Source organism: Onychostoma macrolepis, chromosome 03, assembly GCF_012432095.1.
Source record: "Onychostoma macrolepis isolate SWU-2019 chromosome 03, ASM1243209v1, whole genome shotgun sequence".
NCBI classification, from domain to species: domain Eukaryota; kingdom Metazoa; phylum Chordata; class Actinopteri; order Cypriniformes; family Cyprinidae; genus Onychostoma; species Onychostoma macrolepis.
This window is the reverse complement of record NC_081157.1, coordinates 48,474,976-48,619,154: the sequence shown is the minus strand read 5'-3', so window position 1 is coordinate 48,619,154 and position 144,179 is coordinate 48,474,976. Positions and strand designations below refer to the sequence as shown.

Here is a 144,179-nt window from a genome sequence, read left to right as displayed (position 1 = left end):
TGTTCACTATATATGTCTCTTCATGAAAGAAATGTGTAAAAATAGACATGCAAATATGATTTTTTTTCTGTTTACATGCAACACACTACCACACAAATAAATGTACTGTATGAAATCAATTGTGCATATTCTTTCTCTGTGTACTATAATATTGATTTTTCCCCGTAAACTTTTACCTACCATTGCAATTAACTGGTGAGCACATCCGTCTGGGGCAAAAATTGGTTGCACCAAGGGCGTGGTTAATTTTGTCCCATAAAACAACACGTCATCTGCTGAGAATCGTTTATTTGCTGGTGATTTTAATTCTATTGTGAAAAAAAAAAAAATACTGAAAAATGAATCAAACACAGCAAAGTTATATAGCAAGATAGTAGTAGCACGCTAACACCTTGAAGACACGAGCGACAGTGACCATTGGCGACAGAATGTAGGCGTGTCCAGTGCCTACAATGAAGGAAATGTTTGTAGAGCCACAGTATGGCAACAGTACTCCTGCATTTGTGATGTTTCTCCAAGGAACTACTGTGACAGAGTGAACAAAGGTCAAATAAAAACATATTTTACCTCAAGTTCTCTTCGGAGGATTGACAGTCCATACTGTTCTCTTCATGCAATCTAGGTACGTGTCCACTATCAGGTTTTATTTCTTTTTTGGGCTTTTTTGGTGACAAGACGGCCAGAGCAAAACACACCATTAGGTAGACATTGTTTGTTTACACTCACAGTACCTTCTGTCAGTCAAAGGCAAGGGCAACAGAGGGCATAGCGGCATGCTGACCCTGTAAGGAAGGTAGAAAATAGACGGCACAAAAGGAAAAATGCACCGCTACTCAAAATACAAGCTTGTTTTGCTCTAATGTTTAATACTAATGTAAGCATATGGCTTCAAAGTAAATCTAAAATTCTTGCAAACTGCTATTCCTTGAATCAAGAGCTCTGTCTTTTATTATGTCTATAAAAAACTTGCATAGTGCACATTTAAATACTAAATAAAGACGTATGGGCAGAAATTACCAATAAAAGATTTGCATGCCCAGTGTGAGGGAGCAGCTATGTCGTTTTATTTTCCAGATCTGTAATGCATGAGACACATGCTGTTAATTTTCAATTACATGAAAGATCTGTAATTCACATGTATTTTATCAAATTAAATATGAAAATGTTGCTGTTTTTGGTCTTTTAACTACAGGTGGTCAACTCTGTTTTCTCATGTCAACTCAGTTTGTTTAAAGTTTTGCTTTAAAAATGATAATTATATGTGTTTTATTGTTAACAAATTGTTCAGAAGCTAATCAGCCTAAAGAGTACTACTACATGAAATTTTAAAGAATTTCTTTAATTTTTAAAGCTACGTTTAGAGAAAATGCACACCATGTTCAGTGGCGGCTGCTGGTCTTTCAAAGAGGGGAAGCTCATTTTCAGCCTACTACATCATAAAAATTGTCCATTTATTTATACGTAAATCCTGCCCTACGTTCCTTTTCAAGAAAATGCTCTGTGACCCTGTCGTACCAACTAGGTGTCTTTTCCAGTGACGCTAGCCTAGCCTGCTGTATGAATGAATGAATGAATGAACAAACAATCTAAAAAAAAAAAAGATATTAAACTCGACGGAGGAAATGTGGGAATTAGGTTAAACTGAAACAAGGAATGTGGTGTATAATAGGGTTGTCACGATACCATAAAATGTCTTACGATACTATACCAGCTTAATTTATAATTCAGTTCTACAAAATGAATCAAAATTTAATAAATAAATAGATGTAAGTGAAAACAGACAATATTATTCTCTGAATAATGACTGGCTATTGTTATGAAATGATCTAAACACAACTCATCTCAGCACTGCACAGAAGCTGCATGAAGTGACATTTAGATGTGGCATTTATTCATTTAGACCGTATTTATAATTTCATAAATAATGTTATGAGATTAATGTTTTAAATACTAAATTCTGAATATAGAAATATGTTGGAAAATAATGTAATATGCCTACTTTTAGACGGGAAACTTAAAAACGGCCAGCAGGTGGCAGAAGTTCGTGATTGAATCACTGAGTCATTCAAATGATTCTTTCAAAACGGCTGAATCCTTCAGGAGTGAATCAAATGAGTGTTTTTATGAATGGCTCAGTGATTCGCCCAAATCAACGCGGATTTGGATCAAACACAGAAACGAAACAAAAACAGCACTCTTGCTCGTGTCAGGAGCATTTTTTGCTCGCATATCTTGAAATTTCCGAGTTAGCAGCATGTATATTAAAACATAACATTATAAATAAATAAAAAAATATATATAATGATTGATAAGAACCAAGTGCAAGGCCGCGATGGGACTGAGCTCGAATAGCTTCAGCGTCAGCGACTTTTTATAGTACACAATCGCTGTCAATCAAAAGGAGATGCAGACCCTCCAATCATCATGCAGAAGCCCGGAGTCCAGGCCCGCCCACTCCTCCATTCACCCCAGAGACGCTGAGCGTCCGGGGGCGGGACATAACCGCAGCATTTATCCAATGACCGTCTAGTTTCGAAGCGCTGAAAAAAACTGTTCAAAGCAGCCATAGATATATATATCTATGAAAGCAGCCCCATTGAAGTCAATGGACGCTCGGCTTCAACAGAGAAATACACTGAAGCTACGGGAGTGTATGAGAAGGAAATCGAGTCAGTCACCTGCTGTATGTAGCTGATTTTGAACGAACTCGTCTTCGAGATGAACGTGTTCTAACGCATTTTTAGTCAATGTTAACACAATAGTACATATTTTACCATTAATTTTTTGACATTATAGGGCAAGCTGAGCTTCCCTTGCAGTCTTAAAGAAATCCCCACTGACCATGTTGGCAACTTTTCAGTTAAACGTGTTGACATTTTTACTCTAAAACAAAAAGTCAATATATTTTTAGGTTTAAAGTTCAATTAATGGATTAAGAGACAGATGTTCTTCTAGGGAGGACAGGGTTTTAAAATGTGTTATATTTGTTTGACCCAATTTGTCTACAACAGAGTTGACATATTTTTCTGTTAGTACATTGATTTTCAAATAAATATGTAAAATCTTACAAGTTTAAGACCAGCAAATATTAAAAAAAAATATTCAATTTAAAGTGTGTTCTATGGGGGACTGTTGTTTTTGTTTTCTTTCTCAGCTTGAAATGTACCCGCAATTCTGGAATGACTCCTATACAATGTCCTATTTAATGTTATCTATGTTATATTTCATCTGCAGCAACACTGAACTTTTATAATGATACGTTTGGTCATTAACTTTGAAATGCATCATTATGCAAACACATGAGCAAAGTTCTCAGCATGAAAGACCCGCGATGTGCTCATTTATTTCTCTCCAAAACCGTAGGAAATTAAATTAAACGAAATGTGGATGATGTTAACTGTGACAATGGCCACGTACACACTACAGCTAAATTCGATATGGATGAATCAAACACAAATGTTCAGTCCTAGAGGGCCGGTGTCCTGCAGAGTTTAGCTTCAGCTTGCCTCAACACACCTGCCAGGAAGTTTACATTCACACGCGCTTTACAAGTTAGATTACAAGAAAATAAAAGCAGTAATTTGACTTTTTAAGGTGTCATGTACACACTTTTGTCCAAATTGTACTAGTCTGCTTTTTTGCAACATTGCTAAACAGTGCAGAATTAAATTGAAGGCACTGAAGTATTAAAAAAAAAATTATCGATCACAACAATTGTTCTGGGAGGGAGAGGAAAACATTCAGGTTTTTTGAGGATATGGACAGGATTCTGCGGGACAACCCATCCGATGTTGACGTCGCCGGCGAAGACTGTTCTTCACCCGAAAGCGATGAGGAAAGTGCTGGTGGTAAGTTCACGTTATTTGTTTTGCTAATATGATATTAGCCTCAAATGTTTTCTGTTCTTATTCATCTTACTACTTCGCTCTTGAAGGGTCGACTGTGGAGGAGTGCACAGTTGGATGTTCAGCCCCTGAGGTAAATGCAGGTAAGATGGTTGTTTCATTATTCAGCATCTTCTTAGCATGAAACTATGGTATGGTGACAAGTGCTTCATAACTGTAATGTTACTGGATGTGGTTGTAGATGAAGGACGCACGGGTAAAGAAACAGACATCTTTTTAATAAGCTTCAACGCACTTATTCCATTATACAACATCAAGCTCAGACAAGGACTACAGAAAACTGATGACTTATAAAGGAAAAGGAGCAAACAAGATAATAAATGCAAATCAGGTGGGGATAATAAACGATGATTAACTAATGACAAAGACCGGGACAAAACCAAATAAGGGCAAACAGGAAACTAGAAGGGACAAACACGTAACATGTGAGAGGTAGTCTGTATTTTTTTCGAGAATGAGTTGGACTGTCATAACAAATTGTGTGTCTGTTTATCTTGTGTCAGGAGAAGAGAGTAGTTGCAGTGCCAGTAATTCAAGTGAAACACAAAGAGGTAAAACTATCTTGTAATGAACATTTATGAAAACACACACATTGCATATGATAGCTTGGTCATTTAGCATGCACAATTGTTAGGTCTGAGTCTTTGGTAGGGAAGTAGACTGGACACACAGGATTAGCAAACAATGTGATGTTTATTTGATTCAGCAGAGGGTAAGGAGTCAGTGAAGGTGAGTGGTGTTTAAGAATACTGGAATACCCCAGATGCCGGAGGAGGAGAGAGAGGATGATCCACAGAGAGGAGCAGATGAGAGGGATCCAGGGAAACAGCGGTGGAGATAACTGGAGGCAAGTATACAAACAGGTTAGTATAGAGTAGAGAGAGTCCACTTCGTCTTGACGAGATCGGACAAATGACTGGAGTGGGGTGTGTGCTTAAACAGTGCTGGGTGATTGGATGCCAATGAGGTGCAGGTGCTCTGAATTAATACTCGGGTGATTGTGATCTCTGTGATGGATTGGTGGTGGAGCCTGGCTGATCTGTGACAGTCTTAGGTATCAGAGGTATTTTAGAATTTTAAAATAAAACGTGACGTCAGTTAAAGGTTGTACATCTTTATATTTTATTTAAAATGAAGTTAATATAATAAAAAAAAATAAAAAAAATTGAAATCTAACTTTTAAAGTGCATGTAAACCAAGGGTGCCCAAACTCGGTCCTAGAAGGGCCGGTGTCCTGCAGAGTTTAGCTTCAGCTTTCCTCAACACACCTGCCAGGAAGTTTACATTCACACGCACTTTACAAGTTAGATTACAAGAAAATAAAAGCAGTAATTTGACTTTTTAAGGTGTCATGTACACACTTTTGTCCAAATTGTACTAGTCTGCTTTTTTGCAACATTGGACTAAAAGGTCATACATTGAACAGTTTTGTTAAATAAAATTATAGTAAATGTGTCTGTGTTTAAAAGTATGACAAGAACAACACTGGGTAACACTTTAACAAGCATTCAATTTTCAAACTGTTTAGTTTATAGTTAATTCATAGTTTATACACTGCCTGCCAAAAAATAAATAAATGAGTTACTGCTTGCATCGTAATATTCAAATAATTAAGAGTCTATGATTGGATCATTATTACAGTGATTATTAAGGATTGTGTGGATATATGTGTGCGTACAACTAATCGTAAGTACATTTACATAATTTATTGGATGATAAATTCACGGGAGAGATTAATGACCGCTATAGCGGCATTCTGCCTAAATGTTTACATTGTTAATTATATTTGCACATTATCCTGTTGACAAAACGTAATCATTCTCCTGTCTTATTTGTCTGTTAGAGTATTTAATGTTATATTGCATATTAAGCTATAACCTCAACGCATCTCAGGGAGCGTGTTCGGGCTTGTTCACCTGACGAGTTCGGCATGTGAACTAGACACCCACTGCAATAGTGCAATCATTTTAAAGAACTTCGATTTGTATTTGTATCTATATTGCATTTATATCATTTACAATGCTGTTAATTATGAGTATTTAAGTACTTCTGTAAAGATCTGTTAATGTATATTTATTAATTTATTTATATTTGTATACTGTTTTATATTTATGCACCCATATTTGCACAATAAATCACCCTGAAGTACATTCCTGGTGTGAGACCTAATGTTCTGACTGGACATCCTGTCAGCCATTCAATGAATCCGAACCTGAGTTAGACAAGAGTAGAAAGCAGTTTTTTCATGGTCCTTCGAGCCAGATGTGTGGATTGCTACAGATATGTCTCACCCAGAAAGAGAAGCCCCTGCTGTGCGACCAAGGAGACGAGTTAATCCTCCAGCCTATTTAGAAGACTTTGAGTTCAGTGGACCTGGGTCTCATCGACAGCAATCACGGTCACCTACATGCCAGGGAGTACTGGAGGATAAACCAGCAAGTACTACAGGTCATTCCAGATCCACTTCACCGGTGAGCCAAGCATCGGAACGTTCAGAATGGATATTGACCGACCAATGGGACAGCACTTCTGAAAAGCTGAGAGAGGAGAATGCAGCATTGAGAAGACAAGTGCAACAGTTGCCAGAGTTTACAGCCATGCTAGAGGAGATGAAGAGGGAGAACGCAGCCTTGCAAAGACAATTCAGCCAGCTTCCTGAGATCATTTCAGCATTCCAAGAGATGCGTCAACAGAATGCACATCTACAGAAAATCTACAGAGGTCCAGCTCCTACCATTCCCTACCTCACGTCTTCTGACCCTAGGGAGTTTTCAAGACTGAGAATTGCTTTAGAGAACATCCTGCCTGACGATGCCACAGAACGTTTTAAATTTCAAATCCTCACAGACCATCTAAAACTTGAGGAGGCCCTCCTGGTGGCAGACTCTTACAGCAATTCCAGATTTCCCTTCACCAACACCATGAAAGCTCTGGATAAGATGTATGGTCAACCCCACCAATTAGCCCTGCAATGAATCGCTGAACTGATGGATGGAGCTAATATACGCAGAGGAGATGTAAAGGCCTTCAGGGTATTCAGACTGTATGTGCGCTCGCTTGTCAGTATCTTGCAGCAACTGGGCCACAAAGGTACTGTAGAGAGCTGGAATGTGGGTCACATGTGTCTCAACGTGTCTGGAATTCATCTACAGACACGTTACAATCTGTAGATGAATCCCCTTTTGTTTTTGTTTTTATGTAAAGTGTGTTTTATGAATGTTATGATTCTCAGCTCATTGTTTTGAAGGTTTCATGTACCATGAACATTTGCTCATTCTTGCTCTTGACTACAAAAAAACTCACAATGACCAGATTTGTCAGAAATGGAACCAGATTACTTTATCTGCATATAAAAAGCTGATGATGCAACTGCAGCAGGGAGGAGCATAATAGAACCAGAAGTGAAAAAAAAAAAAAAGAAATCTCAACAAACCTGAATTTCAGCTTCACTCCTGGTGAGTTTATATTTCCTGCAACAGCGTGTTTTATGTAAACGTGTTAAATTATTGATTTTATAAATCAGGACACCATTTATTGAGTTTGTGTTAATTTTGTCAATTGTATTTCTTTTCTCAGATTGTGAATATGACTTTTCTGTAGTCAGATCACTCAAGATGGTGATTAGGCTTGAAACACTTCCTGGTAAGTCAGTGTTTGTCTACTCTGTTAAAGGGAAAAAATAAGTATTTTCATTTGGGTTTGTTTGGATTGTCTTATTGTGAAAAGTTCATTTGGCTTGTAGTTCAGTTTGAGATGATGTTCTTCGTTAATCATTTGTTTCCGCTGAATGTCATTTTAAATGAAACGGAAACATGCAGATCAGCCTCACATTGAGGTGATAAATATATCAGTTATACTGACTGCTGTCAGTGATATTTGAGTTTGTTTGCTGCTGCTAAGTTTTTTTACTGTTTGTGGTGAATGTTTTTTGTTCTCTTAAAATGTGGAATTTTTACACTATTTCTGTGGTTGTTGTTTTATTTTCTGTCCCCTTCAGAGAGTTCAGTGATGAGCAGCTCCAGTCCAGATGATCCACTGATCCGGATCCTACTGATGGGCAGAAATGCTTCTGGGAAAAGCTCATCTGGAAACACCATACTGGGAGAAAGAAAGTTTACAGTCCAAACACAGAAAAAGAAACATGAAGCTGAAGTGTGTGAGGGTCAAACACAGATCAATGGGAAGCAGGTTGCTGTGATTGACTGTCCAGATCTGAATAAAAAGAAGCTGGAGGAACTGAAAGAGCAGCTGGTCTCTCAATGTTCAGCAGGTCTCAGTTAAGTTCTGCTCACAGTTCCTCTAGTGAAACTTGTGCAAAATGAAGGAGGGATCCTGGATTATATTCAGTGTTTACTTGGTCCTGAAGTTCAGAAATACATTATGATTCTGTTTACACATGAAGATGAACTGGAAGATCTGGATCAAACTATTGAGGAACATCTAAAACACAAAGATCATGAGGATCTGCAGCGACTGGTGGATGAATGTGGAGGAAAGTTTCACTGTTTCAATAACAAAAAGAAAGTGAAGGGTCAAGTTGAAAAACTACTGCAGAAGATTGAAGGAATGATGGAAGAAAACCATGGGATTTTTTTAATGGAACAAATGCAGAGGAACAACAGTATGGACATTCTTAATCTCAGTTGTAAGTTTTGTTTTTGTAAGTCACTTCAAAAATAAAAAAGAGGGGGGGTTGCTAGGAATATTGATATTCAATTAAACAGCACATGGATGTGACTTGTTCTTTATTTTGTAGTTTCAGGACAGAGTTTACCAAAAGATCCAGTCTCTGAATGAGATTGGTGTGATTCATGAGAGGGAAGAATCCTTCAGGAATTACTGGAGCCGGGAAAAGTGACACTGGAGAAAAAAACAAAGAAAAAAAAAAAACCTAAACAAACTAAACACTTGTCGGTCAGAATATATAGTGAGCTTTGGTAAAGAGATGTCAGTGGTGTGTGTGATTAAGAAACTTGATAATCAGTCACAGAAGGCTACTGACAAGCTGCTTCAACTGAGGCAATTCTTACTATCAGTGATATATTAAAATCATCTATAAAATATGTTCTTAAACATTAATATTAATGCTTCTTTATTAGTACTTTTGCTTATAGAAGTATATGTCAGATGCTGAAATGTTAAATCAGTAATGCAGTAATTCACTGCATGAGCTATAGTGACACTGAACAACTGTAATAAATGCTCTGCACTGAATCTATTACTCACAGTCACTGCTGATGTTTTCTGAAATGCTGAATGAAATCTGTTTGTAATCTGTCTGTAAATATAATGTACTATGCAAATATGTTATATTGGTGTACAGAGTGAGTGACTTTCCTTCAAAGGATCAAAGAAAAATCAGAGTACTGAATGAATAAAGTTGATTTATTGTGATTACAAATGCTGTTTCTGTAATTTTGCAGAATGTGGTGAATATTCTGACTCATCTGTGAGCACTTTGTTATCATTTCGTCTGGGACTGGATGCACAGTGCACTGTAAACACCAGCAGCACATTACAGCAGTGGTTAAGAGGTGTTTAATGACTCCGGCAGTGTATTTCTGTTGCTAAGCCATCTTCTGAATCAAGTGTGTATCGCAGATTATTATTCAGATAAACATATTTTATTTGTGATCAGCTCTGACTTCTGCAATTTAAGTTGCACAATTTTAAGGTCAAGCAATCCTCGCTGTCATTAACACATACAGCATGTCTATTTCAAAAGCAGCACATCCATATTTCGGAATGTGTAAAACTGATAACTGCTGGATAATTATGTCAAGTAATTTGTGTGTGTGATAGGCACTCATGTGGTCACAAGGAGGATCTCATCGCACTGTACGGGAAAACTGGCGTCAGAAGCGGTGTTAATTTAAAACAGATGTGCTGTAAAAATAAACGTTTTAGAGCATAAAAACAAAGATTATTAATAAAACAGTCTAAACACTGTACTCTCAGCAGAATTTGGACTTATTCTTTAACTCCCTTGATATGAACCTTATTCCTAAAATTTATGATATTGGCAAGAATTTATATGAAGCTCCTATTCAAAGTCAAGATATTTCTGAGGCCATTGACAAGTTAAAACTTAATAAATCTGATGTGTGAACACATCATCAACACGAAAATTAAGTCTTGCTGTTTTACCCTTAAAACTATTACAACTGAAACAAATCAAACTATTGCACTGAAAGTTACAGTTCCAGGATGCACGTAACTAAGCAACAGAGCGTTCCGTTAAAGATGCAGCTATGACAAAGTAGTATGTCCCAAAGCTTGCCTACTATCCTACATACTCAAAAGTATGTACTTTTTCTTCACAAAAGGAGTACATACTTTTAGGGCATAGTATAAGTAGGCGAATTGGGACGCAGCAATTGACCTATCGGTAAGCCCTGCCCCCCTTAGTGAGTTGCTCACTGTCTTACAATGACAGCTACAGTGTGAAAACCTTGTCACACAATGTTTTTGCACAATTTTGGACACAGAAGGTCATCGAATGGGAATTAAATATTACATGGAGGGATTTATAAAATATTTAAAAATAAATACGGTGGGTAACTTGAAGCGAGGGTTTACAGATCACAATGCAAGCGGGAGAAGTCTCATATTACGGTCGGTCATCACGATCGCGGATGACAACATGCAGGATCAACACTGTTCATGTATCGCAGGGTACAATTAAATTAATGTGCATTGACCCAGTTTAACATGGAGAGGCACTGAAATGTAGACATTCATTTATGTGTTTTTAAAGCACAAGATAACATTAATGTTCTGCTTGGGCAGATGAAAATTGTAACTTAATGAGTGTATGACAACCAGAAAATGAACGTTTTTGTCTTCTCACAGCAACATTTCCAGTGTTGTTCAGAGTTGTTTTATGGTGTTAATTTTCCAGTGTTAAAAAGTGTTGATTCTGGTGTTGATTTGAACGACATGAACACTTGCAGTGTAAATCAGTATTCAGAGTCAGTGTTATTACAGCAAGTTGACATAATTGACACTGGTGATGAGTTGATCCTATTTCCGGTCCTTGCACATTATTTCCGTTTTGATTAATGGCGGCTGACCACGAGGAGCAGAGAGTGATCAAACACAGGTATAATATATTTTTAATCACTTATATCAGTTTTCAGATTAAGTTTACATTTCTCAACATTTAGAATAATCTTGTAAATTCCACAACTTTGTAGGAGTGCTAACATTATTTCTGTTTAGCCTGGCAGACCACCGACACGAGCCAGAGGCGGCTTGCAAATTGAGGTAAGACTAGTTAATGTTGATTAGTTTGCGCATTCGTCACTATTTTAGACTTTGGGGTGAAAATTTACACGATAATTTCTGTGCTTCATGTCATGTTTACTCAAGTGAACCGCAAACAGTTAGGCGCGAATCTTTTATAAACATGCACACCGCGCGCACTGTTTCGGATAATGTTAGTCAAGTTACATGTCACAGTTACACTCTTCTCCAAAGTACAGTGCAGAGAACGATCATTCAATTCAGTGTTTTGCTGAACTATATTTTTTGGACGCATATGAAAAGAACCGTTCCAACACCAGAGATGTGTCTGACGTGTGCGATATTTGCAAACGTTTGTTTACATTACATTATAAGGTTATATGGTTTGAGAGATGACAAATGGAGCTTCTGACTGTAGCTGCTTGCTGGACTTTATTTAAAATTAACGACTATTTGCGTTTTTCTTGACCAACAGCTGTCCTCATGCTGGTGAAAATTCAATATCAATGAGTGAAGAAATTTGTGGAACTGCTTAACGATTGTGCATTCCAAGTTTTTCTCAATGAAGGTAAGTGCTACTGCTTAGAAATTGACTGATTAAAACCAGTCATATAGCAACCAAGCTAATACTAAAATGTCCACAGGGCTTGGTTCCAGGTTTCAAAGTTTTTCTATTTGCTTTTAAATCACTGAGATTTTACTTAAATATAAAAATAAATAAATGAGGTCTGTATTCATGTTATTGTTAAAATTACTTTTTCAGTTAAAAGACACGGACACCGATGTGGAAGAGGACACAAATTAAAAGCATCTACATTTAAGTACGAAGACGAAATTGTTTCTGCTGGCATACCTGAGGGTAAATATATTAATACTTAAATATTTAAACACTTCACACATTCTTTGAAGGCGTCCATAATATGATAGTGTAAAAGGTTTATCTGTAGCCCTGTATGAATTAAGCCTTGACAGACATGAATCATGGAATTGTTTTGCTTTTCTCTTAGTCACCCACAGGATCCTCAACCCTCAGCACAAGTACTCATTCTTTCACTCTCTTCAGCTGACCATGAGACAGAGCAGTGCAAAATCAATAGGCATCGGCTAGCAAAAGATTTAGCATAGATGCTAAGGCAAACGGGTATGCATGCATGTTTTTCTTAACATTTGATTTGTCTGTAATTCCCTTCCATCATTTTACTTGTCTTAAGTTGTCACTTGTATTGTTGTCATGTTTAATCAGATTGTCCAAGACGCCCTGGAAAAACAATACAGTGATGAGGATGAAAACTAAAATGAGACAGACTTGTGCACTTCCATAAGGTAAAATTCACAATACTGTTGCAAAGTTTTTTTTTATTTTTTATTAAAGGGTTAATTTGCTGAAATCAAAATGGTCATGCACTCACCCTCATGTCATTCCTACTTAAGACTTTTGTTCATCTTCAAAACACGAATGTAAATATTTTAATGAAATCTGAGAGTCTACGCAAATACCACTATGATGGTTCAGAAAGTTCATAAAAAGATTGTAAAACTAATCCATATGAATTGAGTAATTTATTCAATATTTTCTGAAGAGACTTGATCGCTTTGTATGATGAACATGTTGAATTTAGGCTTTTTATTCACACATAAACATTTATCAACACAAACATCAGATATGGTAAATGGAAGCTCAAGCATGAGAACCAGTGAGGTTCATTCTGTTATGCAGTATTGTTTGAGCTTTCACAGGAGTTTGTTTGCTGATCACTGTTTGAATAAAAGCCTAATTTCAATCTGTTCATCATATAAGGCAACCATGTCTCATCAGAAAATCTGGACTAAACTGCTCAGTTCCTATAGATTAATTTTACAATCTCTTTATGAACTTTTTGAAGCATCAAAGTGGTCAATGTGTGGACTCAATGGATGGACAAAAATCTCTGTTTTCACTAAAGTATATTCACTTGTGTTAACAAAAGACTTACGGGTGTGGAACAACGTGAGGGTGAATAAATTGTGAGAATTTTCATTTTTGGTGAACTAACCCTTTAAATTACGTTTTCATCATCAAAAGTTACTAGTTTATGCATTCATCGTTGCACATAGTAATTATCTTTTTCCAATCTCTTTTCTTTGTTTAAACAATTTTAAACCAGTATTGAAGCCCATCTCAGTCAGAGGGAGGACCACCAGCCATACCTACTGCTCTTGAGAAGGATCAAAGGTAGGATCACCTTATTCTATGTGGTTGGACAAGCTTCTCATCTCTTCTGAAGGAACCAGCTCCTTGAGTACTATTGAACTCTTAAGTCCACTATGTTTTCAACCTGTTGTATGAGTAGGTCCTTTTCAATGTTTTTATCTTTCTTCTACACTGTACAACATTGATGTTGGTTATACCAGTGAGTTGCCAAGAGTAAAGAAATTGCATGCAAATCATTGACAAACTTTTGACAACATTTTTCAGAGCATATTTTAAGTTGAGAGTACTTCTAACAGCCAGCGTACAGGTCTTTTGACCTTCAGACTTCACATGGGTGATATGATGGTGAATTTTTAGGTTTGTTTTAAGTGTTCTTTTAAATTTTTGAAAATAAAGGTTCAAACTGATTCTACGTGTTGGCTGTTATTGAATATACACTATGTATTTGTAGTTGAACTGAATGCAGATTACATTTAATGACAAATCACGGTTTGTATGAACACTATATTAGTGTGGAAATAACTCCCTTGGTGTTAAGCTATTGACACACCTAGTGTAGTTTCAACACTATTAGTGTTTCCCCCCTCATTTACACCAAGTTAGTGTTAATGGTAAACACTTAAAGTGTTGTTTTAACTCTATGCAAGTGTTATACAAAGTAACACTATTTCAAGTGTTAGTTTAACTCTATTTGGTGTGGACCTATATAAACCCTGAAAAAGTGTTAATTTTTACACTGTGAGTGTGAATTTAACACTTTCAAATTTGCTGTATTGGGGTTGAATACTTAGGGACATTTTGCTCTGTTTTGTTTGGATTCAGGAAATGTAATAAAATAAATCATATTGCCCATTGACTTGGTCGGTGTCATGTCATAGCTGTGTGGGCGGAGTCAGCGTGGGGGAAAACAATCCTTTCCCCCCTCATTGGAAAAGCACGGTGTTGACCCAGAATGGTGTACATAAAATCATTTCTGCTGCTCGACAGAGCAAGATACGTCGAAAAACTGAGCCGTATTGTGTCGGACTGTCCGTACGGTATCTGTGACTGGACAAACAACCCAACGGAATGGCCAGAGGTGTCGTTTCCCGATTCTTTTTGTTACCTGATTGAGTCTCCAGGCAAGAGACAGCTTACTACAAGCATATACGTGACGGCTTGTGAAAGTAAACATTTCTTAATGAAGTGATAAAGACTAGAGTAAAAGCCTGTCATACTTTTTTATTGATGTATTAAAAATAATTTTAACATTGACAAAACATAGGTAACATTAAAGGTCTACTGAAGTGCCTTGAAATGCACAGCATTATGTGGTGTGTGCTAAACGTATAGCCTAATAATTTTCACAAATACACACTGTAAAATAAAAAGATATAAAATAACATGAAAATATTTAAAACTTTGAAAGATGCCTTCAACATAGATATTGATACAAACCCACTTTTGGCCATTTTTGGGTTGGCAGTAGATGTTAACCTTTCAGTAACGGTCCAAAAGGCTTTAGCCTTTACTACTTTACTAGCAAGGCGTCTCATTCTTTTGAAGTGGAAGCACGTCTCACCCCCTTCCTTTGATACATGGCTAAAAGAAGTGTTTACTTGTATTAAATTGGAAAAAATTAGACTGTCACTCACTGGTTCTTTAAAGACCTTTGACAAAGTGTGGCGCTCCTTTTTAGATTATCTGCTGGCTAACTGTCTTGATACTTAAGCTGAGCATTAATATATAAACATACGATTTTTATTCATGCTTTTTTAATTGATTTCATTTGTATTTTATTATTTTTATTTATTTATTTTTTATTTGTACCTGTTTTTGTGTGTTTTTTTTTTTTTTTTTTTATTATTTATTGTGTTTTGTTTTTTCTCCCTGTGGGAAGTTCTAGGTTGTTGAGGGAGGGGAATGTTTAGTGGGGTAGTATCAGTAATACCATGGAAGGATAATTGTATAAAATTAATGTTGTAATTTGTTGAGTTGGTATTCCATGCATAAAATCTAATAAAGAAATTTGAAATAAAATAACATGAAAATATACCTTATGAAAATTAACCGTGGTTACAACCAAAAAAAACATGCTTATTATAGGTAAACCATGGTAAAAACTAATTAAACATGTTTTGCTTTGTAGTAAAACTGTCCCAGCGGGCACCTTGATGTCGATTTGACATCAACAAATAGTCAAGATTTTGACCACCATGTATGACATGCATGAATATGCATATTTTCATTATATTTTGTAATAATTTTCTTGTGGTTGTAAAGAGGCCCAACAAAGGTATCAATCTGACATGTTTTTTCTGGTCCCTATATCTCAGGTCAATATCATTGACATTAAATCGATGTTGATTTGATGTCAGGAAATAAGACGTCAAATTTATGTCAAAACAATGTCTGAAAAAGTATATTTATTACTCATTGTAAATCAATGCGACTCATTTTCAACATCTTGAAAGTTGTAGGCCTAGATCTATGTATTTTGCATGTGTGTTTTTATTTATTTAAATCCTAGCATGTTTACATTTAGTTCACGTTTAAAATGACAGCAGACACTATAATTGCATATACTATAAAAGGTAAATTTAATCTGATATTGAAGCTGATTTTTTAAATAATCATCATGGACTACAAATTGACTACAAAAAGACGTCACATCCTGGCCATGTCGCGCGGGAAAGTAGCAGATCTGCATAACCGCTCGCTCTCACTCACTGTCGTCTCACTGCCTAACTGCCACACAGCCCAACTGCCAGAGATTTGCAATTACAAAATTATTCACTTCCAAGTCCTGGTAAGTAACCAGCTGTTTTTATGTCAATACACCATCTTATACACAGGCTACTTAATTTTAATGGGTGTAATTTTCTGAATTATGTCGAATAATTTCACAGCCATCCTTTTACCTGAGCGTGCTAATGCTAGCTAACTTAACCTGATGTTAGTGTAACGTTTACACTCCGGTATGATGGAATCGGTATGATCCTTTATATCTGCCATCGTATGATTTTAACAATGTGTGTGTGTGTGTGTGTGTGTGTGTGTGTGCGCGCGTCATGTAGCGGTCTGCTTCTGCAATCTGATTCTGATTCTGTGCAGCCAACGCGCATTTCAAAAGCAGGGAGATTAAGTTCAAAAAAGTAGCTACACACAGGTCTCCTTTGTAAGTTTGCCATGTCTCTATTGGGCACAAATGCTCCCGTTGAACGGATATTTTTGCTCATGAACAGCATGGACTGACGACCGCATGACCAAACCGAGACACGGCAGGCAAAAACATCGGGGTTTTTTTAATGGTCAATTTTTTTATTTTTGGATATTTGTCTTCAATAACATGTCTTCTTTCAGACTTGTGGTGAAAAAAAGTCCGAAATACACGTTCTAACTGCTCCTCGATCGCTGCCTGCACCGTCATCACATGCACCGCACCGCAATGCTGTCGCTTCCAAATATGGTAATTTCCTTTTTTATCAACAACCAATCGTGAAAGTAAAAGGGCTGAATGCGCAATCTAATTGGCTGATGATAAATATTTAAAGCCCATTTTCTCTAAATGACTTTTCTCTCATACTCAAAGTCCGAAATCTCCACTTCAGTAGTACCTATATACACCAAACTTTCCAGTCTTGTACCTAGTTATATTATGAAGACATTTACAGACTGATTTGTAAATATATTATTCCTAGCCTGATTTATATAACATTTTATTCCAAAAAACATGGCGGAAATCATTTTTAAGGCTATTGACAATATTCTGATTTACAGGATAACAAAAGTAGATATCCATAAATCCCTCAAATTTTTTTCCATTATAATATGTGAACACAATAGAATTTTTTTTTTAACCTGGCTTTATCCAATACTCGTTTTTTTAAATGTATGCAGATTAGTGCATATTTAATTAGATATTGCCTAATTTGCTTATTTAAACATTAAATTACAGAAAACTTGTAATACATTTTTTTTCTCATCTTAATGTAGGTAATCAACTGGGAAAATTTCATGGTGATATCTGCTAGTTAAAAATTTTTATTCACCTGTAGTGTCTCACCTTAAACTTAAACACTGTTTGTTGCTACCCCCCTTAATTTACTGTTCACGGTCAAATTTGACGTGTGTGTGACTGTGTGTGTGTGTGCGTGTGCGACCATTGGTGGTTCACTTTAGTGACACGGAATAAATTGTCGCTCCCCTTCAATCCTGAGCCCACGAAAATACACCCGATCAAATGTATGTTCTTGTAGTGGTAATAAAATATCCATATTATGACTAATAATACTTGAACTGTACAATTTTGTAAGAAGTGTTTATTTTAATAAGGAGTTAACAAATTAACAATGATTGAATGTAAAATGATTTCCTAAGCATGTGAAATATTTTCAATTGTTTTCAGCGTACAAGCACCGGAAGCTGTCACAGATTTTGCTCTTCCCAAATACAAGTAGCCAGGTGAGATGTTTGCAACTACATGACTTTTTATCAATCCAGTTGCAGTAGGTCTAATTCCAAACCACAATTGATGAACTGCCCTATTTGTGATTTGTTTTTAGAGGTTTTATACCGATGCTACATAACTTTACCCATACAATGTGAATTTGCTCAGCGAGTCACTCTGGCAATCAGTAATGATGCTCATTACCCATGCCCGTGGTAGCTCTATTCTCTACATGATTTTTATTTTGATCAGTATGTGCAAGATAAATGGCAAGTGCTGTTAAATTTTTCAGGTGCCATCCAGAAGTCACAACCTGGCATCACAGAAGCTTCCATTGGTAGCCTGATGGCCAACCATTTGCGCGCTGCGCCCGGACAGAAGAGGGGCACTGGGCGCGGAAGGTAGGAGCTGCTGCAAACAACGATGTAGATTTAGGCCCAATCCCATTTCTCTGTTTTTACCCTTCCCCTTCGTTTTACGCCTACACCATGTCATTCTAAACAGAGTGGCAAGACATGGGGGTAAAAATATTCACCATGGAAATGAGACACCACTAGCCTTACATAGGGAAGAGCCAAGAGAATATGATGTTTTGAAAACGCTGCTCTCTGGCTTTGAATGAATGTTCACATTCTACAATTCAGTACAAAATGTGGACTGATTACTAGCAGTGAAATGAGATCCTGACATATGACACTATTAACAGATATTAACAAAAGGTTTGATCCATTATCATATATTAGTACACATCTGCACCTCTGACTACTGCATGTGATTAGGCTATAATGTGGGTTATCTTTTAGTTGTCTATATACTATTAATAATAATATAATATAATAATAAAGAGTAGCCTACTACTGATGGGTACTAAGCATTAGTTATGTTAATGGACAGGGCCCATTTTAATGTTTGCTTTCTTGTTCTCTTTTACAGGCACTTGAGAGCTCTGGAAGTGTGAATCCATAGCGGCCCCACTATATTACAAAAAAATAAAATAAAAACATATCAGATCTCAAAGTATGTGTATGTTGTCAGTCATTGTACATTTAGGTTGAAATTGAGTAATGCTTGACATTGAAATATCAAAATATGTCAATAAATTTGTGATGTCAAAAATATGTCAAAAAATGGTTTATGTCACATTTATGTTGAATTGATATCGAAGCTTGATATTGAATGATATCAAAATAGCATTAAAATGACATCAAATAGATGTAGAATTGACATCAAATGCCAACAAAGCATGACATCAAAATGACATCAGCAGAGGTCAAAATCTTAACATCAAATTGACATCGACACTTTGACGTCAAAATGACTTTCATTTTTGACCTATTTCGTGACGTAATTTTGACATCAATGATGTTAAATTGACATCAAATGCCCACTGGGGTGGTTATAGCCTACAACTGGTAATAAAAACGCCCAAAAAACAAGGTTAGCCTAGCCTACATTTATTACTATAATACCATTGTTAATTTTCGTAAGGGATTGTATATAATAATATGAAATAAATGTTTTAATAGATTATGACATTTACATCACAAAATATCAGGGAGTGACATTTATTTGATGTGAAGGAGGGTTGCTGTAAAGCCACATCAGAACTGGGTTGCGGTGCAGACGGGACGGGACTAATGAGGTAAATGAAGGGTAAGTAGTCTAGTCTATCTGGAGTGCATATAAATATGAATATTAAGTGTTTCATACGTTGTACAGTATATCCATAACTGCTGTCGGAGTTCTGATGTTGTGTGCCACCCGCTCAGAATAATAAAATGTACCCGCTGGCCAAACAAATAAATATAGTAGCAATATGATAAAACCGACAGATCATGTCCATGTTTTTGCCACAAAATTGCACTTTATTATGTACGGAAAGCACATACTCTATCTCTCCCACTCTCTCTCCCTCACAGACCGCACACACATAGTTTGCACACACACTAGCATACATCGCGCTAATGTTGCTCGCGCTACTCTGACGATTTTATCAGTAAACAACTTAAAAACTGTATTATTTCTCACAAGCGAGGTAACAAAAACGGCGCGGTTCATGAACAAAAGGAACTAAATTTCACTATAACTAGAGACAATTGAGAGACGCACAGAGGTAATCTCTCTCTCTCATAACTTAGTTATTAACTGTATTAACTGCATTAATCTGTTATCAACGGCTCAAGCCTCCGTTACTAGGTTTAAAATGACGTTTTGGAATTAGCAACGGAGGCGTTGGATGAAATGCGGAAGAAATAATCCTACTCACAATAGCGATTTAAGTAGAAATACCGGACGAATGCCTTGAAATATATCATCTGATCGATGTCTTGAGGTGTGGCAACCGTTGTATAAGCGGAATAATTGACGACGGGCTGTTGGATTATTAGAAAAATAATGCACACCCGAGGTGATGCGGTCACGACGCGAAGCGGATTATTACTTATTATATTATTATATACATTATTACTTACTTATATACATTAGAGGTACAGAACGCCACACAGCAACTTTTCGGCATTGCACCAAGCAAAAATCAATCGAAATCATAACGAAATGTAAAGATCAAGCGTCTAAGGTCTCCGAACATTAATTCGAACGGTTTGTTTTCCCCCACGGCATTAACGGATATGACGTTTTTGTGGGTGTTCCCAGCAATGCCGACCAAGTCTATGCTCTCAGGATACCTGGAATCAGTGTTACAAGTACCCCAGGCACACCGTTTTTCCATTTTTGAAGCACCCCATAAAACCGATGCGAGCTACGGATCTTCCAATGTTTCTCTATGGCGCTGAAACCTGAAAAATGTCCGAGTTCCGCTCCACGTGCAACTGATACTCGACTGCCATTGGCTAGTCTGCGTTCGATGGGAGGGGCTTACCGATAGGTCAATTGTGATTGGCGGAATGAACGTCTCTCCCTCTCACCGTCGCTGTGCAGGCGGGCGCTCGTGAACCAGATCGCGAGCTCGGTAACTAGCAGGTTATGCCTTAAACTGATGAGTAAGGAAAATAACGATGCGGGGTGACGCCTGTGTCCTCGCTAAATCTCGCGAGAAATATTTTTGAAAGGGCACAGGTCCGTCTGTGAGGTGATTCACCTACTTAGTGAAATGCCGAGCAGAGCCAGGATCTGCCCCTAAAACACCCAAAATATGTTACTAAAAGTAAAGACACACATACTGCAAAGAGTTCAGATGAGGAAACAAAACAATCTCATGAAACAGTTAAGGAGAAGTAATAATATGATGACAAATAATGCTGGAGTCAACTTGTGCACATTCACCTTTACAGCAGTGATTCCAGTCCACAATCCAAAAGCAACTGACAGTAACTTCAATCGAAAAAGTGAGTTGTACTGAATGCTTTTGTCAAGTCACCTTTATTTCTATAGCACTTTATACAAAGCAGCTTTACAGTGTTAAACAAGAAAAAAGGTGTGCTGATAATTTGGATGGTGGCAAATTCTAATGTGCTCATGTTATTAAAGGGGCGTGAGCCCAGCTCAATCCACCTGCACCAAATGGACATCCCACCCAAAACGTGATCATCCCATTACGATAATACAAGTGGACAATAAACAGTCAGTTTTTCAGTTAAAGTCAGTTCATCATTGATTCAGTGATGTCATAGTCCAGCTCAGTTCAGTTCAAATATTATCTGTGCAATCAAGCAACATTCAGTGCTGTAGAGGATTGATTTTGATATTCTAGGTATTACTAAATGGTTTTGAAAACGCAGCAGACGTGGAGAACTATCGTGGAGGACTAACAGCTCGCTCAAGCACTGAGGAGCTAAACCATTCAGGGCTTTATAAGTAATTAGCAAGATTTTAAAATGTATACGATGTTTAATAGTGAGCCAGCTGGAGTTTGTTTATTAAGCGTGCAGAAAAACCACCCAATAAAGCATTACAATAATCTAACCTTGAGGTCATAAATGCATGGATTAACCAGAGCTGGATAGATTATTTACAAATTGTAATCCGTTAGTGATTCCAGATTACATGACAAAAATTGTAGTCAGTAACGTAATCCGTTTAACTCGTTTATCACATTGATTTAAATAGCATTATCTTGTACCATAATGATGTAAAAAATGCAAAGAGTAAGAAAACCTGTTCCATTCATTGTAATTTACAACATGAAGTGCATTAAACATTATTACATCAAGGTTTCCCAAACTAGGGTTCGTAAAGGAACTGCAGAGGGGTTGTGAGTTTAATGAAAAGCTGACAATTAATTAAATCATAAAAAAAAATTAAATGAAAATAAGTCATTTTAAAACAAACTCCCTTTCTTTTCTTTTTTTTTCTTTCTTTCTTTTTTTTTTTTTATTTGAACTCCCTTTCGAGGAAAGTCTCTTCATTGGCGGCCATATTTAATTTGCAACGCCTCCGGGCAGCTCCTAGAAGACCTATCTTAATAAATGGGGGAATCCTGAAATCTCAAAAACTGCTACAGATTCTGTGGTGGTTGAAAGATCATTGTACTGGGATATGGCATTAAACAGCTTTTTCTTATCCTCTCTAATCCGTCTTCGGATCTTGTGTCGCTGTTTGTTATGGTCTGCAGAGAAAAAAAAACACCACAAAAATATGCTTAACAAGGATACGCAAAGTTGGTCATTGTGCTAATGGGCGTCCAAAAGGCACCTTTAAAAAAAATGGTATAGAGCTCACATACCATCAGAGATAAAAAAAAATGCAATTGTTGAATATTTCAACTACAATTATAGAACTCTGGTCATAAAACCATAATAAATAACCTACAATGTGGCCAATGTTCAATTAATGCAGGGAGTTGGGTTATGGTAACATTGGACATATAGGAAGTTAGGACTGTTCACTCAATGTACACTCACAGTATAAAGGTTATACAGTGGTTTAAGTGCACAGTGTAGACGGGAGACTTTGTTCAGTGTTAAGTGATAAGATAAAAAATAATGACAAAATAAAGTAAAATATGATCAAATTTAAATTAATTAGTTATAGCAATAGATATCTCGTTTTAAAATTAACTCCCCTGCTAAAAAAAACAATAGAAGCCCAATAGAAAACATCACAGAAATTCTAATGGTTTCCATTAAAATACCATTATGAACCATTAGCTTTTTCCAGTAAAACCATTACAAAATTCATTTTTGTAGTGTGTTTTGGGCATTTTTCCAATAGGATTTAACATCCCACCAATAGAATCCATCACATACCAGTAGACACAATTATAGTTTCCATTAAAACCAATACAATTCACATTATAACCATTAAAACCATTACATTTTCTATTCTGTTTTGGGCAGGGTTCTATTGTTTTGTTTTGTTTTCAGCAGGGTCCTCAATTACATGACTCCTCATTACCGGTTACTCGATACAGATCCCTCTTTTTCTGCTGGATGCCCAAGAATAGTCCTTCAATCAGATGTTGCAATGCCACTGGATCATCTGTTCTGAGGTCATCTGGAGCTGTGAAGATTTTGTGAAGGTATTTGATCAGTATCATGCATTTACTGTGGCATCAAAAATAGATCAGTTATACTATTTCTATAAAACACCTAATATATACATACTTCAGGATAAGGTGGTTAACATTTATTGAAAAAAGGGGTATTCAATAAGAAGAATTTAGTAAGAATACAGTAGATGTAAAAACAGAAAATGGATATCCACAAATGTTCTGCCAAAGAATCTGAGAACATTTGCTCAGTTTGCCGATTTTTTAAGGGTGAATATGTATTATGACGTTTTGAGGGAGAAAGCTACATCACCTAAGTTTACTTATTAAAACACAAACATGCTAATTTGTTTGATGTGGTCACTCAATGTCACTTAAGGAGTCAAGTGTTAAAACACAATCCAGCAAGGAAAAGTAACGTATTCAATCATTTTTAAATTGATCATAATTTTCAAGTACATACTGTCAACTGCCCACTGTCTAACATCAGTAACCCACTGTTGCAGTTCCTCATCAGACCTTTGCATGGACTTCTTTATAGCCTCAATGTCCTCTTTGACTTCCTTCGTCTTTTGGATAGTCTCAAAAGCATATTTAATGGAAAGTCACAGAAATCTTCGGTAATATTAAAAGTATTAGATGTCTGAAAGTATGTACAAGTTCTCAGTGGACTTCAGTCAGTTGAAATTTAACCTTCAATGATTAAATTTTTATTTATACTTACATTCAAGTACCGTGTAGACAAGTACTTGTGCAGGTTTCTTTCTTTTTTTTCGCTCATTCCATCCTCTGGCATGCAATGTGATCATATCTACTCGTGCTGTAATTATGAAAGAATTAAATTAGGTTTTTTTTGTTTTTGTTTTTTTTTACGTAGTGGTTAGTCATTTTTTAGTAATACATTTTTTTTTAAAGTAAGCTTTTTTAACAATTGTAACACTACCAAAGCACAACTCATGAGAAGTGCCAAAAATAAATAAATAAATAAAACCTTAAAAACACTTACCAGCCTTACTCATATATTTTGTAGTTAGAGCCACACGGGACAAAAAGCTGTTTACTTGTTCAACTTCTTCACCAATGGTAGTGCCTGCCCCTATTTGGTTTTTGCCACCCCACTGCACCTACAGCATACACACCAGATGTCCAAACTACAAATATCAATTTCAGGGATGTCAAACTGTTAAAGGACTTACCATATTGTTCCAGAATTTACATTTACCTCACATTTTGTAGAGTGCCCCTTTGCATGCATAACTGAGAGAAATGGCTTCATCTGAGTCAAGGTTTTCATTTCTGGGAATGCTTGAGCCACTTTTTGCAGATAGGGCCAATATCTACACATGATGTCAGTGCAGAAGAACTTGCAATTTGTTTTTGTGGCCAGTTCATTTTGCAAAAATAGAGGGTATGCAAAAATCTCTCCCCTAAACATGTTCAGACCTCTCAGCAATATGCAGTGTCTGCAAACTGCCACCTCTAGGCCCTCTTCATCACATTTGATGTTTGTCTTCTTAGAGGTCTCCCTGGCTGCAGCCCATGTTGATGTTCCACAGATGCCTTTTCCATGTACCTGTAACAGTGTCATATCAAATATATACACAAAGTAAATCCTGATTCACTGTGTACAGTCCTAAGTCTTTTAACAAATCTCTTACTGGCTTGGTCTTCTCATGAACACAATCAACAAATGTTGCTACATCTTTGTCATTGGCCAGAAAAACTCCATCAAAAAAATGGTTGTTCCTCTGCCCTACATAAAGAAAATATGTTAATAACAAAAAACATTTACAAGAGAATTTGACAGTGTAATGTTGTCAGTAATAATATACCCCTTTGTTTTGCTGAATCTATAGAGTTTTCTGTTTCCATCTGCAGACACAGCAACTGTATCTGGTGTGCAAGCTGGGCAAGAGAAGTGGTCAATGCCGCAGAGTTTTTCTCTTTCATGACGACAGTATGTCCATTCAAGGAATGCTTTTTGAAAGATGTCACCACAAATGTTACCACTCTGGAATTATGAAAATTTTAATACAGTGACATGCCAGTTAGACTTGCATAAATGAAGAAAACGAATGGCTTTCCAAGTCTTACCCTTCCAAATTGTTGTGAGCGCTGTTGTAACATTTTCACAAATGCTTGTCTTGAAAGCCCAGGTGCAGTGATCTTCAGGTCCTCAAAAGATGTGAAAATGTCTAGCTGGTATATAGTTTGAAACTCAACAGTGCCTCGCCAGTAACCACTACACAGCAGGTCCCCTACCTCAGGTGTCCATGATGCAAGACATGTTCTGCAAGTCATAACTGGCAGGGACATGTCATAGCGACCTGCAAAAATGTAAAAAATAAATAAATAAATAAATAGTACACGCACATTGACACTCTTCAGACATAGATTACTTTTAGATTACTTTTGACCTAACTCGTTTATCACATTGATTTAAATAGGATAATCTTGTAACAAAAAAACAAAGAGTAAGAAAATTCCATTTGTAATTATTAACAACATGAAGTGCTTTAAACATTATATTATGTCAAGGTTTCCCAGACTGGTGTTTGTGAAGGAACTGCAGGGGGTTTAAGAGTGTAATGGAAAGCTAATAATTAATTAAATGATAAAACCATATTAAAATCAAAATAAAAAACCTACTAAAAAATGAAATATTTTATTTGTTTACCTGCATGTCATGAGACCATAAACAATGTCAGAGAACCAATGAACATGCAAATGTAATACTTAATTGTGAGGTACAATTACAACGTTATAAGCTCCACTCATTCTGTGGCAGGTACAGCTGCTACATAAAATGCATGTACAATACATAAATAAATGTAGTAATACGCACTCATATGCAATCATGGCTATGGCACAAGTTGGTGCTACATGGAACGACTATCCTGCTGCTCTTTGATCACACTCGTGAATTCAGTTCACTGGAGAGACTCGCTCTGAATGGATCATTTGAATCATTGAATGGTTCATTCCATTTCGCAAATGAATCATTTGGTGCGATTTGAGAACAGATTTCCCCGGTTCATTGAAAATAATCAGTTAAAAATAATCTGCTTTTGCGTCTCAGGGCACTTCCTGATTTCTTTATAGCGGAGTAAAAAGTAACAAAACAAAAACATTTTTTTACTGTCCACCACTGTTAATTATGCACTGAATAATAGGCCTACTATTCTTTTTTTCCCGCGCAAAGGTCACCGACAGCTTTATTTATTTATCTAACCGGATAGCAAGCCACCTAGCTACAAAACGTATGTTATGTTAATTAACGGTAGCTAGCTAAATCACCCATGGCATTAGCTTAAATTATCTGTCCTACTGGCGTCTTGAGCACTCGAATGATTCTAACGTTACATTTACCATTAGAGCAAACATATTTTAGTAAAACAACACCTATCTCTTAACATTTTTTCACTAAAATAACACAGACAGCTTTAGGATAATTGGATACTGTACATACCTCTGACTGTCAATAGTATGGTATGTCGATTGTATAGATGTTACATACAGTTCTTCTCTTTAGCGCCCCCAGTGGACTTTTGTTTCTCAAAACTGTAGAAATATGTACCTGATGGTACGTATTTTGTGGCACTGCAAAAAGTGCACAGAGGTACGAATTTCCTATGAGACCAGGTTGTTTTTATTTCAGATAAATGCTGATATTTGGATCTTTCTATTCATTAAAATAATCCTGAAAAAAAATGTACTCAACTGTTTTAAATATTGATCATAATAATAATAATAATAATAATAATAAAATGTTTCTTGAGCAGCAAATCAGCATATTAGAATGATTTCTGAAGGATTGTGTATAATTGATATGCTTATGTCCCTACTGAAACCCCCCCAATAAAACTATCACAGAAAATGTTAATGTTTCCACTACAAATACCATTACAAACATAACAAACCACCAACTTTTAACCAAGAGGGTCCATTACAGTTTCCAGTAAAACCAATACAAGTCCCACTATAACCAGTAAAACCATTACTAATTTTGTAATGGTGTCTATTGTTTTTTTCAGCAGGGCTATTAAATTGTTTTAATTTTTTATTTGATATATCCCCAAAATATATCATGAAATATCTCGATTCTCAAGTATGTGTAAGTAAATGCATTTTGCACCTTTATAGATTATGTTAGTTGGTCTATAATGGGCAATGGGCAAAGTAGCCTAATACTGTTATCTATTAACTACACATAAAAGCCCGTCTTTTTACTTAAGTACATATGGGTGTCATACCATAAAATACTTTTAATACGACTGACTTTGTATTTAATGTGAATTTAATAAAAACATTGTAAGTTACTAATTACATTTTCACTTCAGTCCAGTGAGTTCAAGCACTCTCAAAAACTGCCATAATAATAACGGATTTTACTAGTTGGGCTTTTCCTGAACATCTTGCCAAACTGAAATGTATTGTTTAACTTTTCTTAAGCTTTTTATTACAGTTGTTTTAAAGCTAAAAGGCTAAACTATTCTATGTTTGACTTAAATTTCTATTAAGGTTTATAGGGATTTTAAGATGTAGCCTAATTAACGATTTGAATAATTAAGTTACTTATTGAGTAACTAAGTTACTTTTCAGACAGAGTAATTAGTAAAGTAATTTAAATACAATATTGATGATGTAATTAGTAATAGTAATTAATTACTTTTTGAAAGTAACTTACCCAACAAGTCAAGTCAAGTCATCTTTATTTATATAGCGCTTCTAACAATACAGATTGTGTCAAAGCACTTAACAGTATCAAATTGGAGGATAGAGTGTCAGTAATGTATAATGATAAGATTAAACACTCAATTGTCAGTTAAAGGCACACTGTAAAAAATTGCTGTAAAATTTACAGTAACTTACTGGCAATTTTGGTTGCCAGTAAGACTGTAAATTTTACAAGAGTACTGTAAATCAATAATTACAATTGTACTGTAAAAATACAGCAAACTCTTGCATGCTGTAAAATTGTTATGATGGTGTGTAAACATTTGGTAAACTTATTTCATTTGATTCTACTAAGAAGGAACATTTCTTAATATAAAACTGCAAACACTTAATTTGTAACAGTAAAGTTACTAAAAACATGACTTTAACTCAAATTGTTGCAGTTTATCATCAGCTACAGCACACATGCATGTGGTAAATCACTTAACAAAGAGATCATCACTGTATCAGAAACTCTACAGTTACTGTCTTTAAATAAAGCAGCAGAACATCAGAATTTGTGGCTCATCATTGACTGAAGCACAGGCTCTACTCTCCACCACAATGGTGACCCACAAAACTAAATTAGATCTCTCTTGTGCAAAATAATACAGTTCAGTTAAAAATTTACTCTCCTTGTAGATAACACCTGCTGCTAACAAGCAGAATCACTGAATGAAAGAGAAACAAGAACTACAACTGTCTTCAGCCACAGCCTTAGATGAACTCAACTGAAATACAAGACATCATTAAATCTCTCAAGATCTGATTAAACAACTCCACAAACAGCATTACCAGCTTCACACATTACTTTATTTCTGTCATATGTCTATAAAAATTATTTGAGAATTAACAGAAGTTTAGTTGTTTTATTGAAAACATTTAGTTTGACCTCACCATTGTGGCGGTCAGGGTTTGCTTTACTTGAGCTCTTGACCATCAAATTTTAGTCTTAGCTTTTTTCTGGCTGCTGTAGCTGTGTTTGTAAAGCACATTTGTTATAACATGAAAAGCCAGAAAAATTTGTGTTTATGTTTTTTGTTACGCTTTTGATTGATTATTGATAATGATATAATCATTATCTAGAGGCCTGATTCACTGATCTCATTCAGAGGCTGATCTTTAAAAACATGGTGTGGATATCTTTTTTTTTGTGTTTGTGTGTTTACAATCGCTATATGACCTTGAATGAGACAACAAACTGCTAATGAAAGATTTTAAAGATGTCTTATGCACAAAACTTTTAGTACTACGGCAACTGCTAGACAAACACAGACATCAAGAATCAGCGTATGAATCTCAACAACGGTGACAATCAACAAAATAAATAAACAGATCAACTCTGAACATCACAAAACATGCTACTAAAACTCAACACAAAAAAATAAAAAATAAAAGCACATAGTAAGAATTAAAGACAATAAGTGGACAATTCAGCGGCATAATTTATTCATGCCGCAATGCATGCTGGGATTCATGGGTGAGTTTTGTATTGTGCTGGTACCCAGCATGAATTGCAGCATTAAGCTTTTGATTGTCACCATTGTTGAGATTCATACACTGATTCTTGATGTCTGTGTGTGTCTAATTGCTGCGGTAGTACTAAAAGTTTTGTGCATAAGACATTTTTAAAATTTTTCAGTAGCAGTTTGTCGTCTCATTCAGGTTCATATAGCGGCTGTAAACACCAAACTAACAAATAAAAGAATCCACACCATGTCTTTAAAGATCAGCCTCTGAATGAGATCAGTGAATCAAGCCACTAGATAATGATTACATCATTATCAATAATCAATCAAAAGCATGTAATCACACATTTTCCTGGCTTTTCATGCTATAACAAACGTGCTTTACAAACACAGTTACAGCAGCCAGAAAAAAACTAAGATTAAAATTTGATGGTCAAGAGCCCAATTAAAGCAAACCCTGACCGCCACAATGGTGAGGTCAAATGAAACATTTTCAATAAAACAAATAAACTTCTGTTAATTCTCAAAATATTTTTATAGACATATGACAGAAATAAAGTCAAATTGTAATGTGTGAAGCTGGTAATGCTGTTTGTGGAGTTGTTTAATCAGATCTTGAGAGATTTAATGATGTCTTGTATTTCAGTTGAGTTCATCTAAGGCTGTGACTGAAGTCAGTTGTAGTTCTTGTTTCTCTTTCATTCAGTGATTATGCTTGTTAATAGCAGGTGTTATCTACAGTGAGGAAAATAAGTATTTGAACACCCTGCTATTTTGCAAGTTCTCCCACTTAGAAATCATGGAGGGGTCTGAAATTGTCATCGTAGGTGCATGTCCACTGTGAGAGACATAATCTAAAAAAAAAAATCCAGAAATCACAATGTATGATTTTTAACTATTTATTTGTATGATACAGCTGCAAATAAGTATTTGAACACCTGTCTATCAGCTAAAATTCTGACCCTCAAAGACCTGTTAGTCTGCTTTTAAAATGTCCACCTCCACTCCATTTATTATCCTAAATTAGATGCACCTGTTTGAGGTCGTTAGCTGCATAAAGACACCTGTCCACCCCATACAATCAGTAAGAATCCAACTACTAACATGGCCGAGACCAAAGAGCTGTCCAAAGACACTAGAGACAAAATTGTACACCTCCACAAGGCTGGAAAGGGCTACGGGGAAATTGCCAAGCAGCTTGGTGAAAAAAGGTCCACTGTTGGAGCAATCATTAGAAAATGGAAGAAGCTAAACATGACTGTCAATCTCCCTCGGACTGGGGCTCCATGCAAGATCTCACCTCGTGGGGTCTCAATGATCCTAAGAAAGGTGAGAAATCAGCCCAGAACTACACGGGAGGAGCTGGTCAATGACCTGAAAAGAGCTGGGACCACCGTTTCCAAGGTTACTGTTGGTAATACACTAAGGCGTCATGGTTTGAAATCATGCATGGCACGGAAGGTTCCCCTGCTTAAACCAGCACATGTCCAGGCCCGACTTAAGTTTGCCAATGACCATTTGGATGATCCAGAGGAGTCATGGGAGAAAGTCATGTGGTCAGATGAGACCAAAATAGAACTTTTTGGTCATAATTCCACTAAACGTGTTTGGAGGAAGAAGAATGATGAATACCATCCCAAGAACACCATCCCTACTGTGAAGCATGGGGGTGGTAGCATCATCTTTGGGGTGTTTTTCTGCACATGGGACAGGGCGACTGCACTGTATTAAGGAGAGGATGACCGGGGCCATGTATTGCGAGATTTTGGGGAACACCCTCCTTCCCTCAGTTAGAGCATTGAAGATGGGTCGAGGCTGGGTCTTCCAACATGACAATGACCCGAAGCACACAGCCAGGATAACCAAGGAGTGGCTCTGTAAGAAGCATATCAAGGTTCTGGCGTGGCCTAGCCAGTCTCCAGACCTAAACCCAATAGAGAATCTTTGGAGGGAGCTCAAACTCTGTGTTTCTCAGCGACAGGCCAGAAACCTGACTGATCTACAGAAGAGCTGTGTGGAGGAGTGGGCCAAAATCCCTCCTGCAGTGTGTGCAAACCTGGTGAAAAACTACAGGAAACGTTTGACCTCTGTAATTGCAAACAAAGGCTACTGTACCAAATATTAACATTGATTTTCTCAGGTGTTCAAATACTTATTTGCAGCTGTATCATACAAATAAATAGTTAAAAAATCATACATTGTGATTTCTGGATTTTTTTTTTTTTAGATTATGTCTCTCACAGTGGACATGCACCTACGATGACAATTTCAGACCCCTCCATGATTTCTAAGTGGGAGAACTTGCAAAATAGCAGGGTGTTCAAATACTTATTTTCCTCAATGTATAAGGAGAGTAAATATTTAACTGAACTGTATTATTTTGCACAAGAGAGATCTAATTTAGTTTTGTGGGTCACCATTGTGGTGGAGAGTAGAGCCTGTGCTTCAGTCAATGATGAGCCACAAATTCTGATGTTCTGCTGCTTTATTTAAAGACAGTAACTGTAGAGTTTCTGATACAGTGATGATCTCTTTGTTAAGTGATTTACCACATGCGTGTGTGCTATAGCTGATGATAAACTGCAACGATTTGAGTTAAAGTCATGTTTTTAGTAACTTTACTATTACAAATTAAGTGTTTGCAGTTTTATATTAAGAAATGTTCCTTCTTAGTAGAATCAAATGAAATAAGTTTACCAAATGTTTACACACCATCATAACAGTTTTACAGCATGCAAGAGTTTGCTGTATTTTTACAGTACAATTGTAATTATTGATTTACAGTACTCTTGTAAATTTACAGTCTTACTGGCAACCAAAATTGCCAGTAAGTTACTGTAAATTTTACAGCAATTTTTTACAGTGCATTTCATTATTGAATTCAGAGATGTCATTGTCTAGCTCAGTTTAGTTTAAATAGTATCTGTGCAATCAAATCAACGATAATCGCTAGAAATTAAGTGTCCCCAACTGAGCAAGCCAGAGGCGACAGCGGCAAGGAACCAAAACTCCCTCTGAGACAGAATGGAGAAAAAAACCTTGGGAGAAACCAGGCTCAGTCGGGGGGCCAGTTCTCCTCTGACCAGACGAAACCCGCAGTTTGTTCCAACTGCAGCAAAGTCAGATTGTGTAAAGGGCTTATCTGATTCGTGTGGTCTTGTCCCGATGGAGCATTTTAATTTATAATTTAATGTATTTGTCATATTTGTGTTTTATTCATTTATATGATTTATTAATTTGCTATAATTGTAATGTATAGTTTAATGCAGTTATTGTTTCTCGTTCTATTTTTATAATATATATTTGTTTGTTTATTATAATTTAAATTCACAGTTTAACTCATTTAATATATTTCTGTTGTGTGTATATATATATATATATATATATATACTGTATGTACTCCACTGCCCCCACACAAAACACTCATTCAAACACATAGAATATCTTGGTAACACTTTACAATAACAGTACATGAATTGTCATGTACTAATACCTTAATTAATAATTACTTGACTATAAACTAATGAAGAGTTAAGACATGTATTAATCAAGAACTAATGAAGAACTAACTTAACTACGAATAGTTTAAAATTACACGTTTTATACATATTCAGCTCATCTAAATCAGATATTTGGTGTTTTTTGGTGGTTTGTAAAAAAGTGGAAGAGCAGAGGTCATGTGATTACATTTGGAAGGAACTGAACGATAGGAGGAAGGTTAACATTTTGAAGGGGCAATAGTGGCCCAAAAGAAGAGCAAGAATCTGCTTAATGAATACATTATTGTAGGAGGGCAGCAGTGGAATCACTCAAAACAGGATGAGATGAAGTTGTTTTTAATTATGAATGCATCATTGTGCGTTGGATGAGTTAGGTTAAACGTAAATATTGCAAGAAATCCACTGTCATTCGCTGATGTTTGTGACATAGCTGCAGGTGGAAAATTTATAAACAATTTTGCAGTGTGCCATTTTCACGAATCTTTCTTCTAGAGCATGTTTGATTTAGTTTACCCCAAAGTGTTAATTAATACATTAACTAACATGCAGGAACTAACATGTAATTAAGGTGGTGTTATTCATGCGGTAATTCATATGACTCATGTCGTAGTTAAGTTAGTTCTTCATTAGTTCTTGATTAATACGTCTTAACTCTTCATTAGTTCATAGTCAAGTAATTATTAATTAAGGTATTAGTACATGATAATTCATGTACTGTTATTGTAAAGTGTTACCAATATCTTTAATGATATACACTGATAACTCTTGCACAGTAACTTGGTTGAGCAACCACATAATTTCACTGTCTTACTTAATAACTATGTATGTGGCAAATCTTTGTATACTTCTATCTTAATGGAAAAAATCACATAATGTTTGTCATGTTTTACAGCATCCTACGTATTTTAAGTCCAAACCTGATCCAGAACATTTCTCCCGGGATGGATGGGGGATTTGAATGTCCCTGCTGCAGTTTCACCACTAGAAAGAAGTTCTCTTTTACAATTCACCTGGAGAACCACATAAGTGATGCAGTGGAGCATGGAGGTATGGTGGGAGCATTTCTTTAGATATTGATTTTTTTGTGGTTTGTAAATCATATATATGTTATATGTAGAATTTAAATATGTACTTGAAACTCAAAGTGAAGACAGAGAAGATAGTAGTTTCTTGGGAACCATTAAAGTGATAAGAATGTTGTTGTTTATTTATGTGTGTTTTTGTAACTTGCTGTGTACACTCTACAGTGTTTTTTGCTACAATCCTACAGGTTACTTCATCTCAAAATGCAATAAACCGTGCAGGACCACAGCCCATTTTCACTGCATCCAGACAGTAATACGCAATGAACAATACATACAGCACATTTCCAAATGCTCTAAGACAGAAGCATTTGCAGCACCACCTCCATTTCCTCTGTAGCTGCATGCCCGACACCCCCACCCCCAGCTACTTCTGTTTCGAAGTCTCCAGTCTCTACCCCACTTTCCTCTGAACCTGGATCCTTTGCACCACCCTCACCCCCAAAAATTCAAAAGAAGAGCGAGACAGTAATGTGTCCTCATTGTGGACTGTCACTTAGAAGAAATGGAAAGGCCTTTCCACACTGAGCGCGATGTGAAAAAGCGAGGCGAATCGCCCACGAATGTTGCTTTCACACTGAGCGCAAAACGACTGATCACATTCTGCTAATTCATGCCTGCACGCTAGGTGGTGCCGACCAGCAATGCATTTTTTATTCATGTAGCATATGTATCTCGTATGGTTTACATTGTCCGCTGCTCAATATTACAGCATTAAATTAAGATAAATAACTTTTGGTTCTTCATCAGAAACACAAACTACCCAGAATGCTTACAAGAATACATCTGAAAATATAAATAGAGGAAAAATGAGAGAAGTCAAATATTTCAGTGAAAATCACACAAGGTTCCTTAATGTTTAAGGGCCATTCTACCGAATAGTTCCTATTTGCTTCCAAAAACACTTAGTTTTTAATCTTTTTTTGTTTTTTGTTTTGTTTTTTTATTTACATGGTGTTGGGACATAAATGTGTGTTGACAGTGTGTTGAACAATGATAAAGATCCACCCACTTTTTAATCACCTATAAACCAAATCAGTCTCACTAGGCCTGCCGTTTTGATCCTCTCTCTAAGCAATATGACGTCACATTGCTTATAGGCCATAGGGTGAACTAGGAAAAAAATGGCTAGAAAGTGATTTTTGTTCCCACACCTGGGCACTACTTTTTCAATTCATTTTTGCATAGACGATACCGTGTTGGACTTTAGATCAAAAGCTCTCCCCAAAATATCGTTTGTTTTTTTGTCACAATCCATATAAGTATATAATTGTGAATTGAAAAAAAAAATAATAATAATCTTATGCTGCTGGTTTTGCTTGTAACTTTATTTATATTAATTTCAGCAATGCAAACTATCTCTCAAACTGACATTTATACATGTACCTAAATATTTGAGACCAGTATTGTTGCTATAGTATACTCAAATATACAACCCGAATTCCGGAAATGTTGTAACGTTTTTTAACTAGAAGACTTTCAAATCACATGAGCCAATATTTTATTCACAATAGAACATAGAGAACATAACAAATGTTTAAACTGAGAAATGTTACACTTTTATCCACTAAATGAGCTCATTTCAAATTTGATGCCTGCTACAGGTCTCAAAAAAGTTGACACGGGGGCAACAAAGGGCTGAAAAAGCAAGACATTCTGAAAAGATTCAGCTGGGAGAACATCTAGCAACTAATTAAGTTAATTGACATCAGGTCTGTAACATGATTAGCTATAAAAGGGATGTATTAGAGAGGAAGAGTCTTTCAGAAGTAAAGATGGGCAGAGGCTCTCCAATCTGTGAAAGAGTGCGTAAAAAGATTGTGGAATACTTTAAAAACAACGTTCCTCAATGTCAAATTGCAAAGGCTTTGCAAATCTCATCATCTACAGTGCATAACATCATCAAAAGATTCAGAGAAACTGGAGAAATCTCTGTGCATAAGGGACAAAACCACATACTGTAGACATACTGCAACAGCATGGCTTCGTAGTAGAAGAGTTAGTGCTGAATTGGCCTGCCTGCAGTCCAGATCTTTCACCTATAGAAAACATTTGGTGCATCATTTAAACGAAAAATACATCAAAGATGACCACAAACTCTTCAGCAGCTGGAAACCTATATCAGGCAAGAATTGGACCAAATTTCAACACCAAAACTCCAGAAACTCATAACCTCGATGCCCAGACGTCTTCAAACTGTTTTGAAAAGATGAGGAGATGCTTCACCATGGTAAACATGCCCCCGTCCCAACTATTTTGAGACCTGTAGCAGGCATCAGATTTAAAATGAGCTAATTTTGAGCGTAAATCTCTCTCATTTAGTGGATAAAGGTGTATGTTACACTGTTAGACATTTCTGTAATTTCCACAGTTATTTACTGTATATCACCCAGTGTAATACTGCAAATTCCCTTTACAGTAAATAACTGTAATACCCTTTGCATCATGGGAATTTTCTGTGACGTCAGACCCCACATACAGAGACTTACTGTATTTTTTAAAATTGCTGTATACTACTGTAACGGTCTCTTTGGCGCCATTATACTGAGGTCGTTTTATTTTCCTCATTTCTTACATTTGGATTGACACAATTTGCCCTGCACCGTGTCTACAACGCCGCAACAGCTTGGGACTGACTACTGGATGTGTTACATCGCTTGTAAATCCGATTGTACTTCGTGTCAGAAACAGAGCGAGCACTTGGAGTACATCTGCACGTCAGAAATATACCAGGGCATCACATTACTGTCCGCATCCACTGTAGATAGTATATATAATGGCTTCTATATTGTTGTCTGTTGTCGAGTCGCGCCGCACCACTCACGTCCGAGGAAGACAATTTGTTAGGAAGACAATTAGTTTGTTATAGTTTTTAATGGAATTTAAGATTTACTGCATTTTTTTGTATTTGTGTTTTAAAGGCAACTGCAATGAACCATCAAGAAAGACATGAGCAGGCCAGCCACCCTGAGACTGACGATTCATGGTAAGAGAACAACTATGGTTTTGAGAGGTTTGTGTATTCTATATGAGGTTTGCCTTTTAAAAGTGTGCTATTTCTACGTCTTGTTTTTCAGAGAAGACATTTCTGTCAAAGTGGATGATGAGCAAAGATGGTGGCCACGTTTTGAAGCAGCACCTGGGTTTTGCAGATGGCTATGTATTCTTTGGTTGCTTGTCTTTTTTTCCCCATAATGTTTCTGTTGCCTAAAGATTCTTTGTGAGGATGAATCCAGAGGACACAACATAATGCACTGCAAAACGTCCTAAGACAGGAGAAATGGTGAAGATGCACTGTTCCAGCATTGGAAGACTGTATTTTTAAGTGTTATACATGCAATGTTTTAAATAAAGAATTTGATATTTTGTAATTATTGTGTCAGTTTTAATTGAATGCCAGTAGTACCTATGTAGAGTAAAATTAAAATGAATTTTATATAAAAATTATAAAATCTAATGAAATCTATATTAAAATGAATGAATTATAGTAGTATACTGATAAATCAAATACAGTTTGCTACTGTAAATCTTAATTACCGTAACTTACTGTAAAAACACTTTGAAATGTCTAACAGTGTATGTTATCTATGTTCTATTGTGAATAAAATATTGGTTCATGTGATTTGAAATTCTTTTAGTTTTCATTTTATTCAAATGTTTTAAAAAAAAAATTCCCAATATTTCCGCAATTCAGGTTGTAATATAAACAATTGTGTTTTTGTGTATGACTGTTAAATAAAGTTATTTTCAGAATTAAATTTTCTGGTTTCTGGTTAAAGGCTGGTGTTGATGTAGTTATGGCTGAGAATCTGTACCAATTATAAAACCTAGGGCCAGTGAGACTTGGCCCAGTTATGGCCCATGTGTGGCTCCAGCCTTTAATTCAGATGTGGGCCACTCCAGGGCTGTTGTTGCAGTATGTGAGCTGAGGGAAAATTGGTTGTGTGGGCCAGAGAACATTAGCCGCTTTTCTATTAGCCGGTCATTTTAATTATTATTATGATTTATCTATTATTATTTTTAATTAGGCTACATCTTATCATTATCACATGTGTTTATTGATCTTAATTTCCATATTTACATGCTGCTCGTTTTTCTCCTCCAGTCCTCACTCACCAAGACTGTTGATGGTGATCAAATACCGTGCGAGGCTAATTTTAATTGCTTTTCGTTTATTTGTGCAGATCGGCTTTTTGTAAAGAAAGAAGAAAAAGAAAAAAACAGTGCACGAATACAAAGTAATTTTCCCCGTTTGTATTATTTCGCACACTCCAGTCCAGCGGGTGGCGATAAACCACGTGCGTTTGTTTGCCAAACACCATTAAACCTCAGAGGAAGAAGATTAGTTTCACCGCTCTTTCTGTTGTTTTGTTGTGATGCTGTATTAATACAAACTGTTAGAAATGTTTCTGAATCAGGTCAGTAAACACCTATAATATTCTCATCCTCACAGTAGTGAGTAAGTTTTGAAGCAAGCAGGAATATCTGGAGGAGTATCATCTGAACTGAGATCTGCTGCTGTGAAGATGGTGTTTGTTAAAGAAGAGAGTGAGGAGAACACAAGTGAACCAGAACCCTGCAGAATAAAACAGGAGGAAACAGAAACCTGGAGAATAAAACACGAGGAACCAGAACCCTGGAGAATAAAACAGGAGGAACCAGAACCACGCAGAATAAAACACGAGGAACCAGAAACCTGGAGAATAAAACAGGAGGAACAAGAAGGTTGTTGTTTATTTTTCATTCATCTTTAATGACTGTTTGTGGGACATTAGGCTTACAAAGCTTTACCCCTCTGCGGTCTGAGGGGGCTTTGGGGACTTGGGTAAAGTTGGTTTTATATTCTAACTATTGCGTTCAATTACTTTAAGCACACTACATTGGACATTCAGCGGACATTCGCAAGTATGAATGACATTAAAACAATAATTGACAATAGTCCAGACTGGACTATTGTAATGCTCTCTTGGCGGGCCTTCCCACATGTGCTATCAAGCCTCTGCAACTGATCCAGAATGCAGCAGCCAGAGTGGTCTTTAATGAACCAAAGAAAGCTCACGTTACCCCTCTCTTTATCAGGTTACACTGGCTACCAATAGCAGCTCGCATCAAATTCAAGGCACTGATGTTTGCCTACAAGACGACAACTAGCACTGCACCAATATATCTAAACTCACTAGTTCAAACTTATGCACCCTCCAGAAGCTTGCGTTCTGCAAGTGAACGACGCCTTGTGGTGCCATCACAAAGAGGTACCAAATCCCTCTCACGGACTTTTCCTGGACTGTACCCAGCTGGTGGAATGACCTCCCAATCACAATTCGAACAGCTGAATCTTTATCCATTTTCAAAAACATCTAAAGACGCATCTTTTTCGCCAGCACCTGACCAACTAATACTAACACTTACCTATTCTATCTATTTAAAAAAAAAAAAAAAACCCTAGCTACGTGTACTGTGCTGGGCTAACTGAAACTTGGCATGGCACTTGTATACTGCTGCACTCTCGATGGTCTTATTGCTTCTATTGTTCTCATATTGTACGTCGCTTTGGATAAAAGCGTCTGCTAAATGACTAAATGTAAATGTAATTGGCCATTTTGATCAATTGTGAAAAAAATGTAGTAGGTTAACAATGATGTCGCTGATTAGAATTTGGAAAAAAATAACTTTATTGCACATATAATTAGAAAGTTATTGAACGCGGAAATGTGTGAATATTAGGGATGTTCATTTTAACCGTTTAACCGTTAAAGGAACACTCCACTTTTTTTGGAAATAGGCTCATTCTCCAACTCCCCCAGAGTTAATAAGTTGAGTTTTACCGTTTTGGAATCCATTCAGCCGATCTCTGGGTCTGGCGATAGCACTTTTAGCATAGCTTAGCATAGATCATTGAATCCGATTAGACCAGTAGCATCGCGTTCAAAAATGACCAAAGAGTTTCGAGATTTGTCCTATTTAAAACTTGACTCTTCTGTAGTTATATCGTGTAGTAAGGCCGGCGGAAAATGAAAAGTTGCATTTTTCTAGGCCGATTTGGCTAGGAACTATACACTCATTCCGGCGTAATAATCAAGGAACTTTGCTGCCGTACCATGGCCGCAGCAGGCGCAGTGATATTACGCAGCGCCTGAAAGTAGTCCCCAGCTATATTATAACTAGTTACCTAGCTGGGGACTACTTTCAGGCGCTGCGTAATATCACTGCGATTTTTTGAATGAAAAATCCTGACTATGGCCGTTGGTCCTCTGTTCAAAGCTGGACGTTCATGACACTCTGTTCGCGTCACAATTTACTCTAGTTCACTTACAAGCTAGGCAATATCATGTTCATTATCGAAGGCGATTCATCTGCGATAATGAATGTGATATTGCGTAGCTTGTCAGTGATATATGGCTCCATGGATTAAATGCCGCTCCATTTGAAAACAGGTGATGGAGATTTACCGCTAATCAAGGAACCGGCTTTACTGACGAGATGTGCATGCATATCGCATGAGATATATCGCCCAGCCCTAATAGGGATGCACCAATACCACTTTTTCCAGTACTTGCCCGATACCAATACTTTAATTTTTGGTACTTGCCGATACCGATATTTTCATTGCATTTGTACATTTTTAAGATATTGGGTACAGAAACCAAAAGAGTATGTATAATGTTAGTTGGTTAACTTCATTTATGAAATAGATACAGTCCAACCAAAATTTATTCAGACACCTTCAACATTTCTCACATTATCACAGTTTATTCACTATAGTTTAGAAAATGGTAATAAAAAATATATATATATATCGCAGATATCGCATTTTGCGTAAAATTAAAAATTGACTTTTCAATACCAACCAGATACAATACTGATTTTGGTGTTAACGCAATTATTATTATTTTTTAAATGGCGTTTATTGCGTTTTGGAACCAAACTCTTCATATACTTTCTGTATGGGGTTCCTTGCCGCTGTCGCCTCTGGCTTGCTTAGTTGAACACATAATGTCCACCGATATTGTCGACTTGATTGCACAGTTACTAATTAAACTGAACCTAGCTGGACAATAACATCACTGAATTCAATACTGAAATGCCTTTAACTGAACATTGAGTGTTTAATCTTGGCATTTTACATTATTGATAGAGATGTTCCGATACCCTTTTTCCCTTCCCGATACCGATTCCGATACCTAGGCTCAGGGTATCGGCCGGTACCGAGTACTGATCCAATACCCGGGTGTGTATCTGGTTATACAGTTGTATGTACTACTAGTCCTGTATGAATTGATACAATTATTTTAGGGTGTGCTTCACCATAGATAGATAGATAGTCTGGTGAGTAATTTTAACTGAATTTAGGACCGGTGGTGGTGCTTTTTTGGTCATTCAGTGTTTCTGTAAAAATGGGGAAAAACTATCAATAATACTGATAAGATAATAATCATACTATGAATTCTACTAAGAACAATATAAAACGCACTAAGGATTAACGAGCTGCTGGATTCATGAATATTAATCACGTTGTCTGCATTGGCTCGAACGGATTTGCTGAAATCAAAACAGGATAGATAATAGGTGAGCACCAGCCAATGAGATTGTCGTTTGCGCATTAGCTCCGCCTACTACCGGAGAACCTGGCAGTTAAGCTGAAGAATTCCAAAGGAACTACGTTATTTTGACAGAAAAATACAACAAAGAATAACGTTTACATACCATGCAGAATTGACGCGCTACATGTAAGACTCACTCGCTCCCTCTCCCTTTCTCTCTCTGCGTGTGAGGAAAAAAGCAAAGCGACGGCGAGTCGTGCGCTTCACACTAGAGCTTACGGTATGTCAAATACAGCTGCGCTGCGCATTCATTCAGATGAACTGAAAAATAGATCGCTTGATGGAGAGAGAAACTCTGAAGCGCTCAGAATGTTCAGCGAGTGACAATATATCTGTCATATGCGAGTGATTTATCTTACTGGCAATGTGCTAGCACGTTTGTATTTCTTCTTCGCTGCTCTAAATAGTGGTTGCTTGTGTGGCAACACAGCACAACTTCCTGTGTTTGCATTCTGAGCAGCGAAGAAGAATTGATTTCCGATTTGCAGCGTTAAGCAAAGCTAGCGCGCATAACTATAGGTCTTGTTTAAAAATGGTATTGGATCGGTACATGGGTTCAAGTACTCGCCGATACCGATGCCAGAATTTTTTGTGGTATCGGTGGAATTTCCTATACTAGTATCGGAATCGGAACAACCCTAATTATTGACACACTATTTTCCTATTTGATACTGTGAAGTTGCTTTGACACAATCTGCATTGTTAAAAGCGCTATATAAATAAAGGTGACTTGACTTGACTTGACTTGACTGAGGAATTGAGATAAATGAGGAAGATTACTTACAAAGCAGTGTTTTGTGGTAGAAGTGATGGATTTACCATATTTGTAACAAGAAGTTGAATTTACAGCTTTAGCTATATGGAATATACACAAAACTAGATGATGATCTGAGGTATCATCACTTTGCTGCAAAATTTAAGTCTAGAGTATGATTTTGACAGTGAGTAGGTACTGACACGTGTTGTCTAACCCCGATAGAGTTCAGAATGTCTATGAATGCTGATACTGATGCATCTTTTTCATTATCAACATCTGCAGCCAGCACTAACTCCGATAGAAAATCAGAAAATTCTTTAATAAAGTCTGTACAGTGCCCTGGTGGCCTGTATACAGTAGCCTGTACACACATCACAGGGGATTTATCATTAACACTTGTTTATCTGAATGACGTTATTTGAAGCACCATTACTTCGAACGAATTACACTTGAAACATGACCTCTTAGAAATACTGAAGATATTGCTATGAACTGTAGCAACACCTCCTCCTTTACCTTTTAGACGCGGCTCATGTTTATAACAGTAATCTCGGGGGGTAAACTCATTTAAAGTCTGCGTGAACCGGAAGTTGCTGCCGACTTTATTTCAGTGCAGTGACGTATTTCCAGCAGAAACGGAATATTGAGTAGAGGGCAGGGTTTTATTTTTGCGCTCCTCCTCTCTGTTTCTCACTCATAGCAAACTAACGGTTGGAGGGGTGTGTTTAAGTATATTCTGCCCAAGCCGTCAAACTGGCGTCATCAAAAAAGGAATGCTATTCCAGAGCGGAAGTAAATGTTCAGATCTTGATTAAAGATTACCAAGACAAATGATTTTTTTCAGCAGATTAACTTGCACGGATTAATTGTTAACATCAAGACCAGCATTGTGCGATAGTAAAGTAAATAAAGTCCATTTTGATTTCATGCCGACCAAAGCTTTTTACACATTTTTCCTGTTCAGGAGGCTGTAACACTTTTATGAGACACCAAGATTTATTTTTAATTTATTCTTCATTGATATTTTAAAAACAAGTTATTCTTCTATGATATATTTAGAAAACACAGATGCAAGATATACTGCCATGTAGCTTTGTAATTGATCCTTATTTGCTTTTCTTGTTAGTAGGAATTAATGAAATTATGAAAGATCGTGATATCGATGAACTCTAATGTTAACTGTTCTGCTTTTGGTGCTGGGGAAATAAAGGAAATACACTTACAATTTATTATTGGTAAATTAATATTATCAAGCTAAATGTATCTTGCCAACTGTTTCCGCATGCGATAATATCAAGGCAGTCATCAGTTGTGCATTTTCAGTATTGATGCACTTTAAGTAGTTTTAGATTGTGTTTGTTGTAACTGGAAAATGATTTAGAGCTCGCAGTAATAAAGCTAAATAATCAAATAACAAGGGACACTTTCTGTAAACTGGGTACTTTTATTCAACAAAATTATTTTTGTTACATAATTGTGTAGTTGATCAAACATTTAATAGTTCTTCATATAAAAACATGGAATTTGTGCCTATAATGTTTTAAAAATCATAATTTGAAGATCAGTGTACTAGATGTATTTTTAAAACTGCACCAAAATGATCAAAATGTTTTATAGTAATTTCTGCTATTACATCAGGGTTCACTTTTGTCTTTTCACATTTTACATTTATTTCAGAGTTGACTGAAGAAAACGAGGATAATGAAGAATTGAGTGAAGTTGAGGGAAAATATCACTTGACAACTAGGAAAAAACCTTTAAGTTGCTCACAAACAAAACAGATTTTTTTTAAGAAAAGAAGAGCCAATAAATATTTCACCTGCACTCAGTGTGGAAAGAGTTTGACATGCAAATATAGTTTTGATGTTCACATGAGAGTTCATACCGGAGAGAAACCGTTTAAGTGTTCACACTGTGACAAGAGATTCAGTCAGTCAGGAGCTCTGAAAACACACGTGAGGATTCACACTGGAGAGATCACTGTATCACTGCACTGCATGTGGAAAGTGTTTCATTCAATCATCTAATCTACACAGTCATACAAAAAACATTCACAGTAAGTAGATCATCTTCAGATCCAGCACTCTCAGGTCTGATGGTGCGTCCTCACCACATGTAACACAATAATGGAAAGGACGTGACGTGTGGCCAAGTATGGTGTCCCATACTTGGAATTTGTGCTCTGCATTTAACCCATCCAAGTGCACACACTCAGCAGTGAGTGGTGCACAGTAAAATCCCCAGTGTTAAATCAACACTGCTCAGAGTGTATTTGATCCCACTCCAAATAGTGTTAAAGTAACACTGAAGCAGAGTTAAAGCTAATGAGATAATTAAGTGATTAATTAAATGATGATTGAGCATTAGTGATGAGCAGCTGTTGTTAACAAGCATAATCACTGAAGAAAATAGAAACACAAGAACAACAACTGACTTCAGCCACAGCCTTTGATAAAATCAACTGAAATAAAAGACATTCAATCTCTGAAGATCTCAGCAGAGGATGATTAAACAACTCCACAAACAGCATCACCAGCTTCACTCATTAATAACCAGACTCACTTTATTTCTGTCAGACATCTACAGAAGATCTTATTGAGAATTAACTAAGGTTTAGATGGTTTAGTTTTATTGGTCAAAAAATGATGCCACCATCATGGAGGTTGGTGTTTGCTGTAGTTGGGCTCTTGACCCTTGTAGAACTTTTAAATCGTTTTGCTTGTAATTAATTGCAATAGTGTTTCACTGCAAACACTTGAACATTGCTGAAACAGAAGCTTGATGTAGCAGATTATACTTTCTGCTTATCAAAGACATGATTAACCAACACAAAGTGGTTTCTCTTGCTTGCTCTTTGATTATTGACTTAAATTCATCAACTAAAAAGCAGCCAAGAAAATATGTAAGCATATATATAAATAATATCATGTGTTGCTGGATATATAATTATCATATTTCTACAATAATTTTGAGCTCTGTATTAAACATATAGGACCGTAACATTTCAAAAAGTTGAGGAGTTTCAGGTCAAGCTTTTAGACATGAACACTTATCATATGATCCTCAACAGTGGTGACAATAAATATTTATACTGCAGTGCATGGTGGGAGTTTTTACTATGGTGTTACCCAGCATGCATTGCAGCTTGAAGAATTTTGTTGATTGTCACCATTGTTGAGATTCATATGCTGGTTCTTGATGTCTGTGTTTGTCTATATGATACAGTTGTTAAAAAATTTTATGCAGATGGTTTTAAAAGCATTCACAATAACTGTTGGCTGCAACGTTTTGTCATGTTGTAACATCAGCGAGTTAGTTGCAAAAGTCCCCAAAAAAAAAAAGCATACAATCTGGCCAGTTCACAATGATTGTCTTATCACACAGAAGCATCTACTATGTGCTCAGTGGAAAGCACTGATTTTTCTCCTTTACAACAACATCTGCATTGTTGCAAAGAAAAAACTAACACAGCAAGTCAAGTGGCAAGAGCCTAACCAAAGTAAACACTCATCTCCATGATGGTGGCATTGTTTTTGACCAATGAAGCATCAATGTTTAAACCTCTGATAATTTTCAATAAGAGCTTCTGTAGTCATCTGACAGAAATAAAGTCAATAATAAGTGGAGCTGGTGATGCTGTTTGTGGAGTTGTTTAATCCTCCTCTGCTGAGACCTTCAGAGATTTAATGTCTTTTATTTCAGTTGATTTTATCAAAGGCTGTGGCTGAAGTGAGTTGTAGTTCTTGTGTTTCTATTTTCTTTCAGTGATTCTGCTTGTTAACAGCAGGTGTTCATCACTAATGCTCAATCAGCACTTAATTAATCACATAATTATCTCATTAGCTTTAACTCTGCTTCAGTGTTACTTTAACACTATTTGGAGTGGGACCAAATACACTCTGAGCAGTGTTGATTTAACACTGGGGATTTTACTGTGTGAACACACACACACACACACACACACACACACACACACACACACACACACACACACACACACACACACACACACACACACACCCCAGAGCAGTGGGCAGCCAATTCTGCGGCGGCCAGGGAGCAGTTGGGGGTTCAGTGCTTTGCTCAAGGGTCTCGCCTCAGTCGTGGAATTGAGGGTGAAGAGAACGCTGGACATTCACTCCCCCACCTACAATTCCTGCCGGACCTGAGACTCAAACTTGCAACCTTTGGATTACAAGTCCAACTCCATTAGGCCACAACTGCATCAAGCAATAAAATATAATCTGGATAAATCTGTCCTAGCCAGTTATTAAGTCAAAGATCCTTCCCAAAGAACAATCTCAAAAAGTTTTATTCTATCATTGCGCTTTCTTATGAGTTTCATATTATGTTAATTTGTCTTATAATGCATATGTGTCATTTGTAGTTTGCTTGCTCTTTCATGAAGGAAAGTAGAAGCTTTTTACAAACTGTTCTTGTTCAGGAAGCTGAGGAAGAGACTGTAACACTTAAAGGGATAGTTCACCCAAAAATGAAAATTTTATGTTTATCTGCTTACCCCCAGGGCATCCAGGATGTAGGTGACTTTGTTTCTTCAGTAGAACACAAACAAAGATTTTTAACTCAAACCGTTGCAGTCTGTCAGTCATATAATGGCAGTCAATGGGCACAGAATCTTTGAGAGAGAAAAAAACATGCACGGACAAATCCAAATTAAACCTTGCGGCTCGTGACGATACATTGATGTCCTAAGACACGAAACGATCGGTTTGTGCGAGAAACTGAACAGTATTTATATAATTTTTTACCTCTGATAAACATCAATGTCTGACTGTCACAACATCAGGAGCGTGACGCGTCAACCTGATAGATAGATTTATTTTGCAATTTTATATAGACTATGTAATTTAATTTTATATTGGCACATATTTTTATAATCCTACAGCTCAAAATACCTATTTTTAAATTGTTATAGATTACTTATAGAGATTGCAATGATACATGACATGGTGAAAAATGACTGAATTAATAATACTTAAAGTAGGTTAGGATGAATTTTAAAATTGTGCTCCCTAAAAGCCCAAGTGGCCCCTGTCTGGCCCACCTGCTATCTATGCCTTCGTCACGTAAATGCATAATACCTGGTTGCGATCATTTACAAAACAGCTCAGTCTCCTTATTAAATAAGCTGCTAGAGGAAGACAGTTGAGAGAGACGGCAGCTTTCCCGTGAGTGGGTGTGGTTTCAGCACCGCCAGTGGACACGCCCCCAGCGTTTGAGAGCAGATAATACTGCTTATTTTTTCGAGATTTTGATACCTTATTTTATTTACTTGGTGGGTTTTTTGTTTAGCATTCAAATTTGGCTGGGTGGTTAACATTTTTCTGTGGTCATGTGGTAATTTAATTGCTGTCCAAATCCACATCTCTGAGAAGAAACCGATTCAAAATTAACTGTTCATAAGTCCCATTTTGACCACCGTTTAACACCATATACTAACTGTTGTACTTTACATGCATATTACTGAAAAAAAATAAATAAATACCGAAATGCTAGAAAGTATTTACAAGAACAATATTTTATAACTGCTTCACCACAGCGATTGGGTCCCCGCATTTTTAATGATACTCATCATTTTGAGAGAGAAAATTTAAGAAAACCATTTCAGCTAGTGGGTCTATTTTCCTTTTTTTTTTTTTTTTTTTTAAACTAGAGATTTAAATATTAAAGAGATTAAATTTATTATTCCAAGCATATGACTGTGGCGAGGGGGGCGTGGCTCAGCGAGGTCTGCAGCGGGAGAGAGAGCTGGGAGACGAGCGGTGAGTAAGTGGGTCAAGTGCAAATGACAAACACCTGTGTCTTATTCCAGTAAGTGGTGTGGGGAGACCGTATAAAAGACACCTGGGAACGTCAGAGAGGGGAGAGAGACCTACTGTGGACTGGAGGCTGCGATCTGGGGATTGTGCGAGTGTGACGTGTGCTCAGGAGAGCAGGACTGTTTCCGTGCGGATGCACGATTATGTTGAGCGCTGAGAGCGCGACTTTCTGTTGTTTGAAAAACTAAATAAAACCCCAGTCTCAGCCTAGCCGACCTCGTCCTCTTCCTTCCTACCCATTGACTTTGTTACACTGGTGCCGAAACCCGGGAAGGAAGCAGGAGGGACGTTGCCATCATGCAGACTCCCACAAGCACGCCGTTTGCGGACGTTATCTCATCTCTTGCGGCCCTCCACCAAGAACAACACCAGGCGCTGCTGGACATGCGGACTGACCAGGAGCACCGCTTCCAGGCCATTTGTCGGGCGCAGCAGGAGGACCGCGAGACGTTCCGGAGCTGGATGAACCGGGAGGTTCGGGCAGAAACCACCGCACGGGCAACCCCACCCCCCCACCTGCCACTGAACAAGATGGGGCTCAGGATGACCCAGCTTTTAGATCTCTTTGAGAAGACCGCGGAAGCGGGGGGTGGCCTCGTGAACAGTGGCCGGTGCGTCTGATACCCCTCCTATCTGGGGAGGTGCAGGTGGCTGCGCAACAACTGCCCGTGCCGAACCTCCTGGTCTTCAATGATCTGAAGAGAGCCATCCTCCAGCGGGTCGGCCGAAGCCCAGAGCAACATCGCCAGCGGTTCCGTTCGCTGGTCCTGGGCGAGAGCGGCCGGCCCTTCATGATGGCACAACAGCTCCGGGACTCGTGCCGCAAATGGCTGCTGGCTGAGGGAAGCGACGTTGACCACATCATCGACCGGGTGGTACTGGAGCAATTTGTCACTCGCCTGCCAAGGAAGACTGCGGAGTGGGTCCAGTGCCACCGACCGACGTCGCTGGACTCAGCCATCCAGCTGGCGGAGGATCAGATGGTAGCGTGCCCCGGGGTCGGCGAACCCCTTCCAGCTGTCTCTCTCTCGTCACCTTTGCTTTCTCCCTCTCTCTCTCTCTCTCCCTCTGCCGCTCGACCTGTTCCCCTTTCTAGGTCCCGTCCTCCAGGTCTTCCTCGGGTCCCACCCCGAGGACTGGGTGGGACTGGCCAGGATTATACCGCTGGTCCGAGAGTCCCGCTCAGGGGGGCGGGGCTGACCTCCGCTAGGACCGATACGGGCTCCGTTTCCCCGCTCTCCCCACGCCACTCACTTAACCCACTTCCTGCCACTTAAACTGCTGTAGTTTGAATGTGCTCCCTTTAAGCAGGTCATAGGTCGTCTTGCCAGATATCTTCTCAAAGCCGGTTTCTCAAAATCTCCAGAAGTGTTTGCAATGTCTTCCTGCATTTGAAATGCATAAAGGATCTGGTTTGAATTTACACTGGTAGTCATGAAAAAATAAGTAAAATAAATAAATAAATGTATTTTACCTGAAGGGTTTACTTTTGGATATTGAATGAACATCCTCATTTTCATATATTTCCTGGACCACTTTCTTTTGTGGAGCAAACCTGCACACCAGGAACATTACATCACTGACCAGCTCACTGCACAGCATCTGAAATGTAGCAATGTAAACAAACATAATTGCTAGTAAAATCATAAGATCAAAAGATAAAAATCACATTTCAACTCCATGTCTATTTTTTCTTGCATGTCATGTGCGGGGCTCTGTAGATTTGTCATTTCCAATTAATGTATTAAATTATTACCATTTCTATTATTATTATTATTATGGTACTTTTATTATTAAATAGGTCAACTACAACTACAATTAATTTGCCCCGCAATAATTTGATACCGCCCAACTGACTCATGATTAATAAATGATTAAATTAGCTTACTCCTTATTGAAAATGATTTAAAACATCTAGATATATTACAGAATGAATATAGGCCTATAATTAAAATTCCGTCTAAAGTAGCATGTCCGAACATTGTAATAATCAGTCATCAATGAAAATAAGACCTTTATTAGCCTACAGACAAATAAATAAATTTCAAAAACAACTTGTTTAACACAAAATAATTAAGTTATGTTGTTGTTGTTTTTTCACTACATATATCAGCCATAATATATATATATATATATATATATATATATATATATATATAATAAATATATATATATTTTTTTTGAAAATAAATTGACAAAACCCAACATGTCTCTCGTCTCCTCTGAGAGAATATGTGCCATAATACTGTAACGTGTCTGCCTGTCAATGTCCCCATTTTCCTTATTTGGTTAAGTTCCGTTTCTTGTTAATTAATTATCAGTCATTGTCTCCACCTGAGTTTGATTACGTTGTTTGCTCTTTTGTTCCTGTTCCTTTATAAGCTTTGAGTTCTCCAGTGTATTTTGTCCGTTAATAAATGGCAAAGGTGTGTTGAAGCCGTTTGTTCTCCCGTCTTTCATTAGTGTTTACTTTTATCTTCGCCACAACCACCAACCCATAACAGAAGAACGGACCTACAAAAGAAATGGAATTCGTGCAAGCAGTCGCCACCCTAACCCTCCGAAATCTCCCCTTCTTCGAGTATGCCTGGAAGTTTTGTGAGCTCGCCGCGGCAACTACTTTGCAGGACCTGACCATCACTGAAATGTTTCGGCTCAGGGCTACTTTCCACCATCCCGTGGACCTCCCAGACACCACGGCATTGAGTTGGAGAGAGGCCATTTATCGGTGTCTGGGAAGCGTCCGGGCCCGAGCCGGAACCAACTCGTCAGCCGCAGCTCTCCCTTGCCCGCCATCATCTCCTACCCCTCCTCACCAGCCACCATCCGCGGCCTCGGCCAACCGGCCGACAGAGAGTGCGGCCAACCCGCCGACAAAGAATGCGGCCAACCCGCCGACAGAGAGTACGGCAAGCCCGCCGAGAGGTATGGCAAGCCCGCCCAGCTCACCTTCGCCTCCGCCGGTCCCGTCCGGCTCACCTTTGCCTACGCCGGTGCCGTCCGGCTCACCTTCGCCTCCGCCGGTTCCGTCCAGCTCACCTTCGCCTCCACTGGCTCCGCCTAGCTCCGCGCTGCCCGAGTGCATTCAAGAATCCGCGCTTCCAGAGCGCCCCCCTGTGCCTGCGCCAAGAAGGCGCCTCCCTAGCTCCGCGCTGCAAGAGCGCCCCCTAGAATCCGTGCTGCAAGAGCGCACCCCAGTGCCTGCGCCACGAAGACGCCTCCCTGTCTCCGCGCTGCAAGAGCGCCCCCTAGAATCCGCGCTGCAAGAGCGCCGCCCAGAATCCGCACTGCAAGAGCGCACCCCAGTGCCTGCGCCACGAAGGCGCCTCCCTGTCTCCGCGCTACAAGAGCGCTGCCCAGAGCTCCCCTATGTGTCCTGCTCCGTCTTGGGCGCCCGAGCTCCTGGATCCTCCATGGGCGCCCAAGCTCCCTGCTCCTCCTAGGCCGCCCAAGCTCCCTGCTCCTCCTAGGCCTCCCAAGCTCCCTGCTCCTCCTAGGCCGCCCAAGCTCCCTGCTCCTCCTAGGCCTCCCAAGCTCCCTGCTCCTCCTAGGCCTGCCAAGCCTCCTGACCTGCCTTGGCCTGCCAAGCCTCCTGACCCGCCATGGCCACCGGAGTCCCCTGACCCGCCATGGTCACTAAGGGTCTCCTGCGCTGCCCTGGATGCCTCCTTGGTGTCCCGGATCTGCACCGGCACCCAGGGCGCCCGCCCCCCCCTCCCCGGTTGTACTGTTGTGGCGCAGGACGCGCCTACCGGGAGGGGGAGGTACTGTAACGTGTCTGCCTGTCCATGTCCCCGTTTTCCTTATTTGGTTAAGTTCCATTTCTTGTTAATTAATTATCAGTCATTGTCTCCACCTGAGTTTGATTACGTTGTTTGCTCTTTTGTTCCTGTTCCTTTATAAGCTTTGAGTTCTCCAGTGTATTTTGTCCGTTCTACTGTGTTAATAAATGGCAAAGGTGTGTTGAAGCTGTTTGTTCTCCCGTCTTTCATTAGTGTTTACTTTTATCTTCGCCACAACCACCAACCCATAACAAATACAGCGTCAGATGCCGACAGCTCGGTCAGTTTTTACTTTCATTTTCAGTAGCTTAATGAATTGACTGGAGTTAACTTCACGGGCATAACGTTCATGCAGTTTGCAAATTGTTTGTGTGGCATGCACTGGCTCACCTTCATGGTTTAAAACTGAAATATTTATAATTTTGCGAGGTGTTGGTCTTTATCACTAATTGCAAAATGATGGACAATGGTTTATATTTCCCGTGATAACATAATTTTATCAGAGATCTCCCTCTTGTCGTTTTCTTTCTTGCTGCATTAACCCCTTAACTGTAACCCAGCACCCCTTATTTTTTTCCCTTTTTTTTAAATATACTTGAAAGTGCTCTATTTAAAGTGAAATTACTGAATCTAATAATAGGAGCTTCATTTAAAAATGCTCATAAAAAAAATGTAATACTTAATCAGATAGACTTAGAAGTTTTTGCATCTGAAATATCCACATGCATTTCAGCATATCACTGAACTGCAGTTATCTGTACTTCTACAGTTGCACTCATTGTACTACAGTTTTACTGCTGTTGAACTGTAATGAACTGCAGTTATATAATTCATTATACTGCAAATCAACAGTTGTACTTCAATGTACTGCAGTTATTTTTTGTAGTTCCCCACACTCTATTGCCCCGTATTATTTCCCTCCTCTCTCCGCTTCACTCCAGTACAGCGGGTGGCGCTAAAACACATGCGTTTGTTTGCCAAACACCATTAAACCTCAGATGAAGAAGATTAGTTTCACCGCGCTCTCTGTTGTTTTGTCGTGATGATGGCTTAATACAAACGGTTAGAAATGTTGTTTCTGTTAATAGAGAAATACAGTTTTTGGATCAGGACAATAAATACCTGTAATATTCTCATCCTCACAGTCGTGACTAAGTTTTGAAGCAAGCAGGAATATCTGGAGGAGTATCATCTGAACTGAGACCTGCTGCTGTGAAGATGGTGTTTGTTAAAGAGGAGAGTGAGGAGAACACGAGTGAACCAGAAACATGGAGAATAAAACACGAGGAACCAGAAACCTGGAGAATAAAACACGAGGAACCAGAAACCTGCAGAATAAAACACGAGGAACCAGAAACCTGGAGAATAAAACACGAGGAACCAGAAACCCGGAGAATAAAACAGGAGGAACAAGGAGGTTGGTGTTTATTCTTCATTCATCTTTAATGGTTGTTTGTGGTGCATCCACAGATCCTTTATGTAAAAATAAGACCTTAACTATCATTAAAATGTCTTAAATCCATGTTTCAAAGTTCTTATGGAAATGTGACTGGACACTGAGGATATTTATTTATTACTTTAATTAGACTTTACTTTTGCTTTTTGGAATCAAACAACTGTGTTGAACTCAGAGCGTGTGAGACTGAATTTGTTTTTACTTCAGTAGAAGCCACATTTTAAGTAAAGTCGCTATAGGACTGTGGTTATTTTAAAGTATGTGAATGTCTCAGTGGAGCATTATTTGCTTGTTTGGTACATTTCACTGTAAGTCAGTAACAGTTTTGCAGCAGGCTTTGCAAACTGACTTTTACTGTAAGATATATGTGACCCTGGCCTGGAGCACAAAAGCAGTCATAAGTAGCACAGGTATATTTGCAGCAATAGCCAAAAACACACTGTATAGGTCAAAATTATCAATTTGTCTTTTATGCTAAAAGTCATTAGGATATTAAGTAAAGATCACATTCCATGAAGATATTTTGTCAATTTCCTACCGTAAATATATCAAAGCTAAATTTTTGATTAGTAATATGCGGTGCTAAGAACTTCATTTGGACAACTTTAAAAGTGATTTTTATTTATTTATTTTTTTTTGCACCCTCAGATTCCAGATATATTCTAAATAGCTGTATCTTGGCCAAATATTGTTCAATCCTAACGAACCATACATCAATGGAAAGGTTATTTATTCCATTGGTTATTTATTAGACTGGTTTTGTGCTCCAGGGTTACATATACCTGGCAGCATTGTCACAGCATGGAAGTAAACTTATTTATTCTAATGTCTGATCTGTAATCAGTGATTTCTGATGTGTAATTATTCAAGTTCAGTCAGATTTGATTTGTCTAAAAAGTGTTCAATGTTTTTTTGTGTGTGTGTATGTAAATCAAGCCAGTGACCAAATTAAACATTGTTTCTCCTAATAGCATGAATATAATGTTATTTAAAATGTTACTTTACAGAAAGCAATCAAAGATCAAACCCTGTTTTCTGGAGCTGTCAGTGTGTAGTGTTTCTTTACAAAATGGCATCGCCATCTACTGGCCTGGCAGCATAATACTGTGTTTTTAGTCATTTTCATGGATTTGTGTTAAAAAGGGACAGTTTTGACATCGTTTTTCTGTACACAAATATTTTATCCTTTTATTTTTAAAATGTACCAATTGATTTTCATCTTTATAATGATTTCATTTTAGGCCTGATGAAAGTGAAAGAAGAAAAACAAGATCTGAATGAAGTGGAGGAGAAACATAAGGATCAGAAAGATCATGATGTCAATGGAGAAAAATCAGTGAATTGCAGCATTCAAATAACAGACGTCAAAAGGCCTTTCAGCTGCTCTCAGTGCAGAAAGTCTTTCACACGTAACAAAAATCTTAAGGATCATATGTTAATTCATGCTAGAATAAAGCCTTTCAGCTGTTCTCAGTGTGGAAAGAGTTTTACACAGAGAGCAAGCGTTAAGAATCACATGAGAATTCATACTGGGATAAAGCCTTTCAGCTGCTCTCAGTGTGGAAAGTGTTTTACACAGAAAGGACAACTTCAAAATCATTTGGTAACTCACACTTCAGAAAAGCCTTTCAGCTGCTCTCAGTGTGGAAAGTCTTTCACACGTAAAGCAAGCCTTGAAAATCACATGTTAATTCATACTGGAGTAAAGTCTTTCAGCTGCTCTGAGTGTGGAAAGAGTTTTGCATATAAAGTATGCTGTGAGAATCACATGTTAATTCATGCTGGAATAAAGTCTTTCAGCTGCTCTCAGTGTGGAAAGAGTTTCACAAGTAAAGGATACCTTAAGACTCACATGTTAATTCATACTGGGATAAAGTCTTTCAGCTGCTCTCAGTGTGGGAAGAGTTTTACACACAAATCGAGCCTTAAGAGGCACATGTTAATTCATGCTGGGAAAAAGCCTTTCTCCTGCTCCCAGTGTGGAAAAACTTTTAGAGATAAATCTAACCTTAAGGATCACATGGTAATTCATACTGGGAAAAAGCCTTTCACCTGCTCTCAATGTGGAAAAACTTGTACACAGAAAGGACAACTTAAGATTCATTTGCTAACTCACTCTTCAGAAAAGCATTTCAGCTGCTCTCAGTGTGGAAAGACTTTTACACATAAATCAAACCTTAAGAGGCACATGTTAATTCATACTGGGTAAAAGCCTTTCACCTGCTCTCAGTGTGGAAACACAGAAAGGACACTGCAAGGTTCATCGATGTGCGTGCTGTTGCTTACTCTTTGTTAGATGATTCCCACCCTATGTATCACAAGTTTCACCTTCTCCCTTCTGGCATTTGTTATAGAACCCCTATTAGTAAAACAAATCAGTTTAGACCTTCATTCATCCCCTCAGCTGTAAAGTTTTTAAATTTCAGTTAAGAACTTTTTAGGAACGAAATGTGCTGTGTTTTTTTTGTATTTTGTTTTTGTTGTTTATGTTAAATGATTGTTTGCTGCAACCAAATTGCCTTCGGAAAATGAATAAAGATGAACTGAACCTGCTCTCAGTGTGGAAAGTCTTTTGCACATAAAAGATACCTTGAGACTAGGGCTGTGCAATTAATCGTACTTGATTATCATGCGCATCTCGTCAGTAAAGCCGGTATTTCGTGATTAGCAGTAAATCTCCATCACCTGCTTTCAGATGGAGTGGCAGTTAATACACAGAGCCGTAGTTCACTGACAAGCTAGGCAATATCGCATTCATAATCAAAGACGAATCAATCCACAAGTTGATATGATTCTTTAGGGTCTTAATAAAAAGTCTATAGCATGCTTTGGTTAAAATTTCTCAATGGTAGTGTAAAACAACACCATTTTTACCATGTCAAAAACAGCTTTGTTCACAGCGAGCCGTTTCGGTGCATGTTCCTTTAAATGCTAATGAGCTGTGTTCACACCGCCTCTTGCTTCCATGAGGCGACAAGCCACTCTCATGAGACTGTAAACTTTAGCCGCAGAACTGGCTAACTAGCACATTATTAGGAAAGGCGATTAGCAAAGATTCATAGAAAAACCTTATACTCACTACTAGAGGTCTGCACCCGACTAGATTTCTTGCATTGCCGGATTAAATTTCCGAATAAAATGCGGTAGCAGTCGGTAACTCTGGTGTAATTTGAATGGGAGCAGACGGTTTAACAAGATCCTTATTCTCATTGACCACTGGTACAGCCTGCACTCAGGACTGTTATGCACGCGCTGCACGCATGATCCAGTGCTCTGTGCATCACGCGTTTCATTTGCGGGGTATGTGCACGCAACGTGCATAACGGTCCTCAGAGCAGGTTGTAGCCTACTGGTGGTGACAGAACAGGCAGGTTGTCGATAAGTGACAGAGCAGAATAAAGATAAAAGAAGAATAAAGCAAAGTGTGGATGCGCTGTCCCTGAATAACATTCAACTAGGTTTTGTTTATATATTGCTTAGCCTATAATTTTAAATTGCGTGTGGTATTTATTTATTTATTTTTCTCTGCGACACTTCCTACTGTGTTAACAGCAAAATGTTAAACTTTAGTATTTTGACAAGACGAATAAAATAACTAATAGGCTATTTTTGTAGAACCTACTTTTTTTTTTCTCTGTGACACTTCTTCCTATTGTGTTGTAAATGTTAAACGAATTGTATCCTGACAAGACGAATAAAAATACCCTTTTTCCCTACTGTGTTGGCAACAAAATGTTAAACGAATTTTATGTCTTAAGACACAAAATTCGTTTAACATTTTGCTGTCAGTAAATTCAAGACTCTTGACAAGAGGAATAAAATAACAAAGACAATTTTGTGCACACTACACGTTTAGTTGTTAGCCTATATATCTCTTTCTTTTTGTAGCCTAGAGGAAATTTAAATGTGAGATTATGGAAACGAGATCTAAATTTAGCGGGAACGGTCGGGTCGGGTCGGGAAGAAAATTATTCTAAGCGGACAGCGGGTGAACAAAGAGTGAATATATCGCGGGAGCGGGACTAAAAAAACTATCCTCTACTCACTACATCTGTCGGTGAAGCTGGATCACAAATGATTTGCGCGATCATAGACGCATAGATATAGGTAGTTTGGGGGCACATTCCCTTCAAAAACAATAAATGCAATATAAATTTCATACAATTTCTATTTGGGGCTTTAAAGGGTTAGTTCATCCAAACATATAAATTCAGTCATTATTTACTCTCATCCACGCTGATCAATCCGTGTGTGTGTGTTCGTGGGTTGGTCACAAATTTGTATAATGACATGGGTATTACAAGGAGAAGGTGACCTATGAGGACATTACCCTATGTCCCCATTTTTCAAAACGCTTATAAATCATACAGAGTGAGTTTTTTTTGAGAAAGTAAAAATGCCTGTAAGGGGTAGGGTTGGTGTAGGGCAATAGCACAATACAGTTTGTACAGTATAAAAAACATTACGCCTATGAAATGTCCCTGCAATTCACAAAAACTAACTGCAAAAGTTCTGCATCAAATGTAAAGCAATCAAGAATCAGAAAAGTGCTGTAATAGCTCTGTTTGAAATTACAATCATTAAAATAAACTAGAACTTAAAACTTAGATGTTTAATTCATTTCAGTAGTACACTCACTGAGAGCCCTTGATGGCAGCATTCCTTCATCAGTCACTCTGCACCGGATAAACACACGTGTGTCTCATCTGTCCCTGTAACATCCAGACAAGATTCAGTCACCTCTGTGATTTATCTGCTCAATACTGCATTTACATTTTGAGGTAGTTACTGATGTGTTAACTCACTTGTTATCCAATACAAATGTTTCTCAATTTATCGACAATACTAATGGACAAATTAAATGGATAATGTTTAGTTACTCCATGTAGATTTGTTTATGTACATTATTTACATTCATTTAACAGCAGTTGACAGCAGTGAATTCTACATAACACATACATCACTCACTCAGATGTCTGTTCTTGTAGTGATGTGCTCATCTGCAATTCTTTTAGAATATTTTCCTGTCTCATAATAAATAGACATTTAGTAATCGTTTGTAAGATGTATATGGTTTATATAAATGCTCTTTAGAGACATTCATGTGCTTACTGGAGCTCCCCCCAGATAGCACACGTACGTCGCGGAGACATCTGCTAAAGAGCGTATCATCTGGAAAACATCACATTCTTTTTTTATAGTCGTATTTTTGAAATGTTTAGCTTTAATGCATATTTCTGTTCCATTCACTTAAAATTTTTAAGGGGATAGTTCACCCAAGAATGAAAATTACCACCTGATTTACTCACCTTCAAGCCATCCAAGGTGCATATAACGTAATTATTTCAGACGAATACAATCAGTGTTATATTAAAAAATGTCCTGGCTCTTCCAAGCATTATAATGGCAGTGAATGGGTGATATTCAATAGTCCAATAGAAGTCCAATAAACTGCGTCCATCCATCATAGAAAGTGCTCCAGATGGCTCCGGGGTTAATAAAGGCCTCCTGAAGTGAATCAGTGCACTTTTGTAAGCAAAATATCCATATTTAAAACTTTATAAACCATAATGTGTAGCTTCTGCTAACTGTCATATGCACGTTCACAAGAGTGGTGTTCAAGCGGATGATGTAGGCATAGTGTAAGCTTCAGTGAGAATTGACGAACACTGAATCAACGAATTAGAAGTACAAAAGTTTCGACTAGGAAACTTGTATTTACGATAATTCCGATAGCACATGAATGCAGCATAAATTCAGGTACTATGAAAAGGTTCCCACGGTGCAAAAGGCCCTATGGTCATACTTCCTGGTTCTAGTAAGGACTCTAGCTGCTGCATTTTGAACCAGCTGGAGTTTGTTTGTCAAACACGCAGAGCAGCCACCCAATAAAGCATTACAGTAATCTAAGCTTGAGGTCATAAACGCACAAATTAACGTTTCTGCATTTGACATTGAGAGCATTGGTCGTAATTTAGATACATTTCTGAGATGGAAAAATGCAGTTTTACAAATGCTACTAACGTGGCTTTCAAAGGAAAGTCTGCTATAAAATAGCACACCTAGGTTCCTAACTGATGACGAAGAATTGACAGAGCAGCCATTTAGTCAATGTTCTAGGTTATTACATGTGGGGGTTTTAGGTCCGATAATTATCACCTCTGTTTTTTTCAGAATTTAGCAGTAAAAAATTACTCGTCATCCAGTTTTTTTATATCGACTATGCATTCGTTTTTCAAATTGGTATGTTTCGCCGGGCTGCGAAGAAATATAGGATCATTCCGTGTCAACTCAACCAGAGGTCCCCGGCTCAAATTTTTGATTTTGATCATATTTTTTTTTTCTGAAGAAAGACAGACATATATAGTGATTAAAGCCAAAATATTAAATGTCATGGATAAATATTTACTGAGTAATCCACTATTTTGTAGAGGGCGGTCAAAATGGTAATTTTTACCTGAGATTCAGAGCCAAATTACAAGGCGGTAAAAATGGCTTCAGAAAGTTGGCAGCATCATAATGTTATTTTTACACAGAGATTGGTAGGCCTGTTAGTAAAATTGACTTTAGCAATATTCGTTGCATTATGTGCCAATGGTGACCATTCAGAAATGGAGAAATAGCACTTTTCAAGTTTTTTTCTCCAAAAGTTTGCATGCATGGACAGGGCTCTAGACTCATTCTTCCCACTGGTCGCACTTTTGCGACTAACTTTCTCAGTTGGTCGCACGAGCACATCATTTGGTCGCAATATCTTTTTTTTTTTTTTTGCTACAACATTTGATTAATCAATGCATGCTGATGAACTTTTATCATAGTTTATAGTTATATGGTAACGAAAGTGTTCAACATTCAACCCGTTCTTTTTCATCAGTATTATTTGTGATTTAAATTTTGTGAACAGGAATCCTTTGTTCGTGCGCTTTCACTTTCATTTTCATTTTCAAATTCGCGATCTTGGTGTCACGTTTTACAAGAAAAGATAATTGTCTGTTTTGCTTATATCTATACACCTTTCACTTTTTAAGACTAAAACAAAAGATAGATTCATTGTTATTCTTAATTAAAAAGCACAACAACAATACAACAGTGTACAATGACAACTAGCATAACATTTATTAACAAAAACGAATAAGACGAGGCATGGCATAGGATACATAACATGCTGTATTATATACAGACTAATAAATTACAGAATGTGTAGCAAACACTGAGGAATCAAGTAAATAATAATATTTATAAAAATTAGGAAAGCCTCCATAGCGTAACTCACAAATATAACAAGCTTTTCAAAACGAAAACAAAAAGAAAAGTAAAACTAAACTGTCTGTCGCTGACAGGACTTGCATGTTTTTGGTTTTTTTTTTTTTTTCTACCAACATGTTCACCTTCTCTGGTTTAAGAAGCGGCCTTTTACTTTAGCTTGAAAAGCAAATCCTCCGTTGCGCTCCATTCATGGCGCGCTCCTTCGCGCTCGTGCTGACGCGGTGAGTATAAACCAGGCTCTACACCTGAAGCGCTACCGCTGAAAGCGCCTCTCTTCCCTTAATCAGTTAAATCTGACTCCTTCTACAATGTGCAGTGGCTCTGCAGCGCGCGCTGTATGAAGCAGACACTTTGGAGCTGCGCAGGCCATGCACTCGCACAAGTGCGTCCACGTCAAATTTTTACTCGCACACTCTCAAAATATTTTGGTCGCAGTCTAGAGCCCTGATGTAAGTTAAGAAGTATAAAGTATTATTTTCCCTCCTCTCTCCGCTTCACACTCCAGTCCAGCGGGTGGCGATAAAACACACACGTTTGTTTGCCAAACAGCATTAAACTTAAGAGGAAGAAGATTAGTTTCACCGCGCTCTCTGTTGTTTTGTCATGATGCTGGTTTAATACAAACTGTTAGAAAATTTAGTTTCTGTGAGTACAAAAATACAGTTTTTGAATCAGGTCAGTAAATCAGTAACCTTGTGTAATATTCTCATCCTCACAGTTTTGAAGCAAGCAGGAATATCTGGAGGAGTATCATCTGAACTGAGATCTGCTGCTGTGAAGATGGTGTTTGTTAAAGAGGAGAGTGAAGAGAACACGAGTGAACCAGAAACCTGGAGAATAAAACACGAGGAACCAGAAACCTGGAGAATAAAACACGAGGAACCAGAAACCTGGAGAATAAAACACGAGGAACCAGACACATGGAGAATAAAACACGAGGAACCAGACACATGGAGAATAAAACACGAGGAACAAGGAGGTTGGTGTACGTTCTTAATTCATTTTTAATGACTGTTTGTGGTACATCCACATATCCTTAATGTAAAAATAAGACCTTAACTGTCATTAAAAAGTCTTAAATCCATGTTTCAAAGTTCTTATGGAAATATGACTGAACCGGCACAAAGAAGATTTAATTATTAGACTTTATTTTTGCTTTTTGGAATCGTAAAACTGTGTTGAACTCAGAGCGTGTGAGACTGATTTTTTTTGTACGTTAGTAAAAGCCATGTTTTAAGTAAAGTATCTGTAGGGCTGTGGTTGTTTTCAAGCATGTGAATGTCTCAATAGAGCATTATTTTCTAGTTCAGTACATTTCATTGTAAATCAGTAACAGTTGTGCAGCAGGTTTGCAAACAGACTTTTATTGTAAGATACTGTAGCATTGTCACAACATGGAAATAACCTTGTTTAATGCCTGATCTGTGGTCAGTGATTTCTGATGTGTAATTATTCAAGGTCAGTCGGATTTTATTTGTCCCATTTTTGTGTGTGAGTAAATCAAGCCAGGGACCAAACTCAATATTGTTTCTCCTAATAGCATAAATATAATCTGTTATTTGGGTCAGTGACAAAAAGGGGTTGGCAAGATGAGAAATTCAAAAATATTTAAAAAACTTGTTTTTAAAGCATGCATCAGCTGTTTTAAAATGTACACAGCGTGTTTATATTGATTTTATGCAATTAAAAATGGCATTTCTACCATTTTTAACAAAAGTTAAGGCTGAATGTACATGAAAATGTCAAATGGTGTAACCACCAAAGAATGAGAAATGTTAAATATTTATCCACCTAAATGTCCTGTAAGCTTACTCCTATAAATAAATACTTCATTTTAAAATGTCACCCGAAAATAGAGTTTATTAAAGTTATCTCTAAATGTAAATTTGAATATGTTTTTGCAATATTTGGCGGGGCATATGCTGAAAACACCTCTGTTTACTAAATAATCTTCGACAAATTATGTAAAAATTGTTAAAAAACATTATATTAAACTAGATTACATTTTATTCCACATTAATTTTCCTGTATATAATTGTATTTTTATGAAAAATACCAGTTACACCAATTGCCAAAAACCAGTTACACCACCTGACCATGTTGCTTTTACAGCCAAAGGCCATTGTTTGTTGAAGAAATTGACACTGAAAATCAAGCATGAATGTCATCAAGTTCAGCTGAAGTGCTTTTTTTCAATGAAAGTGCTTTTTTTTCCCCAAAAAAAATCTAGCAACACAAAATTATCATAGTGATGAAAAGTGAACTCGTGTCTCATATTGTAATTACAGTTAAGAAACAATATCTGACAAGAATTCATCAGTGATGAACAGTCAAGTCACCTTTATTTATATAGCGCTTTTAACAATGCAGATTGTGTCTTTCCAATATCAAAATAGGAAAATAGTGTCAAAAATGTACAATGACAAGATTAAACACTCAATTTTCAGTTAAAGGCATTTCATTATTGAATTCAATGATGTCATTGTCCAGCTCAGTTCCTTTTAAATAGTATCTGTGCAATCAAGTTGACGATATTGCTGGAAATTAAGTGTCCCCAACTAAGCAAGCCAGAGGCGACAAGTAACCAAAACTCCATCGGTGACAGAATGGAGAAAAAAAACCTTGGGAGAAAGTAGGCTCAGTCGGGGGGGCAGTTCTCCTCTGGCCAGACGAACCAGGAGTTCAATTTCAACTGCAGCAAAGTCAGATTGTGTAAAGGACTCATTTGGTTCCCGTGGTCTTGTCCCGATAGCTGTCTAGGTGACGAGGTCCTCACTGGGGATCTGTCTCTGGGGCTCATCTAGGTGTCCCGATCTCCGCTGACGTTCAGGGCTGTAGAGGTCATCTCTAGGTGCTGATCCACCATTTGATCTGGATACGGACTGGATCCGGGTGACTGCAGTGACCATCTGATCTGGATACAGACTGGATCGGGTGGCTACGGTGATCTCGGAATAAGAAAGAAACAGACCAATATTAGCGTAGATGCCATTCTTCTTACGATGTAACAAGTACATTGGGTATTATGGGAAGTGTTCCCGTTTCTGGTTGACCTAATTAATGCAGCCTTGAATATTAGAAGTGTATTATGTGTAAGTCAGGTTAAAGAGATGGGTCTTTAACCTAGATTTAAACTGACAGAGTGTGTCTGCCTCCCGAACAGTGTTAAGTAGATTGTTCCAGAGTTTTGGCGCTAAATAGGAAAAGGATCTGCTGCCCGCAGTTGATTTTGATATTCTAGGTATTATCAAATGGCCAGAGTTTTGAGAACGTAGTGGACGTGGAGGACTATAATACGATAAGAGCTCGCTCAAGTACTGAGGAGCTAAACCATTCAGGGCTTTATAAGTAATTAACAAGATTTTAAAATCTATACGATGTTTAATAGAGGTAGCCAGTGCAGTGTTGACAGAACCAGGCTAATGTGGTCATACTTCCTGATTCTAGTAAGAACTCTAGCTGCTGCATTTTGCACCATCTGGAGTATGTTTATTAAGCGACCTCCCAATAAAGCATTACAATAATCTAACCTTGAGGTCATAAATGCATGAATTAACATTTCTGCATTTGTCTTTGAGAGCATGGGTCTCAATTTAGACATATTTTTAAGATTAAAAAATGCAGTTTTACAAATGCTAGAAACGTGGCTGTCAAAGGAAAGATTGCTATCAAATAGCACACCTAGGTTCCTAACTGATGACGAAGAATCGACAGAGCAGCCATTAAGTGTTAGACAGTGTTCTAAGTTACTACATGTGGGGTGTTTAGGTCCGATAATTAACACCTCTGTGTTTTCAGAATTTAGCTATAAGAAATTACTCGACATCCAGTTTTTTATATCAACAGTGCATTCCATTAGTTTCCCAATTTGGTGTGTTTTGCCGGGCCGGTGAAGAAATATAGATCTGAGTATCATCAGCATAACAGTGAAAGCTAACACCATGTTTCCTGATATTTCCTAAGGGTAACATGTAAAGCGTGAAAAGTAACGGCCCTAGTACTGAGCCTTGAGGTACTCCATACTGCACTTGTGATCGTTATGATACCTCTTCATTCACTGCTACAAATTGATGGCGGTCAGATAAGTAAGATTTGAGCCATGCTAATGCACTTCTACTAATGCCAACAAAATTTTCTAGTTTATTTATAAGAATGTTGTGGTCGATAGTGTCGAACGCAGTGCTAAGATCCAGTAGCACTAACAGAGAGATACAACCACGATCAGATGATAAGAGCCTGACTGGAAATCCTCACAGATACAGTGAACTCATGTCTCGTAATGTAATTTAATTTTTTGTATTGTAATTTCGTATTGTATTGTGGCATCTATTGGGGAAAAAGGGGCTCTGTTATATTAATTATAAAATATCAGAAATGTAATTATATTTTACAGATGTAAATTGTAATCTTTGGTTAACATTTTTTATCAGTGAATTTATGTTCAAATGTAGACACCCACTTCCTTCTGCTACATTATTAGATCATTTATGTATATTGCATTATATGATACTATATGTGACCCAGGACTACAAAACCAGTCATAAGGGTCAATTTTTTTTAAATTGAGATGTATGCATCACAAATAAGCTGAATAAATAAGCTTTTCATTGATAAATGGTTTGTTAGGATAGGACAATATCTGGCCGAGATACAACTATTTGAAAATCTGGAATCTGAGGGTGCAAAAAAATCAAAATATTGACAAAATCGCCTTTAAAGTTGTCCAAATTAAGTTCTTAGCAATGCATATTACTAATTAAAAATTAAGTTTTGATATATTTATGGTAAGAAATTTACTAAATATCTTCATGGAACATGATCTTTACTTAATATCCTAATGATTTTTTGCATAAAATATAAATGGATAATTTTGAACCATACAGTGTATGTTTGGCTATTGCTACAAATGTCCAGGGTCACATATAACATTAAACACTTGAAAATAGTTTCTAATAGTAGGTTAGTTTATATTACATCTTTAATCAGCATCATAAACTAGTGATATTTGACTAAATTGCCCCCTAACAGAAAGGCATGTAATAGGAGTCACCACTTGACATTTCCATTTAAAATTAAATTTGACAGGCATTATCATGGACACCTATGTAAGTACATGACCTTGTTGGGAATATTTCAAATGTAATACTCATTTTTATAATAATGAATTATCAATGTATTCCTGAGGTCATACCATTTTACATGAATACCTGACCATACCCTAAAAATGTCAAATTATCTCACATTTTAAAGAGAGTTACTAACATTTGCATGCAGCAGTTAGTATCACCAGAGGTAATTCTCTGTGATATAATTTCCTGTCACATGATGTTCGTGCAAAATATTAACAAAATGGCTCCTTGAATGGTGGTTACACCACCCTGACACTCAAGGAATTTGACTTGACTCCCATAATTCCCCAAATTAATTATAATATTCAGAAAAATGATGCTCCATTTAATTTGATTTACTATTAAATAGTACTAATGTAAGATTATGCCAAACTAGCTGATCTGGTGTTTTATTGCGAATTTCACCTTTTTTAAACAAGATCAATTATTTGGTTCAAAGTTTTTATGGTTACACCACATTGACATTTTTGCAATCATCCCCCAAATATTCAAAATGAATTAAAACCAGAGATTTTAGACTTGGTCCACAAAAAAAGAGAATGTATGCAACTAATTTGCACATTTATTTTGAAATTTTAACCCTTTTCAATTGAATTAAACCATATGGACATAAAAAAAAGTAGTGTTACATCACTGACACATTTATATTGTGATTAAATTATATACAGAAAGCGATCAATGAACAAACCCTGTTTGCTAGAGCTGTCAGTCACACAGTGCAAGTTTATCTGGACACTTAGAACTTTAGTTTTAATCAATGGTTCTCTTACACAATGCAATGAACTTTTACAGTTTACTGTTACATCATTTTTTTCTGTTAGTTATGTTGAAAGCATTTTGTGAGAGTGCAGAAAACTAAATGTTATGATGAGATCAAACGGACTGTCATCTGCTCAGTGCTCATTGCTGCATCCATTCATGTGATGGGAGTAGATCTAAATATAACGCTATAATTAACACGTTACAATATTAATCTCGACAGCTGTTATGGTAAAAACATAGTAGTAAAAGTATCTGAGACTGTTCGACAGGTAATACTTCCTATGCAAAGATTTCCATTGAAGCCTCACAGCAGACACGACCCTTTAAACAGAGCGTTCAAATCAGGGTATAAAATAGATATTTATTTCTGTGTAAAAACATGATAAATGTGCACCTCAAGAAACATTATATTTTGATGTAAAAACTAGGGATGTGCAACAGCGATCGAGTACTCAGCCGTTACAGCGATGATCAATCATGAAAACGATGATCGTGGAAAATAATTCTGATTGGTTATAGCAGCACTTTGGGCGGTACCCTGAGCTCTGATTGTTTAGCTCGCAACAGCATAAAAAAAAAAAAAAAATATATATATATATATATATATATATATATATATATATATATATATATATATACACACATACACACACACACACACACACACACACACACACGTGTGTGTGTATATATGTATTTTTATTATTATTTGTACAAAGATTAAGCATAAACAGTCTGAAATACATGTAAAAAATATATTCCAAATGATACTAAAATAAAGTATTTTATGTATATAAACCATCAATTGAATATAAAAGCAAAAAAAAAAAAAAAAACTGCCAATCATGGACATATATCTATACTCTGCAGTGGTCGCACCACATGATATTTTCAAATTCAGTCAAAATTTACAAGCACAGAACTGGCCACCTAAACAAAACAAGCTAGCTTCCCACAAAAGGTCACTATGAAATTTATAATGAAAATAAATAATTGCAGAAATAACTTATTATTCATTGTTTTTTGAGGTCATACCACATGACAGGTTATTTTTTTGGATTTCAACATAAAAGTCCCAAAATGGTAGTTTCTTGATGGTCTCACCACATGATATTTCATAAAATGGAAATCATCTGACAAAGTTTGTATATTATGATGGAAATATAAATACAAATGCTTTGCAATTGTATACAGTATTACAAAACACTTTGGAAATCATGCCAAATAGTGCAGAAAATTAATCTGAATAAATTTAGGGTAATTTCAAAGAGGTTTACAAAAAAAAGTTATGGCCGGACGGTGATATTTTGTACCACATGGTATTTTGACACTTTGAATAACAGAAAAACTTTTTGAAAAGTTAAAGTGAGTTCGTATATGGGAGAGGTCCTTCATATTATATGGCATGTTTTTTTTTTTTTTTGCATGTAAACCAATATTTAACTTAAAAAATGCAATCGGACAGAAAATGTAGGCGTTGCGTCATTGACCCAAGTACTTTTGAATCTGAATTGATTTTATTGAAAGGGTAGCCCCTTGAGATGTGACATCTCGTTTCAAGTTTTCAAACACTCTCTCTCACACACAAACAATATAACAACATAAACAAAACAACTTTAAATATTTCAAAGGGCACATTTACACAACAATATATTTTGCTTTTGTATCTTTTTTTTTTTTTTATAGCATTGTGAAAGGGATTCCCATTTGTAAAAACTGTAAAATCATGCACATGTGTATTACGTGTTCAGCTTTAACACAGATTCATACAGTGAAGACTATGCAGTGTTATTTTACATTTGATTATTCAATTTCTGTACATGAATACTGTTAGACCTACCTGAAAAATATAAAGCACTGTTTATTCCATTTGTATCTTTGTTCTATTATATTATCTTGTAATTTGTTTATTTTCTATGCTGATTTACTCGCCTACAAAATCACCCCAATCATTATTTATTTTTCCCCCCTTAAATACAGCTATTCAAGTCATTTGGTGGGTTTTTTTCTCTATATTGCAATAAGCCTATATATCGCAGAAACACAAATTATCGCAATTGACATTGCCATCTACTTGCCTGCAGCCATAATGCAGCGCTTTTAGTCGTTTCATGGATCTGTGTGAACTGGGACAGTTTTGACATCATTTGTCTGTACACAAATATTTTATCCTTTTTATTTTTCAAATGTCTCAAGTGATTTTCATCTTCATAATTTATTTTTAGGCCTGAAGAAAATGAAAGAAGAAAGAAGACGAGATCTGAATGAGGTGGAGGAGAAATATCAGGATCACAAAGATCATGACGTCAATGGAGAAAAATCATTGAGTTGCAGCATTCAAATAACAGACGTCAAAAAGCCTTTCAGCTGCTCTCAGTGTGGAAACACTTACAAACATAAAAGAAACCTTATGAAACACATGAGAATGCATAGTGAGGAAAAGAGTTTTACACAGAAAGGACAGCTTAAGGATCATTTGGTAAGTCATTCTTCAGAAAAGCCTTTTACCTGCTTTCAGTGTGGAAAGTCTTTCACACATAAAGGAACCTTTATGAAACACATGAGAATCCATACTGGGGAAAAGCCTTTCAGCTGCTCTCAGTGTGGAAACACTTTCACGTGTAACAAAAACCTTAAGGATCACATGTTAATTCATGCTGGGATAAAGCCTTTCAGCTGCTCTCAGTGTGGAAAGAGTTTTACGCAGAAAGGACACCTTGAGAATCATTTGGTAACTCACACTTCAGAAAAGCCTTTCACCTGCTCTCAGTGTGGAAACACTTTCACACGTAAAGCAAACCTTAAGAAACACATGTTAATTCATGCTGGAATCAAGCCTTTTACCTGCTCCCAGTGTGGAAAGAGTTTTGTATGTAAAGAAATCCTGAGGAATCACATGTTAATTCATACTGGGACAAGGCCGTTCAGCTGCTCTCAGTGTGAAAAGACTTTTACACAGAAAGGACACTTTAATGAGCATTTGTTAACTCACTCTTCAGAAAACCCTTTCACTTGCTCTCACTGTGGAAAGTCTTTCACATGTAAAGGATACCTTAAGACTCACATGTTAATTCATGCAGAAATAAAGCCTTTCAGCTGCTCTCAGTGTGGAAAGAGTTTCATATGTAAAGGAATCCTGAGGAATCACATGCTAATTCATACTGGGTTAAGGCCTTTCAGCTGCTCTCAGTGTGGAAAGACTTTTACACAGAAAGGACACCTTAAGGTTCACGCTGCCAAAACACATTTATGTTCAAACAACATGTAAAAGTGATTTTTTGCATCTGATGACTGAAACTTGTGTGCTGTGTAGGGGTAGATATTGTTAAGGTTTTAAAGGTATTACTGCTCTTACTGTCAATGCTGACCCATCTGATATTTTAACAGTATTCCTGTTGGTTCTTTTTGTTATTTAAAATTTCTCAGTCCCTTTGGCCCAATTTGTAGGATGTGAACTTTTTTCTCAAAACTAATAAACTATGAAATATGTTAAGCTCTCTGAACAATTAGTGTCTTGTTCACACCAGATTTGAATTTCTTATTAATTTAAGCAAACTGCTGGTGTTCTAGCATGTATGCAAAAGGTTAAGCATTACAGTTTCCACCATAACTAAATGAACATGGCTTCTTGATTCTCAGACAAATTACATATATTTTTGTTTTCATCATGTGAGTCTTCTCATACAAAATGATCCAAAATCTGTCAAATGTACTTGTAGCAATATTTTTCCCTCTCTCTTTGATTGATGTCATTTTATGGCAATTTTCTGTTTACTATATGTGTCTCTTCATGAAATAAATATGTAAAATAGACACGCAAATGACTTTTCTGTTTGCATGCAACACACTACCACACAAATAAATGTACTGTATGAAATCAAATGTGTTTATTCATTCTCTGTGTACTATAATATGGACTTTTCCCAGTAAACTTTTACCTAACATTGAAATCAACCTGTGAATACATCCATGTGGGGCCCAAATTGGTTGCACCTAGGGCCAGGTTTTTGTCCCATAAAACTAGTCATCTGCTGAGAATCGTTGTTGGCGATTTTAATTCTATTTAATTGTGCAAAAAACATGCTGAAAAATTAATCAAATACAGCAAAGTTATATTGAAGTCAAGTCACCTTTATTTATATAGCGCTTTCAACAATACAGATTGTCAAAGCAGCTTTCCAGTATTAAATAGGAGAATAGTGTCAATAATGCAAAAGGACAATAGTGAACACTCAATTTTCACTTAAGGCAGTTCATCAATGAATTCAGTGATGTCGTCATCCAGCTCAATTCAGTTTAAATAGTATCTGTGCAGTCAAGTCGACGATATTGCTGGAAATTAAGTGTCCCCAACTAAGCAAGCCAGAGGCGACAACAGCAAGGAACCAAAACTCTATTGGTGACAGAATGGAGGAAAAAACCTTGAGAGAAACCACGCTGAGTCGGGGGGCCAGTTCTCCTCTGGCCAGACGAACTAGCTGGTTGTTCCATGCTGCAGCAAAGGCGGATTGTGCAGAGGACTCATCTGGTTCCCATGGTCTTGTGCCAATGGCCGTCCAGGGCTCTACGCTTGCTTTTTCTTTGATGAGAGCCGGATCGGCCTTCATCGTGGACGAGGCGGAGTCAAGCCCGCGGTCATCACATGTGGCCGCCACTCCGCAGTCCATGCCACCAGCCGTTCCCCAGTGGGGCTCCACCTCACCGGCCGCCATGGTCTCAAGCCCGCCTCCGTTCGCGACCACCGCATGCTGCCGTCCGCGGCTCTCCCTCACCCGCCGCCGTTCGCGGCTCTCCCAAGCCTGCCGTCTGTGGCTCTCCCTCACCCGCCGCCGTTTGTGGCCCACGCAAGCCCGCCTGCAGAGAGTATGGCAAGCCCTGGAGGCAACCCTGGAGGCCAGTGTAGGACCAGGACAAGGGAGGCCTCCAGGGCGGGTCCAGGGACTCGGGAGTCCATGGCGGGACAGGAGACTCGGGAGGCCATGGCGTGTCCGGGGACTCTGTGGCCTTGGTGCTTGGCCCGGCCACACAGGCAATGGCTATATAGTCCCCCCTCCAAAATTTTCTTGGGAAAGTCTATAAAGTCTGGTGGGTGCTCGGGAGGAGCGGGCACTTGTGGAATGGGCCCTGGAGAGGCGGGCACTTGGGGAACGGGCCCTGGAGAGGCGGGCACTGGGGGAATGGGCCCTGGAGAGGCGGGCTCTGGAAGCGTGGACTCTTGCGGTCTGTGTGGCCGGGCCAAGCACCAAGGCCACAGAGTCCCCGGACCCGCCATGGCCTCCCTTGTCCTGGTCCTACACTGGCATCCAGGGCGCCCACCCCCCCGTAGAACTTCTGCGGCGCGAGATGCACCTTCCGGGAGGGGGGCGATATGTTACGTGCATGTTCTGTTTTTGTTTCTAGTTCTTTCTTAGTTAGCCTTTTCTCCTGTGACCTAGTTTTAGTTAGCCTCCTAATTATCATTCTTTTCACATGTGTTTGATCAATTAACTCGTTTACTCATTCATTTGCTCCCCTTCTTAAACCTTCAGTTCTCCATTAACCTTTGTCTGTTCTACTTTACTACTTTGATTTTTGTATGATATCTACTCAGCGTTTTGTTTATTAAAGAACAATTATATCTTTACTTTGAGCCTCCTGCCTTTTCTCCGTCCCCACGGACTGACTTCTTTAAACAATGAAAACAAATACTTGCATCTACTTGACTGTCAATAAGTACTTTTATTGTCTCTCTGTATAAATTATACAGACCTACCTACTGACATATTGAGATTAATCAACATCGACTCTCAGAATCATTTAATTATAAATGTTGCATAAATTTCGCGATTATTCAACATACCTCTTATATTAGTGTCGCTTCCAGACTGGTCTGTTCTGATGGCTTGCACTGTACAGCCTCCACTACTAAACGCATCAGGAACAACAGGGGCGGAAAACTGCCTCTCTCTTCTAGTGATGGGAAATCCAGCTCTTTTCAAAGATTCAGTTTTTTTTGGGCTCCTAGAAGAGCCGGCTCCTACGGATCCCAAATGGCTCTTCATTTAGTATCACTCAGAAAAGAGGGGAGACAACAGCCAATAAAACACAAACCTACAACACACTCATTATACAGACAAATGAATATTAAAATATATTTAAAACAGAAAGAATAAAGGTATAGTTACTTTTTGTTTACTCTTCTTTGAATTTTAAGTCTATATCATTGTTTGCTGATTATCACAATAAGAGATGATATGTGCATGAACACAGTGCTGGTTCATGTTTGGAGCACGAGTGAATATGAAATATACTCACAAACACTTGAAACACGCTTGCTCCAATCCGGATATGAACTATGATCTGTGTAGTGAGTGTTATTAAACCCATCGTGGCGTTCTGTGCAGAAACCACTCTCTCATGCATGCTCCACGTGTTGTTACGGTCGTGTTTACAGAGATGAACTGACAGTGCTAAGCTCTTTCATGATATTTGAATTCTCTGCTGTAAAACGGTAATACAGCGCAGTGATTGGCAGGTAAGAGTTCATTCTCATTAGCCACGGCAGCCAATCACCACTCCAGATTAACACATATACCAGGAATATAATGTAGCAATCTAGTATCTATCTTTTATTTTAGTAATAAAAATCGCGGGAAAGCATTGACAACAAGTTGTATGTGCAGCACAATCTGCGATCTCCGACCTCTCTCTCTCCGTATGTGCGTGCGAGTGATGTGTGTTGGTTAGTGTGCGTCAATGAAAGCAGCGCATTAATATGTAACATGATTAAACTGACTTGGAACTACCTCTGCATTAACCCTTTCACACATGAGTTTAAAATATTTTAGCTGAGCCCCCAGCTTGAGTTTTTTTAGGCGACCGTTATTTTAGAATGTACCCAGTCAGCAAATTTCCTTTGGTGCGGATCTGGCCCATATCAACAGCTAAAGTGTGGCCCAGATTAGTTTGTGTTCGCCGGCCCAAAACTGGTCCATATCTTTTTAGCCAGAACTGAACCAAAACAGTACCATAACCCAACCCAGAGTGAGCCAAATAATAAAAACAGACGTGGCTGATATATGGACCTTATATGGTATTCTTATATGGCTGAGTTCTGTAAAGGGCTGATGGCCCTTATGTGGCCCATATGTGGCTGATACACCAAAAGCCATTATTCAACCATATTTACACCACACCTATCTTTTTTTAAATTTAAAATACCCATTACACAGTAAATCTTAAACACAAAAATGGATTCACACTCACACTCATTTTTTAAAAATGTTTATAGTATTTTAATAACAGAATTACAATATAGAACATAACAGAAGTGTGCTATTTTGTAAATGTCAGATGAGTGAATAAATGTGCAAAAAATTATACTTTTAGTAAGTCTCACCAGTCTTTCTCACTCACAGTCTGTCAGGAAAAAGAAGAGAAAAACAAAACATTAGTATATCATAATTAGTATCATACACTAGATATTATTTGAAGACAAGCATATAAATGACTGTAAATCAACACATTCTTTTCTACCACCCAAGGCATGAGTGCTGCTGTGAAGTCCCTTTTTTAAATTAAACTTTTCTAAATTTAAAAAATGTAGCTACTTTAATAACAGGTTATTTTTAGACATAATAATAATATACATAATATTAATGAAAACATTAGGGGTGTAATGGTACCTCAGCTTTGAAGTCACAGTTTCAAACATTTTTGGTACAGCAGTGGGAGAAAACATACTTTTTTTTTTTTTTCTTTTTTTTTCTTTTTTTTTATAAAGGTTGGTTTATTGAACAATTTGTGTCTCTGCCTTTAAATAAACTCAATTATAATTACAATTTTCTTAAGGATTAAAAAATCTAATGCTATTCAATATGCAAATTTCGCATTATAACCGGTTGTAACAAGTAGAAAAGATAATTAAAGGGAAGGAATGATCGCATTCATGCTTCCTGCACTTCTGCATACAGTGGTCTGTTACGCCACATCAAAGAGCGTCAAAACAACATTTATGGCTTTAATTTCCTGATAAAATAGACATAATTTTAAAGATTAGACTTTGTTTCTTATCGAAAAGAACAAAACACAAACCTTGCGATTACAGGATGTAATGTATAGCCTAGTAATAATGTATTAGTGAGGATTTATTCACGGATATGAACTGAAACGGATTAAGTCGCACGTGCAGTGGTTTAAATGACACTGTATTTGTTCGGTACAATTTTCTGTATGAATAAGTGTACCATTACACCCCTAGAAAACATTTAAAATACCAAAACTGCACTTACCTGAATAATACGTCTCTGCAGGGAGCTTTTCCATCATGTTTTTTAACAGCGGTTGAAAGAGGAAGTGGAGTGGGAAATAACGGATACATTTTCAAAATTTCAGTAATCCACCAATAGGAATAAGGGAAGACACAAAGCAACCAATAGCATTGTTGAATGGGCTGAGATGTGGACTGCCACTAAGCTGCCACACATGACTATAGCAGTTTAATGTGTTTTTCCAAATAAAATCCAAATGTTAACACATTACATGGTGTGCCATAGCCAAGCCATATATGGCTCTCATTTGTGTGCTGTCATCTGGACCATATACCTCAAAACATATTCAAATTCAAATTCTAAAGCTATGGCAAAATGTATATGGGGAAAGTTTGGCCCATATGTGCTCAGCCATGCCATACCTATGCCAAATGTGACAGCTATCAGCCACATTTGGCCCAAACATTCTTGCTATCTGGGTAGCCTTATTGTTTCCATGGTGACGCGTCATGCTTGTCATGTGACACACCGCAGCCACAATAGCGCTGTATGACACATGGATCACTTTTATTTTGTTTTTCCTTTTTTGATTATTAATATTCACAAACATACTCACTATATTATGAAATATCTGATATTCCGATTCTGAAATACAAACCTGATTCCAAAAAAGTTGGGACACTGTACAAATTGTGAATAAAAAAGGAATGCAATAATTTACAAATCTCATAAACTTATATTTTATTCACAATAGAATATAGATAACATATCAAATGTTGAAAGTGAGACATTTTGAAATGTCATGCCAAATATTGGCTCATTTTGGATTTCATGAGAGCTACACATTCCAGTTGGGACAGGTAGCAATAAGAGGCCGGAAAAGTTAAATGTACATATAAGGGACAGCTGGAGGACCAATTTGCAACTTATTAGGTCAATTGGCAACATGATTGGGTATAAAAAGAGCCTCTCAGAGTGGCAGTATCTCTCAGAAGTCAAGATGGGAAGAGGATCACCAATTCCCCCAATGCTGCGGCGAAAAATAGTGGAGCAAAATCAGAAAGGAGTTTCTCAGAGAAAAATTGCAAAGAGTTTGAAGTTATCATCATCTACAGTGCATAATATCATCCAAAGATTCACCCTTGTGTAAGGGTCAAGGCCGGAAAACCATACTGGATGCCCGTGATCTTCGGGCCCTTAGACGGCACTGCATCACATACAGGAATGCTACTGTAATGGAAATCACAACATGGGCTCAGGAATACTTCCAGAAAACATTGTCGGTGAACACAATCCACCGTGCCATTCGCCATTGCCGGCTAAAACTCTATAGGTCAAAAAAGAAGCCATATCTAAACATGATCCAGAAGCGCAGGCGTTTTCTCTGGGCCAAGGCTCATTTAAAATGGACTGTGGCAAAGTGGAAAACTGTTCTGTGGTCAGACGAATCAAAATTTGAAGTTCTTTTTGGAAAACTGGGACGCCATGTCATCCGGACTAAAGAGGACAAGGACAACCCAAGTTGTTATCAGCGCTCAGTTCAGAAGCCTGCATCTCTGATGGTATGGGGTTGCATGAGTGCGTGTGGCATGGGCAGCTTACACATCTGGAAAGGCACCATCAATGCTGAAAGGTATATCCAAGTTCTAGAACAACATATGCTCCCATCCAGACATTGTCTCTTTCAGGGAAGACCTTGCATTTTCCAACATGACAATGCCAGACCACATACTGCATCAATTACATCATGGCTGCGTAGAAGAAGGATCCGGGTACTGAAATGGCCAGCCTGCAGTCCAGATCTTTCACCCATAGAAAACATTTGGCGCATCACAAAGAGGAAGATGCAACAAAGAAGACCTAAGACAGTTGAGCAACTAGAAGCCTGTATTAGACAAGAATGGGACAACATTCCTATTTCTAAACTTGAGAAACTTGTCTCCTCAGTCCCCAGACGTTTGCAGACTGTTATAAAAAGAAGAGGGGATGCCACACAGTGGTAAACATGGCCTTGTCTCAACTTTTTTGAGATGTGTTGATGCCATGAAATTTAAAATCAACTTATTTTTCCCTTTAAATGATACATTTTCTCAGTTTAAACATTTGATATGTCATCTATGTTATATTCTGAATAAAATATTGAAATTTGAAACTTCCACATCATTGCATTCTGTTTTTATTCACAATTTGTACAGTGTCCCAACTTTTTTGGAATCGGGTTTGTATGTGCAAGTAAATGTATTTGGTAGTTTAAACACTTTTATAATGACCGTGTTAGTTGATCTATACCGGGTGATGGGCGCCGCCATGTTTGCTCGCGCTGAATCCAGCTGTGGGATTTACAACACGTAAATTCATCCTCTCCTCCCGAAACACGTTAAAGTAAGTCTCCGGTTAAACTGGGAGAAGAGCAGAGTAAACTTTAAAGTTATCTACACAATCTGTATATGATATCAATAAAACATGTCGTCAGATTATATTTGTAAGGATCTTGCTGCTTCCATAGACAGCATGTATTTTACAAACTATAAATGTATGGTTTTGCTAGTACTTATGTGTATTTAAATGTCTGAAACCTAAAATAAGCATTATATGGTTGAAAACACTGAATATTTGTGATATGACAAGCGCTCAGCGCGTCTGATCTGGCTCCGCGCCAGAAAGCAGATTTGAATTCAGCAGTTGATGACGTGACGCACTGAACGTTCTATAATCACACCAGTGTGATCGTACGCTCCTGGGACCAGCAAAGACTGATCACACCGGTGTGATCGTACACGTTAGTTATACTCAGGGATTGAAATTAACTTTTTCACTCACCAGCCAATTTGGCTGCTAACTTTTTAAGATACCGGCCATTCATAACTTCTACTAGCCAAAAAAATAAATAATAATAATAAAAAAAACAACAGCTTGAGGCTGTCTACACTGGACGTGAAAAAGCGACAGTTGCAAATAATTTTGTGTCAGTACTAAGGGTGTGCGATATTGACAAAAAAAATATTTTGGGGGGATTTTATCAAGAAAGATAATTAGAGAGAGTTTGTTGAGTGTGTTATTGTGCTGATATCTTACGGACTACCGTGGACAGCTGACTCCTAAAGTTTTTGATATTCTTCGTATTCTGTGTGGTCAGTTCACAGCAGTGATAGAAATTAATCTTTTACAATAAGTTTAAATTGATATTAACCTTTTATGGGCATTTTTACCTTTATAAAGCCATTTTTCTAAAAGTGTGCATCATCTTTTGAGTCAAATTCTTACATTTAATCAATCAGTTATAATAATAATACTTTTAGGCTCTTACTAAACAAATGAAATCAGTATCAAGAAAATTCATCTTTGCTGAAGTTTATGGCATTTAGATGTATTTTCACATGTTAATGCAGCTTAGAGTTTTTAGAGAATGGATCTTGAGTAGGGTAAGAGTGTCACAATCCCCAATGCATAATGTAGTGTGCCCAAGATTTACATTGAAAATAACAAACAAACAACAAACATTTTAACTGTAAGAGGAACACATTAATTTGTTTGAGCTTAGCAACTTAGTTACTATAGTCCTTTTACAGTTACTGTTATAAAAATACACATTTGTAGGAATACAATTCTACATGAGTTCAATTTAATGTACAACAACAAATATTTGAGCAAACTGTATATTTTACTTATTGTGCTCCATCTGTTTGGTGCGCATGCTCACAGCAATGCTTGTTTACTATGAAACTTTGTCCACACTCCTGACAGCAAAAGGACAATGTGTGCATGCATTTCTAACATTTACAGATGGAGACTGTATCTGTGACAAATAATTTATTCACTGTGGAAAATGTCTCGAATGCATTAAACAGCACAAATATTTTCACTGTTTGCTATGGTGGATTGATTTAATCCATGATCAGCATTAAGGGCTGCTTAAGAATAGCACGCACAAAGTATCCTGACTCATTGAACTTGGATCAAATCAGTGAGACTGCGTGAACTTCTTGTTGTTGTAGTGGTGATTAATTAACGTTGGGCCTAAACACACCTTCTGCATTCAGGCACTGCCAGTAGCACTGGTCGTTAGTGTAAAACTCGATATTGACAGCTATATAAACAAATCCTTAGCTTTGGCTAAAAAAAAATATTTAATTGACATTTACTCACCACTTAGAGTGAAAGAGACGATTTTCAGCTTGAATTCTGCATCAACACGTTTCATTGTGTGAGGACAGGATGAGCAGTGCAGGCAGTTGTTTTCCCTCTCCAAAGTGGTGACACTGTATTTTGAACACTTTTTTAACACATTGTTAAATAAAATAGTTTAAACTCAGTCCAGTGTTACTTAAACTTTATTTTTTGTTAAATTAATTCTGAACTTAGAAACTCTCCATAAACACCATCATTTTAACTAAATTTGCTGTGTATACAAAAGTGTTGCATGTTAACGATCTAATTACTTAATTGCAATGCAGTTATCATAAAATCCCACTATATTTAGATTCATATAGCCTAGGCATATTATGCTGCTGTAGTACCCAGGTGAAAAACAAGTACACTTCCATAATGTACTTAAAGTGCTCTATTTTCACGCACTAATTTTGTACATAATATACTAAAAATGATCCTTTAGTACTTCTTAAGGTCAACTTAAGATCATCTAAGTGTACTCAACTGTGCTATTTTGAGACACCATGAATATGAACTAAAATACACTTTTAACATACTATCTTTTGTATTTAAAAAAATTATTTAGCTACCACTTATAGTACACTTGAGTGTACTAGTGTATGAAAGATGGGTTCAAGTGTACTACAAGTGGTAACTAAATTTTTAAATACAAAGGTAGTATATTAAAAGTGCATTTTAGTTCATATTCATGGTGTCTCAAAACAGCACAGTTGAGTACACTTAGATGATCTTAAGTTGACCTTAAGAAGTACTAGAGGATCATTTTTAGTATATTAAGTACAAAATTAGTGCGCGAAAATAGAGCACTTTAAGTACATCATGGAAGTGTACTTGTTTTTCACCTGGGTAGTTGATGAAGACGAGTGTTAGTGTTTGTTTTTGTATTGCTGATGTTTTATACATGCATATTGTGAGAAATATATCAACGTAACAGTACTGTATTTCAACAGAGCAGTTTTATAGGGGTTTAATATATCCTGACTCAAATAATGTGTTTCTAACAGCAAACACTCAGCATAAAGTCAGATGATGTTATGGCAACGTTGCAAAAAAATATATATAACCTAAAATATAGCCATTAGGGAACCTTGTGTGATTTTCACTGAAATATTTCACTTCTCTCATTTTTCTCTACCAATCCTCACTCACGAAGACTGTTGGTGTTGATCAAATACCATGCGAATCTGTAATTTAAATTAAAGTAAATATTTCTCGTATTATTTCCCTCCTCTCGCCGCTTCACTCCAGTCCAGCGGGTGGCGCTAAAACACATTCGTTTGATGCCAAACACTATTAAACCTCAGAGGAAGAAGATTAGTTTCACTGCGCTCTCTTGTTTTGTTGTGATGCTGTTTTAATACAAACTGTTAGAAATGTTGTTTCTATGAATAGAAAAATACAGTTTTGAATGAGGTCAATGAAGAACTCTAATATTCTCATCCTCACAGTCGTGACTAAGTTTTGAAGCAAGCAGGAATATCTGGAGGAGTATCATCTGAACTGAGATCTGCTGCTGTGAAGATGGTGTTTGTTAAAGAGGAGAGTGAGGAGGACACGAGTGAACCAGAAACCTGGAGAATAAAACACGAGGAACCAGAAACCTGGAGAATAAAACACGAGGAACCAGAAACCTGGAGAATAAAACAGGAGGAACCAGAAACCTGGAGAATAAAACACAAGGAACCAGACACATGGAGAATAAAACACGAGGAACCAGAAACCTGCAGAGTAAAACACGAGGAACCAGAAACCTGGAGAATAAAACACGAGGAACCAGAAACCTGGAGAATAAAACACGAGGAACCAGAAACCTGGAGAATAAAACACGAGGAACCAGAAACCTGGAGAATAAAACACGAGGAACCAGAAACCTGGAGAATAAAACAAGAGGAACCAGAAACCTGGAGAATAAAACACGAGGAACAAGGAGGTTGGTGTTTATTCTTCATTCATCTTTAATGGTTGTTTGTGGTACATCCACAGATCCTTTATGTAAAAATCAGACCTTAACTATCATTAAAATGTCTTAAATCCATGTTTCAAAGTTCTTATGGAAATGTGCCTGAACTGACACTGAGGAGATTTAATTATTAGACTTTATTTTTGCTTTTTGGAATCATAAAACTGTTTTGTTCTCAGAGCGTGTGAGACTGAATTTGTTTTAATTATTATTAATCTTTTATTTAAATTTTTAAATTACAGAAAGCAATCAAAGAAAGCTCCCTGTTTGCTGGAGTTTATCTGGACACTTAAAACTCTTGTTATAATCAGCGGTTCTCTTACACAACACAATTCACCTTTTACAGTATTTACATCATGTTTGGCGTTAGTTATGATGAATGTATTTCGTGAGAGTGCAGAAAACTAGATGTAATGATGAGATCAAACAGACTGTCATCTGCTCAGTGCTCATCACTGCAACCTTTCATGTGATGGGAGTAGATCTAAATATGTAACGCTATAATTACCACTTTACATGGTAAGATAATCTCAACAGCTGTAATGGTAAAAATATAGGAAGTATTACATGTGGAGCAGTCTCAAATACTCTTACTATGTAAAGATGTTATGTTAGTCAGTTACAGCAGTGAAGTCTCACAGCAGACACGTCCCTTCAAACAAAGCGTTCAGATCAGATCATTTATTTCTATGTAAAGACATTATAAATGTGCACCTCAAGAAACATTTTGATGGAAAAACATTATAGGTGCACCTCAGGAAGCATTATAAAATAATAATAATAAAAAAAATGCAGTTCATGATTCCTTTAAAAAGTAGGGTAAACATACCTATTAAGCACACTTCAATTTTTGAGATCAGATTATAAAAAGAAAAAATAATTTATTATCCTACTTGAAGTCTTAACCAATTTATATGTTTGTTACTATATACCTTCTATAATTTCAAGTCAATCAGGTCATTGCACACTGAGACTTTTACCAAAAGAGGAACCCTTTAAATGTTTTTTTTTGTTTGTTTGTTTGTTTGTTTTGTTTTTAGATGTTTAAGCCTTTATTTTGAGTAAGTTTCACTACTTATTGTAAAATTAAGAGATTAATGTTCAGATTTTTGCATAATATAACCTGGAACTTGGATGTGGGATATAATTACATTAGATCCAAAAGATAGTTTTAGCAATATAGCGCAGATGCTACAGAACACAGTTAGCTGACTAGCTGTATAAGATTGTGTGCTACGCTAACGTATTACTTCACAGGCATTACTGGCTTGTACTTTTACATCCATAATATTATAAATTTATTAATGAATTTTATTGCTGGTCTGTGGTTTTACAGTGCTGTAATTTTTAAAGATTTCTTCTTATTTTAAGGTGAGCTTAAAGGGTAAGCTCACCTGTTTTTATCCAGTCAATTGATCTACATGCTTTCATCTTGCTTGTGTCACACCCCTGAACTGTCACAGTTATGGACTTTTGTTTGTGTTTTCATTCCCCATGTGTGACTTAGTTTCTGTCTCATTTATGGTATCATTATGTTCAGGTGTGTCTCCTCATTATCATTACGTTCCCCTTATAAGTTGCATTCAGTTCTGTGTTTCTTTGTCCGATCTCGGAGAGGCAGTTTTAACATTAAGTGACATGACATCTGACGCACAGATGCCATTGGCACATGCCACTATGCTCAGTGACACTTCCGGTGGCACTTCCGGTTTTCAGTGGCATGTGCCAGTAGAGAGTGGCATGTGTCACTAAAACCTGTGACACTTGTCAATGGACTGTGTCTTGTGTCACGGACATTGTCGCGGTGCGTGTCGCACCTTCGGTAGTGACTGACACCTGCCGCTGGGTGCCGCTGCAGAATGTAGACTGCGTGACACACGCACTTAACGGCAGAACGATATTGATTTAATTAACAGTATGTTGCGGTCAAGTAAACGATTTATTGCGTCGCTAAATTCATGTTTTTTTTTGTACAACAAATATTCCTCTATTAAGATTAAAATGTGTCTAATGCCCCTTAATGTGTATTTTTCATTGTAAGTTTATTTCCAGTAGCCTGCTTTGTACAATACATTCAAATGTAAATACGCATTTTTTTTTTGCATAGATTTGACAGTTCAGCTGTAATTATAAAATAATAGAGACTATGCAGAGGCCATAGCCAAAAATAAAAAAAAATGAAACGTTTTAATCAAAAGTGCCACCTGCCACTTGCCTATGCGAAATTACATAAAAATATAAACTGTCATGAGAAAACTCCACAAACCATTATAAAGTGATGTTTACTATTCTTATGAAACTTACACCAACCATTCAGAAGTGTGCTTGACCTTGACACAGGCTTTTCACAATGCAAATGTAATGTAGCCTAAGTCTGCAATTTTGAATTGAATTTAATATTAAAGCAGATGATAATCTGTCGCTGGCCAATGTAAAGTTTATACGGACATCCTAGAATGGGTCTGCGCTATCTCCCACATACCATAGCACTGTAGGCTATTGCACAACATTCAGTGTTCTGCCACTCAAAAACAGATGTGCCATAAACTCACAACATTTGAGAAAGTATAACCGACTTACAAATACCTTTAATTGACTTTTTTAAAATCACTAAATGAGGCTATTTGTTTAGGATATCGCATCACAGTTGCATCTTCTATAGATATAGCTGCGACACTTACGTGACAATGTCAATGACACATGCCACTCTCCACTAACACATGCCAATGAATACCGGGCTGTGTCATTTGGCATGTGTCAGTGGAGAGTGGCATGTGTCACTAAAACTCGTGACACATGCCATCTTTCAGTGACATGTGTCACTAAAACTCATGACACATGCCACTGAAAACCTGCTATCCAAATGACACAGCCAGGTATGGTATGTGGGAGATCGCGCAGACCCATTCTAGGATGTCCGTATAAACTTTACATTGGCCAGCGCCAGATTATCATCTGCTTTAATATTCAATTCAAAATTGCTTTATTGGCATGACTGTAAAAAAATACAATATTTAATATTCTATACAGTAATATAATAATCATATATAAACAATTTATAATCAGTTTATAATTATAACTGTGTAACAAGAAACACTATATATATATATATATATATATATATATATATATATATATATATATATATATATATATTGTGACGGGAGGAGCCAACGACAGACACAGTGGGTGTGGCGTCAGGCCTCGGAGAGGCTTTTATTAAACAAAATTACTAAAATAAAGTGTCCAGGGGAAGAAGTGTCCAACAAAACGGGGGGATCTGGTGTCCTCGTTGTGCTGCGGGGCTCGTGAAGGAGGGCAGTGTTCAAAAGGGGAAGGGTCCAGGGAAGGGGTGGAGTCCGGTGGCCGCACGCGCTCCCGCTCTGGTCCGGTTTACGAGGGGCGGCGGCTTCTTCTGAGCGGCGGCTCTTCCTCTTCTTCCTCGGCCTTTGGCGGGACTTGATCGGCCCGGCATCCTGGCCCGACGGCCGTAATACGGGTGCGGCGTTCTCCCGGACCGCGGGTTCTGCAGCTCACATCTCCGTGGCGCGATGTCCCTCACGCACTCTTCCTGGACCCACGAGGACACCAGCGTGCATGCACGGGAAGAGACCGGTCTCTCGAGGAGAGGCGCTGGGCATTTAACAGCGGCGGTGATGAGGCTTCATTCAGTCCAGCTGTGCCTCATCACACGCCGCCAGCCCGCGTTGATCCCACGCCTCCTCTCATCCACCCACTCCAGTCGGGAGCCTGGTGAAGGCGGCGAATAAGGGACGGGTGGTGATGATGATGAGGGGAGGGCCAGCGACATCCCGTCATCGGTCGCCGCCCACGCAGGAGTGCTACCTTCCTCAACCAGGCTCCATACGGTCGGAGTGGGCGGGGCAGGGATTCCTCTCCAGGCGATCCTCCCTCTCGCACCGCGCCGGAACAGGGACAGAGAAACCGGTATTAGTCGACAGCCTCAACCAACCACAGGGTAAGATGACAAGTGGGGAAACGTCACTTACCCCTTTGGTAGCTGGGAGGCCGTCTCCGTCGTTTCTCCGTCCCACGCGCTTCTCCACGAACTTTTGCGGGCGAGAGGGGATGATGTCTTCAGGTGTTGCCCAACTGCGCTGTCTAGGCTCCGCCTTGCCCGCATTCTCCACCACTGTGACAGGGTGGAAGAATCACGCGACAAGGAGAGCTCAAATAAATACCCCGGAGGGTGGATTTTTATTAACAAGAAGTGCAGATGCGAGGTGAAAGCTGGCAGGCTGGCGTGAAGTGGTGCTCTCAATGTGCTTCCTCGTGGTGCGGTGAATGTGGCGTGCAGCTCTCGTCAGAGCGGGCTCGGTCACTCACTGGCCTCTGAGGGAAAGGAAAGAGACAACACACATTAGTCTTCAGCCTGAGCGGAGTTCTCTTCATCGTGCAGCCTCACGCGGCTTATCTGGCCGCGGGCTGACGAGTTGCAGGTGTGGCCGATCCCGTCGTGATGAGCAGGTGCAGGTGTTTCGTGTTTGTCTCCAGGGCAACGCTGATGAAGTGTCGGGACGCTCGTCACAATATATATATATATATATTATGAGCATGCATTTCTTCTGGAGTTGCCTGAATGTTTTGTCAAAGCATTTGACTTTCTGCAGACACATAATGGTTTGTGGAGTTTTCTCATGACAGTTTATATTTGTATGTAATTTCGCATAGGCAAGTCACTTTTGATTAAAACGTTTCATTTTTCTTTTCTTTTCTTTTTTTGTTTTTTGGCTATGGCCTCTGCATAGTCTCTATTATTTTATAATTACAGCTGAACTGTCAAATCTATGCAAATCAAACCGCAACATACTGTTAATTAAATCAATATCGTTCTGCCGTTAAGTGCGTGTGTCACGCAGTCTACATTCTGCAGCGGCACCCAGCGGCAGGTGTCAGTCACTACCGAAGGTGCGACACGCACCGCGACAATGTCCGTGACACAAGACGCAGTCCATTGACAAGTGTCACAGGTTTTAGTGACACATGCCACTCTCTACTGGCACATGCCACTGAAAACCGGAAGTGTCACTGAGCATAGTGGCATGTGCCAATGGCATCTGTGCGTCAGATGTCATGTCACTTAATGTTAAAACTGCTTCTGCGATCTCGTCTATGTATGCTTGTGGTGTCTACCCTCTCATATTGGATTACCTATGTGGATTATTAAAGACTGTTTCTCACTATCCTTCATCGTCGTGCTTCTCTCCCGCACCACACCGTGACAGAAGATCGGACCCTATAAAGTAAGCGGCGTGTTTCCCCCGCGTTTTGTTTTAGTTTTTTTTGTCAGTTTTGTTTTTTTTGTCATGAATAATCCTGCAGTCCTCGTCCTCCTGCTGGAGCAGGGGGACCGCTCTCTCGAGGACCACACCGAAGACTTTGTTTTTCTGGCCAATCTGACACACTACCCGGACAGCTGCCTCTGCTCGTTTTACCAAACTGGACTGAACTCCTCCACACGAGCGCAGCTGTCCGAGGATGGTCCTCGAGAGAGCCTCGCTGCCTTCATAGAGTGGGTGCTGGTGTCCTGCAAATCTCCACTGACTGTGGACATCGGGGACGACGACACCAGCCCCACTCTTGACCCACAGCCCAGCCCACCATCACCCCGAGCCGCAGAGCGTCAGCCCGAGCCCACCGCGGACGGAGAGCCAGAGCCCATAGCAACCCACGAGCCATCGCAAGAAGGAGCGACTGAGCTGGAGATTGCCCCGGAGCCAGAGCCTCATGGACCGTCCGATCAGGTGCGAGAGCCGGCTACATCGCACGCGACAGTGGAAGTTACAGTGGAGCGTGAGGGTGCTGAAGAAAGCCCCGCCCACTGCACCGCCGCTGAGGGTGAGCAGTCGCAGGACTCTGGGGACTTAATAGACTGGGAAACTCATGCAGACATGCCCTCTCTGCTTCCGCCTTCATCTGAAGTCTCTGACTACCCTGAATTGCCTACCTACCCGGATTTCCCACCCACCCTCCCTCCCTCTCCTGCCTCCTCCTATCGTCCCTACCACTTCAGCCCTGCCACCGCTGCATCCTGGCAGTCCCTCTGCTCACCCTCAGCCCACCATCTGTGCGGTGGGATCGCCGCGGGTCTGCCTGTCGTGGCTGGGGGATCCCTCGTCTCCGCTTCCAGCCTTTGAGTCCTGGACTCCACCTCGGCCCTCCGACCCAGCGGCTCCACCTCAGCTCCTAGCTCCCTCATCTCCACCGTCGCCCGTCGATCCTCCAGCTCCACCGGGCTCCCTCGTCCCTCCGGCTTCGCCTTGGTCGGTCGTCATCCCGCCATCGCCTCAGGACTCCACTCCTCCGGCTGTGCCTCGTTGCTCCGCCCCACCGGCTCCGTTGGGCTCCTCCCTCCCTCCAGCTCCACCTGGGTCCTCAGTTGCTCCAGCTCCGCCGCGTACCTCCTGATCTCCGTCTTCGCCTCGGTCGCCAGAGCCCTCGGCTCCACCTTGGCCCTCCGGATCCTCGGCTTCGCCCGGGCTCCTCCTCCACCTGCTCTGCCGCCGTCAGTCGGCCCCTTGGAGTTGGCGGCCATTCCTCCTCCATGGCTCCTCCCTCCGTTGGCTCCACCCTGGTCCTTCATGGCTGTGGCCTGGGTCCTGCCGGGCTCCTCCTGCTCCGGGTCCCTCCTGTCTTCTCCCAGGCTCCTCCCTCCTTCGTTGCCTCCCTGGTCTCGGCTCCTCCCTCCGTCGGCTCCACCCTGGGCCGTCTTCATGGCTGTGGCCTGGGTCCTGCCGGGCTCCTCCTGCTCCGGGTCCCTCCTGTCTTCTCCCTGGCTCCTCCCTCCTTCGTCGCCTCCCTGGTCTCTGTCTGCCGGCCCCCTCCCGGTTGTCCGTCCTCCTGAGCCTCCGCCATTATTCCCACCCATTCCCCCCCCTCTGTTGTTCCACGGTGCAAGGACGCACCTTCCGGGAGGGGGGAGTAATGTCACACCCCTGAACTGTCACAGTTATGGACTTTTGTTTGTGTTTTCATTCCCCATGTGTGACCTAGTTTCTGTCTCATTTATGGTATCATTGTGTTCAGGTGTGTCTCCTCATTATCCTTAATTACGTCCCCCTTATAAGTTGCATTCAGTTCTGTGTTTCTTTGTCCGATCTCGTCTATGTATGCTTGTGGTGTCTACCCTCTCATATTGGATTACCTATGTGGATTATTAAAGACTGTTTCTCACTATCCTTCATCGTCGTGCTTCTCTCCCGCACCACACCGTGACAGCTTGTGAATCTTTTGATGTTTGAGAGTGTGCGGAACTTCTTCAAGCTCTTACTTTTTGGGAACTTTTTTTGGTCTACGCACCTCAGTTGGATTATTTTGAAGGCTGCTTTCATAAATGAGATGAGGACATGACTGCAGTTGCCAATGAGGCCGAAACCAGCACATCCAGTGCAAGAGGACTTCGACTTTTTAATTTTATTTAACATTTAGTTTATTTATCAGTTACACTGAAGTAGGGCTGTGCAATTAATCGTATTCGATTATCATGCGCATCTCGTCAGTAAAGCCGGTTTCGTGATTAGCAGTAAATCGCCATCAGCTGCTTTCAGATGGAGCAGCAGTTAATACATAGTGCCGTAGTTCACTGACAAGCTACGCTAAACCACGTTCATAATCGAAGGCGATTCGTCTTCGATTATGAACGCGATATTGCCTAGCTTGTTTGAGGTGTTCAGTTTTATTTTGGTTTCAGAAAATAAGCGTGATTTAATATAGCCTCACAAATCAGCTCTTTCTTGTTTTTGTTGCGTTTTCTGTGCCTTGTCTTGGACTTTTGCCACTTCCAGTCTCCAGTGGTGCTTGTAGTCAGTTTGTATCTTATCTTGTTCAGCTTGTTAGCCTCCTGTATACTGTATATACAGCCCTAGTGTTTCTTTAGTTCTTTGTGAGTTGTTGAATGTAATGGTTGTCTGTTTGCCCGTCATTCTGTTCTTTGTTCCCTTTGGTTTTTGGCTTGTTGTTTGTTTTAGCTTTTCCATGAAATATCTGCACTCAGATCCTTTCCTCTGTTTTCACCAGCTTCTCCACAACGTTACAGTTTTTGACTGGCATGTCTCTTTGACAAGTGCATCTTTGAGCCTATATTTAGTATAAGTAAAATACTTAAGTACTGTTAAAATCAGATACTCTAAGACTTTTACTCAAGTTGTTTTGGAATTGGTGAATTGTAACTTGTAATTTAAGGCGAAAATAAAAGTATGGGCTCATGCACCGCTCTTTCTGCACAAATCCAAATGTTTCCATATCCGCAATGTATTTGAAACTAAACAATTATTTATTAAACTAACTGAGCTTTGTACGTTCCAATATCAACAGAAAAAAAATCATAATGAACAAAAATGTGCCAAACTGGAGTGGACCAGGGCTCACGCTGTAGCTACAGCACAGACTATAATATAGACGATTTAAATTGACTGTGTAACATTTTATCCGTATTGGTGATTTTGTTTTATTTTAATAATGAACAGGCTGCGCTATTTGCAATGGATATGCGCATGAGGTGCGGAATGAGGAACATACCGTCACTTACAGTAGGGCATAATTCGAAGTTTGAAGATTCAATAATATAAAAGATTATTATAAAGATTATTACAGTTACTTTCTCATTTCGCTCTAGAACCTACGAGAATGCAATTTTCCCTGAACATCCAAGACTGCAAATGTGATGCTTAATTTCTAGCGACTATCTAAACTAAACTGAGCTAGACAATGACATCTCTGAATTAAATAATGAAATGCCTTTAACTGAAAATTGAGTGTTTAATCTTATCATTATACATTATTGACACTCTATCCTCCAATTTGATACTGTTAAGTGCTTTGACACAATCTGTATTGTTAAAAGCGCTATATAAATAAAGGTGACTTGACATTGATTTTAAATAGCAGTTCAGCAAAAAAAAAAAAAAAGGCAATATTAGTGTAAATTTACATTTTCAATTTAGGCTACACCTGATTCAGCATGTGCATGGACCCACACACATTCGTGGACACACTCTAGATTTACTCATCAGTAGAGGTCTAAAGATTTCATCCATTGTTATTAAGGATGTAGCACTGTCTGATCACTTCTGTATTTTCTTTGATATATTGATCTCTGTTACCAATGAATCTGTCTCTGTCAGAAAGAGATGCATTAACGAGAACACTAGTGCGCTATTTATGAAGGCTACATCTTCAACTCCAAGCATTTCTGCAGACACTGTTGATCTTCTCCTGGATTAATTTAACTCAAAAGTTAAGAATGTTATTGATGATATTGCTCCGGTAAAGGTCAGTAAAAAGACTGGCAGACAAAAATCATCTTGGAGAAAATCAACAGCAGTTCAGAGTATGAAAAGACAATGCAGAAAAGCTGAGCGGATGTGGTGGAAGACGAAACTCGAAATTCACTATAGCATCTATAAAGACAGCCTTCATGCTTTCAATGCATGTTCAGTCTATAGATGTGTAATGTTTCTTTACAAAATGACATCGCCATCTACTGGCCTGCAGCCATAATGCAGCGTTTTTAGTCGTTTCATGGATCTGTGTGAACTGGGACAGTTTTGACATAATTTTCGTCTGTACACAAATATTGTATCCTTTTTATATTTTAAATGTCTCAAGTGATTTTCATCTTTATAATTTATTTTTAGGCCTGAAGAAAATGAAAGAAGAAAGACAAGATCTGAATGAGGTGGAGGAGAAATATCAGGATCAGAAAGATCATGATGTCAATGGAGAAAAATCAGTGAGTTGCAGCATTCAAATAACAGACGTCAAAAGGCCTTTCAGCTGCTCTCAGTGCAGAAAGAATTACAAACAGAAAGGAGGCCTTATTAATCACATGAGAATTCATAGTGAGGAAAAGCCTTTCAGCTGTTTTCAGTGCGGAAACACTTTCACTTGCAATAAAAACCTTAAGATCACATGTTAATTCATGCTGGAATAAAGCCTTTTACCTGCGCTCAGTGTGGAAAGAGTTTTACACAGAAAGTGCACCTTAAGTATCATTTGGTAACTCACTCTTCAGAAAAGCCTTTCAGCTGCTCTCAGTGTGGAAACACTTTCACACGTAAAGCAAGCCTTGAGAAGCACATGTTAATTCATGCTGGAATAAAGCCTTTCAACTGCTCTCAGTGTGGAAATAGTTTTACACAGAAAGAACACCTTGAGAATCATTTGGTAACTCACTCTTCAGAAAAACCTTTCATCTGCTCTCAGTGTGGAAAGTCTTTCACACGTAAAGGACACCTTAAGACTCACATGTTAACTCATACTGGAATAAAGCCTTTCATCTGCTCTCAGTGTGGAAAGAGTTTCACACGTAAAACAAACCTTAAGAAGCACATGTTAAGTCATGCTGGCTAAAAGCCTTTCAGCTGCTCTCAATATGGATATGTAAATGAGGATTTAATCATCACATGAGAATTCACACTAAAGCGCTGCCTCACCAGACAATTCAGACAAATTAAAAGCCTCACGTCTGTCCTGTTTGTGGCAGGAAACTTTTACAGGTTTTAAAAGCATGAAAAACCTGTGTGCTGCGTAGGGATGGATATTGTTAAGGTTTTAAAGGTATTACTGCTCTTACTGATACTGCTGATCCATCTGGTATTTTTATCGGTGCTTCTTGATATTCAAAAACAAAAACTCTCAGCAATTCTCAGGATGTGAACTTTTTCTCTCAAAACTATAAAATATGTTCAAGCTCTCTGAACAATTAGTTTCTAATTGTTATAGTGTTATAGCTTGTGAATGTTGTTTTTTTCCTTTCATGTTTGGTATCATTTTAAAGGTCTCTGTGCGATTGGTAAATTGGTCTCAGTTTTACAGTAGTCACTTGTATTATGATAAATATTGAAAACTTTTGTAGAATTGTGTTCTGCTGAGGAGGGGGTGTGTCCCCCTTTAGGGGTCTGCGGAAATGTTTATCCATCTTCATCCAGGTGCGACTCTGGAGCACGAGAACCAAAAACACCAAAAGGTCTTTTATGTTTTTACAACTGATTTAAAGATTTCTCTGCTTTTGTTCTGGTAGTATTTAAGGGAAAGTTGCAAATCAGTCATTGCGATTCTGTAGCCAGAATAAACCCGTAGTGTGGTGTCTCTACACTCCATACTACGCATTTCCCAACGTCAGGTATGCCTGTTTTACTCTTAGATTAATCTTTGAGAATTTGATGCTTCGTATTGAGATGATTTGATATCTTTGAATTGGTTATATAATTGGCGTGATACAACTTTATCTGAGTAATAATAAATTGTCATATTTGATTTATTCTGATCTCTTCTGAAATCATTTTTCAAGTAGATTAATGTGTAGTGGTATTTCCGCAAATCTGCGCTCAGGACAGATCATGCCAAGCACCGATGGATGAACCATGGGGAGCACCATGAGGGACCTTGGATTTCTGACTGTCCCTGGCTTAACACGGTGTAGCTCTCGTGGTTATAGGAAAAAAAAAAAAAAACACTTTTTGTTATGAGTATGCAGGAGCAGCTCACTTAAAGGTATTATAACCACTCTGCACCCTCTGAGTAAGTTTAGAACTGACAAGTTTGTGTCCGTGGATTCACTAAAATCGGCCGAAGTGTAATTACCGTGTGATACCTGGTCCCTAATGAACGAAGAATTGAAAGTATGGGATTTTCAGAATAATCAAATATCTAAATGAATAATCGATATTTGTGATCAGTTTTTAATTAAGAATATTGCCTAAACTTAATAATCACTTGAAATTGGAGTCAGATTGAACACAGAGCTAGACTAAAATTGAAACTAAATCCTGATCAATTCAGAAGCGCAAGTAAAAGACCAAATATGCATTAAACCTTCGACCAGGCCGCTGGATTCCGCTTTTTGGGCTGGCGGGTGGAAAATAATAACTGAAAGACTTCCACTACACCTATTATTGACTGTCTTTGCCTCCTGATTCATACATTCAGCTTGAATTATCATGAAATGATATGATTATCATGAAGTCTAATTTTCATATTTTTGTGTTTACTCTGTTACATAAACATTTGCATATAATATCTAATATTTGTAATTTCATTAATAAAAAAAATATATTTTGTGTCTGTCCCTACGTTCTGGTCAACTCTGTTACCGTTATAAAAAGGCATAAAAATCTTTAAAGCATTCATAGAAAAAACATGTGACTTGCACCAAGTGTTGTCACTTCCCCTGACAGGAATCTTTGGAAGGCATTGATATACTGTATGTCTTTATTCTTTATTCTCATTAATTTGCACAAAATGTTTAGAATACACCAATAGTAGATTAATTATTTGTCAAATCTGTTATTGTGATTTTGCAGTGAATCTCTCATTTACTTTTTAAAAACAATAATATAATGGAAATCCATAAAATTCTGTTTTGGACATGCCATGTAGTATCTGGTTTGAGGGTTAGCATCTTGAGCTAAAGCACAAAATGGTGTAAGATGTCAACTCTGTTATTGTCAACTCTGTTAGTGGTTTAAAAAGTTTAATGAAAACAGAGTTGGCAATAACGGAGTCAAATGTTCCCAATCACGTTGAAGTATTTTGCATTAATATTATGTTTATTTTGGATTCTGGGTTATTTATTTGTTTTATATCATTACAGGCTAAAGAAACTGAATTACAGGTAAATTAAACTCTCAGCAGCAGAAAGGCAAGGACAACAGAGGGCACAGCGACATGCTGATCCTGTAAGGAAGGTAGAAAATAGACGGCACAAAAGGAAAAAAGCACCACTACTTTTTGCAACAGAGGACAGATAAGATAAGTCGCGATGGTGACTGCTAAGAAGATTTTTGAGGTAAGCTGTACTAAAATTGTTTTTTTAACTTACATGCGAAAACTACATATTCTGCTGCTGTTAAGTTAATAGGTTTAGTTTGGTTTCCAACAGAACTGTTAAGGCACTTTTATAAATATTTCAAATATTTTTTATAAATATTTCAATATTAGCAAACTTTCACAGGGCAAAATGGAATAATTGACCATTATGGTGTATCGATGCACGAAGCACAGTTAACATATAATTTTACAAAAGAATTTATATTAAAATGACTGGATTTCGCAAGCAAAGTTCTGCCAAACATTAACAGTAAATGTGACCGCACCCTTAAAGTTAGTTTTTCTCAATATTACCCTATAGACGTTGTCAGTGAACAGTGAAATTGTGCCAGTAACATTGAAAAATTGGTGTGATTGGTATGGATTATGTCAAAAGTGTAATTGTAGTCGATCTGAAATTAAGTTGATTATGGGGTAAGTATGGTTTTGTGCCATTTTAGCACGCTTTTAACAGGCTATAAAATCTATTTTCTTTATTGTCAAAATGCCATAGACGGTTAATTATTTGCTAAATAATTGTGCAAAAATGTTTTGGCACAAAAATTCAAATGATTGCTTGTGCTGGGGCCACACCCTCTCCACTGTCAGAACAGTACCACACTTTGCCCAAAATCCCCATTCAGCCTCCCCAGATTGAAAACATTCAGGTGAGCACTGTAGGAATACTCTTATTAAATTATTCATTTATACTAAATCAAACATTCTTAATTTTTGATCTGTTCATTTGATTCTTTATTAGACTGATGACTCTCTACCATTACGGTCCTTCCTGACCAGGAAGGTGTCAGATATAATGGCTGAATATCAGCGTACATGCATGTTATCTACAGACCGAAGAAAAAAGATCATCACTAACAGCGTTGGTGATCTTGTTGCAAAACACGTAAGTTTGTCATGGTAAAAAGACAGAATCAATTCATTACTGTAACTGTGTTATGATGTAAAGTGACATACCATAAACTAGGGGTTGGGGGAGGGGTATTTTGCGTGGGGATACTGTATTGATTCATAGACACCAAGTATTGATATTTTTATGGAGTGCATTTCAGCTCATGATCACGAGTATTGTGCATAATTTTGTCCTAAGCTCTGCATGCAATGCGGGAAATAATAATTATACTTTTAAATATCTTTCAGCACAGTGAGCTGTGTATACGGTAAGCACGTTCTCACATATTTCTGAACATTGACTGCTCTGCCCATGTTAATTTGACACGTAAACACAAGCTAGCTGTAATGCTAAACTTTCACTTGCGATTAGGCATGTGCCGGTATGAAATTTTGTTGGTATGATAACCTTTAGCAGAAATATTACAGTTTCAAAGTATTTTGTTACTGCAATTACAGCTTTAAGATTTGTTAACTTTAAATGTCTGAGTAAAAAAAACATTTTTCCATTGAACACAATATATTTTAAGCAACACATAGCATATGCACTTTGTAAAGAGGTGCAGCCATCTTCATTAGGGAATCCTGTACCTTCTGTCTTTTATGAGACATTAAAAACAGGAATGGTACAATAGACAATTTTTGATTTTTTTCAAACCGTGTTATACCTTGAAACCTTTAAAAAGATAAATATATCATATAAGTCTTTTATTATTATTATTATTATTATTGCAATACTCTGCATATTGCAAAATGTTTAAAATTGCAATAATATATAATTCGTATCAGGTTGTTCAGCTCTATAATGATACAAAAATAGTATTGATTATTCAAATGTATTTTATTCTTCATTACATTATTCTTTTGTTGTTGTTGATAAAGATTTTTATAGTAATTTCTTGCATGTGTATCATGTTTTTGTCTCAAACAGTTACCCCTCTCCTGCTGACAAGCTGAATTTAGCTAAATCTTTGATTGCCGTCTTTCCCTCTCTAAATCTCAGCATTGCTGGATAGAATGAAGGATATGTAAGTATTAACATTTAATCTAGCATAATTTAGCTCACAGTTCTGCTGAAATGTATATTTTATTGGCAAAATGATTTGTTGTTTAAAACTTCAACTTTTAAGTAAAATGTGTTTGCAGGAGCATCTGTATGACCCTGTGTCCCATAAAGGATTCATCGAAATGAAACTTCGAAATATGAGGTGGCATCTTGAAGAGGGACAGCGACGCTATCAGAGAAAAAGGAAAGCTCCCTGCAGTGTGTCAGCAGGAGCCTTAGTAACATCATCTAATGATGAAGACCCAAATGAATGGTTGACACTCATCAAGAGAATAAAGCCATCATCTGAGAACATCGCCTCCATCAAAACTGCAATGGAAAAGACATTCGTTCCTCGTAGGAACTGGATCAGCAAGGAGTCACCAACAGTTGGTGACATTTGCCAACAGTACCCCCGCTTCATTGACATGCCATCCCTGGTAAGACTTTTATTTGAATTTTATCAACTCTAGCTTTGTTTTTAGATTGAATTTATTAGGTAGATTCTAAGTCTGTACTGACTGTGAGAAGCATCTAAATTCAATGAAGAACACACGTTTCAGGGATTTAAACTAGTTTAAACCAGATCAAACAGCGCTGACATTCTCAGCGAAATCACGAGACAAACATGAGAAACATTTCGCCACAATGATCCAGAAGCCTTTTCAATCTACAAGTCACCAAAAGTTACCCTGGATTTACTGTAGTAAAACTAACCTGACAATGGTATTGTGGTAGAAAGTATTTTTTTGTTATGAAGCAATAGAATTAGTGCATTTTACAGTGACAATATAGTGAAAATTTGTAGCCATATTAGCACTACGAATATTTAGTGAAGTTTTGTTCACATATCAGCTGAAAACAGCACAGACTAAAAGATAGAATCTTGGGATTTAATAATAAATATCAGTTCATCAAAAGAGTAAAATTGTAAAAGAGTAAAAAGTGAGTAAAATTGAGAAGACTTTTTTTTTTTTTTACCCAGCCCCAATAGATTCCAAATTATACTATGTGTAAGAGCCAATTTAATAGGTCAACAATTTGTATATTATTATTGTTGCTTTGAGTGTTGATTTTACAAGTAATAATTACATAAAGTGTTATGTAATTTTCTTTGAGAGGCAATTCTGATATTTCCTGTTTATATATTTCAGTATTATTTTCTATGTTTTCTGATGTATAATTTCTGTTCTGTTTCTTTAATGGTTACGCCCACTTGTTGTGGCGGAAGATTGAACTTGTACGGGTTCGTGCATAGGAAGAAAGGGAGAAACAGTTTTCTTACCGTCTTGTCTGTCATTTATGGACAAATCTTGTGTTTAAAGGTTTAAGATAACACAAGATAAAGGTTTGACAAGTGTAATATAATAGGATACAGGAAACAACAGGAATTTTGTACATTTTGAATTTTTGTGTTTATTAAACTCGCACTTGTTTAACGTTACGGATTTTTGACTGGCATCTTTGATGCATTTTTCCTGCTGCTGTAATACAAGTGAAGTTAACCTAGGACTTTGCAACAACACTATGGTTTAGAAAATGTATTTTCTATGTAAAATGTAAAATTAGTTTTCTGGTAAAATGTATTTACCAGAAAGAGTTTAAATCACTAATTGTTATAAGGTTTTCTGAAATCTCAGAATCTGCTATTCTGTACCCTACTTTAGCTAGATGCAGAGTTTGGAAAGATGTTTGAATCCGAAAATGGGAGTCATCAGTAATTCCAAAACTGAAACGGATCGTAGCTTTTGAGCAAGGAAGTGTAACCTCTCTTTTGGACCAACTTATAAACTGTAATGATGGTAAGTAATGATTAACTGCTTAAGTATGTTATTGATCATCTTTGACAGCCATTTCAATGCGAGTTGGGAGTGCGAGTCATTTTTCAATTTTTCATTTTCAAAAAATTTTAAATTTGTGATCAATCTTGTGCTGTTGTTTGGACAAAATAATCAGTTCATCTTAAGCCAAGGATTAATCACTATTTCAGCATTATAATGTATTAATTTGTTAGCTGCGGACATAATTGTAACTAACCATCTTATGCTCTTTTATATTAAATAGATGAGAAGTGGTACATCATGCTGCAGGTCCTGACACACTTACTTCCACCAACTGCAGGAAGAGGTGCCGTTCAAAGCCGGTGCAGTGTAAAATCTGCCATTTCATATTTGCTGGATTTTGTACCGGTAAGTTTTATTTATTTATTTATTCATTATGATCTTGTGTCCTGCATCACAAATAACGTGTAGCATGAAAAGTATTCAGTATTTCTCTCTCTCTCTCTCTCTGTATCTCCTTGTCGCCTTTGCTCTTCATCTTCATCTACATTTTTATATAGTTTGGGACTAGGATCTCCTGTTTATGTGACAGTGATGACACTGCCACAAGGAGCCAGCAGCCACAACTAGTCTGCATTGGAAACCTGATCAGTGAGGCCCACCAGTTCGTCATTTTTGCCAAAAACGGCAAAGTTGTAATTCCACTGGAAGATGGGAGCCTAACCTGTGCCGTGGATAAGCTGTTTAATAAGTTCTTCTGGGTCTACAACCTTTCATATCCTCCGCAACTTACTTCAGTTTTCACCTTTTTGGAGTATGTATATGACTTGCCAATGTCCAAGACTGTAAGAACATCTAAAGTTTTGGAGCTTATTAGTAAGCTTCAGGCTTTAGACTAAATCAGCTTGACATTTACTGTTGTCCAATATGTAAAAAGCCAGTTATCTCTGAGATCAGGAGACTACGCTGGCATCTTCACACCATACATTCCTTATCCGATGGACACGACTACACTATAATTTGCAGCCAAAATGAGTGTCAACGTTCATACCAAAACATTAACTCCTATTCTAAGCATCTTGCAAGACAGCATTCACCAGGGGATAGCTTACTGTGCATGGCTGCCCAGCTTTCAGAAAGATAGGAGTCAGACAACGTTTCAGATGACAACAAAGTAGATATTAGCAGCAACACTCATTTGACAACTCATGCAACATCAGATGGTGAGGAAAATGCCATTTTGTGTTCTAAGTCCGATGATGCAGTGTCAGTTACCAGTCATGCAGCAACATTTACTGCAAAGATGTACTCTTGCTCTAATATAACACTGAGTGATGTACAAAGAAGTGTAACTTGCACTAAATAACTTTTGGACAGGACTATTGACAGCCTTCAAGCTTCTACCAATGCATTTTGTAAAAGCTTGGCTGTTCCAGATGACAATGAGGGGTTTTGTTCATTAATGAGAGTTTGAAGCTGCTAGGCAGTGTCTTAACAGTATAGATAACCCATATAGAATGGCTAAATTCTTTGAAACAGAGTATTCGCTTGTTAAGCCAAAAGAGATGTTCTTGGGTCATAGACCTGACACCATGAAAAAAAAATGGTATTGCACAACAAACACTCGCAGCTGATACATTTCAGTACATTTCAATCCTTGAAACCGTAAGATTTCTCTTTGGTAATGAGAAATTTCAGACCCTGTATTTTCAGTCTCACAGAAGTACAGATGCTTAGATGTATGACTATTGTGATGGTGATCATTTTGCAAAGTATGAACTGAAAAAAAAAACATCACAATGGTCTACAGATTCAACTATACTTTGATGATCTGGAGACTGTAAGTCCTCTTGGGTCAAAAACAAAAATCCATAAAATGGGAGCAGTGTATTTTTCATTGAGAAACGTAACCCCTGAATATAATTCAAGTTTGGCTAACATTCATCTTTGCCTTCTTTTCAATTCTATTGGTAGAGAAAAATATGGCTTTGCAAAAAATCTTTGAGCCTCTTTTAGATGACATAAAAGTTCTAGAGACACAATGCATTGACATAATGATAAGAGGAGAAACACACACAGTACATGGAACAGTCTGCCTTTTAACCACCGACAATCTGGCTTGTCATTCACTATGTGGATATTCAGAGAGTTTTTCTGTGAATAAGTTTTGCCATATTTGCCTTGTTGATAAAACAACTTCACAAAGTGTATTTAATGAAGACGATCTTTAAAAGAGAGACAGACACAATTACCATCAGCATGCTCTGTTGAATGATGTAACTACTACAGGAATCAAAGGAGAGTCATGTTTGAATACCTTGGAATTATGTCATGTAACTGAAAATGTAGGTGTTGACGTAATGCATGATGTGCTCGAGGGTGTCGCACCTTAAGAAGTCAAACTTTTACTTCAGCACTTAATTTATGCAAACGCAAAAAACAAACCAAGTGTCATCCTTAACCTGAAATCTGAGACTGCAATCAAGCAAACAGCATCCCAGATGTGGTGTCTCATACAAAATGTGCCTTTTCTTTTGGGGGACATTGTCAGTCCTGAAAGTGCACACTGACAGTTGTTCATTTTGTTGCATGAGATATGCAGCATTATATTGGCTCCTGCTGTAACCAGAGGTCTTGCAGTATTCCTGAAACAGCTTATCATAGACCATCATAGTTTGTTCAAAGAACTTTATCCTTCTCGTACTCTCTTACCAAAATACCACTTTATGACACATTATCCTAGCATGATGATTCAGTTTGAACCATTGTCTAAACTGTGGTGTATGAGATTCGAATCAAAGCACGGTCCCCTCAAACAGCAGGCACAAGTTGTTTGCAATTTCAGGAATATATCAAAAACGTTGGCTTTCAAAAACCAGGTACAGCAAATGCATTGTTGGAAATTTGGGGAGCCGTTGATTCATAAAATATCTGTACCAAATGCATATCCAATTGTTGTACGTTCTTTGGAATATGGTGAAAAAAATAAGTGAGGAACTGGGCTCCTTTGGGGTAACAGAGACAGTGTCACATTCAATTAATTTCAGTGGTCACACATACAGAACAGGGAGCATTTTGATGTTACCCACTTATGAACAGGAATCCGTGTTTGGGGAAGTTGTTCATTTGTTCTCAATGGTAGACAACAATGTTTTGTTGGCTTTTTTAAGGATTTTTAATGTTAAGTATTTTGACTATCAGTTTTATTCATATGTAGTGAAAAAAACAGAAGAGTATAAACTAGTAAAGATTCCTTCTGATCTGTCTGATTCCCGACCCCTTGACATTCAGACAAATTTTTTGGATGATCAAATCTATATTAATCCCAGATACATAGTATTGAAATGATGTACAAGGTTATCTGCCCAATGGAATGGAGGAAAAAACTGCCCTATGCTTGAAAACTTTATCATTATATTCTGTGTATTGTAATGAATTTTATTGTGAACATTTCATGACAATAAATATTTTGAATTCAAATTATATTGTTTTATTTAACTGATTTTATGCCAAAAGTACCACATTTTTATTCCAAGGTACCACAAAGATAGCCTAGGACAGCACATAATGTGTTAATATTACACATTTACACTTCTTTATGTTAACCTTTCTGACGCATTCACTGTGTTAAAATCATTAACACAGTGAATGTGTTAAAATTAACACAACAAACGTTGTTCCAGATCTCACCCATAGATGTGTAATAATTTAACACATTTTGATTCAGTTTTAACACATCTTTTTAAGAGTGTGTTTAAATCTTTGTTGTGTTCAGTGCAGTTATGGCTCTGGGGTAGAAACTGTTTTTTAGTCTGTTAGTCCGAGTTTTCATTAATCTGTAACGTCTGCCTGAGGGCAGCAGTTCAAAGTGAGTGCGTCCGGGGTGAGATGCGTCTCTAAGAATATTATGTGCCTTCCTGAGACACTGGGAACTATACCGATCTTCCAGGGAGGGGGTGACCGATAATCTTTTGGGCCGTGTTGACAACCCTCTGGAGCGCCTTCCTCTCTGCGACTGTGCAGCTGGAAAACCACACACAGATGCAGTATGTGAGGATGCTCTCTATGGAGCAGCGGTAGAAGGACACCAGCAGTTTCTGTGTAAGTTGATTTTTCCTAAGAATTCTCAGAAAGTACAATCTCTGATGTGCCTTCTTGATGGTAGCGGTGGTGTTGGTGCTCCAGGTCAGGTCATCATCGAGGTGGGATCAGAAGGTGGAGGTCCTCTCCACACAGTCCCCATTGATGAACAGGGGCTGAATGGCCGTTTGCTTTCTCCTGTAGTCAATAATCAGTTCCTTGGTCTTGGTAATGTTCAGGGCCAGGTTGTTTTCTATACACCACACTGACAACTGCTCCACCTCGAGAGCAGCTGAATCATCATCCCCCAGAGATGTGCCCCACCACAGTGGTATCATCAGTGAACTTGATGATGGTGTTGCTGGAGTGGGTGGGGGTGCAGTCATGGGTGTAGAGGGTGTAAAAAAGGGGACTCAGCACACAGCCCTGCACTGTAAAAAGTGATAAGTTGACTTAACTTTAAAAAATTGAGGAAACCCGTTGCCTTAAAATTTTTAAGTAAATGATAATTAAAAAAATAAGTTAAGTGAATTGTCAAGTTCACTTAACTTTTTTTTTTAAATTATTATTTACTTAATCATAGATTCATATGACTATAATTAAATGTATAATGCAATATTGTTGACGAATAAAAACGAGACTAAATGTGGTTTACAAAATAAAAACTATGCTAAAATGTCTCTTCATTTTCATTGACCAAAACGACATGAAATTAAATGTTATATCGTTATTTCGTTTCGTTTAGTCGCGTTATTATTATTATTTTGCAGTATTTCTGTTTCCTGTGTCTCACTTCAGGGGCTGCATCAGGTCGCACTGCACAGACGCAGGAGACGTCACTTCCTCAAGCCCCACTCGCCCCACTTAACAAAGTTAAGTCTGACACAGAAAAAGGGACCAATGGCCGGCCAGCCGGGGTTCGTCTTTGGGAGAAAAAGAAGAAACGACATTTGGAAAAACTTTCATTACATAGAAGTGGAAAAGAAAACGGAATGTGTTGTGGTAAAAGATGGGGAGAAATGCGGCCACAAAATCACAGGAAAAAACACCACGAACTTTAAGAGACATCTCAAGGCATTCCATAATGAAATTGAAGTCAGTCAAGACATTAACGTAACATTAATTTCTATTTTAGAAAGCTCATGCCAACTCATGAGGCTGTGGTTAATGTGTCTCATTTTAATGTTAGCTTTAAACGTTAGCCGCTGGAGCTGAAAACGACTGAGACAAACGTGTGTGACTAGCGTGTGTGTGTATATTTGTTTGTGAGAGAGTGTAAAATGTGTGTGTGTGTTTGTTTGTGTGAGAGAGAGAGTGTAAAGTGGGTTCTTAGTTCCTACCTGACTGACTGACTCCATGTGAACTAAGCATCCTTTGTTGGCCAAATACTGTAGCTAGTTTTGTTATTCACACAGCAATCACACTGAGCTGAATTTGGGATCAACAACATGACTTTGAATACCTTATTCTAGACCAATACATCCATTTAAACAAATGGTATTGGCATTAACATGCCTGCCGAGACTACTGCTTAGACCAGTGGTTTTCAAACCCTGGGTCGCGACCGAGACTTAAAAAATGGGTCGCCAAGGTGATTTAAGGAAAACGTATGTAAGTTCAAGACTCAGGAAAGAAGCAATTAACTAACATAAACAACAAAACAAAAGTAACCGGCAGCCGCCTCAGGTCAGAATCAAACGTGTATTTGTGTTTGCGCTCTGTTTTTGGAGCGTTGTACATTGTAGCAAATCAGAGACATATCTGTTGATTTCTATAACGCAGTGGCCAATCAGAGGAGCTTTAGTGAGTCAGAATCCACTCACCGCTCAGAACATGAGTGTTCTTGTTCAGTCCAGAGCTCTGGAAGCTTGCGACGTGAATCCTCTGCTTATAATGAACAAAGTGTAGGTGATGTAAATAAGAGATTAATTGTGCCGTGTTGATTGATTATAGCGGAATTAAAGATTGTGATACACTGAAATGAGTGACAGCTTTTTAAGGAAGCGCAATTGTCTTTCCTTCCTTCCTTCTTTCTATATAAATAAGTACATACATACATATATATGGGTCGCGTCAATTTAAAAAGACAAAAATAGGGTTGCTCTGAAAAAAGTTTGAAAACCACTGGCTTAGACTACTTCTGTTTTGATTAGATTTTTTTGATTGTTAGATTTTCCAGAGGCTGCATCTGTCCTGACATTGTATCTATTCCTGTGCTAGATTCCAGAAATAGCACCAGTGAAGCAAGTCCCACCCAAGAAGATGGACAAGCCAACTAGTGCTCAGGATTTCTTTGCCACAAGGTGGTACAACGACAACTCCCCAGAGCAACTTACCAAAGAGGAAGGGGTAGTGCAGTGGATAGGCCGCACAGGGCTCCCAGCACGAATTGTCGAAGATGTGGAGTTCATTGCCATGATGGCAAAAATGGACAAAAAGTTCAAAGTGCCAAAAATACATAAAATGTTAAACTTGATTGACAAAATGTACAAAGAAGAGAAAGAAAAGATTAAACAAAACCTGGCCACAGCACGCAGAATAACTACAGGGTTGGATATATGGACTAAAAAGGGGCTTACACCATCCTTCCTGGGAGTCAGTGCCTGTTACTTCAACCCTGAGGACAACCAGTCTTAAAATAACACATCCAGGAGGTTACAGTTCATGTAGTTGCTGTTGAGACTGCTGGTTATTTGGTTCAGTAGTTGGCATAATTCAGTATTGTTTGTTCTTTTCTGTCAACAAATTCCACTGTATGCAGCCAGTGCTTCCCATCCCATTATATCTCTCTAAGGTCCAAACAATTTGTAGTGTTATATCTTTTAATAGTTTTTATGATGCAAAATTTGACTTCAGTTTACAGGCAATACAAGTAACAGACACACACATTTTATTTGCACTTTTTAGTATGTTATTGTAGCTCGAGCATTTGAGCACCTTGTTTCTCTTTGTTAAACTTGAATGTATAAATTTTTTTCTGGCATTGTCATGTGATGCTATTTTATTTATTGTTTTTATTTATTTTATATAAATTAATGTGTGTGTACTTCTAACATGTTTGGTTGGTAAAATAAATGTTGTGAATTCAAATCAGAGCATCTTCCGTGTCTGGAATGGATGTATTCTTGAGTCTATAAGGTAACAATAATATAATAAGATAACCTTGTTTTAAATGGGTTTGGCTAAAATAAAATTTTGGTTTCGTCTATATTACTAGGTACTTATACTATATTGACTGGGTTAAATAGAAATGCATTATTAAAAAGAGTCTAAAATACAATTTTCATTGACTAAAACTAGACTAAATGTCATCAGTTTTCGTCGACTAAAACTAGACGAAAATAGTCATGGACTAAAATAAGACTAAAATGCTCAGACTTTTAGTTGACTGAAACTTGAGTAGACTAAAAAGAGTATGAATGTGACTAATAAAAACTAAAATGACAGCTTCACACAAAGACTAGACTAAAACTAAAATTTAAAAAGGCCGCCAAAAACAACATTGGCATAGTTGAATAACAGTTCTGTACATGGAAATGACATACCATGAGCCTCAAACACCATTGTTTCCTCCTTATGTAAATCTCGTGAATAAAAAAGACCACTGAAAAATAGGCATATCAGAACATAACACTGACTGTGACGTAACAGTCAGGATCACTAATAGTTAAGCCCCCCAACATTTGCATAAACCCGCCCATGTTCTAGGCCAGCTGCCGGCCAAATCATCAGAAGTTCTGCTGGTATTGTGAAGAAACAAGCGAGGACAACAGCGAAAATGACAGATCATGGAAATAAATGTTATGTTCCAGGCTGTGCAGGGGATGTGAAGTGCAGGGATGGGTTGGTGTCTGTATTCAGAAAGGCACGGAAAGCAAATAAAGGGACATGGTTAGCTCCTTGCTATTGGTAGCCTGTTACATTACATAAGATTTCACTTACCACATAAACAGAGTAAGGAGAGATGACTGAGGATGATGGCGAATGATTTACAAATCCTGAGCACTGCTGACAAGCATCTGATCTTGTAAAATGTGTGGTGCTCCATAGTATAAACAGAGTTCGTGCAATAGCGAATCTCCAAAGTGAAAGTGAAACTAAAAGCAATCATGTGTTTGAAAGAAGTTTCAATGCTCAGCATATTAATAGCGGCTCCCTGATGCCCGCATTTTATTTACAGTATAATTACCCAATGATATAACTGGGCTAGAAAGTATTGAAATATATATTTTCCCTGTGTTTCCTTCCCGTAAGCTACTGAAATGAGCCACACTGTGAAACAGCCAACCAGAGCAGAGCTCAGCATTATTATTCATGTCCCTTCCAAATAAGCCAATAACAGACTGTTTCAATCTAGGGAGAAATCCTAGGGTTGTAAATGCATATGCAAAACTGTTTCTGGAGAATTTTTGCCCTTACCTAAGCCACATACCTTCTATGTAGATATCAGAGAACAATTTAAAATATTTTATCAATGCATTCTATGGCACCTTTAAAATCTTACAAGTTTAAGATCAGCAAATATAGAAAAGATATTTGTGTGTTCTATGAAAATAAAAAAAAATAAAAAAAAATTTGTTTTCTTTCTCAGCTTGAAATGTACCGGCAATTCTGGAATGAGTCAGGCGTAATTTTTTTAACTAAACTGCCGATCTCATGTTACGAGGAATTTTTTTTTTTTTTTTTATTTTTAGCGAGAACAATGATCATGATGTGTACTTACTTCGATATTATGGCGGACACAGCTAGATACAGTGGTCGAATGGTCAGTCCATTGTCCGGTTTGAATAGGACCAATGATAATATCTTACTGTACAACCACAAGTGCACGGACTTGTTGATGTCGTGTAAAGGCATCTCCAAAACATAAAAAAATACCACTGTATTTGAAGGATAGCATTAAAGGAAAATGTTAAGATTTGCACATTTCCTTTTTAAAATACTTTCAGTAATTCACAGAGTCAGATAATTGTTTTTACACTGCAAAAAATATAGGCCTATTATATCAGCTGTTTCCACTAAAAATAGATGTTCAGCTTATGTTCACCTCAGCAAAACTGCATACATTTAATTTGATTTGAATTGTTTAAAACAATTGAAATACTATGACCAGTGTAAAAGAATGAGATCAACTATTTTAAACCGTTTTGTTTTTATGGATATTTTCATATATTTATTATAAAACGTAATAATACTGGATAATTTTAGCAATAAAAATTAATGTGTAGGCTATGGCCCAAATGGGATTACAGTCAGGATCTCATATTTCCTTAATGTCTTGTACCTTTGACGGTGTTAAACACGGTGTCATGTGGATGGGAATATGCATGGAAATGTTATTCAGATGAGGTTATGCATAGTAAAATTAGGCATATGTATTTCTGGGAGGAGTCGGGGTGGAGATGGACGCGCGCACAATCTTCAAGTCGAACGCGCTATTATTTCGCTCCTGTCGCAGCTTCACACTCCAGTCCAGCGGGCGGCTCTAAAACACATGCGTTTGTTTGCCAAACACCATTAAACCTCAGAGGAAGAGGTTTAGTTTCACTGCGCTCTCTTTTGTTTTGTCGTGATGCTGTTTTAATGCAAACGGTTAGGTCAATTAATAACTGTAATATTGTCATTCTCACAGTCGTGACTAAGTTTTGAAGCAAGCAGGAATATCTGAAGGAGTATCATCTGAACTGAGATCTGCTGTGAAGATGGTGTTTGTTAAAGAGGAGAGTGAAGAGAACACGAGTGAACCAGAAACCTGGAGAATAAAACAGGAGGAACCAGAAACCAGGAGAATAAAACATGAGGAACCAGAAACCTGGAGAATAAAACAGGAGGAACCAGAACCCTGGAGAATAAAACAGGAGGAACAAGGAGGTTGGTGTCTTCCCCTTTTATCTTTAATGAATTCTGTGGTGCATTAAGCTAACAAAGCTTTAACAGGGTGGCTGCAGATCCAGAAAAATCTTTACTTTCCTTACGTAAAAATTAGGGCTTAATTATCATTAAAATGTCTTAAATCCACTTTATAAAGGTCTTAAAAATGCGATAGAACTGACAATTTATTTTTATTTTATTTTCCTTTATTTAACCAGGTAGTCACATTGAGATATTACTATCTCTTCTTCCAGTGAGACCTGGTCAAGACGGCAGCACATAAAGTTTCATACAAAAAATATCACAAAGACAGTACCACAAATTACACAATCACAATTCATAAATAGAGTCTGATCATGAAAAGCAATTACAAGTATCCTTTAAAACATTATACAAAAGACATTTAAAAGTACTCAATGTTGGAAGTGTATCCAGATTAATTACATTTTGCAGTTCATTCCAAGCCCAAGGAGCATAAGCAGACAAAGCACATTTACCAAATTTTGACAATACCCTTGGAACTGTTAACCGAATACAAGAACCTGATCTAGTACAGCGACTGTTGATATGTAACGTTAACAAATTAGAAATATAAAATGGTAATTTACCTAAGAGAGCCTTTATGATGAATAAATACATATGTAACTTTCTCCTTTGGTATAAGGATAACCAATCCAAAGATTCATACAGAATACAGTGATGCATCCTTGACTCTGCACCTGTAATAAAACGTAATGCTGCATGATAAACAGAGTCTAGTTTTCTAAGTAAAGAAGTAGCTGCATGCATATATAGATGATCACCATAATCAATTATGGATAAAAATGTACTCTCTACCAATTTTATATATATATATATTATATATATATATATAAAAATCCCATGGCACTTCTCGTAAAAAGAGTAGGGGTGTAACCCCGGTGTCCTGGCCAAATTCCCTCCACTGGCCCTTGTCTATCATGGCCTCCTAATAATCCCCATCCACTTGATTGGCTCTATGACACTCTCTCCTCTCCACCTGTAGCTGGTGTGCGGTGAGCGCACTGGCGCCGTTGTCCTGTGGCTGCCGTCGCATCATCCAAGTGGATGCTGCACACTGGTGGTGGTTGAGGAGAGACCCCCCACATGATTGTAAAGTGCTTTGGGTGTATTGCAATAATGTATTACACAATAAAGCGCTATATAAATGCCTCATTCATTCATATATATATATATATAGAGAGAGAGAGAGAGAGAGAGAGAATCTATACATAATACACATTAATTATATCTATCATAGATAGATAGATAGATATAATTAACACAGTGAAGACTAATTAATTTACACAATGTATGTAGCGTTTCTTATTTATTGTAGTTTTTTGTCCTATTGCTTGCAATTAGTTTCTTATACTTATTTCATCACTGACTGTTTATTTATTTTCAGTGAGCTTGAGTTTCTTTTGTTTGGTTTTTTTGTCTATTTTTAGGCTTGTATTAGTTTGATATTGACATTGGTGACAAGGATTATGAAAATTCTATGGTATCAAAGATTTTAATATCATGAAAACCTTTTTAAAAGAAAAAAAATTACTATATTGTGATATATATATCGTTATCGTGATATAAAATTAGTCATATCGTGATATTAGATTTTGGTCATATCGCCCACCCCTACTCTTGCAAAGTATACTTTTGGATGTGATTTCTATAACCAGAATATGATACATTTGACAAAGAATCAATTGGAAGAAACGTTTCAAGCTAGAATTGTCAAACTCATACATACCAAACATGAATAAACCTTAGTCATTCAATAGTTATTAAAAAGACATACATAATATGTGCTTAAAACATGATAGTCTAATGTGTGGGTTACATACATAATATAGTGTTATGCCTAGAAATGTCCTTTTAGGATGATTTTATATGCATATGAAAAAGAAAGTGTCCGTGTAGTTCTATGTAGGACATAGAGACATGTTCGGTGAAGACCAGAGAGAGGTTAAAAGGTCTCCTAAAGAATTTCAGTCTCAGTCTTTGTCTTGTGGGGAAAAAGTCAGTCTAAGGAAGCTCGTGATTTCCAGCGTGGAACGCATGTGATGGCCATCTCTTTGACCATTAGTCTTGATTACTTGTCCCAAATTTGACGATCTCCTTCCAGCATTGTACTTATCAATAAGTATTCTTTTGTCTTAATGTTGCGAGCTGTTCTGTGAAGGAGGCTTGTTGGTAAGGCTTGCTCCAGACTCATGGCGCTAGGAATCTGATTGATGACGTCCTGTTTTCTTGGGGCATCTCTGGAATTTCGGCTACTCATGTTTCTGATTGAATCTTAAATTTGTCTGACTCGTTCTGATCCTACAGTAGATACCTCTTCATTCACTGCTACGAATTGATGGCGGTGAGATAAGTACAATTTGAACCATGCTAATGCACTTCCACTAATGCCAACAAAGTTTTCTAGTCTATTCAAAAGAATGTTGTGGTCGATAGTGTCGAACGCAGCACTAAGATCCAGTAGAACTAATAGAGAGATACAACCACAATCATAAGATAAGAGCAAGTCATTTGTAACTCTGAGAGCAGTCTCAGTACTATGAAACGGTCTAAATCCTGACTGGAAATCCTCACAGATATCATTTTTCTCTAAGAAGGAATATAATTGTTAGGATACTACCTTTTCTAGTATCTTTGACAGAAAAGGGAGATTCGAGAACGGTCTGTAATTAACTAGATCTTTTGGGTAAAGTTGTGGTTTTTTAATGAGAGGCTTAAAAACAGCCAATTTGAAGGTTTTGGGGACATATCCTAATGACAATGACATTTTGACAATGTTGCCGTTGCTGTACGCAAAACCTTTCAAAAAAAAAAAAAAAAAAATGCTCTGCTTTTAGTGCAATGTTGTTGTGTGGATGTAACATAACTTCCTTTTGTTCTCCAAATGTCCCAATTGATTTACATCACTTTAATGTTTTCATTTTAGGCCTGGTGAAAGTGAAAGAAGAAAGACAAGATCTGAATGAAGTGGAGGAGAAGCATCAGGATCAGAAAGCTCATGATGTCACTGGAGAAAAATCAGCGAGTTGCTCCAAAACTGAAAACAGTTGCTCACAAAGCAACATTCAAATAACAGAAGTCAAAGGGCCTTTCAGCTGCTATGAATGTGGAAACACTTTTACGGGTAAAAAACACCTTAAGAATCACATGAGAATTCATAAGAGAGTAAAGCCTTTCACCTGCTCTGAGTGTGGAAACACTTTCAAACAGAAAAGAAGCCTTGACGAACACATGATGATTGTTCATACTGGAAAAAGGCCTTTCAGCTGCTCTGAGTGTGGAAATACTTTCACACGCAAAGGAAGCCTGAAGAATCACATGTTAATTCATACGGGAATAAAGCCTTTTACCTGCTCTCAGTGTGGAAACACATTCAGCCATAGAGGAAACCTTTGGAATCACATGAAAATTCATGCTCAAATAAAGTCTTTCAGCTGCTCTCAGTGTGGAAAGAGTTTCACACAGAAAAGAACACTTAATGAGCATATGCTAATTCACACTTCAGAAAAACAATTAACTTGTCCTCAGTGTGGAAAGACTTTTACATGTAAAGGAAGCCTGAAGACTCACATGTTAATTCATGCTGGAATAAAGCCTTTCGTCTGCTCTCAGTGTGGGAAGAGTTTCACATATAAAGGATGCCTTAAGGTTCATTTGCTAACTCACTCTTCAGAAAAGCCTTTCGTCTGCTCTCAGTGTGGAAAGAGTTTCACGTGTAAAGGAAGCCTACAGAGTCACATGCTAATTCATGCTGGAATAAGGCCTTTCAGCTGCTCTCAGTGTGGAAAGAGTTTCACATGTAAAAAATATCTTCGGAATCACATGAAAACTCATACTGGAATAAAACCTTTCAGCTGCTCTCAGTGTGGAAAGAGTTTTACTGAGAAAAGACAACTTGATGTTCATGTGCGTATTCACACTTCAGAAAAGTCTTTCACCTGTCCTTAGTTTAGAAACACTTTCACGTGTAAAGGAAGTGCTGAGAGTCACGTGTTAATTAGTGCTGGGGAAAAAGCCTTTTACTTGCTCTCAGTGTGGAAAGTGTTTCGCCTGTAAACAAGAATTTAATCGCAACATGAGAATTCACACTGAAACAATTGATTTTAATATCTATAATGTACTTGAAGTATGCAGTGTTAATTTTGGCAGCAAATTTTGATTTTGTTTTAGTCATAGCCTTTTGACTAAAATGCCGTTTAGTCATGTTTTAGTCATCTGAATTGTTTTAGTCAACTTATAGTCTGCTACATATAAGATTTTAGTTCACTAAATTTACAATAAATTTAGTTAACTAAAATCTAACGAGTTTATTTAAATTGTTTAGTTACATTTTCAAAATTATTTACTTCTGGAGAAAACATCTGTAAATCTGTTAATATGAATGATATTAAGGTTTGAACATGCAATATGGACAGATTTAACTGCTGTGAGATATTAGGCCTTTTTCTGGAAATTAAATTAAACCACTTCTGAAAGAAAAAAGAACATGATCTTCTTTTCAATTAATAATATATGGGTTGTTATGGGGTTATTATATGTGACATGGCATTTTCACTGTCCCACAAGATAAAAATTTATATTATTTTATACAATAAACAATTATTTAAAATGGTAAAAATATTATATATAAAAATAAAATATATTTTGCTGTACTTTGGATCAAATAAATGCAGGCTTGGTGAACAGAAGAGACTTCCTTAAAAAACATTAAAAATTTTACTGTTCAAAAACTTATCACTGGTAGTGTATAGGCAAGTTTAATTTTTCTCTTTTTTCTAGCTTTTAATTGGCTAAGACGTCAGATACATTGCTGGACAATAAACAATAATAATGATTTGTTTATATACTACAAACACATTTTTATCACATAATAAGGCAGAATAGTTTCCATACTGTAATAAATGTCAATTAGCACTGCATTGTTATTTACTACCTGGAGATGACTTGAAAAATACAAATGAACCATACAGTATATTGTCGCAATCGTATATTTAATGTCTTCATGTTTCCAACCATTTCTGTTTTTCTGTGAAAACGACTGTTTTCATGCAGCGATAGCAAGACGCTTTTGTCCATATTTAGGACTTTCCTTTTCTGCAGGAGAGCGCCCTCGTGGGGGTTGGCGGGGGGGTGAGAACATGACTCACTCATGTTTCTTTTTTATTATTATTATTAGCCCACTATTATTATAATTCTTTTTTTTATTATTACAAATTAAACAAACAGTTAAACACCATGGAACAAATTACATTACATTTTGTGTTGCACTTCTGTGCCTCGGCTGCGCGAATGTGCCGCTGAGATATGTCATTTTTCCTACCGTGTATGATATTAAAATCAGTGCGACAAACTTTGCAAAAGGCGTGGGTGTTGTTTACATTGCATCGAGACAAAAAATGTAATTCTTCCGTCCAGCTGTTAAATTTACACTAATATTTATTTTCTTCGCCGGAGCACCACCTGACTCTTCTCCTTCCATTTCTACCATTGATGCTAGATTAAATTTCCTGTGTCTACTACTTGTGCAGAAATCTACAGCGCAACTGGTTGTAGGTTGCCAGGTTGAGGTCAAAAATAGTTTGAAAAACGGGAGTGTTGACAGGTATGGTCCAAATAAAACATCAGGTCATGCACAGACTATCCTGTCTCTTTGAATTTATATTTATTCACACCGGCTCTTGAAAACCTCTATGCAAACACACTTGCCTGAAAAAGTGCATGGAATTAATTTACGTGGTGTTAAAAGTGGGGGGGACACCTTTGCACGTTCTTCAATAAACCTTATTAATTCTGTAATCTCTCTGATGCTGTATAATAATGTTCATGAGATCAGATGGATATAACGGGCCCTATCATACACCCAGCACGGCGCAAGAGTTTTTGCTAGTTACAGCCCGATGCAGTTCTCATTTTCCCGTCCTGCGCTGCGTTGTTTAAATAGCAAATGCAATTGCGCCCATGGGCGTGCTGGTCTAAAAAAAAGGTGTGTTCAGGCGCATTCACGCTTTGCTATTTTGAGGAACTGAAAATAGATTGCACCATAGACCAACTCAAACCTGGTCTAAAGTCAATGGCGCAATATTTTTTTTGTTGTTGTTTAAAGAGCGCATTTGTAGAATATACACCCCTGGGCGGGTCCACAATGTGCATTCACTCTGCTTATTACACACAGAGCAGCACACAAACATGCCAAATATTAAAAATTAAAGGATTACAGTGTAAAAGAATATTATTGTGTAGGCTACATAAATATAAAAATGTCATACATGTCACAGTGACAGTCATTGCATGTATCAGAATTAGCCTACCTATTTGCTCGCGCGTGAGCAGGTCCGTTTGCTCTCTGGAGATGCGTTCAGTCTGTGCACCTTAAAATTCTGCAGTTTAAACAGCGAATCCGCCATGGCACGAGCACAACTCGCTCTTAAAGGGAATGGGAGATGAGACTCTGACTGGCTTATTGCACATTATGCCCAAAAAGGGAAGATTTAAGAATTAACTTAAAAGGGGGGAAAGTGACAAAAGTAAAACTTTGGGGAAAGAGCAAAGAGATGATGGTCGAGAAAGCTCTGCAGTAATGTTGACATTTATGGAAGAAACTTTACCAGATAATGTTATGTTAGGCTACTTATGCTTCAGAATTAAGAAGTACAAAAGACCTCCATTAATATGCTTCAACTGCCAGAGATTCGGGCACGGAGCATCGGCATGTAAGGGTAAACGCAGGTGTGGGAAGTGTAGCGAAGATCATGATTTTAAAGAATGTAAGAATCAGATTAAATGCTGTAATTGTGGTGGAATTCGTGTAGCTGCATATAGGGAATGCCCTGTCCGTACAAAAGCTGAAGCAGTGCAGAAGGTGAGGGACGAGAATAAGATGTCGTATGCAGAAGCAGTAAGAAGAATAGAGAGAGAAGGTCTTAGTCATGTAGTTGGGCCTGAAAGACAATAACAGGAATGTGGAAAAATACCCGATGACTCCATTAGTTATCAAAAAGACAGAATTTTTAGCTTTTTTCTCAGAAGCTGTGTGGAGAATTATAGAGAGAGCTAAGAATAAATCAGATGTTGCAAGGGAAGTAGTTGCGGTAGCAGACAAATTTCTAGAGATTAAAGATGTTCAGGATTAGCAGGAAGCCAGCAAGCCCCTTTTATCCGAGAGAAAGGTAAGAATGGGGAAAGAGTTGAATCATTAGATGATGATATGGATTAATTAAATGTTTTATGTCCTGCAATGGAATGCTAAGAGTCTAATAGCCAATGGGCAGGAGTTTAAGAGATTTGTTGATGCTTTTAAAGAAAGACCAGATGTGTTATGTGTGCAGGAGACGTGGCTTAGACCAAATTTGCATTTTGTTTGGAAGGAAATTGTTTAAAGAGCAGGATTTCAGGCCAGGAAAGTATAACTATTCAAAGGCAAGGTGGGATGAATTTAGGATTAGAACTCAGGAAGAGATTAATAATATATGTTAAAATGTTAAATCAGGCAGCAGAAGAGTTTATTCCAAAGTTTGATTGTCCAAATGAACGGCAAATTGTTCCTTGGTAGAATGAGATCTGTACTCAGGCAGTTTTAGCTCGAAACAAAGCATATCGACGGTTGAGGAAGTTTCCAATGGAAGAGTATGCGATAGAATATAAGTTCTGAATATAAATTCTGTGGTACTTTAGGTCCTCAAACAAATCTTAGGAAATTATGGGCACTGGTATGTAGAATGACAGGAGAGTACAAGACTAATAATTAAGAAGGTACATAATTGGGAAAATATTAGTCCACTTAGTAAAAAGGAAAGAGAAAAGAAGCTGAAAGATGAGAAGCATAAACTTGAGTATAATAAAGATAATATGAGGGCAGTGAATGTATGTTTTTCATTGGATGAATTAAAACAAGCCATTGGTAGGAGGAAAGACACTATGCCTGGAAGAGATGGGATAGGATATCAAATTCTTCGTCAGTTGGAAGATACTGTTACAGTAAGTGTTGAAATTAATTCATGCAGTATGGGAAGATAGTATGTTGCCTAAAGAATGGAAATGCACAATAATTGTCCCAATATTAAAACCGGGGGAAAATGCAGATGATCCTAAGTCGTATCATCCGATTGCTCTTACAGCTGTTTTATGTAAGATAATGGAACGTATGGTGATAGATTAGTATATATGCTAGAGAAACGAGAATTATTTGCTCCGTATCAAAATGGTTTTAAAATTGGAAGATCTACTATGGACTCAATATTAGTGTTAGATTTGGATATTAGAAGAGCTATTGCTAATAAGGAAGTTGTCATAAGTTTTTAAAGAAATTGGGAGTTGCACAAGCGAAAGGATTAAGAATATGTGGAGGAGCAATGAGAACTACTCCACTTAATGCTTTGTTAATTGAAAAGGGTGAGACTACGTTAGAGATGCGATGTAATAAACTCTCTCTGTATTATTGGACTAAGTTAAGAAGCTATAATTGTTCTAACCCTGCTAGGATTTTATTAGAAGAACACTGGGAAATAAAAGAGAGAGTAGGAAGACTTCATTAGGTAAAAGAGCTCAGGAAATAGGAGTGAATGATATTAAGATTGCACCAGTAATTACTTGGCCTCCAGTTCCTCCATGGTTAATGACAGTTCCTAAAGTAAACCTTAGTATTTTAGATCAAATAAAGAAGGATGAAGGTAGTCCTGTGGATATGGTTTATAGTTATTTGAAGAGAAATTGGACAGATTATATATATTTACAGATGGTTCAATGAATTTAAGAAGTGGAAAAGCAGCAATAGGAATAAGTATTCCTCAGTTAAATTTAAAGAAGGGAAAAAGAGCCATTTGTTCAGATTCATCTGCAGCTTTAATGGCATTAAAGGGAAGGGAAAGTGAAGCTAGGTCAGATTTAATAGTAGAATTATGAGTAACACTGAATCAAGTTAGTAGAATGGGGAATATAGTGGGATTTCTTTGGGTGCCGGCTCATGTGGGTGTTCAGGGAAATGATCGAGACAGATGAAATGGCAAGAAAGGCTGTAAATAGAGGTGAAGTAGAGTTGGAAGTTTTGTATGGTAGAGTTGAGTGCAAAATTATTATCCAAGAAGGAACAGTAAAATTGTGGCAAAAAGAATGGAATGAGGGATATAAAGGTATATATTACTATTCAGTTTAGCCAATAGTAGGGCATTATAGAATAATACAGTTAGAAAGAAAGGATAGTGTTGTTTTAACTAGACTAAGGTAGGGTCATTGTGCATTGAATTTTGTTCAGAAGAAACTGTGAGCCATGTGTGACATTCATCATGCAGCAAGACGTCGCATGTTTTCAGAGTTGTATCATGAATGTGGAGTCACGACCCTGCTGAAAAAAAAAAAACAATAGAACCCTACCCAAAACACAATAGAAAATGTAATGGTTTTAATGGGAATTGTATTGGTTTTAATGGAAACTATAATGGTGTCTACTGGCATGTGATGGATTCTATTGGTGGGATGTTAAATCCTATTGGGAAAAAAAGTAATTTTGTAATGGTTTTACTGGGAAAAGCTAATGGTTTATAATGGTATTTTAATGGAAACCATCGGAATTTCGGTGATGGTTTCTATTGGGTTTCTATTCTATTGTTTTTTTTTTTTAGCAGGGGAATGCTTCTATACAATCGATTATAAGTCAGCGAAAGTCGTTATCAATTTTCTGCATATGTCTGGACTTTATACAAGGATCTAAGTGTTAAGTGGAGTATCCAGATGACCTGAGGAGGGCAGCAATACGCCGATGTTGCGTCTAGTCTGCCGCAAATTCTACAAGAGAAGAAGAAGTCTCGCGGCGATTACGTCACCGCTAGCGCGCGTTCACTCAGCGTCGAGTCTTCTGAGGAGAGGTGAGCAGATCACGGTCTTCGCATATTTAATTGTAAAATACACTTTACACAGTTTGTTTATGTAATATATATATAACGTCACTTAGAACCGCAGGCAACAAGCATGTGAGGAAAACATGTTAAGTTCATAGAGTCCTGAGTGATTTTGTATTTTGTTCGTGTGAATGATTGTTTGGAGTGATAATGTTGCTGTTACTGTCTTGTGATCTGTGAGAGGAATGGATGCGAACCGATATCAAATTTTGCTGCTGCTATTTTTTTAATACGGTTATTTATCTTTTGAGGTCTATCTTTCGCAGATCAAATTTGTTGTATTTACTTTACGTGGATAAAATTAAGAACAGATACTCTTAAATACTTAATATAATTAGTCTGTATGCCATATGGAATATTTTAAATCTCTAGAAATATCAAACTATATTTAGATGTGCTCTAGTGTAGTTATTTACCTGTAATTGAAGAGTTCAGATGCAAAAGCCTCTAAGTGCCATCTGAAATTTTCATCTAAAATGAGCATTTTTTTTTTTTTTTTTTAGGTTCAGTAATTTTACTGTAATAGCAATGTAAAGGGCCTTTTCTATGCAATTAAAGTGAAATAACTGAACATAAATATAGGAGCCTGATAAAATTGCTCATTTTAGAAGAATATTTCAGACAGCACTTAGAGGCTTTTGCATCTGAACTCTTAACGAAGATGGGTGTCATCAAATGTCGGTGTTTATGCTTTATTGTTTCATTCTTACTGTTATTTATATTTTTATATTTATAGACTGATAACTTATGTTAATACTAAGGCAGAATGAAAAATAAAATATGGTTAGTGATGTTAACAATAGAAAGACAGAAAACATAATTGCATAGAATGTGAGAGCAGTGTTACTGAATGAGCATTTTAGATTAATGTGCTCTTTGTGTCGACACTTACTTTTAATATAGTAATATAATAATTTGCAAAGAGGCAACACTTTGTATTTGTAAGGCTCTAGTCTCTTCTGCTTCTAATATGTAAATGCTTAAATGTAAATTATTTTTAAAAATAGCAACTGTTTTGTTGTTTTTGGCAAATCTGCTTCTTCCACACAGAAATTCATAATCAGTGAAGCTCCTCCCACAACGATTACATCATCAGTGAAGCTCCTCCCACAAACCCTGCAGAATGAAACATACTGAAGAGCAAACAGGTTGGTGTTTATTCTTCATTCTTCATTAATGAGGCTGATGGTTAAAAAGCTTCAAGCTGATTTATATTTGTTGTAATAGGATAATTTTTTCAATAACATTATTTTAGATAATTGTGTAGTTGATCAACCATATTTAATAGTTCTCCCCGTAGAAACATGTTATTTGTGCCTATAATGTTTTAACCCTTGTATGGTGTTCAGGTCTGTGGGACCTGTTTTCACTTTTTATCAAAAGAAAAATTATACTATTAATTATTTTTTCAAGCTCAGACTCATTGGCCTTGGCTCATTTTCTGTGAAGACCATACACTGAACAAAATTATAAACGCAACACTTTTGTTTTTGCCCCCATTTTTCATGAGCTAAACTCAAAGATCTAAGACTTTTTCTATGTACACAAAAGGCCTATTTCTCTCAAATATTGTTCACAAATCTGTCTAAATCTGTGTTAATGAGCACTTCTCCTTTGCCGAGATACTCCATCCACCTCACAGGTGTGGCATATCAAGATGCTGATTAGACAGCATGATTATCGCACAGGTGTGCCTTAGGCTGGCCACAATAAAAGGCCACTCTAAAATGTGCAGTTTTACTGTATTGAGGGGGTCCGAAAACCAGTCAGTATCTGGTGTGACCACCATTTGCATCACAACACATCTCCTTCACATAGAGTTGATCATGTTGTTGATTGTGACCTGTGGAATGTTGGTCCACTGCTCTTCAATGGCTGTGCGAAGTTGCTGGATATTGGCAGGAACTGGAACACGCTGTCGTATACAACGATCCAGAGCATCCCAAACATGCTTAATGGGTGACATGTCTGGTGAGTATGCTGGCCGTGCAAGAACTGGGATGTTTTCAGCTTCCAGGAATTGTGTACAGATCCTTGCAACATGGGGCCGTGCATTATCATGCTGCAATATGAGGTGATGGTCGTGGATGAATGGCACAACAATGAGCCTCAGGATGTCGTCACGGTATCTCTGTGCATACAAAATGCCATCAATAAAATGCACCTGTGTTCGTTGTCCATAACATACGCCTGCCCATACCATAACCCCACCACAACCATGGGCCACTCGATCCACGTTGACATCAGCAAACCGCTCACCCACACGACACCATACACATTGTCTGCCATCTGCCCTGTACAGTGAAAACCGGGATTCATCCGTGAAGAGAACACCTCTCCAAAGTGCCAGACGCCATCGAATGTGAGCATTTGCCCACTCAAGTCTGTTACGACGATGAACTGCAGTCAGGTCGAGACCCTGATGAGGACGACGACCATGCAGATGAGCTTCCCTGAGACGGTTTCTGACAGTTTGTGCAGAAATTCTTTGGTTATGCATACTGATTGTTGCAGAAGCTGTCCGGGTGGCTGGTCTCAGACGATCTTGGAGGTGAAGATGCTGGATGTGGAGGTCCTGGGCTGGTGTGGTTACATGTGGTCTGTGGTTGTGAGGCCGGTTGGATGTACTGCCAAATTCTCTGAAACGGCTTATGGTATAGAAATTAACATTCAATTCACAGGCAACAGCTCTGGTGGACATTCCTGCAGTCAGCATGCCAACTGCACGCTCCCTCAAAACTTGCGACATCTGTGGCATTGTGCTGAGTGATAAAACTGCACATTTTAGAGTGGCCTTTTATTGTGGCCAGCCTAAGGCACACCTGTGCAATAATCATGCTGTCTAATCAGCATCTTGATATGCCACACCTGTGAGGTGGATGGAGTATCTCGGCAAAGGAGAAGTGCTCACTAACGCACATTTAGACAGATTTGTGAACAATATTTGAGAGAAATGGGCCTTTTTTGTACATAGAAAAAGTTTTAGATCTTTAAATTAAGCTCATGAAAAATGGGGGCAAAAACAAAAGTGTTGCGTTTATAATTTTGTTTAGTGTATATCAGAACAAATTTTCAATGACCACTCACTGTACACCCCCACTACACACTTATATTACATACATGGTGATCAAGTCCACTGGACCCGGGGCTAATAAAAGAGTGGACATTTTAGGTCCTGTGTACCTTCACTCTGTCCTCCTATTGTCTGGGCCTGCTATTAGTATGTGTGTGTTTGTGTGAGAGAGAGACAGTCTGTAAGAGTGTGACTGTACGTGTGAGTTTTGTATTTCTGCCTCTGCCATTCCCACACAAGGTTGTAGCACTTTAATTCATAAATGTGATCTAGCAAAGGTAAAGGGCAAATGTTGACCATATATGCCATTTATATTGCTTGTAATTGGGATGAAGTAAACATCTGTTGATTATTTTAACATATAATTTTTGATTGTGTTGAATTAAAAATCCAAAACTGTAGCGGGTCCACCACGGGACTGTAGCAGTGACTCACGAACACTGAGTAAAAAAAATATGAACACCACATAAGGGTTAAAATAATAATAACAACAATTGGTATATCATGGTACCTCGTTCATTGAGCGTTTTAGGGACATGATCAAAATGACCAAAATTTGGTATAGCAATCGTCTACTTTTCACTGTTACATCAGGGTTCGCCAGGATTACTGAGAGTTTCTGAAAATCAAACTGTTTTTACTTTTATTTCAGAGTTGATTGAAGAAATCAAAGAGAATGAAGAATTGAGTGAAGTTGAGGAGAAAAATCATGTCAAAACTGGAGAAAAACCTTTTAGTTGCTCTCAAACCAAACAGAAAGATTTAAAGAAAAGAAGAGTCCTGAAATCTTTCACCTGCACTCCGTGTGGAAAGAGTTTCACATTCAAACATCATCTTGTGCTTCACATGAGAGTTCATACTAGAGAGAAATCTTTCACTTGTGATCAGTGCGGGAAGAGTTTCACACGAAAAGGACACCTTACAGAGCATACAAGTGTTCATACTGGAGAGAAGCTGTTCACGTGTGATCAGTGTGGAAAGAGTTTCACACGATCATCAAACCTTAACGAACACATGATCATCCACACTGGAGAGAAACCATACAAGTGTTCACACTGTGACAAGAGATTCAGTCGGTCAGGAGACCTGAAAACACATGAGAGAATCCACACTGGAGAGAAACCGTACACGTGTGATCAGTGCGGGAAGAGTTTCACAATAAAAAAACACCTTACAGAGCATATAAGGGTTCATACTGGAGAGAAGCCGTTCTCTTGTGATCAGTGCGGAAAGAGTTTCGCACGATCATCAAACCTTAACGAACACATGAACATTCACACTAGAGAGAAACACCACGCATGTGTTCAATGCAGCAAAACATTTTTGAGAGCTTCAGTCCTGAAGACACACCTGAATGTACATTCAAAGGAGAAGCCACATTCATGTTATTTGTGTGGAAAGAGCTTTTCATGTCTACAATATTTAAAAGTACATCAGAAAATACATACTGTTGTGAGAGATTAAGTGCTTTAAGTGTGAAGACTTTTACTTCAGCAAACTGTTTAAAACGGTATGAGAGGACTCACACTGGAGAAAAACCTTATAAGTGTAGAAGAGATTCAATCATTAAAGAGACCTGAAAACACATGAGAGGATTCATACTAGAGAGAAACCGTATCACTGCACTGCATGTGGGAAGTTTTTCAATAATTAATCTGCTCTACTTTTAATATTTGGGTCAATATCACTGTAGGGTGCCTTTTGGTGTCCTGTACATAACTCATTTGCCATGATAACTTAACATAAAAATTACTATATTATTTATTTATATATATATATATATAATATAATAGGGCGGCGTTTTAGTGCCATGTTAAAAAAAATCTAAGATTATGAGAGTGAAGTCGAAATGTTTCAAGAATGAAGATTAAAGTTGTAATATTTTGAGATATGCATGCAAATGGCCCGGATTGGGAGCACTGGGAGATATTCCAAAGTCTCTGCTTTCAAAATCTGTCAGTTTTATGGTGAAATGTATTTTTTCACGCTCTTTAATGTGGCGTGACAGTGCTGTTTTCGCTCCAGTTTAAGCGGCATGTGAGTCAGTCATCTTTCCGATTACATTGAGACATTTTCATTATAAATTAGGGTATACTGTTTTTTCATGCCTTCTGATGTTCCTTCACTTTTATATCTTGCTATAAATTAGAAAAAAAGAGGAAGAACCTTTATAATTTGTATTTTGTGATAAAACTGACAGAATTTGAAAGCTGTGTTATATTTAAAGCAACAAAGCACAAAATTATTGCGATTACTGGGTGGGTGGCGTATGAATGAAAGGCATTAAATATTTTGTCCAATCATTTACAGCTTGTGAATAGGCACTTAATGTTGTAGCATACAGCTTATACCTCAGAAAAGAAAACAATATAACTTATGTTTACAAGTTGGAGTCCACTTCAACCTTTAGAATGTTTTATTAATTAAATGGGCTACATGTGAGGAATTGAAAGTTTGGTAAAAAAGTAAAAAAGAAAATGAATTGATTCACATAAATACAGCAATCTGATCATTAAAGAGCTTGAAAAACACATTATTGTAAGAAACATCATTTGTGTTTCGCTATAAAACTGATTTTGAAAGCTGAGACTTTGTTTTATATTAAAAGTACCAAAAGCACAAATCATATTGCTATTGGGTGGCTGGCGCCAGGGTGCGAACTACGGGGGAGCTGGGGGAGCTTGGCTCCCCTTAATAAGACATGGGCTCCCCTGAAAACTTGTGAAATTTTGGGGGGGGTCTCAAAAAATAATGACAATGTGTTATTTTGACGTGCAATTTCAGTTTTGTGTAATGTGATCATCGTGGATTGTTAGGTGTAAATTGCAAAAATATCATTCATTCATGCATGACAGCGATTTAAACCTAATTCACTTCAATAAAGATAAATATACACTCTAAAATGGCTGGGTTAAAAAATAACCCAACCTTAACCCAGCTGCTGGGTATCTATGGGACAGAACACGCGCTGGGTTGTTTTGACCCAAGTGCTGGGTTGTTTATTTTACCCAACCAGTGGGTCAGGTTAACTGTGTTGCTGGGTTAAACATTACCCAAACATTGGGTTATTTGTCGTCTCATTGCGTTGCTACGTTTATATTTACCAATATTACTAATAATAATAATAAATAATCACAAAGGAATGTAAAATTATTTTTCTGTAATACAATTACACAACACAAAAAATGCAACTGTAAATATCAATTTAATGAGTTTTCACATTTCTTTTTAAAAACATTTTTGAATGGGTGCTATACTGTTACACATTACACCCAATCCCTACAGACACAAATAAAATGTTTTTTGTAGATCAGTTGCTTTAAAAAACAAAACTTTGGTTGTATGAAATTGATTATTGCCACATGAGAATCAGTCCAAACATTGTGCCATTAAACCTAAGCCAAACAAAGAGACCTACAACAGACAATACATGTGACAAAAAATTAAAACGTTACAAGTGGCCAGAAAAAACTGTTGCCCTCAAATACTTCACACATGAAGACTCATGTCCATCAATATGATATATTGCATGCTGGAGAAATTTCCTGGAAGGAAGATGTTAGTGTAGCTAACATCAAGCACAAAAAAAGGACTTGAAAAAGATAAACAGCCTCAAGCAACAAGTCCGTTTCAATGGCATGGCTGAAACAATGGCGAAGGTGTGGGATGTTGTCTCGTCACCAAGGCACAAAATGTGCAGGAATGGTCCCCACCTATTAATTACACAACACTTAGTCTTGCAACATAACTTACATTTTTACAAGTTGTAACATTTAAGTTGACTTAAATAATGTTTAAGTGTATTTTATGGAAATCAGCCAAACCATCTGAGTTTTCCTGTGAACTGGGTCTGGTAAACTAAACTAAACTAAACTCATTCAAACTAAACTAAATTATTGTGTTAAAACTATTGTGTTACTGATTTAGGTTTCTTTCTGCTTACTGGCACTTCTTGGTTGTCTACCTAAATTTCATCCAGCCAACATGGCATAAATTACAGGGTATTTAAAGCCCCCCAGTGTGTATATATATATATATATATATATATATATATATATGTAGTACTGTGCAAAAGTTTTAGGCCACTAGTATTTTAGCCAGCTAAATAAAAAAAAATGGTTTTAAGTCAGTTATTTCTATCTTTTGCTGTAATGTGTCTGTAGGAAATATCAGTTTACATTTCCAAACATTCATTTTGCAATTAATTGTAACAATCCAGTGACATGATCTGGTCATCATCCAGTCTGTCTGGAATGACATGAAGAAACAGAATAAACTGAGACAGACTAAATCCAGAACAACTGTGGCAACATCTCCAAAATGCTTCAAGAAACCTCCTGCAAAGCTCATGAGAAACTCTGCTCAAGTGCACCGAGGGCAAAAGCTGCTTTAAATTTAAAGGATGATCACACCAAATGTTGATTTAATTTAGTTAATAGAAGTTAATTGATAAAGAAAATCTATTTATGACATTATTTTTGACAGCATCCTCATTTTACAGCATTTTTTCACAAGTGTTTTAACAGTACTGTAGCTTTGCAGGTAGGTTTCTTGAAGCGTCTTGGAGATGTTGCCATAATTCATCTGGATTTAGTTTGTCTCAGTTTCTTCATGCCATTCCAGACAGACTGGATGATGATCAGATCCGATCTGTGTGGAGCACTGGCTGTTGTCAGACATTCACTGGATTATTAGAATTAATGACAAAATGAATGTTTGGAAATGTAAACTGATATTTCCTACTGACACACTACAGCAAAAGATAGAAATAACTGACTGAAAACCATTTTTAACTGTTGAAAATACTAGTGGCCTAAAACTTTTGCACAATAGGGTACAACGGGGCTAAAGGCGCCCCGGGTAAAAGGCACCTTTGATATTATTTTCATCTAAACCACTAGATGGCACAAAAACGTGGCGTAGCACTTTGCAAAACATTCGCTTTTCAACATGCACGATTTTATTTGTCTGATCTTTGACGCGATCGTGCGCAGCAGTGCAAAGTTGATTCTGTGATTACTTGATCTTATATTTTAGTTTATATTTAGTTTTTTTAAATGTTGTAGATTTAAGTAGCAAATGAGAATCGCTAAAAACAATGCATATATTTTGAGACAAAGGCCTTCTTTATGATTTTCAGTTTTGCTTAAGATAATTAAAGGAACAGTTTTTAAATGAAGAAATAATATGTAAAAGTATGTATTTGGGGAAAAAAGCGCCCCTGCTGTTGGGGCTAAAGGCGCCGTAATTAACATGATAATTAAAATATGGCTGACTTTTCCATTTGTTCACGTGACAAGGTTAGATTTAGATGGTAAATATTATTTATTATGTTGTTATAAATATATACATTATGTATGTGTCCATATTAGAGATTATCACAATGTTTAGAATTAAACCATCATATTTAAAAACATGATATTTATCATATAATAAAATATCATTTGTTGTTAGCCTACTACTGTAAATATATTTTCAATTATTATTGAATCTCCTTCAATACTTTCAGAATCTTTATTTATTAAAATGACTTTATTTCTGTATTTTAAAATATATTTTTTATATTAACATATTTTAAGGACAGTAGGCCTATATTTATTGAACACTTTTTTTTCTTTTTTAAATTAAGCAGAAAACAGTACAAACTTTGCTAAAGTGATTGTTTTTAACAAGTATTAACTTAGACATTAAAAAACAACAACATTATTTTAGCTGAAGTATTTGTATCAATACTGTGTGTGTGGGGTAAAAGGCCCCCTCTTGTCACCTCATACATTTATAAGATTTTTAAACAAAATAAACAACTTGAATGATTTATTTTCACACAAAATCTGTTGCTCCATTAATGTTCAATACAACGTATATATTTTGTCTTAAGGTGGGCCTTTAGCCCTGTTGTACCCTACAGTGTATAGAGTAGAAAAAGTAAAAGAAACTTACAGGTTGTACGTCAAATGAATGACTTCCAGGATTCTGTGGTTGTGAGTCTGAAGACCTTTGCTCTGTTCTTGAATATTGATTGGGGAAGCAGAGTGGGCAGGACTTTGAATGCACTCTCCCTTTTAACATCTAAACCATAAGAATAATACAGTTCAAGCTGTGAAACTGATCTCACAATCAAAGATGTTAGTGATGTTAGTGATGTTCTGGCAGAGGTGCTGCTGCTGTGTGCATTCACAGAAAACAATGTGCTCAAATTTTAAAGATGTGAGGCAGCTCCTGTAATATCGCCTTGACTATCGACAAAGACATCAGCTCTCAGCGATATCTCTGACTATCGTCAATACACTATACTATTGTCTATCTGCACAACCCCACTAACAATTTAACCATTTAAAATTTCTGTAAACGAAACCATAAAATCTAAATTATTTCTTACCATGCCAAGTTTTTCTAGAAGCCTGGGGAACTCCTTCAAGATTTCTGGGATGCTTGTAGACCCATTGCTGGGAATCCACCATTTCTCCAATTTTTTTGGGAGGCAAAACAAATTCTGTAAAATAAGGATGAAAAACTGGGTTAAAAGCTAGCAAAACCATACAGTATGCCAGCCTGGAAATCCAGTGATCTGCCTATTATTCATCAATCTCAAATACAAATGGTTATTTCTAACAGTAACATATAAAGAACACATTACATGCCCTGCGTCCCAATGTGCATACTACACAGTAAATTTTGCAGTGTTAAATGAACTCTATAAGAGTTAAATTTAACACTCGGCCCGAGTGTATTTGGTCCCACTCAGAATTGGTGATAAATTGACTCTCGTCATAGTGTTAAATTTTCAGAGTTAAATTAACTCTATTTTGAGTAAAAAATTAACACTGCTCAACACTGAATAGTGTTACCAGAGTTTAACACTAGCGGAAATTAACTCTGTTCTGTGTTACCACAATTTAACTCTGCAGGAAAATTTACTCTAATTAGTGTTAATATTTCACTTATGTAGAGTTCATTTACATTTATAATAGTGAAAAATTCTCTCATTTTAAATCCCATTTGGTGTTTTAAAAACAGAACAGAAAACAAGATCAACGACGTCCAATTCAAAACCTTTATTACAATGCTGTCATGCTCAAGAAACATACAATTTCATGCACAAAAATACATCACGTGACGTCTGCATGAAATGACAATACATCACTATATTCAGTACAGAACCTGTTGAACAACCTAGCTAAGCAGCCTTGCTCTAACCTCAGCAATACAAGGACCTTCACTTTGCCAACATCTTTGTTGTACACAGTGGTCTGAATAAAAGTGTACATCTTGTGTAGAATAGTGTTATAAGTGGTGCCGAAAACAAAGTGTGCCTTAAGAAGTTTGTTCACCAAAAATCAGAATTCTCATTAATTACTCGCCCTCGTGTCATTCCAAACCTATAAGACTTTTGTTCATTTTCGGAACACAAATGAATATATTTTTAATGAAATCTGGCAGACTTCTATCCTTTCATCAACAGCCAATAACTACAACTTTCAAGGCCCGGAAAGGTGTTAAAGACAATATTAAAGTAACCCGTGTGACTCTGGTGATTTAACTTAAGCAACTGGTGATTTTATTAAGCAACACGAGCGCTTTGTTTGCACAAAGAAGAAAAAAAAATAAAGAAAAAAAATTACCTCTTTATGAAAGTATTAATCCCTGACAAGCGTACACGAGAGCACGACGACGGATGAGTGTTTTGTTGAAATTAAAGCAGACGTTGTGAATGCATGCATAAAATTGAGGCTAAACCAGTGGAGTCACATGATAACTTTAATGATGTCATTACTACCTTTCTGGGCCTTGAATGTGCTAGCTTGCGTGGACTCTCAATGTAAGGACAGAAATCTCTCAGATTTCATTAAAATATCTTCATTGGTGTTTTGAAGATGAACGCAAGTCTTACAGGTTTGGAATGACATGAGGGTGAGTAAATAATGACAATTTTCATTTTTGGGTAAACAGTTTGTTAAAGGCATCAAGAGAAGAGACTGACTTGCATGGAATGGCATTCTGATCAAAATTGAAGTACTGCTGAACTGAATAATTCTTCCCAGAGCCAGTAGACAGGGCCGAGCACTTCCAGCGATGTCTTGAATATGCTCCTCAATGCTTGTTCCACTCTGAAAAAACCAAGCAAATTGCAGAGGACTATCACTGATATGTTAAATAAAAAAAACTACAAAAAAATAAATAAATAAATAAAAATAAATAAAAACTAACCTTCTAGAAGATATCCCTACTTGAGACGTAGACACCTTTCCTGGTCTCTTCTGGCCTTAACAAAACACAAACAACAAAGCATTTTAAGATCATCAACACTAAGAATGCTATATCAAGTTAATCTTTAGTCACAGTTTAAAGCAACTCAGTAGCTACAAAACTGCTGTGAAAAGTGGCACAATGAGATTTCTCAAATTATATTCCTCGTTCTTTAGAAATATCTCTCTGTATAGTTATGATTCCGGTGCTTCTTAGAAAGACAAAAATACAGAAAAAGGAGGAGAAAAAGTGTTTTAAAATCCAAGAGAAATATACACCACCTGTATTATTGTCAACAATGCATTAAAACTAAAACTAAAACAGTGTGATACCTACATAGCCATTTTTGAAGAAGGTACGGGAACAAAGGCACGATTCCTCTGGCTTCGTTCACCTTTCTTGGTGGTGATGTACTGCAGAAATAAAAAATAAAAAAAGTGTTAAATATAAAAATGTTTATATACACACACATTTTTATGTGTGTGTGTTTATATATATATATATATAAATAAAACACACACACAGTTATATACACAGTTATTCATATGAAATATTACCTATTCTTTTCTTTAATGTCAGCTGTCAGAATATTGAGTTTTTCTTGTTTCATCGAGAATCGATCAGACCAGCTTAACAATATTTTTTTAAAAATCAAAGCAAAAACATAAATATGGTATATAAACAATAAAAATACTACTTCAAACAATACTTAATTTTAAATACTTTAACCTTATAAAGATCAAATTAATGTTGTATTTTTAAGTATATTTATGAGTTTGCAACAGTCCCCCAAAAGCATAAGTAAGAAAAAAAGTATTGCCCACCTTTTAGCTCCATCATCTAGTCTCATTCCTTTACTGGAAGACCTTTCTTCAATAATGAGTGTGTCCTGCGAGTCACTGGAGTCAAAGGATGAAGACAGGGACTGATTTGACTGCACAGGAGAAGCTTGTTACTTAAAAAAAGGAGAAAGATAATACATCAGTTCTGCAATATGTGCCATGCCATTAACAGTCACTCCAAATAAACAGGCAACATTTAAAAATGCGTTAACAGTAGCTACTTGTAACAGCACTTACATGTACCGCTCGGATCAGGCCAACTAACTGTGTATGTATAATAACAAAAACGTAAAGTAGTTGTTCGTGGTACCGTATACACTGCATAAGGTTAAAATAAGGAAAAACAAAGACGCGGCTGTTTTTAAATGAGATGTTCCGCCTGCCCCATTGGCCTCTTCGTCGCGCAGCATTGAGCCGAGTTAACGCTAATACCACAGCGCCATCTACATGGCTTCAATAAAGATGCAATGGCGGCGTTCGACTAATTTGTCTTCACATAACTTAAATTAATCCCGTTTACACAATTAGTCTTTCCTGAGCTGAACAGTAGCAAATATAGAGTTTATATAACATTCCAACGGTTTACATAACATCATATAATTTATTCAGAGTTACGTATCTAACGTTGTAGGACATGCTAAAACATTTCATTCCACAACTACATAACATGCTGTACTTACATTCTAACATCACGCAAACCCAGGCCACAGCCCTACCGAGAACATTTCGACCGTCCAATACATACAGATGTGCAGGTTAACATATGCCCCATTGTGACGTTACATAATTGAACGTTTAAAAAACAATTTAAGTAGATATACCAAAGCTAAATACAGCTGAAAATCAAATTAAGTAAGATTACTGACATCATTTAAACTTTATCATTACCACATTGAGATGAAAAAACACATTTCTCCTGACTTGCCTATTCAATACCTATTCCCAAGTTTAAACCAATCAGATTACACAAAGTCAAAAAATAACTGCAACTTATGCATTAATAGTAACACAATTATTAACCTCAAATATTAAACTCATGTTTTAATAAATTAATTAAAAGAGCTTACCTTTTGGTGCAAGGCAAAAGAAAATGGCGACGAGAGAACTTTTGCTAATACTACTAACTTATGTGAATAATAAAAACAATAAGCTGAATGTTCACTGTACCTAAACAAATGGGATAACTGCTTACCTTCCTCTGTATTCACACCGGATTTAATGCCTGTCACCGCTGTATCTCCGATGACTGACAGAACCTTCTCTTCAAATGCATCCAGAATAATAGACGGTGATCCACCACCTGTCATTTTTTGCTCCCTTGATCTCTCTGCTCCTTTTTTTTTAACAGCCGACTTTAAGTCTGCCCATTTCTTTTTCACCCCATCCACATCTCTAAGGGAGTTGGCCACCGCTGAAACGGCCTCCGCCACCCGTTCCCATGCGTGTCGCTTACTTTGCATCGAGATACTGTTATTAATTATTAATTAATTTTTAATTCAAATTAGCTGAATAGTTTATGCTTTTCTGCGAGTAAATTTCTCACATCTCACGCGCTTTATATTGAAATAGCGGGATGTGGCTGCTACTTTAAAACAGGATAATAAAGTGCTACAATTAAAATGTAGCGGTAATGAATTTGTTGTTGCTTATTTATTTATTTATTCTTAAGAAAAAAAATAAGATGTTCTTAAGAACAAATTTGAGAACTTCTTAAGATTTTTTCAAGAATTGCACTTAAGAAAATTCTTACGAACTTCTCAGAATTTATCTTAAGAAACTTAATTTATTTCTTAAGAAGATTTTTGTGAATCCGGCCCCTGGTCTTCGGGGTTGGCTTGAGGGGCGGAGCTTAACAGAGTAAAGTTAACAATGCAGAATTCAACTCTGATCATTTTCACCAACACTAGGGGGCATTTTTCACTATTTGTTGTTAAATTAACTCATTAAGAGTAAATGGAGAGTAACACTGCTTAATTAACACTGCCGATTTTACTGTGTATCTGCCCTAAATAGTATTGAAAATTACTACTATCACATAGAATTTAGGATGGATAGTATGCACATTGGGACGCAGGCATAGCCTCTCTAACTTACTGTTAACCTGGATAAACTTTTGTTCTGATTAAAGCAACAAAAGCATTCACTAAAACAGGAAGAAGGACCTCAAACACCATGAGAGATTAAGTCTAACTTTAGACAACATTTTAAGTAAAATATTTAAGAATATTACATACCATTTAAGAATAATATTACATACCTGCAATATTGTGGTTTAACGTTAAGGTAGTTAATGCAGCTAATGTTACCTGAGGAAAAAAGAGCGTGAAAATAATTTATTGTTGGATTCGGCACTTCGCAGACATTTACTTGAAAAAAAAAAGACCTTAAAAGATCAATTTTAGTACGAAAAGATCTAATTATGACAAAACATTACAAAGCCACACAGAAACGTTACACAGACAGTAAGTTAACTGAACTTACCCCTGTATTTCTGACCTAACGATAGTTCATACCTTTTCCATGAGGTGTTAACATATAAACTTTGCACACGCGCACACACACACACACACACATACATACATATATATATATATATATATATAAATATCACATTAACCATGAAATCAGTGTGCTCTCACCACAGCTTATAAAAATAGAGGTAAATAATCATATTATCATATGATAATGATAAGATCATATGATCTGACGACGAATGAAGAACCCAGAAAATTCGATGAAGAGGAAAAATAAACAAACCGGTTGGGTCAAAATTACCCAACCCAAGTGTTCAGTGGTGAAAGAACACCTTGCAGTCATTTGACCCAGCACTAACAACCCAACTATGTGTTTACAGTATCGCAAACAACCCAGAATTATGACCCAGCACAATTAACCCAACAATGTGTTTACAGAAATAACCCAGCACTTTTAAGACTGTACATGCTATTCTTGTCATGAGCATCCAGGTGTGGGGGCGATGCAGTGCAAATTCCACTCATGTTTAGAACGTTAACTCAAAGATTCTCTGTTATAGTATGGATAATATGAATGTCTCAGTCTGAGAGGACTTACAGTTGTGTTTATGTTACAGTTGGCTTTGTTTAGCCACCATGGCAAAAAGAACACAAGGCAGTTTAATTAATTTTGGTTTTACTAAGAAGTTGTGTAGTGATGACATTAACAGCACGACTGATTCATCTGCTGCAAGCCCTGTTAGCACACTTCCCACCGGGGTGACAACGCAAGAAGAAGCTGAAGAAATAAAGTCCTCTCTGGCTGAAGATGGCGGTCACGGTCACGATCCCTCTTGCTCCTCTCTCCCGTTAAACTGTAGCCTGACGAGTAACTTTAACCGTTTTTCATGTGAACTCAAAGACAGCCTTATGCTTTGTTTATGGACTATTTGTGGGTGGCTGTTTGTTGTTTCACCTATCAATTCGTGTCGATAAAGTATTATAGGGTAAATCCTGTATAGTGATTTATCCTATATAGTGCTTGCATAAAGCAAGTAGTGCATACACATGTAGCTGGTATGTATCTTTGTAAGTAATAGTAAGTTCTCTTTTGAGGCACTCGCACGATTAATAATATTAATACATAAATTAATAGAAGACAAAAGGAGAACGTAAACTTCAGGAGGGGGAATAAAGCCAAAATAATAAACAAAATTCACAAACAAACTACTGCATAAACCTCTTTCCTAAATAAAAATAAAGATTAAAAAAAACATGCTCTTACCTCCTTACTAGCCTCAAAACGGAAGAAAACAAAAGGCACCCTCCTCCCTACATAAGTCTCCTTCGTTAAACAGGCGGTTTAACGAACTTACACACCATTATTTTGTATGACATCTAAATTACAACAGGCTTGGTAACACAAAAGTACAAAGTAAACCATGCAGGTGCCATTGACGGCTCGCACATCCCGATAACGGCTCCACAAAACAATGCCAAGGACTATTTCAATCGCAAAGGACATCATTCTATAATCCTGCAAGACGTTGTAGATTATCAGTCACTGTAAGTGATATTATTATTATTATTATTTTAATTCCTGTACAATTTTTCTGGTGTCACTATTCTTGTGGGAACAACACACACGTCAACTAGATTACAGTTTTAACAGTTCAAACCAGTGAGTCTGTGCAAATTCCCCATGAAACATGCAAACCCAACATGTTTTTCTGCATGTGAATGTCAATCACTGTAATATGAAAATTAAAAAAAATAAAAATAAATTACATGATTTACAAAGTCTATACATAGACATAAACCACTTTGGCCAGGGAATGAATTGTGACCAGTTAGTTGATTTTATACATTTTTAAAAAATCTCTCCATTAAGTATACAAAATTGTATATTTACTATGTCCTGCTTAACAGCCACTGTCAAATTAATGTCCACCAGGTTCACCAATATCAATGTCGGATGGGCAGGCAGTGTTCATGATGCCAGAGTTCTCCGCAACTTAAAGATCTTTGACCTGGCAGAGAGAGGTAAAAGCATTTGTTGTTGTATTAACAGATAAGCTAGCCGAAGACTTTGTCTAAAAAAATGTTAGGATAAAGATTAGAAAAAGTTGTGGGTTTTGCAGCCTGTAGTAGCATTATTAATAATTTAATGTATATATAAAATCACAGAAACCTTTGTCCAAATTACTTTCACATTAAAAGAACATAAGCCATTAGTAATATATATTACACACATAATGCCACATCGATAATTTATCACTGTTTATTTCTTTTATACAGCTTACGCCGGTTTCACACCGCAAGCGTGAGCAGCGCGTTTTTTTCCCGTCGCCCATGTTAACAAATGAGTGCATTCACACCGGCAGCAGGAGCAGCGCGTGAGCAGCGCTGCAGCGATGGTTTCAGCGCCGAGTCTATTTTTGCTGCGCCGCTCACGCTCAATTAAAGTGACAGCACACTTTTCATGGACAAAATAAATATGATTTCACACAAAACGTGCTAAAAATGCACAGAATAAGCATGTCTAGTGTGTTTTAAGACGAATTGGAGTATGTCAGGAAATAAAATGAACAATCAAAAATATGTATAGAAGATTTACCCATTTTAACTTGTTTTTCATTTTTAATTGCCATAAGCAAATTATAACTTAAAGCATTTTATCAAACTCACAACCAACAATTCATCTTGCTCAGGATCTTAAGTTACAATGGAGTATATACAGGCCTACATAATAAATTCATTATTCATTCATTATTGACAGTTTCTATAAGCAATGGGGATTATGGGTAATATTATTTACAAAATAAAATAATAATAATAATAATAATAAATAAAAACTGTATAAACAGCACTTTCTATATTTGTGTATGACTGAAACAACATGATAGGAGCTGTTTTTGTTGTTTACCATTTACAAGCGAATCCCCAAGACTTCAAAACTTTCAAGTTTATAACTGACCAACTTCTAAAAACAAATTTATAGTTGTCTTTGTAAAGAAATATGTCGCTTTGGAGCCGCTGCTGTGATGCTGAACAAACACTTCCAGTGTGAATACTGCAGCTGCAGTGATGCTGTAGTTACGCTGACGTGATGCTGCTGCGAAGCTCACGCTTGCAGTGTGAAACCGGCGTTACATGCAACATTGGAGGCATTGATGTGCCGATCACACTCTTGGGAGATGCAGCCTACCCACTAATGTCTTGGCTGATGAAGCCCTACAGTGACCATGGCCAGCTGACGGAGGAACAGCAGTCAGAGCTTCGACTGAAAAGACTGCCAGTGGTCTTAACAGCACGCTGCATTCTTCACAATTTGTGCTAGAGGAATGGTGAACATTTTGACAGCGAGCTGCTACAAGGTGTGACTGATTGTGGCTCTGAAGAAACAACCCAGGAGATGGCACCTGTGCAGCAACAATAAACACAACCTCATGCAATTTGCATGGCCTTCACCACATTTTTCTCTCAGCAGGGTCAACAGTAGCAATGACCTTTCCTTTTGCAGTGTAATATAGCTGAAATTTTCATAAAGATTTATATTTCTGTTTGCTAACAGTTATGTATGTGTCTGTCAGAGTATAGAACCACACTGAAGAAGATGGTGGATATGTGACCCTTTTATTATTATTATTATTATTTTTTTACAAAAATGCATATGTGCCTGACTGTATCAACTTAAAAAAAATAGCAGTTTTACGAATTTACATATGCAGTACAATGTTTGGCAATAAAAGTGCAATACCCCAAAAGCAGAACTTTGTTATTTAACAACCATACATCTTAGAACTCTTAAGTCTTAAAACTGTACATGAACAACATTAACAAAATGCCCAAAAACTGTAGTTTGAAAGGTTGAACTACACTGACAAGGCCACAACTGAATTCAAAAGTAAACTGAAACATACTTGGCTCACATTAACCTTTTACAACTTAAATTTGCTTTAGCCAACCCAGTCTCATATAAAAACGTACCCTGACTACGTTGGTCCAAAGTGCAAAACGTAGAGGGGTTACAATAACGGCCCTTGAATTGTATGACTGTTACGTTTTTTTTGCCTATTCTTTTCCTATTGTTTTACGTCCAAGTCACGTGACTTTCAAGATTCCGGCCGTGAGAACAAAAAACATGGCGGACATTTCTCTAATTTTTTGGTGAAAAAATCAATATTTTGAGTTAGTTTCTGCATAAAAATAAGTTTTGATTACATTTCTAGCGAGAAATATGTATTTTATTTTCATAATATTCACTCAGTGAATGTACACAATCACTCGCTTGCTCGTTGTTGTGAAGATTTTTCAGATCTCGCCAGAATAATGTGAAACTGCAACGTTTTGGTTGCTATGGACGCTGCTATCGGTGGATAGATGGATGGATGGATGATTTCGCTCCGTCTGACGGATCAAACCCTCTCCCACTATATGCGTTGTGTCTGAGGTTGATTTGCTGATCAACACATTAATCCATGGCAGCGGGAGAAACTAATGTTGACAAAGTGAGTTATGATCAGTCCGCTGTTTTTAATTTTGACATCTACCGGAACCTCCGTGCATTTAACTTCCTGTGTGGTGTGATCTCATTGAAGGGTGTTAGGTGTTGACACGTCAAGGCCCCACGAAGAAGAAGAAGAAGAAGAAGTTGAAGAAACGAGGGAAAAGAAGCAGGAAAAGTTAAACAAGGAGGAAAAGGAATCGTGGAAAAATAACTTGACCAAGCTGAAAATGAATCACCTTGACCCCCAAGATGCCATATTCCTGGTTGATGCGTTCCTGGATGAGTGCAAGGTAAATAACATTATCTCAGTGGTGGAAAAAGCACACTAATTACATGCTAATTACAAGGTCTAAGACCATAATAGACTCTGAGGTATAGCAGGGAAGAAGTTATCAAGGTGCAAAACTATACAGTATCTGGTTCAATGTCTTTTAAAATAAATAAATAAATATTTATAGTGCTGAGCTGAGTTCACACGTTTAATTCAATATTCTGTCAAAATGTTTCACTTTCTTTTCTATTTTTTAATGTAGAACGGGTTTTCTAGATCTGTCAGTACAGTACAGGACCACAACTGTTATACTGAATTTTTACAATGTAATATTATAACATTGGTTTTATAATGAGATGTTTATAGGTGGCGATAACCTTGGTGGGTGGTGGTTTATTCTGTTGCTCAATTGTTTATTTAGGTGGATCAGCATGGACAAGCTAAAGGAGGGTCAAAACAATCCACAAAGCTGTGTGTTTGGCTTGATGAGGACAAAGATGGTCAACCTTTGCCAAAAAGATGTAGAGCTGGGGAGAAACGAAAGCGAGATTTTTTCTTTGTTTTTTCATCATTACTTGCATTCATTATTCATTAAGCAAGTTCTAAATGGATATTTATATTTTTGCAGTTTCTTCAGCAAGCGTTAAAAGTGTGTGCTGTGCTCCATCTACCAGCACAACTGAAGACACTGTGATCATCGAAAATTTTGTTTTTTTCCCTTAATACTTGTTTCCTCATTTGTTATGTGGTAACTGCTCAGATTTACCATTGCCTTCTTCATTTTCAGACTCCCTCATTCAAGATGTCCGAGACCTCTTGGGAAGTGGTGCTGAACAACCTTTCCCCTCAGACTGGAGGAAAAGGCAAACTACCTCTCTGGAGAATTGGACAGTAATGAGGCCCTTTATGGTGAACAATATGTTGTCATCTGAGAAGCCCAAGGAGGGGGTTTGCCATCATTGTGGACACAAGGCTGCAGTAGTGATGTGTAGGGACTGTTTACCGCGATCACTCTACTGCACAGCCTGTGACCTTTCCACACATGAGGCCCTGGTGCTTCATAACAGAGCATCCATTGTGGAGGGGTTCTTCAGACACCTGCCGCCATCCACTTTTGTTCAGCAGCACGAGGGAGGGAAATTCTCCTATCATGAAAAAGGTAGTTTTTAAGTCTCAGGTTATATAGGCTGTTTTACATTTTAGGGCTGCACGATTAATCGCATGCGATTGTCATGCGTGTCTCGTCAGTAAAGCTGGTTCTGTGATTAGCAGTAAATGTCCATCACCTGCTTTCAAATGGAGCAGCATTTAATACACAGAGTCGTAGTTCGATGACAAGCTACGCAATATCGCGTTCATAACCGAATGTGATTCATCTGCGATTATGACACGGTATTGCGTAGCTTGTCAGCAAACTATGACTCTGTGTATTAAATGCTGCTCCATTTGAAAGCAGGTGATGGACATTTACTGCTAATCACAGAACCAGCTTTACTGACGAGACACACATGACAATTGCATGCGATTAATGGTGCAGCCCTATTTTACACAAACCCTGGTTTACTCCAACAAACATGCTGGATGAAGTTTTGTTTGATAGAAACAACACCCTCTCTGTTGAGTTTTTGGTTTCATTTACTCTTATATGTAAACTAATTCTGCTTTTTAGATTGCATGTTACCAATCGTTCCTCCCTGCTGCGACTGCTCCACTGGGCAAACAAGCTTTTCCAAGGGAAAGCCAGTAATTTTAATTGGAATGAATGGTAACATTTGTTTTTATTATTTCTTCATATTGTGTTTTTTGTTTCTTGTGAACGAGATAATTGTTTTTCTCTGAAATTTCAGGAAGATACAACCTCTTCCTTCCATCAGTAAACTGCTCCTGTGGAAAAACCTTGCCAGTGACCATAAGTGATCTGGTTGAAAGTGGTTACTGGCCAGCCACTGTCAATTTTGAGACCTTGTACTTGGTGGACTTGTTCACCACGTATGAGGATCTAAAAATCACTGCCCCAGGGATGTCGAGACAAGCTTTTGTCAGCACAAAACTCTTCGGGCGAGTGAGTGGACTCGTCATTTAAGTTATCTTGTTTGGATCACCTTTTAAATAACGGATTCATTGTTAGGACTTGTTACAAGTTTCAGCACATATTTCTTGACAGAGCCCTTTCTTCGTCATGACCACGGCCTAAAGCCAACCTTCGAAACAGTTACCGGTACTTACTGTTTTGTTTTGTTTTTTCACTTTTGCTCTAAGAGTGGTAAGATATGTGGGGACACAATGAAATTTGAGGTTGACAAGCTGTCTCAGGTCCAGCATTTTCAGTGTCCTGCATGCACACCCTCCATGTTGGCAGTTGCAGTGGATGGGAACCGCAAATTATATCGTTTCAAAAGCCAACCAGGGTGTGTAATATTCATGTACAATGAAATGCTAGTGAGCCACAAATTACTTTTATACAGTAATTTTAACCCACATCTATATATTTCTTTCAAGACCTGATGGGTTTTTTGATGGAGTCTTTTTGGCCAATGATGCTGAGGTGTCCTCCTTTGTTGATTACATCCATGGAACAACTGGACATGTAAGCTAAATTTATACTTCTTCATGTGTAACACCACAATTTAAAATTTTTATGAATGCTTGCCAGTTTTCTCCCCAAAATGTAAACATTATTTGGTTTGCATCAAATGCCATAATACCATGATTTACAGCTTATTTTGTAAAATGTAACTGTGTAAATGTCTGTATTTGCCCTCATCTGTTTAAGAATCCAGGGAAAGGGAGATGTGGTGCGGGTCAGTGGACCGCAGCACGAGAGTCCGCCAACAAGTCTGCAAGCAAACTAGACGAGGAAGGTGTTGAAGTTGCTGTCTGCCGTCATGGGGTTTTGCTGAAGGGACTGAATATGTTCCGTGGAGAAATATTTGCATACCCATTATATCTCCAGAAACAGCTAGCTTCACAGACCGTCCAGTTTTTCTGCTCTGATGTGGTCTGCAAATATTGGCCATATCTGCAGAAAGTTGTGGACCACTGTCCAGAGTTGGAGGACTTGCTGAACATGCGCCCATTTCTCTCCATCATGCATGCAAAAGCGCATTCATGGATGTGTGAGGTAATAATGACAATTAGATGTGTTTCTTACCATTTGCACCACACATTGTAATTGTCTGTCCTCTGCCCCTACTTGTTGTTTTCCAAATTATAACATTCATGTAAATGTGTTACAGTTAAAATGGGGGGGACGCAATCAAGAAGGAGCTGGAACAACAATCGGAGAGGAGGTTGAACAGGTTAACAGCTTCCTCTCTCGAGCAGCCATATGTTCCAAGTACATGTCAAAAGCCGGTAAGCATTTTTCATGTATAGTTGTGTCCAAATTGAGACCAAGGGGTTGATGCTCGGCCTTTGCATTTTAGAGGTCCATGCATAGGTGCTCCCTTAGAAAACAACTGTCTAGTCAGCACTTTTACACTGATCAGGATTCTCTTTATAATAATTTAACTTCTGACATGTTAATTAAGTGTATGATTATTTCCAGGTTTATGTGACAATATTAGAGAATGATCAATGTAGTATCTGACCTGTGGTCCTCACTGTGAACCTAAATTAATGCACATACATTGTGTGTCAAGTTCGCACAGACATGCTAACAATCCAGGCAAGTGGCTGGAACAAGCGAAAGGCAGAAAACCTTGACCGGACACTGGCCAAAAGATACATCAAGGTACTAACTAGGAAAATATGTATAATAACATTTTTGTTTTTAAATTGTGTCTCAGCATTTGTTAACACTGATATTTCTTTCGGACAGACTGTACAAAGGATTGCAGAGGCAACAAAGGACCTGGAGAAACTCACAGCTGAGTTATCTCTACAGCAAGACACAGTCCAGCAGTGGGTGTCTGATGTTCAGCAGTGGACCTCAGGTACTTTGAAAAAATTATTTGATGGGATATTTTAAGAATCATTGGCTCTGCTCTTGTACAGGGGATCTGAAAAGAGGCTGATTGTAAACTGAAATTGGCGTTAATTAATTTGTTTGTTGTCGTCCAAAGGAGCAACAATCCAAAATGACCTGCAGAGGACCATCGAGGCTATATTTGGGTATCAAACAGCGAAAATTTCAGCTGTATCGTCAGTCTGGTGAGAGCAGAAAATTCAATTCAAGTTTATTTGTATAGTGCTTTTTACGATACAGATCATTGCAAAGCAACTTTACAGAAAATTAAGTTTCTACAATATTTAGTAGTACTGTAGCTTATAAGTGGTGACTTTCAGTTTATGTGCATATGACAGGAATTTTCAGAAAAATTTAATACAAGACATAGTCAACCAGACGATGAACACTATTAACAGCAATTATAATGTGATTGCATAGTAAGTAGCAATATTTGTTATTATATTAATATTATATTAATATTAATTAAAACAGAGAAACAAATAGAGACATCATTAGCGTAGCTGCTGTTCCAACAAAGTAAAATTAATTAGTTTAATCCAAGCTAAAGAATAAGAATACGCATTTGATCAGATACAACTGCAGTCACAGTAATGTAAAGGCCGCTAGTAATGCAGATTTGTGAAAAAATGAATTCACTACTGATTTATACATAGTAAAAATAGCAAAGCCTTTTATTTAAAAAAAAAAAAAAAAAAAAAACATCTTTTAAAGTAGGTTTACTATAGGTCAGGGCAGCATACAGAAAAAGTGTCAAAATCATAATAAGGTTGAGTGCAATATCCAAATATTTCCAATATTTCTGCATAGTGCAGAGATGTCCTGACCTACCAATTTTGTCCTCTATTTAAAAATTTAAAAAAATGATTGTTTAAAATAGATTCTGAAAAAAATGTCCCAAGTTTTTTCACAATTTTTCAAATGATTATGAAACTTGTGATGCAAAAATGATCACACAACATCTGTCACAATCATAACACATACACACATATTGGGAAGTCTTATTCTGTATGGTGCTTTTGTGTAGTCATCGTGTGAATGCACACTTATTTTGTGTTTCTCATTGTAGGTGGGAACAAGCGAAGGCATCAACTGAGAAGAAAGATTGCTGTTGAGAAGAAAGCCTTGGAAGTTGCCATCAATGACCACAATGCTACTGTTGGGGAAGTTGAAAAACTGCCTCCTCCCAATGAACTCCTGGCTGTGGACAACTACTCCTGGCCATGGGAATGTAAGTACTTCATCTGAAATGCACTGAATACAAATTGTTTGATGCACACATCTTGATGTAAATATGGAATCCGATGTAAAAAAAAAAAGTTAAGACACTGGGCAATATGCAAAAAAAAGAATCCAGTAATTTGTAAATGGATGTGATCGAACCCCTTCGCGAAGCGCTGATGTTCTATCTCATCCTGTCAGGGTTTATTTCTCTATTGTAGTAGTACAGCATGCAAAATATCTTCTGTCCCAATATTTTTATAGGAGGTTATAAGATAACACTTTGATGTAATGTATTGCAGGTCATGGTGATATGGAGCGGAAAAAAAATGTTTTTGACAAGGTAATGCTGCTGGCTAGACTGAAAGAAGAAGAATTTATTGTGGTTCGAGAAGTCAAGCAGCACATGGAGTACATGAGGAGTGTTGCTGGACTGATTGAAGAGTTTACCTTTCAGCTCACTGGAGACACCAATGGGAAATGTAAAGACAATAAATAGTTAGACTTTTTCTTCAATTTGCTTCTCTGGTAACCATTGGCTCATTTCTTTATATTTTAATGTCACATTCTCAGGCAGTACAGAGGGCTTAATGGAGAAAGGACGTGAGGGACTACTCTGTGTGCTGAAGAGAAGATTGTGTGAAGTTGAAGCACAACTGGCTACAGCACGCACAACATACAAAAGTATTCTTGGACTGCAAACATTGCCCTTAGATGACTTTTCTAAAGAGGAAGACTCAGAGAATACTTCCTCAACTGATGAGGAACTGGGAGAGTAGTTATTAGAGAGATGATGTGTATGACTCTAAGAAGATGTCATCACATTGTGTTGAACCTAAACGTCAGTGCTGTAATAACTTGTCTGTGCTTGTTTGTATATATTGTACCTACTGTAGTTTACATAACCTATTGTATTGTTACTCTCTCCAACAGTGTGCTATTCCAGCTTATGTTTCCACATGTTAGTATATCAATACTTTCACTCACTCACACACACACACACACTCTCTCACACACACACACACACACACGCACACTCTCACACACACTCTCACTCTCTCGTTCACACACTCTCACACACACACACACCCCTACCTATCTGAAGAAATATAGTCTTTATTTTGAACAGGGCATAGTCTCTTAGCTCTAGAAAGCCTACTTTATTAATTTCACCCAGTAAAGTGAATTGTTGTTTCAACTATAGTCATGTCTCTTTTGTTTGATTCATGAATAGTTTTCATTTAAGTCAGTTTACTGTTTTATCCCATTGTGTGAGTTGTTCCTTTCAAGTAAGTCTGTAGTATTAGGCCTATATTCTAAGGCAGTGGTCATCAACTACACTTGTCCGACGGCCACAACATTTCTCGGCAGACACTATCAGGGCCAGACGCTCTTGTAAAATTAAAATGAATATTGTATCCTATAAGTAATATATTAATAGACATATATTATTATATTTATTATATTATTATATATTATTTATTATTTAGCCTTTGTCAGTGTTAACTCACTCATATTACCTGTACGATAGCAAGCCACTAGGGCGAAATGTATATTTTAGGCTTCATATTTATGAGGCTGTCAACTGCTCACGTGGGGAAGGTGATTGCCGCTGGACGAGGCGGCCAATCACAGCGAACTGATTTACGTCATCCAGGCTAGGACTGCAGGCGCTGTCCAGACAGGTGTCAAGCCCGATGTTAAAAAGATTGTGTCGGAGGGGTCAATTCTTTCGCAAACTGTGTGATTGTTAAATTTTTTAAATGTTTTATTTTGTGTCTCAATCATGTGACTCTCGAGGTCCCTGTTGGGAAAACAAAAACGGCGGACATTAAGTGGAAAATTAAATATATTTGTGTTTTACAACGCAGAACTACAGTAGATTGACGTAAAATATGACGGTTTTAATAATCACGCCTTCAGTTATGAAAAATAAATTTGTGTGGTTTTTTTGTTTTTTTTTACATTGGCCGTGGCCGTTACTATGGAGATGAGGACAGTATGCTTTGCGTCACGTGAGCAGAGCAGTTGGCGCACTGGTCTCATGTTTTAGTTAAACTATCGTCATTAAAAACATTTTTGTATTTTCTTAGCATAGATCATATACATGCAGTATAATTATTCATTAGACAGTTTGTGATATTTGCTATTTTGAGTAGATATATGTTTTCACAACCCTAGCACAACCCTAAAACGG

The 144,179-nt window shown here is 37.6% G+C and overlaps 10 protein-coding genes, 2 long non-coding RNA genes and 1 other non-coding gene across 19 annotated transcripts; 12 read left to right on the top strand and 1 right to left on the bottom strand.

The window, feature by feature from the left end:
- The first annotated feature begins 6,011 nt into the window (after positions 1–6,011).
- Positions 6,012–9,314, top strand: LOC131537118 (GTPase IMAP family member 8-like). Its single transcript, XM_058770399.1, is given in 3 exon segments — positions 6,012–7,547; positions 7,903–8,550; positions 8,662–9,314. Coding segments are annotated over 3 exon segments (717 nt in total). The 5' UTR covers positions 6,012–7,519; the 3' UTR covers positions 8,703–9,314.
- Positions 9,315–12,115: 2,801 nt separating this feature from the next.
- On the top strand, positions 12,116–13,643 carry LOC131537133 (uncharacterized). The gene is made up of 3 exons (XR_009270178.1): positions 12,116–12,291; positions 12,394–12,473; positions 13,295–13,643. It is a non-coding gene; the product is annotated as an uncharacterized LOC131537133 (long non-coding RNA).
- A 7,109-nt stretch (positions 13,644–20,752) lies between these two features.
- On the top strand, positions 20,753–20,906 carry LOC131538175 (U12 minor spliceosomal RNA). The gene has a single exon (XR_009270498.1). It is a non-coding gene; the product is annotated as a U12 minor spliceosomal RNA (small nuclear RNA).
- An 833-nt stretch (positions 20,907–21,739) lies between these two features.
- Positions 21,740–25,598, bottom strand: LOC131535808 (uncharacterized). Its single transcript, XM_058768314.1, has 8 exons — positions 25,311–25,598; positions 25,049–25,193; positions 24,875–24,969; positions 24,688–24,789; positions 24,223–24,340; positions 23,941–24,036; positions 23,123–23,227; positions 21,740–22,334 (listed from the first exon to the last, which is right to left on the bottom strand). The coding sequence occupies exons 1-8, from the start codon at positions 25,530–25,532 to the stop codon at positions 22,183–22,185; spliced, it is 1,035 nt and encodes a 344-aa protein (XP_058624297.1). The 5' UTR covers positions 25,533–25,598; the 3' UTR covers positions 21,740–22,182.
- A 25,108-nt stretch (positions 25,599–50,706) lies between these two features.
- On the top strand, positions 50,707–51,777 carry LOC131535807 (uncharacterized). Its single transcript, XM_058768313.1, has one exon. It carries the CDS (start codon positions 50,707–50,709, stop codon positions 51,622–51,624), a length of 918 nt encoding a protein of 305 aa, XP_058624296.1. The 3' UTR covers positions 51,625–51,777.
- A 1,117-nt stretch (positions 51,778–52,894) lies between these two features.
- On the top strand, positions 52,895–55,972 carry LOC131537100 (gastrula zinc finger protein XlCGF8.2DB-like). 2 transcript variants are annotated; one of them, XM_058770369.1, is made up of 3 exons: positions 52,895–53,025; positions 53,109–53,380; positions 54,661–55,972. In XM_058770369.1, the coding sequence occupies exons 2-3, from the start codon at positions 53,182–53,184 to the stop codon at positions 55,626–55,628; spliced, it is 1,167 nt and encodes a 388-aa protein (XP_058626352.1). In that variant the 5' UTR covers positions 52,895–53,025; positions 53,109–53,181; the 3' UTR covers positions 55,629–55,972. The 2 variants fall into 2 exon arrangements, with proteins under 2 accessions (XP_058626352.1, XP_058626351.1); XM_058770368.1 differs by having other exon boundaries at positions 52,948–53,380.
- Positions 55,973–60,802: 4,830 nt separating this feature from the next.
- On the top strand, positions 60,803–70,452 carry LOC131537095 (gastrula zinc finger protein XlCGF57.1-like). Of its 5 annotated transcripts, none has more exons than XM_058770362.1 (3): positions 60,803–60,906; positions 61,404–61,670; positions 68,802–70,452. In XM_058770362.1, exons 2-3 carry the CDS (start codon positions 61,466–61,468, stop codon positions 69,842–69,844), a joined length of 1,248 nt encoding a protein of 415 aa, XP_058626345.1. In that variant the 5' UTR covers positions 60,803–60,906; positions 61,404–61,465; the 3' UTR covers positions 69,845–70,452. The 5 variants fall into 5 exon arrangements, with proteins under 5 accessions (XP_058626345.1, XP_058626344.1, XP_058626343.1 ...); XM_058770361.1 differs by lacking the exon at positions 60,803–60,906 and adding an exon at positions 60,982–61,134; XM_058770360.1 differs by lacking the exon at positions 60,803–60,906 and adding an exon at positions 61,198–61,311.
- Positions 70,453–80,299: 9,847 nt separating this feature from the next.
- Positions 80,300–90,892, top strand: LOC131535806 (zinc finger protein 184-like). The gene is made up of 2 exons (XM_058768312.1): positions 80,300–80,925; positions 90,612–90,892. Exons 1-2 carry the CDS (start codon positions 80,517–80,519, stop codon positions 90,890–90,892), a joined length of 690 nt encoding a protein of 229 aa, XP_058624295.1. The 5' UTR covers positions 80,300–80,516.
- Positions 90,893–91,326: 434 nt separating this feature from the next.
- LOC131537122 (uncharacterized) lies at positions 91,327–101,786 on the top strand. Its single transcript, XR_009270163.1, has 8 exons — positions 91,327–92,469; positions 93,569–94,687; positions 94,942–94,961; positions 95,624–95,720; positions 95,839–96,177; positions 97,405–97,539; positions 97,802–97,926; positions 98,079–101,786. It is a non-coding gene; the product is annotated as an uncharacterized LOC131537122 (long non-coding RNA).
- Positions 101,787–102,372: 586 nt separating this feature from the next.
- LOC131537119 (uncharacterized) lies at positions 102,373–104,453 on the top strand. Its single transcript, XM_058770400.1, has 2 exons — positions 102,373–102,693; positions 103,819–104,453. The coding sequence occupies exons 1-2, from the start codon at positions 102,499–102,501 to the stop codon at positions 104,233–104,235; spliced, it is 612 nt and encodes a 203-aa protein (XP_058626383.1). The 5' UTR covers positions 102,373–102,498; the 3' UTR covers positions 104,236–104,453.
- Positions 104,454–107,008: 2,555 nt separating this feature from the next.
- On the top strand, positions 107,009–112,748 carry LOC131537099 (gastrula zinc finger protein XlCGF57.1-like). Its single transcript, XM_058770367.1, has 2 exons — positions 107,009–107,469; positions 110,435–112,748. The coding sequence occupies exons 1-2, from the start codon at positions 107,301–107,303 to the stop codon at positions 111,454–111,456; spliced, it is 1,191 nt and encodes a 396-aa protein (XP_058626350.1). The 5' UTR covers positions 107,009–107,300; the 3' UTR covers positions 111,457–112,748.
- A 4,471-nt stretch (positions 112,749–117,219) lies between these two features.
- Positions 117,220–122,054, top strand: LOC131537113 (gastrula zinc finger protein XlCGF8.2DB-like). Of its 2 annotated transcripts, none has more exons than XM_058770390.1 (3): positions 117,220–117,365; positions 118,449–118,546; positions 121,124–122,054. In XM_058770390.1, the coding sequence occupies exons 2-3, from the start codon at positions 118,522–118,524 to the stop codon at positions 121,933–121,935; spliced, it is 837 nt and encodes a 278-aa protein (XP_058626373.1). In that variant the 5' UTR covers positions 117,220–117,365; positions 118,449–118,521; the 3' UTR covers positions 121,936–122,054. The 2 variants fall into 2 exon arrangements, with proteins under 2 accessions (XP_058626373.1, XP_058626374.1); XM_058770391.1 differs by lacking the exon at positions 117,220–117,365 and adding an exon at positions 117,384–117,470.
- Positions 122,055–139,082: 17,028 nt separating this feature from the next.
- LOC131537110 (uncharacterized) lies at positions 139,083–142,698 on the top strand. The gene is made up of 9 exons (XM_058770386.1): positions 139,083–139,202; positions 139,294–139,381; positions 139,568–139,915; positions 140,031–140,148; positions 140,436–140,527; positions 140,615–140,729; positions 140,859–140,946; positions 141,831–141,992; positions 142,285–142,698. Exons 1-8 carry the CDS (start codon positions 139,144–139,146, stop codon positions 141,874–141,876), a joined length of 954 nt encoding a protein of 317 aa, XP_058626369.1. The 5' UTR covers positions 139,083–139,143; the 3' UTR covers positions 141,877–141,992; positions 142,285–142,698.
- The last annotated feature ends 1,481 nt before the right edge of the window (positions 142,699–144,179 follow it).

Excerpts from the sequence above, each read along its gene's own strand:
- LOC131537110 (XM_058770386.1), top strand. The coding sequence starts at position 139,144 with ATGTTGGCAGTTGCAGTGGATGGGAACCGCAAATTATATCGTTTCAAA. Across the intron at positions 140,149-140,435 it reads CAAGTACATGTCAAAAGCCG|TTCGCACAGACATGCTAACA; the intron begins GTAAGCATTTTT and ends TTGTGTGTCAAG. Across the intron at positions 140,528-140,614 it reads TGGCCAAAAGATACATCAAG|ACTGTACAAAGGATTGCAGA; the intron begins GTACTAACTAGG and ends TCTTTCGGACAG.
- LOC131537099 (XM_058770367.1), top strand. The coding sequence starts at position 107,301 with ATGGTGTTTGTTAAAGAGGAGAGTGAAGAGAACACGAGTGAACCAGAA. Across the intron at positions 107,470-110,434 it reads AAAACAGGAGGAACAAGGAG|GCCTGGTGAAAGTGAAAGAA; the intron begins GTTGGTGTCTTC and ends TTTTCATTTTAG.
- LOC131537100 (XM_058770369.1), top strand. The coding sequence starts at position 53,182 with ATGGTGTTTGTTAAAGAGGAGAGTGAGGAGAACACGAGTGAACCAGAA. Across the intron at positions 53,381-54,660 it reads AAAACAGGAGGAACAAGGAG|GCCTGATGAAAGTGAAAGAA; the intron begins GTTGGTGTTTAT and ends ATTTCATTTTAG.
- LOC131537113 (XM_058770390.1), top strand. The coding sequence starts at position 118,522 with ATGAAACATACTGAAGAGCAAACAG. Across the intron at positions 118,547-121,123 it reads ACATACTGAAGAGCAAACAG|AGTTGATTGAAGAAATCAAA; the intron begins GTTGGTGTTTAT and ends CTTTTATTTCAG.
- LOC131535808 (XM_058768314.1), bottom strand. The coding sequence starts at position 25,532 with ATGTCCCTGCCAGTTATGACTTGCAGAACATGTCTTGCATCATGGACA. Across the intron at positions 24,341-24,687 it reads AAGAGGGCCTAGAGGTGGCA|GTGCAGTGGGGTGGCAAAAA; the intron begins GTTTGCAGACAC and ends TGTATGCTGTAG. Across the intron at positions 22,335-23,122 it reads GGATCTGTATCGAGTAACCG|ACCATAACAAACAGCGACAC; the intron begins GTAATGAGGAGT and ends TTTTCTCTGCAG.
- LOC131537095 (XM_058770362.1), top strand. The coding sequence starts at position 61,466 with ATGGTGTTTGTTAAAGAGGAGAGTGAAGAGAACACGAGTGAACCAGAA. Across the intron at positions 61,671-68,801 it reads CGAGGAACAAGGAGGTTGGT|GCCTGAAGAAAATGAAAGAA; the intron begins GTACGTTCTTAA and ends ATTTATTTTTAG.
- LOC131535807 (XM_058768313.1), top strand. The coding sequence starts at position 50,707 with ATGGAATTCGTGCAAGCAGTCGCCACCCTAACCCTCCGAAATCTCCCC.
- LOC131535806 (XM_058768312.1), top strand. The coding sequence starts at position 80,517 with ATGGTGTTTGTTAAAGAGGAGAGTGAGGAGGACACGAGTGAACCAGAA. Across the intron at positions 80,926-90,611 it reads AAAACACGAGGAACAAGGAG|GCCTGAAGAAAATGAAAGAA; the intron begins GTTGGTGTTTAT and ends ATTTATTTTTAG.
- LOC131537119 (XM_058770400.1), top strand. The coding sequence starts at position 102,499 with ATGGCCGGCCAGCCGGGGTTCGTCTTTGGGAGAAAAAGAAGAAACGAC. Across the intron at positions 102,694-103,818 it reads CATTCCATAATGAAATTGAA|ATTCCAGAAATAGCACCAGT; the intron begins GTCAGTCAAGAC and ends TTCCTGTGCTAG.